At 46.9% G+C, this 144179-nt stretch overlaps 5 protein-coding genes across 9 annotated transcripts; 3 read left to right on the top strand and 2 right to left on the bottom strand.

The window, feature by feature from the left end:
* The first annotated feature begins 10466 nt into the window (after window positions 1–10466).
* Window positions 10467–16360, top strand: C2H6orf136 (chromosome 2 C6orf136 homolog). The gene is made up of 6 exons (XM_069746454.1): window positions 10467–10663; window positions 11228–11710; window positions 15139–15227; window positions 15318–15518; window positions 15803–15872; window positions 15954–16360. The coding sequence occupies exons 1-6, from the start codon at window positions 10553–10555 to the stop codon at window positions 16083–16085; spliced, it is 1086 nt and encodes a 361-aa protein (XP_069602555.1). The 5' UTR covers window positions 10467–10552; the 3' UTR covers window positions 16086–16360.
* A 10109-nt stretch (window positions 16361–26469) lies between these two features.
* On the bottom strand, window positions 26470–50098 carry ABCF1 (ATP binding cassette subfamily F member 1). Its single transcript, XM_069746455.1, has 27 exons — window positions 49911–50098; window positions 48644–48690; window positions 37386–37472; window positions 37152–37299; window positions 36930–36964; window positions 36314–36427; window positions 34799–34855; window positions 34655–34708; window positions 34407–34490; window positions 34152–34211; window positions 32438–32533; window positions 32177–32299; window positions 31815–31915; window positions 31645–31730; window positions 31416–31555; window positions 31188–31336; window positions 30646–30729; window positions 30417–30541; window positions 30213–30325; window positions 29900–30071; window positions 29751–29825; window positions 27691–27761; window positions 27569–27601; window positions 27301–27469; window positions 27146–27210; window positions 26989–27061; window positions 26470–26808 (listed from the first exon to the last, which is right to left on the bottom strand). Exons 1-27 carry the CDS (start codon window positions 49957–49959, stop codon window positions 26636–26638), a joined length of 2583 nt encoding a protein of 860 aa, XP_069602556.1. The 5' UTR covers window positions 49960–50098; the 3' UTR covers window positions 26470–26635.
* Window positions 37756–40141, top strand: LOC138667855 (mucin-2-like). Its single transcript, XM_069755938.1, has 3 exons — window positions 37756–37780; window positions 37953–39457; window positions 39554–40141. The coding sequence occupies exons 1-3, from the start codon at window positions 37756–37758 to the stop codon at window positions 40139–40141; spliced, it is 2118 nt and encodes a 705-aa protein (XP_069612039.1).
* Window positions 50099–50415: 317 nt separating the features above from the next.
* On the top strand, window positions 50416–73393 carry GNL1 (G protein nucleolar 1 (putative)). Its single transcript, XM_069746456.1, has 12 exons — window positions 50416–50892; window positions 51958–52126; window positions 52678–52814; window positions 61312–61463; window positions 61668–61739; window positions 61938–62145; window positions 67922–68017; window positions 68217–68414; window positions 69117–69295; window positions 69513–69663; window positions 71053–71193; window positions 71815–73393. Exons 1-12 carry the CDS (start codon window positions 50820–50822, stop codon window positions 72069–72071), a joined length of 1833 nt encoding a protein of 610 aa, XP_069602557.1. The 5' UTR covers window positions 50416–50819; the 3' UTR covers window positions 72072–73393.
* A 2344-nt stretch (window positions 73394–75737) lies between these two features.
* DDR1 (discoidin domain receptor tyrosine kinase 1) lies at window positions 75738–105255 on the bottom strand. 5 transcript variants are annotated; one of them, XM_069746457.1, is made up of 18 exons: window positions 105140–105255; window positions 101445–101572; window positions 100097–100199; window positions 95319–95547; window positions 95086–95233; window positions 94829–94931; window positions 87837–88023; window positions 86899–87145; window positions 86269–86418; window positions 85780–85937; window positions 83532–83742; window positions 82932–83033; window positions 81827–82059; window positions 80730–80857; window positions 80357–80563; window positions 79377–79611; window positions 79092–79241; window positions 75738–77673 (listed from the first exon to the last, which is right to left on the bottom strand). In XM_069746457.1, exons 2-18 carry the CDS (start codon window positions 101524–101526, stop codon window positions 77515–77517), a joined length of 2832 nt encoding a protein of 943 aa, XP_069602558.1. In that variant the 5' UTR covers window positions 101527–101572; window positions 105140–105255; the 3' UTR covers window positions 75738–77514. The 5 variants fall into 5 exon arrangements, with proteins under 5 accessions (XP_069602558.1, XP_069602561.1, XP_069602560.1 ...); XM_069746460.1 differs by having other exon boundaries at window positions 86269–86400; window positions 105140–105240; XM_069746459.1 differs by having other exon boundaries at window positions 81827–82056; window positions 105140–105240.
* Window positions 105256–144179: the final 38924 nt, after the last annotated feature.

Below are 144179 nucleotides of genomic sequence, written 5' to 3' on the forward strand. Positions count from 1 at the left end.
CTCTCACGTTACTGTTCCCCCATTATTAGTACAGTGAGCGGCTCTCGCGTTACTGTTCCTCCATTATTAGTGCAGGGGGCGGCTCTCACGTTACTGTTCCTCCATTATTAGTGCAGGGAGCGGCTCTCACGTTACTGTTCCCTCATTATTAGTGCAGGGGGCGGCTCTCACGTTACTGTTCCCCCATTATTAGTGCAGGGGCGGCTCTCACGTTACTGTTCCTCCATTATTAGTGCAGGGGGCGGCTCTCACGTTACTGTTCCTCCATTATTAGTGCCGGGGGCGGCTCTCACGTTACTGTTCGCCCATTATTAGTGCAGGGGGCGGCTCTCACGTTACTGTTCCCTCATTATTAGTGCAGGGGGCGGCTCTCACGTTACTGTTCCCCCATTATTAGTACAGTGAGCGGCTCTCGCGTTACTGTTCCTCCATTATTAGTGCAGGGGGCGGCTCTCACGTTACTGTTCCTCCATTATTAGTGCAGGGAGCGGCTCTCACGTTACTGTTCCCTCATTATTAGTGCAGGGGGCGGCTCTCACGTTACTGTTCCCCCATTATTAGTGCAGGGGCGGCTCTCACGTTACTGTTCCTCCATTATTAGTGCAGGGGGCGGCTCTCACGTTACTGTTCCTCCATTATTAGTGCCGGGGGCGGCTCTCACGTTACTGTTCGCCCATTATTAGTGCCGGGGGCGGCTCTCACGTTACTGTTCCCCCATTATTAGTGCAGGGGGCGGCTCTCACGTTACTGTTCGCCCATTATTAGTGCAGGGGCGGCTCTCGCGTTACTGTTCCTCCATTATTAGTGCAGGGGGCGGCTCTCGCGTTACTGTTCCTCCATTATTAGTACAGGGGGCGGCTCTCGCGTTACTGTTCCTCCATTATTAGTGCAGGGGGCGGCTCTCGCGTTACTGTTCCTCCATTATTAGTGCAGGGGCGGCTCTCACGTTACTGTTCCTCCATTATTAGTGCAGGGAGCGGCTCTCACGTTACTGTTCCCTCATTATTAGTGCAGGGGCGGCTCTCACGTTACTGTTCCCCCATTATTAGTGCAGGGGCGGCTCTCACGTTACTGTTCCTCCATTATTAGTGCAGGGGGCGGCTCTCACGTTACTGTTCCTCCATTATTAGTGCAGGGAGCGGCTCTCACGTTACTGTTCCCCCACTATTAGTGCAGGGAGCGGCTCTCACGTTACTGTTCCCTCATTATTAGTGCAGGGGGCGGCTCTCACGTTACTGTTCCCCCATTATTAGTGCAGGGGGTGGCTGCTCTCTCACGTTACTGTTCCCCCATTATTCGTGCAGGGGGCGGCTCTCTCACGTTACTGTTCCCCCATTATTAGTGCAGGGGGCGGCTCTCACGTTACTGTTCGCCCATTATTAGTGCCGGGGGCGGCTCTCACGTTACTGTTCCCCCATTATGAGTGCAGGGAGCGGCTCTCACGTTACTGTTCGCCCATTATTAGTGCAGGGGCGGCTCTCGCGTTACTGTTCCCCCATTATTAGTGCAGGGGCGGCTATCACGTTACTGTTCCCCCATTATTAGTTCAGGGAGCGGCTCTCACGTTACTGTTCCCCCATTATTAGTGCAGGGGGCGGCTCTCACGTTACTGTTCCCCCATTATTAGTGCAGGGGGCGGCTCTCACGTTACTGTTCTCCCATTATTAGTGCAGGGGGCGGCTCTCGCGTTACTGTTCCTCCATTATTAGTGCAGGGGGCGGCTCTCACGTTACTGTTCCCTCATTATTAGTGCAGGGGGCGGCTCTCACGTTACTGTTCCCCCATTATTAGTGCAGGGGCGGCTCTCACGTTACTGTTCGCCCATTATTAGTGCAGTGAGCGGCTCTCACGTTACTGTTCCCCCATTATTAGTTCAGGGGGCGGCTCTCACGTTACTGTTCCCCCATTATTAGTTCAGGGGGCGGCTCTCACGTTACTGTTCCCCCATTATTAGTGCAGGGGGCGGCTCTCACGTTACTGTTCCCCCATTATTAGTTCAGGGGGCGGCTCTCACGTTACTGTTCCCCCATTTAGTGCAGGGGCGGCTCTCACGTTACTGTTCCTCCATTATTAGTGCAGGGGGCGGCTCTCACGTTACTGTTCTCCCATTATTAGTGCAGGTGGCGGCTCTCACGTTACTGTTCCCCCATTATTAGTGCAGGGGGCGGCTCTCACGTTACTGTTCCTCCATTATTAGTGCAGGGAGCGGCTCTCACGTTACTGTTCCCCTATTATTAGTGCAGGGGCGGCTCTCGCGTTACTGTTCGCCCATTATTAGTGCCGGGGGCGGCTCTCATGTTACTGTTCCCCCATTATTAGTGCAGGGGGCGGCTCTCACGTTACTGTTCCTCCATTATTAGTACAGTGAGCGGCTCTCGCGTTACTGTTCCCCCATTATTAGTGCAGGGGGCGGCTCTCACGTTACTGTTCCCCCATTATTAGTGCAGGGGGCGGCTCTCGTGTTACTGTTCCCCCATTATTAGTGCAGGGGGCGGCTCTCACGTTACTGTTCCCCCATTATTAGTGCAGGGGTGGCTCTCACATTACCGTTCCCCCATTATTAGTGCAGGGGGCGGCTCTCCCGTTACCGTTCCTCCATTATTAGTGCAGGGGGCGGCTCTCACGTTACTGTTCCCCCATTATTAGTGCAGGGGGCGGCTCTCACGTTACTGTTCCCCCATTATTAGTGCAGGGGGCGGCTCTCACGTTACTGTTCCCCCATTATTAGTGCAGGGGTGGCTCTCACATTACCGTTCCCCCATTATTAGTGCAGGGGGCGGCTCTCCCGTTACCGTTCCTCCATTATTAGTGCAGGGGGCGGCTCTCACGTTACTGTTCCCCCATTATTAGTGCAGGGGGCGGCTCTCACGTTACTGTTCCCCCATTATTAGTGCAGGGGGCTGCTCTCCCGTTACTGTTCCCCCACTATTAGTGCAGGGGGCGGCTCTCACGTTACTGTTCCCCCATTATTAGTGCAGGGGCGGCTCTCACGTTACTGTTCGCCCATTATTAGTGCAGGGGCGGCACTCACGTTACTGTTCCCCCCATTATTAGTACAGTGAGCGGCTCTCGCGTTACTGTTCCCCCATTATTAGTGCAGGGGGCGGCTCTCACGTTACTGTTCCTCCATTATTAGTGCAGGGGGCGGCTCTCGCGTTACTGTTCCCCCATTATTAGTGCAGGGGGCGGCTCTCACGTTACTGTTCCCCCATTATTAGTGCAGGGGGCGGCTCTCGTATTACTGTTCCCCCATTATTAGTGCAGGGGGCGGCTCTCACGTTACTGTTCCCCCATTATTAGTGCAGGGGGCGGCTCTCCCGTTACTGTTCCCCCATTATTAGTGCAGGGGCGGCTCTCACGTTACTGTTCGCCCATTATTAGTGCAGGGGCGGCTCTCACGTTACTGTTCCCCCATTATTAGTACAGGGGCCGGCTCTCACGCTACTGTTCCCCCATTATTAGTGCAGTGAGCGGCTCTCACGTTACTGTTCCTCCATTATTAGTGCAGGGGGCGGCTCTCACGTTACTGTTCCCCCATTATTAGTGCAGGGGGCGGCTCTCACGTTACTGTTCCTCCATTATTAGTGCAGGGGCGGCTCTCACGTTACTGTTCCCCCATTATTAGTGCAGGGAGCGGCTCTCACGTTACTGTTCCCCCATTATTAGTGCAGGGGGCGGCTCTCACGTTACTGTTCCCCCATTATTAGTGTAGTGAGCGGCTCTCACGTTACTGTTCGCCCATTATTAGTGCAGGGGGCGGCTCTCACGTTACTGTTCGCCCATTATTAGTGCAGGGGGCGGCTCTCGCGTTACTGTTCGCCCATTATTAGTGCAGGGGCGGCTCTCACGTTACTGTTCGCCCATTATTAGTGCAGGGGGCGGCTCTCACGTTACTGTTCCCCCATTATTAGTGCAGGGGGCGGCTCTCACGTTACTGTTCCCCATTATTAGTGTAGGGGCGGCTCTCACGTTACTGTTCCCCCATTATTAGTGCAGGGGGCGGCTCTCACGTTACTGTTCCTCATTATTAGTGTAGGGGCGGCTCTCACGCTACTGTTCCCCCATTATTAGTGCAGAGGGCGGCTCTCACGTTACTGTTCCCCCATTATTAGTACAGTGAGCGGCTCTCGCGTTACTGTTCCTCCATTATTAGTGCAGGGGGCGGCTCTCGCGTTACTGTTCCCCCATTATTAGTGCAGGGGGCGGCTCTCACGTTACTGTTCCCCCATTATTAGTGCAGGGGGCGGCTCTCGTATTACTGTTCCCCCATTATTAGTGCAGGGGGCGGCTCTCATGTTACTGTTCGCCCATTATTAGTGCAGGGGGCGGCTCTCGCGTTACTGTTCGCCCATTATTAGTGCAGGGGCGGCTCTCACGTTACTGTTCCCCATTATTAGTGTAGGGGCGGCTCTCACGTTACTGTTCCCCCATTATTAGTGCAGGGGGCGGCTCTCACGTTACTGTTCCCCCATTATTAGTGCAGGTGGCGGCTCTCACGTTACTGTTCCCCCATTATTAGTACAGTGAGCGGCTCTCGCGTTACTGTTCCTCCATTATTAGTGCAGGGGGCGGCTCTCGCGTTACTGTTCCCCCATTATTAGTGCAGGGGGCGGCTCTCGCGTTACTGTTCCCCCATTATTAGTGCAGGGGGCGGCTCTCGTATTACTGTTCCCCCATTATTAGTGCAGGGGGCGGCTCTCACGTTACTGTTCCTCCATTATTAGTGCAGGGGGCGGCTCTCACGTTACTGTTCCTCCATTATTAATGCAGGGGGCGGCTCTCCCGTTACTGTTCCCCCATTATTAGTGTAGTGAGCGGCTCTCACGTTACTGTTCCCCCATTATTAGTGCAGGGGGCGGCTCTCACGTTACTGTTCCCCCATTATTAGTGCAGTGAGCGGCTCTCACGTTACTGTTCCCCCATTATTAGTGCAGGGGGCGGCTCTCCCGTTACTGTTCCCCCATTATTAGTGTAGTGAGCGGCTCTCACGTTACTGTTCCCCCATTATTAGTGCAGGGGCGGCTCTCACGTTACTGTTCCCCCATTATTAGTGTAGTGAGCGGCTCTCACGTTACTGTTCGCCCATTATTAGTGCAGGGAGCGGCTCTCGCGTTACTGTTTGCCCATTATTAGTGCAGGGGGCGGCTCTCGCGTTACTGTTCGCCCATTATTAGTGCAGGGGCGGCTCTCACTTTACTGTTCTCCCATTATTAGTGAAGTCAGCACAGATGGGCGCCCGCTACTTTCTGCAGGTTTCTACTTTTCTGCTGTTATGGAAACCGGAAACCAGAATTCCATTCGGTGACGGATCCGTCGTTGTGGACACGAATGGATCCTGGTGAGGATGGTGCTGTGGCCGCCAGCAGCTTTCATAGAGGTTGTCAGCCAGTTTTCCTAAAACAGTTTGTTGGATAAGGCTGAAGTTGGTTTCTTATTCTGCAATTTTTTCTTTTCTGTTTATTTTTTTTAGATTTAACCTCCAAAAATAAGCATCACAATAATAACATACAGTGCCCGAGGTGCCCTGATGCGAATACACTTAACAGGCACAAAAATGGGCATCAAAGTGGGCACCGAAGGGCGTCAATGAAAGGGTGAAATGCCTTTGCGCCACTGGTATCACACTGCAGACATATAGAGCAGGGAGCCCCACATCAAACCCAGGTCTCACCAGCCTGGCCCAAATGGGTTCTGGGCAGGCTCGGACTGGCCCACCGGGAAATCGGTGGATCCTCCGGTGGGCCCCTGACTCCGACAGTCTCTCTCTTGTCAGTATCCCTGCATGCATGATTTAAGCCCCGCCACTCACCGCTCAACAGAAGAGGGGAGAAAAGCTGAGCTCCTGCATTGCCTGGTGGTGTAACATAGAACAGTGTGCGGGCAGGATCTCTACCTTCTCTCTCTCCCTCCCCCAGTCTCTGGCTAGGATGGAGGCTCAGGAGCACAGCCATTTCCCTGAGCTACACTAGCTAAGATGCTGCTGGAGCCGATCACAGCAGTAAGCCCCGGCCACCAGCACCGACTGGGTCAGGCTGCTGGAGCACGGGGCCAGGAGAGCTGTGCAGCCACTGCTGAAGAAAGTTCTTAATGACCTGACTAGAAGATGGCCTCTCTCCCCCATACTGCTGCAGCCTGTCAGACAAGCTCAGCTCTGCTGTCGGCACGGACAGGAGGGGGAGGGGCGCTCCAGAGGAACACAGTGCTGACCTGAAGTGAGTACTGGAGCTTCCTGTTTATGTCTCTGTCCTGACTCTCTCCTGTCCTCCACCCCAACAAAAGCTGTTTTTCCTTTTTGCCCCATACAGCTGCACTCTCCCTGCCCCCTCTACCCTTTCGGGTATGTGCACACGTATTCTGAGTCCACTGTGGATTGTTCTGCAGCGGATTTGATAAATCCGCAGTGGAAAACCGCTGCGGATTTATCGTGGTTTTTTCTGCGTTTTCCACTGTGGATTTACAACTGCGGTTTTCCATAGGGGCAGTTGTAAATCCGCTGTGGAAAACGCAGAAAGAAGTCACATGCTGCGGAATGTAAACCGCTGCGTTTCCGTGCGCTTTTTTCCGCAGCATGGGCACAGCGTTTTTTGTTTTCCCATAGGTTTACATTGAAGTGTAAACGCATCGGAAACTGCTGCTTATCTGCAGCTGCGGAAACGCTGCGGATCCGCAGCAAAAATCCGCATCGTGTGCACATACACTTCTGCATTCTAGTTGCTGAAATCACAATGTCTCCCCCCCACTGCTGTTCTGTGATGGTGAAAGGAGATCTCCATCTTCTTCACAGCGCTTGCTGCCCCGAGATCCATCTATGTGCACACGTTGCGGATTTTGATGCGTTTCTGCAGCGTTGTTGGACGCGCGGAATTGCCTCAAATCCGCAGTGCGTTGTGCGCACAATGTTAATAGGAAATACAAAAACGCTATGCACATGCTGCGGAAAAAAAAAGTGCGGAATCACTGTGGTTTTTTCCCCACAGCAATTGAGTAAGGCAAATCCGCACATCAAAAAATGCTTGACAATCCGCAAGTAATCCACAAGAAATCTGCATCAATTCCATGTGAAATCCGCAAGCCTTTTGGTCTGCGTTTTGTGCCAAGAGATGCAGATTCTGTGTGGAAAATGCCGCAGGCCAATCCGCAACATGTGCACATACCCTAAATGTATATACAAATGCACACCTATACACTATATAAATAAGTACAATGTGCATGTCTGCAATGCATTTATGGAAGTGAATGTGTATACAATACATTTGACATTTTTAGTGATGGAGTCAGACATAAAAAAGCATATATGCTTTAGTTAAACGCACCACAGAAAAATGCTCATGTACCTTTAAAAAAAAACCTTGCACTTTTATATGCAGAATGAATAATATATCTATAATGTTGTTTATAGCAAAAATATAATAGTACAAAAAATTACCACCTCCACATGCCCAAATTTGTTAATAAAAGTAGATAATTAAAAGGGTTATCCCATTTTAAAAATTACTTCATAATCTCCGGGGTATAAAAAAAAAAGGTCAAAAACAACTGAGTTTTAGGGTACGTTCACACAGGACTTTTTTGCTGCGTTTTTAGTGCTAATTTTCAGCTGCTTTTTACAGTACCAGCAAAGCCTGTGAGATTTCAGAAATCTCATGCACACACATTGGTTTTTTTGTGTGATCAGTATTTTGTGCTTTGCTGCGTTTTTTGGACAAGGAGAATGTCACTTATTTCAGCGTTTTTGCTGCGTTTTTTCACCCATTGACTTGAATGGGTGTTGAAAAAAACGCAGCAAAACCGCAGGTATCATTATTTGCTGCGTTTTTGCTGCTGAAAATCCAAGGACATTAGCCTAGAAAAAGAGAAAAAAACACACCAAAAAACGCACCAAATATGCACCAAAAACGCACCTAAATTAGCATAAAAAAAGCAGCAAAAAAGTCCTGTGTGAACTTACCCTTAGGCTGTGTGCCCACATTGTGTTTTTTAATGCGTTTTTGCCGCAGCATGTTCATTATTTCTGCAGAATCTCGACTATTCTGCCGCCATTGGATTGCATTGAAATGCTCACTTTACGCATGTGGCTATGCCCACCATGCATAAAGTGAGCGCTTCATGTGCGGTTGGTACCCAGGTTGGAGGAGAGGAGACTCTCCTCCAGGCCCTGGGTACCATATTCCTGTAAACAAATAAGAATTAAAATAAAAAATAGGGATATAGTTACCTTCTCATGACGCCCGGCGTCCTCCCGCCTCTCAGCGGTGCACATGGCGGCTTCTGTTCCCAGGGATGCATTGCACGAATCACCTGAGATGATGTCGCGATCACGCAGCAGGCGCGAGCGCATCGTCGGACTACGGAGGGTGAGAATAGCAGGTTTTTTTGTTTTTTTTTTTACATTATTTTTAACATTACATCTTTTTACTATTGATGCCGCATAGGCAGCATCAATAGTAAAAAGTTGGTCACACAGGGTTAATAGCAGCGTTAACGGAGTGCGTTACCCGCGGCATAACGCGGTCCGTTACCGCCGGCATTAACCCTGTGTGAGCGCTGACTGGGGGGGAGTATTGAGCGGGCGCTGACTGCAGGGGAGTAGGGAGGGACTAATCGGACTGTGCCTGTCGCTGATTGGTCGCGGCAGCCATGACTGTCAGCTGCCGAGACCAATCAGCGACATGGGATTTCCGTGACAGAAAGAAAAAAGGACAGACAGAAAGACAGACAGAAAGACAGAAGTGACCCTTAGGCAATGATATAGTAGATTAAAAATGAAAAAGATTGATCTCTGGGAAACGAAAAAAAAAATACTAAATCTTGACGGCCTAAAAGGGAACAGGTGTAGCTAGGATCACATTGGTATGCAGGTTTTTTTCTTTGTATTGTTATAGTAACAGAAAAATTAAACTAAGGCCATGACCACACGCTCAGTATTTGGTCAGTATTTTACATCAGTATTTGTAGTCAAAACCAGGAGTGGAACAATCAAAGGAGAAGTATAATAGAAACATGTGCACCACTTCTGCATTTATCACCCACTCCTGGTTTGGGCTTATAAATACTGTGCGCCGCCTCCTATGTTCAAAATACATGCCTGTTGCCTGCACTCTGCCAGCATTTCTCGCCTGATGTAAGTCCACGGGCAGCGCGCATGGTGCATGCCCGAGAAAAGGTGGCAGAGCGCAGGCGCCGAGCATGTATTTTGAACACAGGAGGCGACGCACAGACGCAAGAGGGAGATGATTGACGTCTTGGAGGCCATTGACACCGGGGAGAAGACATACCTCCGGGACTCAATACAGGTATGTCGCGAAATTTATAAAAGTGATTATTTCAGTGTTCCTAGGGATACTAAGCATAAAAGCCACCTTCACAGAATGCAGCCTTAGTGCTGCTGAAGGTGGTTCTTTTACTTAAAAACGGCCTGGGGGGTGACAGGTTCCCTTTAAATACAGTGATCAGGTCTTTGTTGTTTCCGTTAGAGTGCTACCTTTTTAGCGAAAAAAAAATGTGCAGCATGTTGTATTTGTTCTTCTAATGAATATTATGAAACTTACTACTGAGCCTCCTGACAAATACTACAAAACAAAGGTGTACCTAGCCTGAGCATTGAAATTTAGAGTGGGCCCCTGGAGTCAGTTCCATTGGTGGGCCCTAGTCACCCCAGTTCGACACTGGTTCTGGGCATCAGAAGTGGCATAAAAGTGGGCAGTCGATTTTGGCTATTTGAATAAGCAACTGGTGTTTTTAAGGGGTTAAATGACTTTGGGCCACTGATCTCACACTAAGAATACACAGATAGTGATGCCACTTCTGATGCCCAGAACCCATTTGGGCCAGGCTGGAGGGTCCTGGGTTTGATGTGGGGCGCCCTGTTCTATATGTCTGCAGTGTGATACCAGTGGCCCAAAGGCATTTCACCCTTTCATTGACGCCCTTCGGCGCCCACCTTGATGCCCATTTTTGTGCATGTTAAGTGTTTTCACATCAGGCACCTTGCTGCATTGTATGTTATTATTGTGATGCTCAGTTTTGGAGGTTAAACCTATAAAAAACAGAAAAGCAAAAATTGCCGAATAAGAAACCAACACACAAACCGACACACAGTGTCCTTCCTTCTCTCTGCTTGTCATTGAAGGACATGTGCTTTGCCCTCAGTAAAGATGGCTGCCTCACAACACGCCCCATATAGTCTATCGACCAATCAAGTCACAGGATAGACGGTCACGTGACAGTAGTACCTGAGAAGCTGGCTTATGGCGTTAGCTTTAATTTGAAGCGCTGGAACGCAGACCGCGGAAGTGCCCTCGAGAGCCTCGTGTCTATTGGTCAGGAGCTCTGAAGGGCGGATACCTGGCAGCTACACACTTCCTAATTGGACACTATACACACACCTCTGCGCCCCGATTGGTTGGTTGGGATTTTCCTGCAGTTTCATTGGCTAGCGCTGATTTACGTCTTCTTCCTCTATTGGATGTCGGTCACTCCTCGGGTGCGATCTGTCCTCGGCGGTTGCCGGTTTTAGTTGAGTGACGTCACACCCGTTTACCGGTGGAGCGCCATGGCGCTGTGTGTGAGGCGGCTCCGCGGAGCTCCGGGGATCGGGAGTCGGTGGAAGAGCGGGATACGCAGCGCTGGTGGAGCCACGGGCAGAGTGCGGGAGAGTATGCGGGTGAGTGCAGGGGATGAGCCGTTATTGCTGCACGTCCAGTCTGCTAATGTCCAATGTGCGCAGTATAACCTCCATCATGTTATATTAACCCCTCCTCCCTGACTGTGAACCACGTGGATAAGGCATAAGCCTCGTTGCCTATAGCAACCAATCATTGTTCAAATGTTCGTTTAAAAACCGCAAACTAACAACTGATTGGTTGCCAAGAGCATAATAACGGACTAGCAACCAATCGCAGCACAGCTTTCATTTATAGTGATACCTGGCGACCGTCCAATCGCTTCACGGCTTTCATTTATTATAGTGCTCTTGAATAATGAGAGCTGCTCTGTGATTGGATGCTTTGGTCAACAATGGCAGTTTTTGTTTTTCCTCCCGTAATGAAGGCCGTGCTGCGTCTGGTTGTGAAGCAGCAGCTGTGCTGTCACGGGACGACGGAGGAAATGTGGAATTACTGTGATAATAGGGGCCTCCCACTGCTCGGTGACGGTGTGATACCCCGTATCTCTGGTGTTTGCTCACTTCTGCCCTCACCCGTCTTACATTCCTCTTGTTTTCTCTCAGGCTCGAGATGCCATCTTGTACCGGGACCTGCGGCCCTGTCCTCGCCTCACCACTCCTCTTAGACGACCGTCTCCGACCCCGACGGCCGCACTCTCCGCACTTGTCCGGCCCAGGGGCCCCCAGATGTGTTTACCGCCAGCGCCTGAGCAGGGCCCGGCCCCGTGGGACTTTTTACTGCAGAAGTTGCCTCCACAGCCGATACTAGGTTGTCTCCCCTGTGCCAAGCCCAGCAGCGGGCCCCACCGCCCGGAGGACGGGTGCCGGCACCTCAGCACTTCACAGCTGGACTGTTTTAGAAGCTTGTTTGAGCCTGGAGTTTGTCGGACCCCTTACCAGGCTCTAGTGTTACCCCTTCCTCCAGGACACGAAGGGTTATTAGCGTTTACACCCAGCAACAGGGTCCGCGCCAACCAGACCCCCGGCACCGACAGATCGGACATGGAGCAGCACCTGGCAGCGATGTATGAGAAACTGAGGGACGAGGTGAGTGCGCAGAGAGGGGATTAACCCCTTCCAAACGTGTGCCGATGGGCTGCGACGGCAGCCAGAGTCCTACTGAAAGCCGCCATGAAGCCCGGCCATAGACCAAGCTGCAGAAAGGGTCATCGTGTTTCCTATGTATTGGACTACTGTAAAGCAAGTGATAAAAAATATAAGAAAACAAAAATACATATATAAAAAAATCAGTCATTGTACAGGAGAGGGGGAGGAGGTGAGCTGTGACATCACCTATTGTGAATGGTGGATCCTGTGTAATCTACTGTATATAGAGGTGTTATCAGTCATTGTACAGAAGGAGGAGGTGAGCTGTGACATCACCTATTGTGAATGGTGGATCCTGTGTTATCTACTGTACATAGAGGTGTTATCAGTCATTGTACAGGAGGAGGAGGTGAGCTGTGACATCATCTATTGTGAATGGTGGATCCTGTGTTATCTACTGTACATAGAGGTGTTATCAGTCATTGTACTGGAGGAGGTGAGCTGTGACATCACCTATTGTGAATGGTGGATTCTGTGTTATCTACTGTATATAGAGGTGTTATCAGTCATTGTACAGGAGGAGGAGGTGAGCTGTGACATCACCTATTGTGAATGTTGGATCCTGTGTTATCTACTGTATATAGAGGTGTTATCAGTCATTGTACAGGAGGAGGAGGTGAGCTGTGATATCATCTATTATAATTGATTCTAAAGTTATTGCACTAGGCCTGATCTTCCGACATTGATACATCGGGGAGGTCATTTGCTAATATCATGATCATGGGAGATTATTGTCTGTGTTGAGAATGAGACTGCTGAAAAATCTTCTGTAAAGAACAGGAAATGTGGGTCTGAATTTGCAAAATTTCAATTATTTTCTTAAGGGTATGTGCACACGTCCGGATTTTTCGCGTTTTTTTTGCGGATTTTCCCGATAAAAACGCTATAAATCCGCATAAAAAACGCTCAAATTATGCATCCTATCATTTAGAATGCATTCCGCATTTTTTGTGCAGATGTATGCGTTTTTTTCCGCTAAAAAAACGCAATCCGCAAAAAGAATGGCCATGCTCATTCTTTTTGCGGATTTTCTGCGGATTTCATGCATTCAGGGAAAAAAAAAAAAACGCGAGAAAAACGCGCGGAAAAAAACGCGATTTTCTGGCAGATTTCTCCGGATTTTGTCAGGAAAAAAACCTGACGTGTGCACATAGCCTAAATATACAGATTGTGATCTGAAAAAGTTTTGGTGTGTTTTTTTTTTTTTTTTTTTGTCTTTTTTTTTCTATACTTTGAGACTGGTTTGATTCTTCTCTCACTTTGGACCATTCAGCACACAAGTTTGTTTTTTCCCTTCCCCCATGACGGCACACCTGAGAGAGGGGATCCGCCCAGCCAGGACAGGAAACCCTACTGAAAATAAAAGGGCGGTACCTTTCCCTCGCTTCAGTTGGTTTTCAGAGCATGAGAGGCCCCCCTGGTTAGTACACATGGCAATCCAACACCACATCATATTAACTAAAAAAGCACCCAAAACAATAGTGCACACCGAAAAGGTGATAAAGGGGGGGAATATACAGGTGCCGTCATGGGTTCCGGAAAAACCTGTTACCAGTAAGTAACCCTGGTGTTTTCCCTTCCCCCATGATGGCACACCTGAGAGACTTTTGTAGAATGAAACCTTAGGGAGGGACCACCGCTTGGAGTACCCTTCTACCAAAGGTTAGGTCAGCAGAGGAGGAAAGGTCTAGCCGGTAGTGCTTGAAAAAAGTTGAGGGTGAGGACCAGGTAGCAGCCTTGCAAATTTGATCAATTGATACCTCAGCCTTTTCCGCCCAGGAGGTAGCCATGGCTCTGGTAGAGTGAGCCTTGATGCCTTCAGGAACCGGAGTGCCACCCGCAGAGTAGGATAAACTAATGGCCTCCCTAATCCATCTAGCAATAGTACTTTTAGCTACCCCACACCCTCTTTTGCTACCCTGAAAGGCTATGAATAGGGTTTGGTCTTTCCTCCACTGACTAGTCATAGATATGTATTGTAACATAGATCTTCTCACATCTAGCATGTGGAGCTTTTGTTCCCCTGGATTTTTGGGATTACTACAGAAAGATGGTAAGGTAATCTCTTGAGTCCTATGGAACTTTTGAACCACCTTGGGGAGATAAGCCGGGTCTGGTCTTAGAACGATCCTGTCATCAAAAACCTGAGTATAAGGAGGGGATATTGACAGGGCTTGCAAATCACTTACCCTACGTGCCGATGTTAGGGCTACTAGAAGAACTGTTTTAAGGGTAAGTAACTTAGGTGATAACTCCTGTAAAGGCTCGAAAGGGTGTTTAGTTAGAGCTTCTAAGACCAAATTTAGATCCCAAGGAGGGATTTTTGGGATAACGACCGGCCGAGATCTACTGCAAGATTTTATGAATCGTGAAACCCATCTATTTGAGGCAAGATTACAGTTATACAGGGCCCCCAAGGCTGAAACCTGAACTTTAAGGGTGCTGGTTGCTAACCCAAGATGTAATCCTGCTTGCAGAAATTCTAGGATAGGACCCACTGGAGCCACCTCCCCCAATGGTTCACCCAGGAAGTCAAGAAATTTTTTCCATGTCCTACCATAGATTCTAGAAGTTATGGGTTTTCTGCTTTTCAACAGGGTGGAGATTAAACCTGGTGAGAATCCATGGCGACTTAGTAACGCCCTCTCAAATTCCAGGCTGCCAGATGGAAGCCCTTCACCTGAGAGTGGGTTACTGGGCCCTGGGTTAGTAGGTCCGGAATTTCTGGCAAAATCCATGGATCTGTTACCGACATCTGTCTTAGAAGGGAGAACCATGGTCTCCTTGGCCAAAATAGAGCTATGAGGATAATCCTCGCCTGATCCTCTCTGATCTTCCGGATCACAGCTGGGATCATCACTATCGGGGGGAATGCGTAGGCCAGAGAAAACTTCCAAGGTATTAGTAGGGCATCTACTGCGAAGGGATGTTCTCTTGGATTCAAGGAGCAGAATTTTCTGACTTTTTTGTTGTGAGAATTGGCAAACAAGTCTATCAGGTGTGCCGTCATGGGGGAAGGGAAAACACCAGGGTTACTTACTGGTAACAGGTTTTTCCGGAACCCATGACGGCACCTGTATATTCCCCCCCCCTTTATCACCTTTTCGGTGTGCACTATTGTTTTGGGTGCTTTTTTAGTTAATATGATGTGGTGTTGGATTGCCATGTGTACTAACCAGGGGGGCCTCTCATGCTCTGAAAACCAACTGAAGCGAGGGAAAGGTACCGCCCTTTTATTTTCAGTAGGATTTCCTGTCCTGGCTGGGCGGATCCCCTCTCTCAGGTGTGCCGTCATGGGTTCCGGAAAAACCTGTTACCAGTAAGTAACCCTGGTGTTTCTGTTTTTTTTTTTTTTTTTTTTACTATAGTTGCCGAATTTCCTATGGAAGCCGGTGAATTATTCCTTATACAGGAAGGACATGGAGTTCGTCAGTAGCGCGCTGCACCTGCGCTTACGGTAAGAGCGGAGCAAACATTTTTTTTCCAAACTTCCATCATGTCCGCAATGGCCGCCAGTGATGACCTCCCCTGCCTTGTCCTCCCACAGCGGCCTGGTGAAGTACCAGCTCTTCCTGACCATCAGCCGCCTGCTGCTGCTCTGTTATTTCACCAATGCGCGGATCTCGGTGCTGAAGATGACGTCTCATCCAGAGAACAACACCATCCAGGCCCGCTGGTCGCTCACCGGCCTCCCGCTGCACACGCTCTTCTTGTACTTCTTCCGCAGGGACAAGAGTGAACTGTACAGGTGATAATATCTCCGCTCCCCGACTGGTGCGGAGTAGTGGTAACCAGAAATGTCAGATGGGTGGGAGCAGGTCATGAGAAGCTTGACGAGGAGGTGGTCGCGGTGTTTTCAGATGGCCAGTCCGGGCCGAGCACTGGCCGCTCAGTCTGAATAATCCACACAAACCCCCCAAAAATATGATTCTTGCAACATAGTTTGTTGCACAAATGCATGCGCCGTGGTTCAGGGGATCGTTACCGATCAATTTTGTCTACATGGTCAGACTGTATCTTTCTCGTTTTCAGGACCTACGATGCGTTTTCCACCTTCCAGCTAGCTCCGGATGGGTTAATATGTCTACATAAGGTGGAGCAGGTGAGTGCAGTCACAGACCCAGTGGTGATGTGTGGCCCTCAGACGGTGCGATGATGGCCTCTGTACCTATGGCTCTTGCAGGTGATGCCCTCTTCCCCCATAACGGTGACCAAGAAGACTGTTTTGGCCGCCGCTCTTCTCGCTCTGGGGCTGGGAGAAGAACGACCCGCTCTAAATCTCCTCTCCAGCCCTAAAATGCCCCATGAACTGTAACCCCTGACCCCTCCATGGAGTGTACTCCCCTCATTGCCCTGCTGCAAGCCCTACATAATACGGCCGAAGAGACGGAGAAGCCTAACACCGAGCACGGGTAGGACGAGCTGTGCCCATAGTCCGATCTGCTATCAACAAGTCGTAGTCTTACCTGATGCAGAGCTCCACAAGAGACTCTGAAATACTCTGCACTGCTGTGTCTGCATGCGCAACCTTGAACTTGCCTGTGGATTTGTAACATATACTTGTACATAATTAAATTATAACTAAAAGTGTCCGTGTGTCCAGAAATGTTTCACGACGGAGGGAAATCTAAGCCGGGATCACTATAAAACTACTGCGTCTGATAATCTGGAATCTGAGTGGGGATAAAAAGGTTCAAAAAAACATGGCGGAAAGATGGCGCAAAGTCTATCAGTAACAGCATAGAATGTAACCTTAGGCCAACGATAAGCTCAATGGTATCTGCAATGATTGGAGTGATACTTCTGTTTACTTTACCTAATGGATCGCAAGTTGTTACTGCTTCAGCCTCATTCCATTGTATCTTTGCCCAAATTCTTATTTCTCCCACTTCATTGGGGGGGACAGGAACCCATGGGTGTATGCTGCTGTCACTAGGAGGCTGAATCTACAGTAGGCAAAGAAAGTTCTGCCCATCACACCCACCGACAGGCATAAAGTTAATCTGTTTTAGCTTAGTATCAGTAGGAGGCAGACATTGGTCTGGACCTCGGCCCGTTTCTACCCTTTGACTATGTGCACACGTTGCGGATCCGCAGTGTTTTTTCCCGCGCTGATTTGCACCAAATCCGCAAAGGGTAGCTCAAGCAATGTTAATCAGTGGTAATCCAGAATTGGTGTGCACATGCTGCGGAACATTCCGCACTGATTCGCAGTGTTTTATTTTCCACAGCATGTCAATTTTTTTTTTTTTGCGGATCTCACCCATTGACTTACATGGAGTCAGTCAAATCCAGAGGTAAACCGCAGGTGTAAAAAGGTTTGCGGATTTGTGTGCCAAAAACGCTGCAGAAAGGAACGAGGAAGAGTGTGTGGGTGGAGAATATGTGCTGATCTGTCTGCGGGTGTCTGTGTGTGCAGCCAGGTATCATCTTATGGGACTACTCCCATCTGGCTATGTCTGCTGTCAGATATAACAGTGACAGCATGAGCCAATAATGGGACATCATCCGGCGCCTGTGTTCAATTGTAAAAAAAAATTCATACTTGGACACCTAATCCCCGAATTCATCGATCTCCTGAAACAAAAATAAAATAAACCAACAGAAATACTCCCTGTGCGACGTAGTCCATTACCGATTGTCCCACGACGATCTCACGTGTAGAACAGTCTCATCGGGAGATGTGACCTCGCTACCCGGCCTCTATAACATGCGCCATTTCTGGGGTGGCTGAGAGCTGATGTTTTTAGCCTGGGGGGGGGGGGGGGGTGACAATATACATGGCCCCTTCCCAGGCTATTAATATCAGCCCACAGCTGTCTGCCTAGCCTTTGCTTGTTCGATTTTATAATGGGACCCCATGTCAATTTTTTTTCTGGGGTTCCCCCTGATATTAATAGCCTGGGAACCTTTATGGCTATTGGCTCCTTCCCAGAATATTAACATCAGCCGTCAGTCAGTCTCCGCAAGATAAATATCACCAGTCCAGTGTATAGGGCGTGGTGATTCTGCACGGTTCAATGAACACCTGCTTGTGTGTGCCTTTATTTGAGGCTGCCATCACACTAGCAGTATTTGGTCAGTATTTTATATCAGTATTTGTAAGCCAAAACCAGGAGTGGAACAAATAGTGGAAAAGTATAATAGAAACATATGCACCACTTCTGTATTTATCACCCACTCCTGGTTTTGGCTACAAATACTGATGTAAAATACTGACCAAATACTGCTAGTGTGATGGCAGCCTAATTGTGTGGGGGGGTGTTTGCCGTTAATATTAATGAGGGCATCTGGATGAAGACATTGAACAGGGAAATCACAAATATATTATATATATATATATATATATATATATATATAATCTTTATTTAGCTATCAAATCAGCGGAAAACTTCAACTGTGTTTTCTGCCGAGAGAGACAGAATCCGTGCAGAATTATACACAAAGAAATCTGCAACGTGCGCACATAGCCTTTAGGTTTTGTTGTGTTTTATCAATCATTTCCCATTTAATTTCAGATACAGCTAGTGAGGGCGACAGAGTGCAGATATAACTCTGATCGCTCATCTAGAGCCCAAGAATATAGTGTGGATTTTTTTCACTATTGTATCCTCTCTGGTCTACGAGGCAGGAACCTAACACAGGAACAGTGTTTGGGGCTCCTAGGCGGATGGTTTAACACTGTTCCCCATTCTGCTCGCCCCCCCAAGCCAGATGGTGCAGGGAGAGAAAATAGATCAGTTACCTTCCAGCTCCCCAAAATACAGTTTCTGAGACTTATTTCTCCCAGTCTATGCCTAACCCCAGGGAGACTTTCTCCCATCCTCCGACTATTGTCCTTCACTTTGCATGTTTGTCCTGTAACAGGAAGTTTCCCTGTGCCAAGGTTGCAGTCACCCATCATGCATCATGATATTCCCCCACGAGCACCCCACATCCCCCAATGAGAGCGCACCACCTCCCCCAAGTTGCCGACCAAACCAAAGTGTACCAGACCTTGGTCTCTGTCATAGACATGCTACTGCCATGCATGTCTGCTTCTCTGGGTGTTCTGGACACTCTGGTTTCCCAAACCCACCATGGTAGATCATGCAGAGGTTCCAAAAGGCATGTCCACACTAGCACATCGTCCAGTTCTCTATCACCTTCAATGTCCTCCAGGAGAGCATCCCTCTCTCACTCACCCTCCACGATACAGCGGTTCAGGAGTCAGACTCCTATTCCAAGTCAGATTTTGATCTGGACTCCAAACAAATCTTAAAACTATGGGCCATAGTGGATAGTCTGATGCTGGCTGTTAATCAGGCCCTTAACAAAGGACATGGAGCCTTTACCCTGTGAGCAGACCGTATCCTTCATGAAGAAAAAGCACCTTCCTTTTGCCAACCACAATGAACTCACCAGAATCTTTACCAGGGAATGGGAGCACCCAGAAAAAACGTTTTTAGAGAAGAAAATGCATGGAGGTCTTGTATTCATTTGCGACTGACCTGGTGCACAAATGGGCAGTCTCCCGACTCTCGCCTTGCTGAATGATCTCTCCAACAGGCAAACCAAGGCACTCAGTAACTCTGCCTTTGAGGCTGCAGGTTCAGCCATTTGCCACAACTTGTGTATCCAAGTCTGTTCTAGCCTGGGCAAAACTCCTTCGCCAACATGTTTTGTTGGGCGCTCCCACTACCGAATTCGCCGATTTAGCGAACCAGATTGCACATGCAGGTAAGGCCCTCCTGACTGCTTCTCTCAACTCAGCTGCCTGCTCAGCCCTTGCGGCTGGCAACATCGTCACTATCCGCAGGGTCTTGTGGCTGAAGGCATTGAACGCGGACTCAGCCTCCAAGAAGTCCCTCATCAGTCTCCCTTTTCAGGGCTATTGGTTTTGTGAAAAGAACTAGACAAAATAATTTCAGACACCACGGGGGCAAAGAGTACTATCCTTCTGCAACATAGCACCAAACGCCTGCCTTTCACGATATACATAATCCAGTTTCGTTCCTTTCAGAAACTTTAAGTCCAGAACAACAACTGCTAGGACAAATCTCTAGTCCGCCTGGAAGAAAATAGACCCTCCTACAGGCCCGCCCCTTCCTGGCGTCCACAAACCCACCAGCGCTAGATCTAACAGATTTTCTACACCTCTACCTGGGAAGCCTATCAGGGTGGGCAGCCATCTTCTTCAGTTCCAGGACCAGTGGTTCTCAGTCGATGATGCTTGGGTCCAGGATGTAGTCTCCTAAGGCTACAAAAAAAAAAAAACCTTCCACTTTATCGATTCGCTGTACAAGACAGGCATCGTCATTCCTGTTTTACTCCAGAGAAACGCTTTGAGTTTTATTTAAACCAATTTGTGGCCCCAAAGAAGTTTGCCCCATCCTGGACCACAAATTATTGAACAGACGTTCATCTGTGTCACTTCAGGATGGAGTTTCTTCGGTCGTAGCAGATCTGTACATACCTATTTTCCCTCCTCACCAGAGGATCCTCCCTTTCGCAGTCCAGGAAACGCACTTTGTTTACAGCATCCAGGGTTTTTATGAAGATAATGGTGACAGTCATGGCCATTCTTCGAAGCAGAGGCATTTTAGTCATCCCGTATTTGGACAAAATTCTGATCAAGGCTCCATCCCCCTCAGCATGTCACAATAGTCTGCAGATCACCCTGGACACCTTCTCTGGTTTCAGCTGGCTCACAAACTGGTCAGAGTAGACTAACTCTGGCCCAAGGCATAGTTTTTCTGGGAATGCTGTTTGGTACCGAACAGGCCAGTTTTTCAGCCCGAAGAAAAGTACTCAGCCCTACTACATGGAATTCAGAGTCCCTCCCCCTACTCTCTCTTGTTCTGCAGGAGAATACTGGGCAAGATTGTAGCCTCAGTGGAAGTCATCCCATTCGCACAGCTCCACACCTTACAGCTCTTTTTCCTATCAAGTTCACTCGCTCCCTGGACCGCCTTGTGACACTTCCTTCCCGGATCAAGAAATCCTTGGAATGGTGAAGATGCTCTCCCATGTTCTGTCGGGAAAGATTGTTTCTGCCAATGCATTGGAAGGTTGTAGCAACGGATGTGAGTCTGCTCGTTTGGGGACCAGTTTTTCAAGACCTAATAGTCCAGGGCCGATGGAAAGCTCAGGAATCGTCCTGTCCCGTCAACATTCTGGAACTCAGAACAATCTCCCTTGCTCTTCTTCACTGGCACAACCTTCTCTCTGGCCATCTGATAAGCGTCCAATACGACAATGCCAGTACATCAACCGCCAAGGAGGAACTCAGTCGAGTAGTGATGTAAAAAATGGCTCAGATCCTGTCATGGCCCTAGTGGAACGTACCGCAATCGTAGCGGTACCCATCCCGTGAGTGGACAACTGGGCTGCCGACATTCTCAAGCAGAGAGCTTCGCTGTGGGCGACTGGTCCCTGAACCAGTCAGTCTTGGACAAGATCTGCCTCAGATGAGGAACTCCTGACGTTGATCTGATGGTATCCAGATTGAACCACAAATTTCCCAGTTTGTGTTCAGATCTCAGTCCCCTAGCAATCGACTCCGAGGCGCTGGCGATCTCCTGGTCCCAATTCTACCTCCCATAGCAGTTTTCTCCGCTGCCACTGATCCCCAGGGTTGTCAATAAGATCAAGGTGAAAGGCATGCAGTCATACTCTTTGATCCAGACTGATTACATCTGCATACCAAACTTTCATGGGCCAATCTCCTTGCGGACTCTTCGTGGAAACTTCCAGATCCTCTCAGGGCCTTATCTTCCACCAAAAATCTCTCAATTTAATGGCATGGTGGTTGAAGCTGCAGTACTGAAGTTGTTGGTTTCTCAGTTCAGGGCGAGGAAGCCACTTTCCTCTCGCATTTACTATTGTACATGGGAGGCCTACTTCCGCTGGTGCAAAGCAAACCCCCTATGGTTTTTGCTCTTCAGCAGTGTTCCCAAACTCCGGTCCTCAAGAGCCACCAACAGGTCATGTTTTCAGGATTTCCTTAGTATTGCACAGGTGATTGAATGCTTGCCTGTCCAGGTGATGCAATTATCACCTGTGCAATACTAAGGAAATCCTGAAAACATGACCTGTTGGTGGCTCTTGAGCAGGGGTCCCCAACTCCAGTCCTCAAGGCCCACCAACATGTCATGTTTTCAGGATTTCCTTAGTCTTGCCCAGGTAATAATTGCATCACCTGTGCAATGCAAAGGAAATCCTGAAAACATGACCTGTTGGTGGGCCTTGAGGACTGGAGTTGGGGACCTCTGCTCTTGAGGACCGGAGTTGGGGAACACTGCTCTACAGCATTTTTGCAGTCAGGCTTTGAAATGGGACTCTCTCTGTTCCCTTAAGGGTCAGGTCTTGGTGCTTTCCATTCTGTTTAAGAATCTGGCGTCTCGGCATCAGATCAGGAGATCGCACACTCTGTTTCACCTTACCAAACCCGGGATAGGGCCTTGGGACCTCAACTTGGTACTGGATGTCCTTCAGGAGTCCCCATGCAAAATCTCCATCCTGGAAGGTTCCCTTACTGGTAGCCATCACCTCAATCGGATGAGCGTCCATACTAGAGCTCCTACTTGCCATTCACCTTACATGGTGTTCATCCTTTCTTCCAAAGATGGTTTTCTCGTTTCACCTCAGTGAAGACATCGTACTTCCCTTCATTTTGCCAGTCTCCCTTTCATCCTCGGGAGCGGTCAGCTAAACAAACTGGACCTGGAAAGCGCTCAAAGTTCACTGCTTCTCCAGGACGGCACCCTTCAGATGAGTGGACTCAGTCCATAATCCCCAGTGAAGGCCTCCTGGGCTGTCCTTCACCAGGCATCTGCTTTGCAAAGCTGCTACATGGACTTTCATCCATACTTTTGCAAAGTTCTACAGGGTTCACACTTATGCATCATTTGATGCGAACCTCGGTACAAAAAGTCCTTCAGAACAGTGGTCCAAGTTCAGACTTGAGGGTACTTGTTCTTTTGCATACCCTTGGGACTACTTTTGGAAGTCCCATCGTTTCCTGTGTCCCCCACCATAAAATCTGTTTATCCCCAATGAAGGATCTCAGTATCAGTCCTTGTGTAAAATTATGTTGGATCTGTTATGTTGGTTTCTGCCTTTATGTTGATTCTCCTCCTGCTTTCCTCACTAAATGATTAGCTCCTCCCCAGCATTATATATCCAACAGGCACGTAAATAATTTTTGCCTAGAGGCAGGAGCATACACTCATGGTTTCCTAATTTCCCACAATGAAGGCTCTGCGAGAGATTTTAGTGTGAGTACCCAAAATCTTCATGTTAACATGTGGCTTTAAGTCTACATTGTTTTTTTTTTTTGGTATGGTCGCTGTTGGGGGCGTGATTTTTATCTTCTGGACTTTTGCAGCCAATACAACACGTACTATTTTTTTTTTTTTTTAATATACTGTATATACTTGTGTATAAGCTGAGTTTTTCAGTACTTTTTTTGCTGGTGACTGGAGGCAGAAGCCAGCTGCTGCAGCTAAAGCCTGTGCCTGCTGCTAAAAAGAAATGAATATTCATGGCACTTGCAGTGAACATTCTTTTATCTTATAGCGCGCGCACAGGCTTAAACTACAGCAACCGACTTCTGCCTCCTGTTACACGTTGGGCGCATCAGCTTCCAGCGGCCAGGCTAGCGTGGGTGCCCGCTCATTAAGGTAATGTATATTCACCTCTCTCCACTCCTATTTGAGTGGAGAGGTTTGACTATTCATTACCTTAATGCTCGCTCGGCAGCAGATGCTGCTGGCATAGGAACAAGATGCTGCGAGGGCGCGCAGGGAAGGTAAGTAAGATTCCTTTTATGCTTTTCTCATGAGGGCCATGCAGACAAGGATGGGAATAAGGAACCATGCATACCAGGATGGGGATGAGGAGCAATGCGTGCAAGGACGGGGATGCGAAGCCATGCATACCCGGCTTAAAGTAGAGTCAATACATTTTCCCAGTTTTTTTAGGCAAAATGAGGTGCCTCGGCTTATACAGGAGTATAAACGGTAGTTGCAAAATCATTGTACAAATGCATTCAAGTGCCCACCCCTCCGTTTATATAACTCTGGGTTTATATTCTTGATTTTTACACCATTTTTAGCAAAACTTGCAATCTTTTTGCTCTTAAAGCGAACTGGTCAGCAGGACTGTGCTCAGTAAATTACATGCAGTTAGGTCAGCGCCATACACTGATTATTATTATTATTATTTATTTATATATATAGCACCATTGATTCCATGGTGCTGTACATGAGAAGGGGTTACATACAAGTTACAAATATCACATACAGTAAACAAACTAACAATGACGGACTGATACAGAGGGGCGAGGACCCTGCCCTTGCGGGCTTACATTCTACAGGATTATGGGGAAGGAGACAGTAGGTTGAGGGTTGCAGGAGCTCCGGTGTTGGTGAGGCGGTAGCTCCGGTGTTGGTGATTAAAATGATACTTTGTTTAATCTTTGCAATTTTCAGTTAATGAGATTCTCGTGCTTCAAGGTGGGGCTGCGAGGGCTGGGGTATGTGGTGCTCGGGCCTCTGTCATCCACTGGTGGGTGGAGCTTGCGCAGATTGGCAAGCCATGCGCTCAATTGACGCGACTGCGCACGAGCCATTTTGTTGAAGGAAACGCAAAAAATTGGCTCCAGCAAAATTGCGGCGTGATAGATGCTACTGCGCAGGCGCCAATTTGCTGTTACATTTTTTTTTGTAAACACCACAATATTAACTGGGCAAGCACAGTATTTAAAATAGGTTGAGTGAGCGGTCACTAAAGACCACAGAGACGAGAATAAGGCAAAAAGCACCAAAAAACAAAACAAAAAAAAAAAACACCAACAGGCCGCCAAAAGCACGAGAATCTCATTAACTGAAAACAAAGATTAAACCTCAAGATGAATCCCATCAACCCAGGTATCATTGTATTCAGTACAACGGCACCGACCTGACACTGTCTGCAGGTTACTGGGCACAATCCTGCTGGCAGGGATATCAGGGACTTGGAAGTCTTTTTCCCCTTCGAGAACATGCTCACGAGCATCATAAAAGTGCGGCCCTTGCCATGACACGAATAAAAAAAAAAAAAGCTGCTTGGCTGGACCCTCGGCCATCAGGTGATCACCATATTGGTTCAAGATTGAAGACTTGCATTTTTTTAAACCTACTAATCTAGATACTTTTACAGCAGAATCAGACAAGGTCATTGATGCCAAAATCTGTACCTCCATCATGGCGTACCCTGTATACGGGGGCCTGCTTGGAGAACACGGGACATTTAAAAGAAGTATTGCGTTTTGACCAGTGAAAAGCCAAAGATAACCAGAACAAGTGTACGTTTTGTCTCTCTGGTAAGTGGCTTGCTGGTGGACACACGCGTACAACAGCTCCGATCGGTCTTTAGCCTGAGATATCACCAAGACCTGAACATTGCCATTTACCACCGAGAACGTTAGGGCAGCGAGACCCGGGTAGCCAGACTTAATCCTCACGTTATCCTCTATGCTGATGACACCCAATTATACACCTCTTGTCCTGACCTCACATCCACCTTAATACAAAGTACCAGGGATTGTCTGGAACATTCGTGTCCTTCCCCATGCCAGATATTGCAATTGCCTTGGGTGGCACAAGAGGCACGCTCACTGTCGTGGGGTCATATTTGATATGGAACAATTGGTTATCTTTCCATTTAAATACCGTCATTAAATAACTTTGCAGATTCGCATATAGAGAATGTGATTGGACAGTTATTGTAATGTCACCATCTCCCTTATCCCCATAACATTGTGTTAATCATTAAGAATTTACGGTCAATAAGATGTAATGCCCAACACAATTTGTAAATAAAAATTTATGTTTAAAAAAAAAAAAAAAGACATAACTCTCCTATATCCGATTCACTCGCTCATGTCACCTGCATCTTAAAAACATCTCCAGGATCCGACCGTTTCACCTTTTGAAAGATGTAGAAATAAAAAAAAAATTCACCTCACCCTTTTTCATTCTCGCATGGACTACTGCAACTCTCTAATGATCGGTCTCCCTCTAACCAAACTTTCTGCTCTCCAATGCCGTATTTCTGACCAGCCGCTACACTGATGCCTCCACCCTGTGACAGTCATTACACTGGTTGCCCATCTGCTACAGAATACAATACAAACTTCTCTCTCACTCACAAATCTCTCCACAGTTCTGCCCCACCCTACGTCTCCTCCCTATCGCCCTAGACATGGCCTCCATTCTGCAACTGATCTAACACTAACATCCTCAATAAACCAAACCTCGCACCTCTATCTTCAAGACTTCTCTTAATGCTGCTCAAGTCTTCTGGAATGCACTACCCCAGACGATTCAACTTTATAAACACATCTGCCTTACTAATCTAAATCTTAACTGTTCCCTCTTTGTAAGTTTTCCCCAGAATCTGGTCCCTCCTATTCTTCAGTCTCTATATCCTCCATGCGCCCAATTTGACAACATTTCCTGCCCAATAATTTTGTTAAATCCCAATCTCATTAGCCAGGTGGCTTAGCTTGGCATTATGGAAGTTTTCAGACCCGAGAATTTTTTTTTTTTCCACCTCACCAGATTCACATCACTACTGGTGATCCAGACTGGAGATCACGATCAGCAGTGATCTGGCTATAGAGCGATGCAGCGAGATCCCAGAACCACATCCAATAGTGAAAGCCGGCACAGAAATTCCCAATATATAAATATTTATTATTTATTAGTCTTCTCTGCAAGAACAAGGCAGCGAAATGAGATTTAAAAATGAGAAAGATGCCCCTCCTCCATCCTTCCTCCCCAAATCTCACAATGGGCTCCGTATCTGGACAGATGGCTATGGCACGTTGGTGGCGACCCGTCACTCCTTGTCTTTGGGCTTGTGGACTATGACCTCGCCCAGGCTCTCCAGGACTTCCCTCTTGTAGTCGTCAAAGTCGCCTTCGATCTGGTTCACGGTCTGTTCCTCTACCACCCACAGCTGACAGTTCGTCTCTGTGATGAGGCGGGCATCGTGGCTGACCGTGATCACCGCTGTATAAAGAAAAGAGTGGAACACATCGTGTGTAAAAGGGGCCAAATACACAAATGAGGACGACGTCTGGATTCGGGGGTCTGTGACCAAAAACCTGTCCCATCAGTGTCAGTCCTGGATGACACCAGTATCCAAATGCCCCTTGTACAGCCCTCCCGACAAATAACATGGACGCTTACCTCCTTTATATTCATTCACGGCGTCGGCCAAAGCGTCAATGGATTCAATATCCAAGTTATTGGTGGGTTCATCCTGTAGGGGGCAGTAGTGGAGAGCCAGGATCAGTATGACTGGTTCTTCCTATTCATCCCCAATCTAGTTATCACATGTACTCACCAAAATGAGGACATCAGGTTCCCGACAACACAACTCTGCGAAGACGACTCGAGCCTTCTGCCCCCCTGCAATGGAGACCAAATACCCCGCCATTAGAATCACTCAGCCATATCTAATGGGGCCGGGAAGGGCCAGGGCCGCGAGGGGCCAGTCACCTGACAGCTTGCAGATCTGAATGGTGTGTGCGTGGCTCTCCAGACCAAACCTCCCCAAACATTTCCTGGCATCCTGATACGCGAGGTTGAAATTTCGCTGCAGATACTCGGTCGCCGTCTCCTCCATGGTTAGCTGGTCGGCATATTGCTGATTGAAGAAGCCAATTTTCTATGGGACCGGAAAAAAAAAAAACGGAGTAGAGTCAGACACGAAGGGGGTGCGTCGTAAGGAGCGGAGTCATCATCCTCTGCAGACCCCAGTACTCACCAGTCGGTGATTTTTCCTCATTTCTCCTTTTGTCTGTGAAAATGAACAAGGAACGTTTATTATCCGGTTCTACATATAATGGATTTTAACAAGAATGTTATCCTCCGCTGCCGTATACTCACCGGGGTCAGTCTCCCTGTCAACAGCAGGAGCAGCGTACTTTTTCCCACCCCATTCGGACCCACGATACACACTGACGACAAGAAAAAGCATCAAATATGAAAAACCCATTAATCAAGTCTAAAGTGGGGCAGTATTATAGTAGTTATATTCTTGTACATAGGAGCAGTATTATAGCAGTTATAGTCTTGTACATAGGGGGCAGTATTATAGTAGTTATATTCTTGTACATAGGGGCAGTATTATAGTAGTTATATTCTTGCACATAGGAGCAATATTATAGTAGTTATATTCTTGTACATAGGGGCAGTATTATAGTAGTTATATTCTTGTACATAGGAGCAGTATTATAGTAGTTATATTCTTGTACATAGCGGCAGTATTATAGTAGTTATATTCTTGTACCTAGTAGCAGTATTATAGTACTTACATTGTTGTACATAGGGGAAGTATTACAGTAGTTATATTCTTGTACATAGCAGTATTATAGTAATATTGTTGTACATAGGGGGCGGTATTATAGTAGTTATATTCTTGTGCATAGGAGGCAGTATTATAGTAGTTATATTCTTGTACATAGGGGCAGTATTTTAGTAGTTATATTCTTGTACATAGGGGCAGTATTATAGTAGTTATATTCTTGTACATAGGGGCAGTATTATAGTAGTTATATTCTTGTACATAGGATCAGTATTATAGTAGTTATATTCTTGTGCATAGGAGGCAGTATTATAGTAGTTATATTCTTGTACATAGGGGCAGTATTATAGTAGTTCTATTCTTGTACATAGGGTACGGTATTATAGTAGTTATATTCTTGTACATAGCGGGCAGTATTATAGTAGTTATATTCTTGTACATAGGTGCAGTATTATAGTAGTTATATTCTTGTGCATAGGAGGCAGTATTATAGTAGTTATATTCTTGTACATAGGGGCAGTATTTTAGTAGTTATATTCTTGTACATAGGGGCAGTATTATAGTAGTTATATTCTTGTACATAGGGGCAGTATTATAGTAGTTATATTCTTGTACATAGGATCAGTATTATAGTAGTTATATTCTTGTACATAGGGGCAGTATTATAGTAGTTCTATTCTTGTACATAGGGTACGGTATTATAGTAGTTATATTCTTGTACATAGCGGGCAGTATTATAGTAGTTATATTCTTGTACATAGGGGCAGTATTTTAGTAGTTATATTCTTGTACATAGGGGCAGTATTATAGTAGTTATATTCTTGTACATAGGGGCAGTATTATAGTAGTTATATTCTTGTACATAGGATCAGTATTATAGTAGTTATATTCTTGTGCATAGGAGGCAGTATTATAGTAGTTATATTCTTGTACATAGGGGCAGTATTATAGTAGTTCTATTCTTGTACATAGGGTACGGTATTATAGTAGTTATATTCTTGTACATAGCGGGCAGTATTATAGTAGTTATATTCTTGTACATAGGTGCAGTATTATAGTAGTTATATTCTTGTACATAGGGGCAGTATTTTAGTAGTTATATTCTTGTACATAGGGGCAGTATTTTAGTAGTTATATTCTTGTACATAGGGGCAGTATTATAGTAGTTATATTCTTGTATATAGGGGCAGTATTATAGTAGTTCTATTCTTGTACATAGGGGCAGTATTATAGTAGTTATATTCTTGTACATAGGAGCAGTATTATAGTAGTTATATTCTTGTATATAGGGGCAGTATTATAGTAGTTCTATTCTTGTACATAGGAACAGTATTTTAGTAGTTATATTCTTGTACATAGGAGCAGTATTATAGTAGTTATATTCTTGTATATAGGAGCAGTATTATAGTAATTATATTCTTGTACATAGGGTACGGTATTATAGTAGTTATATTCTTGTACATAGCGGGCAGTATTATAGTAGTTATATTCTTGTACATAGGTGCAGTATTATAGTAGTTATATGCTTGTACATAGGGGGCAGTATTATAGTAGTTATATGCTTGTACATAGGGGGCAGTATAACAGAAGGGCCCAGTGGAGTAGTAGCTATTCCCGTGGCGGGGCCTACACGCTGCCTCACCTCTGGAGTCCATGTCTATGCCAAAATCCAAGTTCTTAAACAGCAGCTTCTGCCCGGTGTAGCCAAACTCAACCCCTGCAGGAACACAAGGAACGGATCAGACCTTGCAGCCCTGGTGTGGGGCACGGCCTGGTGTCCGGTCTTCTTACCATGGAGGCCCAGAATTGGAGGGCTGAGCGGTGGGGGGTTTGGGAAGGTGAATTTCACGGTATACTCCTTTGGCCTCTTCAGTAACTCGGACGGTTCGTTGCTTTCTTCGTCTGCATTTTTCTTTCGACATTTTTGCTGCTTTCGCGTTAAAGCTTCTTTCGTCTGCTTCTCCTGGAGGGCAAACACTAGAATATGAGCAGGTTGGCCAGTGGCAGCCGTCTCATGCTGGGTCAGTGTACGCCACGCCTGTGGGGGGGCGCTGGGTATTACATGCACAGGCTATCCTCCTGCATGGAAGGGGCAGCCTCTTACCGCTTGTTTGGAGGATTTTCCCCCGGCTTTTAGGTCCTTCAGCTTCTTTTCTTGCTTTTCATACTGTTTCTGCATCTCCTTCTGTTTCTGCTGATACATCTTCTTAAAGGTCACTGAAAGGAAGGAAAAGCAAATCACATATGATCAGAGCCAGAGCAGGGTCTGGAGGGGTCACAAAATGCCCCCCGGAGCCTAGACACTCACTGTAATTGCCCCGGTAGTAATACAGCTTCTGCCCGTCCAGGTGCATGATGTCTGTACATACGTCGTCCAAAAATCCCTGGTCGTGGGACACTATGAGGAGCGTTTTCTTCCAGCTCTGGAGGTAACTGGGAGAGGAGAAACATCAAGATGGAGGCTCCAAGGACAGCAGGTGTCCGACCATAAGTTGCTGCCCCGACCATATTTAATGGAGATGCTGCAGATTACTCACTTATTCAGCCAGATGACGGCGTTGAGATCCAAGTGGTTTGTGGGTTCATCCAACATGAGGAGCGTTGGTTCCATGAAGAGAGCTCTGAAATAAAGAATGTGTCTAATTACATGAGGAGGGGAAAGAGGGGGATGCGGCTGCATGATATCAGTGTTTCAGAGAAACGCATTTACAGGGAGCGAGAAAAAACAGCATAGTGGAGACAGCGCTACTACATGAGCAAATGGGACCAAGCACTTGATCATGGTACACGACTGCTAGGTACTAGACCATCCTACTGAAGATGAGGGAAGAGGGGGGATGCAGGTGCAGGTTCTCAATGTTTAAAGGGAAACAGAAAAAGGACTAGCAGGGTGCATAGAGACCTACATGACCCAATTGGGCCACCCACTTCATCATGGAGTGTTTGGTACTGAACGTGAGGGAGGAGGGGGATGCAGCTGCAGTCTTTCACAAAGCATCAGGGAGAGGAAAGCAGCATTTAAGTCAATAAAATCTGGTTAGATATTGTGTGTAACGAGAGGCAGGGTGTTCTTAGTTACCTGGCTAGTGACACTCTCATTCTCCAGCCTCCACTGAACCTCTTGGTCTCCCGATCCTGCATCTCTGGGGTAAAACTCAAACCAGCCAAGATACGACGGGCTTTGGCTTCTGCTGAGGCGGCTCCGGACGCCCGCAGCTCTTCATATACCTAGGGGGTGACATATAACGGTCATTTTCTGCCCTGCTGAACGGTAACGCTGTCGTCCCCAGATACCCTCGGCGGTGACCTTCTCCAGCCGCTCGGCAGCGCTGTCGTCTCCCTTCTCCAGCCTGGCCTGCAGCTTCTTCTCCTGCTCCAACAACTTCAGACGTTTCGTGTCGGCCTTCAGAACGGCCTGGACAGCCGGGGTTTCATCCGCCACAACCTCTGCGGGCAGAAGGGGGTGACGGACATGAGGTATAAGCCGTGGCAGGCGCAGCGGGCACGCACATATCTGGGCACCCGGCTGTTCTTACCTTGCTCACAAAGCAGCACATCGATGTTGGGGGGAATGTTCAGGGCCCGGTTGGCGATGTGTTTTAGGAGAGTGGTCTTCCCTTTCCTGACAGAGAAGAAACAAAGCCCACCTAAGCATAGAGGAAGCAGAAAAAACAAAGACAAGTGGGCGGCACCCGCCAGCACTCACCCGTTGGGACCCACTAAACCATAGCGACGGCCCGCCACCACGTACAGGTCGGCGTTAACAAACAGCTCTTTGCCGTGGGCAGAAATGCTGAATTTTTCCAGCTAAACAGAAGGAAATAAAGACTGGTATTAGCATTAGATTAGGTTCTGCCCTCACTTCAGTACCTCTGCTTGCGGTCAGTAAATGCTTATACACATGGGATACAGAGGAGCCCCCACTGTCACGAGCCCCCCAGCTGTGCGAGCTGCACGACCCCAGGAAAGGTTCCCTACCACTGAATGTAAACAGAGTTCACTGACAGCAAGCAGAGGTCCAGCTTACAAACAGCCGGACGGGTGGTCCGATATGTGACCCCTGCGTACCTTGATATCGGAGGCGTTCTCCAGCATGGCCTGACGAGAGGAGAGCTCCGCCTGTGACACCGAGAAGTCATCTTCAGCCGCGGTGGCCTTCTTCATGGCGGCCACCTGCTTCTCATAATCCATCTATATAAAGGGGAAGACAAAAACCCATAAGACGGGAATCACGAGTCCAGATACGGATCACGACTCCTGGACCGGACGCAGCACAACAATCTGGAAGATCCAGGACCAGAGGCGTCAGTGCAGAACTGTCCGACTGACCTGCTTCTTCATCTTCTTCTTCTCCTTCTTACTCAGGTTGGCATAAGGATCCTCCGCTGCGGCAGGCTTTCCATCCGCTTCATCCTCATCACCAGACTGTCAAATCAAACGTCACATCAGATTTTACAAATGCATCAAATCAGACCATCATAACCAATGGTGGATGCAAGGAGCTCCCCCTAGTGGTGGCTGCAGACAGGATCTTATCATGTATCTCTGTATACAGGGAGCTCCCCCTAGTGGTGGCTGCAGACAGGATCTTATCATGTATCTCTGTATACAGGGAGCTCCCCCTAGTGGTGGCTGCAGACAGGATCTTATCATGTATTTCTGTATACAGGGAGCTCCCTCTAGTGGTGACTGCAGACAGGATCTTATCATGTATCTCTGTAAACAGGGAGCTCCCCCTAGTGGTGGCTGCAGACAGGATCTTATCATGTATCTCTGTATACAGGGAGCTCCCCCTAGTGGTGGCTGCAGACAGGATCTTATCATGTATCTCTGTATACAGGGAGCTCCCCCTAGTGGTGGCTGCAGACAGGATCTTATCATGTATCTCTGTATACAGGGAGCTCCCCCTAGTGGTGACTGCAGACAGGATCTTATCATGTATCTCTGTATACAGGGAGCTCCCCCTAGTGGTGGCTGCAGACAGGATCTTATCATGTATCTCTGTATACAGGGAGCTCCCCCTAGTGGTGGCTGCAGACAGGATCTTATCATGTATCTCTGTATACGGGGAGCTCCCCCTAGTGGTGACTGCAGACAGGATCTTATCATGTATTTCTGTATACAGGGAGCTCCCCCTAGTGGTGGCTGCAGACGGGATCTTATCATGTATCTCTGTATACAGGGAGCTCCCCCTAGTGGTGACTGCAGACGGGATCTTATCATGTATCTCTGTATACAGGGAGCTCCCCCTAGTGGTGGCTGCAGACAGGATCTTATCATGTATCTCTGTATACAGGGAGCTCCCTCTAGTGGTGACTGCAGACAGGATCTTATCATGTATTTCTGTATACAGGGAGCTCCCCCTAGTGGTGGCTGCAGACAGGATCTTATCATGTATATCTGTATACAGGGAGCTCCCCCTAGTGGTGGCTGCAGACAGGATATTATCATGCATATCTGTATACAGGAAGCTCCCCCTAGTGGTGGCTGCAGACAGGATCTTATCATGTATCTCTGTATACGGGGAGCTCTCCCTAGTGGTGGCTGCAGACAGGATCTTATCATGTATCTCTGTATACAGGGAGCTCCCCCTAGTGGTGGCTGCAGACAGGATCTCATCATGTATCTCTGTATACAGGGAGCTCTCCCTAGTGGTGACTGCAGACAGGATCTTATGTATCTCTGTATACAGGGAGCTCCCTCTAGTGGTGGCTGCAGACAGGATCTTATCATGTATCTCTGTATACAGGGAGCTCCCTCTAGTGGTGACTGCAGACAGGATCTTATGTATCTCTGTATACAGGGAGCTCCCTCTAGTGGTGGCTGCAGACAGGATCTTATCATGTATCTCTGTATACAGGGAGCTTCCCCTAGTGGTGACTGCAGACAATCTTATGTATCTCTGTATACAGGGAGCTCCCCCTAGTGGTGGCTGCAGACTGCCAGTGTAATAGTGTCATAGCAAGTACAATATCTGGACTCCTGACATCACGACTCCGCAGCATGTTGGTTCCCGAGCACCATGTCGTAGCCCCACACTCACTTGCTCTTCCTCCCCCGCACTTCCCATATCATCATCATCATCCAGCGCAACAAAGCGATTCTGAGATAAAGAAAAACAGGTTGAAGTACAGACTAAGGCCACAGCAGCCGGGGGCTTTACATGGGGCTCCAGTCTTATTATAGTCCAAAAACATTAGCCGGGTGCCGGAGATGGGAACAAACTGACAGCAGAGAACATAAGATTACAGTCATTTATAGGGACGGGTAAACAGGACGACCCCCAATGTGACCTCACCTGCGGTGGTTTCGGCTTCTTATCCCCCTTTTTGGGTTTCTTGTCGTCCTCGTCACTGAGGTCAGGAGCTTTGGGCGGAGGTTTCTGGTGGGAAAATAAACATCTCTATTATCAGATCTCCATTGTAGGTCGGCAGCTACTTCATTCACCAATAAGGGGAAGGGCCCGCCCCATAAGGGGAAGGGCCCGCCCATGAGGAGCCGCCAAGGTCACCGGGAGGAGCCACCAAGGTCACCGGGACGACTCACTTTGCCTTTTGTTTTTTCCTTTGGTATTTCCTCATCGCTTTCTTCGCTGGGTGGCTGAAAGAAAAAAAAAAAAAAAAAAAGCAAGGGCTATAAGACTGAGAAAGAAACCAAGACCCAACGTCTATCAGATGATGCGAGTCCCACCTTCTGCTTGACAGTTTCATTTTTCTTTCCCTTCTTATTCGGTTTCTTCTCTTCTTCCTGTCATATTAGTTTGCAACAATGGGGAAAAAAAACAAAAAAACATTTATATGTGTAAGGCCACCATTTACAGACAACTGCCACCCCAACGCTCGCTTACCCGTCACCTGGTCCTCCCGCACCCCACACCCACGCACACCCGGTCCTCCCACACCCCACACACACGCACGCACGCCCAGTCCTCCCACACCCCACACACACGCACGCCCGGTCCTCCCACACCCCACGCACACGCACGCCCGGTCCTCCCACACCCCACGCACACGCACGCCCGGTCCTCCCACACCCCACACACACGCACGCACGCCCAGTCCTCCCACACCCCACACCCACGCACGCCCGGTCCTCCCACACCCCACACACACGCACGCACGCCCAGTCCTCCCACACACACGCACGCACGCCCAGTCCTCCCACACCCCACACACACGCACGCCCGGTCCTCCCACACCCCACGCACACGCACGCCCGATCCTCCCACACCCCACACACACACCCAGTCTTCCCACATCCCTCACCCATGCACGCCCGATCCTCCCACACCCATGCACGCCCGGTCCTCCCACACCCCACACACACACACACACACACACACACACACACACACACGCACGCCCGGTCCTCCCACACCCATGCACATGCACGCCCAGTCCTCCCACATCCCTCACCCATGCACGCCCGGTCCTCCCACACCCCACACACACACACACACGCACGCCCGGTCCTCCCACACCCATGCACATGCACGCCCGGTCCTCTCACACCCCACACCCATGCACGCCCGGTCCTCCCACACACATTCATACCCGCTCCTCCCACAACCCACACACACACGCACGGTCCTCCCACACCCATGCACATGCACGCCCGGTCCTCCCACAACCCACACACATTCTTGCCCGGTCCCCCCACACACATGCACGCCTGGTCCTCCCACAACCCACACACATTCTTGCCCGGTCCCCCCACACACATGCACGCCTGGTCCTCCCACAACCCACACACATTCTTGCCCGGTCCCCCCACACACATGCACGCCCGGTCCTCCCACACACCACACACATGCACGCCCGGTGTGGTTGAGCGTTCATATATCACCGAGAGGAGGGGAATAAGCTGCTGTAAGATGTTACCATTGGAGATGAAGCAAGAGATTGGGCATGTTGAAATCCAACTGCCCAATCCTTTTCTCCCCGACATCTTAGATTGGTGGAAGAGTCAGGATACCCCCTCCCACTTTAGATGGTCGGTCAGTCCCACTATAGTGTATGGCCACTTACTTTTTTTTTTTTTTTTACACGGCTCTAAAGTCCTCTGTATGAAGGGAGCATGTGCGACCACTCCTGGTCTAGGAGAGCGGTGTTTGACATGCTCACTACAACTCCACTCACAGAGGAGACTTTGGCCCCCCAATGTCAGGGTCGCTGGGTTCCCATCCATCTTGCAGTCGCTCATTACCTTTACTTTCTTTCCTTTGTTTTTCTTCGCAGTCGTCTTCTCTTCCTCTTCATCGTCCTCCTCATCTTCACTATTATCACTACCGAGGGCAGCAAATATATTTCTCCCCGCAGGCTGCAATATAACCAACGACACCAGTGCGTAAGAATGGAGGCATTTCTCATAGCAACCAGTACACACCGTGGGGAAGGGGGGGATGGCGGTGATAGAAGTCTACAGTAAGGAAAGGAGACCAAAATATAAGGACGGAGCGTGCGATCCAGGATCGATGCTCAGAATGGTTCTCCCCATAAAATAATTCTGGGGCTTCCATTCTTATGGTTCCTCTCTTACTTCCCCTGGAAATTTGTGATTCACATTGATCATTGGATGTTACCATTGGAGGTAGAGTCTGAACTGAGCGGACCGATCACGCGGTGTAAGGAAGCGCCCCGATAACATGAAACTGGGCACCTTGGGGCCCAGTTATTAACATTTCCAGGAGGAATAACAGAGGAGATATAGATAGATATATATATAGAGAGAGATTGCTCTAGAATTGTTATTTAGGTCGGCATTTACTAAAGCAGACATGTCAGAGGAGCAGAGAAAGCCCCTTTGAATTGCACACACTCACTTGCGCTTTACCACGTCGGGGGGCCGGTGCAGGGTCTGCCAAGGGGAAAAAACAAAAGACTTTAGACAGGAATTACTTGGACAACTCTGGTCAAGTAAAAAAATGTTTCCACTGGGCGGAAGGATAAATGGTAACGCTGCCCACTAGTCATACCCAGCAGAATTATAAATGCAGCTCTGGAGTACAATAGTGGAGCAGATCAGTCACCCGGCCTTTCCGTACCTGACTCTTCCTCTTCATCGCTGGGCTGCACCGACAGTTTTTTCAGCTTCTCTGTGATCTCCCGATCTTCATCGTCATCATCATCGTCGTCGTCGTCTCCTCCCTTTTGTTTCCTCCGGTCCTTCTTCTTCTTGTCTTTCTTCTTTTGCTGTGGGGGAGATCAGTGGACACAGCGGTGGTTAGAAGAGACGGGCAGAGCGCCCCCTGGAGGACACAGAGCGCTCGCTGCCCCACCTGCTGTTGCTGCTGCTCCTTCTCTCGCTCTCTGGCAGTTTCCTCCTCCTGCGCCTGTTTATTATCTGCTGACAACTCTTCGAAAAACTGGTGGAAGAAAAGCAGAAACCGATTATTATTATTGATGAGCGAATATACTCGTTGCTCGTGTTCGGGTGGTCTCCGAGTATTTATGACTGCTCGGAGATTTAGCTTTCCTTGCAGCAGCTGAATGATTTGCAGCTATTAGCCAGCGTAAGTACATGTGGGGGTTGCCTGGTTGCTAGGGAATCCCCACATGTGATCAAGCTGGCTAAGAGATGTAAATCATTCAGCTGAGGTGAGGAAAGCTAAATCTCCGAGCACTAAAAAATACTCAGACCACCCGAGCATGCTCTGGAAAGCCCGAGCAACGAGTACACTCGTTCATCACTAATTATTATCCCCATTCCCTACACAACGGACGTGGAGAAGGTGAAGGATGCAAACAAATACAAACATTCGGAGAACCTACCGCCTCTAGGACCCCCTACTGCCTCCAGGGCCACGCATTTCATCCACACTGCAGCTAATCCCACATATCCCCAGGAGTCCCAGCAGCGTCCTCCCCGCACATCCCCAGGAGTCCCAGCAGTGTCCTCTCCGCACATCCCCAGAGTCCCAGCAGCGTCCTCTCCGCACATCCCCAGGAGTCCCAGCAGCATCCTCTCCGCACATCCCCAGGAGTCCCAGCAGCATCCTCTCCGCACATCCCCAGGAGTCCCAGCAGCATCCTCTCCGCACATCCCCAGAGTCCCAGCAGCGTCCTCTCCGCACATCCCCAGGAGTCCCAGCAGCGTCCTCTCCGCACATCCCCAGGAGTCCCAGCAGCGTCCTCTCCGCACATCCCCAGGAGTCCCAGCAACGTCCTCCCCCGCGCATCCCCAGGAGTCCCAGCAGCCTCCTCCCCGCGAATCCCCAGGAGTCCCAGCAGCCTCCTCCCCGCACATTCCCAGACGCGTCCCCTCCGCACATCCCCAGTAGTCCCAGCAGCGTCCTCTCCGCACATCCCCAGGAGTCCCAGCAGCGTCCTCCCCCGCGCATCCCCAGGAGTCCCAGCAGCCTCCTCCCCGCGCATCCCCAGGAGTCCCAGCAGCCTCCTCCCCGCGCATCCCCAGGAGTCCCAGCAGCCTCCTCCCCGCACATTCCCAGAAGCGTCCCCTCCGCACATCCCCAGGAGTCCCAGCAACGTCCTCCCCCGCGCATCCCCAGGAGTCCCAGCAGCCTCCTCCCCGCGAATCCCCAGGAGTCCCAGCAGCCTCCTCCCCGCACATTCCCAGAAGCGTCCCCTCCGCACATCCCCAGGAGTCCCAGCAGCGTCCTCTCCGCACATCCCCAGGAGTCCCAGCAGCGTCCTCCCCCGCGCATCCCCAGGAGTCCCAGCAGCCTCCTCCCCGCGCATCCCCAGGAGTCCCAGCAGCCTCCTCCCCGCACATTCCCAGAAGCGTCCCCTCCGCACATCCCCAGTAGTCCCAGCAGCGTCCTCTCCGCACATCACCAGGAGTCCCAGCAGCGTCCTCTCCGCACATCCCCAGGAGTCCCAGCAGCGTCCTCTCCGCACATCCCCAGAAGCGTCCTCTCCGCACATCCCCAGGAGTCCCAGCAGCGTCCTCTCCGCACATCCCCAGAAGCGTCCTCTCCGCACATCCCCAGGAGTCCCAGCAGCGTCCTCCCCGCACATCCCCAGGAGTCCCAGCAGCGTCCTCCCCGCACATCCCCAGGAGTCCCAGCAGCGTCCTCCCCGCACATCCCCAGGAGTCCCAGCAGCGTCCTCCCCGCACATCCCCAGGAGTCCCAGCAGCGTCCTCCCCGCACATCCCCAGGAGTCCCAGCAGCGTCCTCCCCGCACATCCCCAGGAGTCCCAGCAGCGTCCTCTCCGCACATCCCCAGAAGCGTCCTCTCCGCACATCCCCAGGAGTCCCAGCAGCGTCCTCTCCGCACATCCCCAGAAGCGTCCTCTCCGCACATCCCCAGCAGCGTCCTCTCCGCACATCCCCAGAAGCGTCCTCTCCGCACATCCCCAGAAGCGTCCTCTCCGCACATCCCCAGAAGCGTCCTCTCCGCACATCCCCAGAAGCGTCCTCTCCGCACATCCCCAGAAGCGTCCTCTCCGCACATCCCCAGAAGCGTCCTCTCCGCACATCCCCAGAAGCGTCCTCTCCGCACATCCCCAGAAGCGTCCTCTCCGCACATCCCCAGAGTCCCAGCAGCGTCCTCTCCGCACATCCCCAGGAGTCCCAGCAGCGTCCTCTCCGCACATCCCCAGGAGTCCCAGCAGCCTCCTCCCCGCACATCCCCAGGAGTCCCAGCAGCCTCCTCCCCGCACATCCCCAGGAGTCCCAGCAGCCTCCTCCCCGCACATCCCCAGGAGTCCCAGCAGCCTCCTCCCCGCACATCCCCAGGAGTCCCAGCAGCCTCCTCCCCGCACATCCCCAGGAGTCCCAGCAGCGTCCTCTCCGCACATCCCCAGGAGTCCCAGCAGCGTCCCCTCCGCACATCCCCAGGAGTTCCAGCAGCATCCTCTCCGCACATCCCCAGGAGTTCCAGCAGCCTCCCCCTTCTAATCTCAGAAGTTGCCTCAACATCCCCAGCAGTGACAGAAACTCACCCAACTACTATTGCCACTCACAGCATTATCCTCCCAAAGCTCCCCAATATTCAAAGCAGCCCCCTCCGAATCACAGCAATATCATCTCTGCACTTCCCCAGTAATCACAGCAGCCCCCACTACTACTGACAGCAGTGGTCTTCCCATCCTTTACTAATCGGTACTGCAGCTTCCCCTACTAATCACAGCATACTCTTCCCCAGACGTCACTGCAGCCTCCCATTACCTCTCCCTTCTAATTACAGCAGTTTCCCGCCTTGCACCCCCAGTAGTCATTGCAGCTTGACCCCACTACTCACTGCAGAATCCTCCTATGCCAAGGTCTGTGTGGCTCTATAAAGTGTGGCTCTTAGTGTACAGCAGAAATATGCCAGAAGTGACCATAAGTTCAGAGCCACAACTGTTTGCTGACCGACTCCATCACCTTAAGGGAACCTGTCACCCCCAAAATCGATGGTGAGGTAAGCCCACCAACATCAGGGGCTTATCTACAGCATTCTATAATGCCGTAGATAAGCCCCCGATGTTACCTAAAAGAGGAGAAAAAGACGTTAGATTATACTCACCCAGGGGCGGTCCGGGTCCGATGTGTGTCTCAGGTCCGGTCCGGGGCCTCCCATCTTCATTCCATGACGTCCTCTTCTTGTCTTCACGCTGCAGCTCCGGCGTAGGCATACTTTGCCTGTTGTGGGCAGAGCAAAGTACTGCAGTGCGCAGACGCCGGGCCTCTTTGACCTGTCCCGGCGCCTGCGCACTGCAGTACTTTGCTCTGCCCTCAACAAGGCAGACAAAGTACGCCTGCGCCGCAGCGTGAAGACCAGAAGAGGACGTCATGGAATGAAGATGGGAGGCCCCGGACCGGACCTGAGACACACATCGGACCCGGACCGCAGCGGGACCGCCCCTGGGTGAGTATAATCTAACCTCTTTTTCTCCTCTTTCAGGTAACATCGGCAGCTTATCTACAGCATTACAGAATGCTGTAGATAAGCCCCTGATGACGGTGAACTTACCTCACCATCGATTTTGGGGGTGACAGGTTCCCTTTAGTTTCCCACTATGCCTACTTATGTCCTAACAGATATTACTCCACTAATCCTTAGTCTCCTTCACTACAACCAAACATTTATCACCTTCCCACCTGACCGGCTCCGCACACTTACATCTCTCCTACAGAACCACAAAATAAGCCCGGCACTGTCCTTCTCCTCACAGGTGGTGACATATCTCCCAATCCTGGACCTCCACGGCTGATACCCCCCACAATCCTCCGCCGGTCCCTATGCAAAAAGCTCCACGTCATTAATGGCCTCTTTACCTCTCACAATCTATCCTTCCTGGGCCTCACCGAAACACTGCTGACACCCCCATCCCCCCCGACACGGCCTCCCCTGCTGTGCTACGGTGGTCTTCACCTCACCCACGCTCCTTACCCTGGTAACGGACATGGTGGAAGAGCTGGTCTTTCTAACACCTGCACCTTCAGCCCAATCCCACCTCTACCCTCCATCATCCTCTCTCTTTTTGAAGTCCACTCTGTCTCCAACCTCCAAGTGGCCGTCATATCCCGACCTCCAAGCCCGGAACTGCCTTTATTGACTAATTCTGCCTTTATTGACTAATTCTACACGTGACTTCTCCACTTTCTCTCCGCTGGCATTCCCACTATCATCATGGGTGACTTCAACATCCCCACTGACACCTGCCAGCCAGCAACCTCAAAACTCCTATCTCTTAGTTCATCTTTTGGACTTACTCAGTGGTGCTACTCAGCCACCCACACAGACATACGATCTTATCTTCACCCATCGCTGCCCCAATCTAACCTCACAACCTGCCCTCTACCCATCTCTGACCACCATCTACTTACATTCTCTTCCCTGTCCTCCTCATCTACTGCCCAAGTCTAACATCTACCTCACCCCCACAGAACGTTCACACACAGGTGCTTCTCACAAAATTAGATTAAAAAGTTAATTTCAGTTCTTCAATACAAAAAGTGAAACCCATACATTATATAGAGTCATTACACGCAGAGTGATCCATTTCACGTGCTTATTTCTGTTAATGTTGAGGATTATGGCTTACAGCCAAATGAAAACCCAAAAGTCATTATCTCAGTCAATTAGAATAATTAAAGGTACCTTCACACATAACGATATTGTTAACGATATCGTTGATATTTGTGACGTAGCAACGATATCGTTAACGATATCGTTATGTGTGACAGCGACCAACGATCAGGCCCCTGCTCGGAGATCGTTGGTCGCTGAATAAAGTCCAGAACTTTATTTCGTCGCTGGACTCCTGCTGACATCGCTGGATCGGCGTGTGTGACACCGATCCAGCGATGTCTTCACTGGTAACCAGGGTAAACATCGGGTAACTAAGCGCAGGGCCGCGCTTAGTAACCCGATGTTTACCCTGGTTACCATGCTAAAAGTTAAAAAAAAACAAACACTAGATACTTACCTACCGCTGTCTGTCCTCCAGCGCTGCGCTCTGCACTCCTCCTGTACTGGCTGTGAGCCGGAAAGCAGAGCGGTGACGTCACCGCTCTGCTTTCCGGCTCACAGACAGTACAGGAGGAGTGCAGAGAAGCAGAGCGCAGCGCTGGAGGACAGACAGCGGTAGGTAAGTATCTAGTGTTTGTTTTTTTTTAACTTTTAGCATGGTAACCAGGGTAAACATCGGGTTACTAAGCGCGGCCCTGCGCTTAGTTACCCGATGTTTACCCTGGTTACCGGCATCGTTGGTCGCTGGAGAGCGGTCTGTGTGACAGCTCTCCAGCGACCAAACAGCGACGCTGCAGCGATCCGGATCGTTGTCGGTATCGCTGCAGCGTCGTTAAGTGTGAAGGGGCCTTAACAAAAACACCTGTAAAGGCTTCCTCAGCGTTTATAAAGGTCCCTTAAGTCTGTTTCAGTAGCTCCACAATCATGGGGAAGACTGCTGACTTGACAGATGTCCAGAAGGCGTCACTGACACACTCCACAAGGAAAGTAAATTTTGCATTTCATTTGGAAATCAAGGTCCCAGAGTCTGGAGGAAGAGTGGAGGCCACAATCCAAGCTGCTGGAGGTCTAGTGTGAAGTCTCCACAATCAGTGATGGTTTGGGAGCCATGTCATCTGCTGGTGTAGGTCCACTGTGTTTTATCAAGACCAAAGTCAGCGCAGCCGTCTACCAGGACATTTTAGAGCACTTCATGCTTCCCTCTGCTGACAAGCTTATTGGAGATGGAAATGTCATTCTCCAGCAGGACTTGGCACCTGTCCACACTGCTAAAAGAGGGATTTTTGGTTCTTACCATAAAATCTCTTTCTTGGAGCCTTCATTGGGGGACACAGGTAAGGCTACTTTCACACTAGCGTTAACTGCAATCCGTCACAATGCGTCGTTTTGCAGAAAAAACGCATCCTGCAAAAGTGTTTGCAGGATGCGTTTTTTCTCCATTGACTAACATTACGCGACGCATTGCGACGGATTGCCACACGTCGCAACCGTCGCGCCGTGTTTCGGCCGACCGTCGGCCGCAAAAAACGTTCCATGTAACATTTTTTGCAGCCGACGGACCATCTTTTCCGACTGCGCATGCGCGGCCGGAACTCCTCCCCCACCTCCCCGCACCTCACAATGGGGCAGCGGATGCGCTGAAAAGCAGCATCCGCTGCACCCGTTGTGCGGCGGAGGCAACGCTAGCGTCGGTAACCTCGGCCCGATGCACTGCGACGGGCCGAGCCCGACGCTAGTGTGAAAGAAGCCTTACCATGAGTGTATGCTGCTGTCACTAGGAGGTTTGACAATATGCAAATAAAGAAAAATAACTCCTCCCCGGCAGTATACACCCTCCGACAGGCACCTCAGATGGTGCAAAAGCAGTAGTAGGAACAAGTATAAAAAACGTAACCTATGTACCAACCCACAACAACGGCACAACATAAATGGAGGGTGCTGTGTCCACCAATGAAGGCTCCAAGAAAGATTTTACGGTAAGAACCAAAAATCCCTCTTTCTTTCTCGCTTCATTGGGGTACACAGGTAACCATGGGACAACCAAAAGTAGTCCCCAGGGCAGGATAATAAGAATAGAGAACTAGGTCGGCCGGTGCGAAATCGCAGCCTGCAGTATCTTCCTACCCAGGCCTGCATCCGCAGAAGCCTAAGTGTGCACCTTGTAGAATTTCACAAAGGTGTGGATGGACGACCAAGTTGCGGCCTTGCAAACCTGCGAGGCCATAGCTTGGTGACGAACCGCCCAAGAAGATCCCACAGCCATGGTAGAGTGAGCTCTCACCCCCGGGGGAGGCTGTTTGTCTTGAACACGGTATGTCTCCAGGACCACCGAACGGATCCACCGAGCAATTGTGGACTTAGAGGCGGGGAGCCCCTTCTGACGACCTTCCGAGATGACAAACAGAGGGTCGGACTGATGAAAAGGAGCAGTTCTGGCAAGGTAGACTCGGATAACCCTGACCACATCCAAATTGTGGAGAGATTTCTCCAAAGGATGAACGAACTGGGGAAGGGCACACAGAAGGAAGGACGATGTCTTCATTGATGTGAAAAGCCGAAACCACCTTTGGCAGAAAAGAAGGGACAGGCTGAAGGACAACTTTGTCCTGATGAAGGACCAGAAAGGGAGAACGACAGGACAACGCCGCCAACTCAGAAATTCTCCTGATCGAGGTGATGGTGACCAAAAAAGCTACTTTCCAGGAAAGAAGCGAAAAAGAGATGTCCCGAAAAGGCGTACACTGGAGGGCACCGAGCACAAGGTTGAGGTCCCAAGGAGCGACTGGAGGATGGTAAGGAGGTGCAACACGAGCAACCCCCTGATAGAAGGTTCTCACCTGGGGGAGAGAAGCAATGTCTCTTTGAAAGAGAATGGACAAGGCAGAAATCTGACCCTTTAACGTGCTCTTATCTTTGTTTGTATGGCACGTTGAGAAAAACCTGCGTCCTTCAGGATCGCGGCCTCAACGGCCATACCATTAAATTCAGAGACTGAGAACTCGGGTGGAAGAGGGAACCCTGAGATAGAAGATCCGGACGGTCTGGGAGCCTCCAAGGTTCGTTCGATAACATGATCACTAGCTCCGCGTACCAGGCCCTGCGGGGCCAATCTAGAGTTACTAAGAGAACGGGAACCCCCTCTGACTTTATCTTCTTTACGACCCTTGAAAGTGAGGGAAGAGGCGGGAACAGGTAAGGCATCTGAAACTGGGCCCAGGAGATCACGATAGCGTCGCAGCCGACGGCCCTCGGATCTGGATAAGCACTGGGGAACGCCACCTCCTTATGACCTGCTTGTTGCGAGTCCCTCCCTGATGGTTTATGTAAGCCACAGCTGTGGCGTTGTCCGACTGAATGCGGACTGGTTTTTCTGAGAGGAGGGGCTACCCGCGGAGGGGGGCTAGAAAAATACCTGTGATTTCCAAGAGCTTGATCGGGAGGTGTGCCTCCTGAGCAGTCCAGCGCCCGTGGGCTGTGAGGTGGAGAAAGACCGCACCCCACCCCTGGAGACTGGCATCGGTGGTGATGACCTGCCAGTGGAGGGGAGAAATGATCTCCCGCGCAGAATGGAAGTGGATAGCGTCCGCCAAGTGAGAGACTGTCTCACCTCAAGAGGGAGGCGAACTGGGCGGTCTAAGGAGAGTGGATTCCTGTCCCAAACTGACAGAAGGGCCAGCTGGAGAGGGTGAGAGTGGAACTGAGCATAAGGGACCGCTTCCATGGAAGGGACCATCTTGCCCAGAACCCTCATGCTGAGCCGTAGAGGTAGTGGGGTAGGACGCCTACATGAAGATGAGGAACATATCAGGATCCCTTGATGGCAGAAAGGGTCCTGGGAGATGTGGTCCTGCTTCCCGCGCTATATCAACCGGCGCAGAAGACGGAGTCAACCCCTTAAAAGGGGGGAGGTCACCTCAGGTGACCACAGTCTTCCTCTTGGCTGACCATAACCCCATAGAGAATCTATAGGGTATTGTCATACCAACCAGGCAACCCCCACATGTGCTCAGCCCGGCTAGCAGCCATAAATCATGCAGCTGAGTCAACAAAAACTAAATCTCCGAGCAGTCACAAATACTCGGGAGACCACCCAAGCATGCTCGGGAAAACCTGAGCAACGAGTATACTCGCTCATCACTAGCTGTAAGCCATAATCATCAACATTAACAGAAATAAACACGTGAAATAGATCACTCTGTGTGTAATGACTCTATATAATATATGAGTTTCACTTTTTGTATTGAAGAACTGAAATAAATTAACTTGTTGATGATATTCTAATTTTGTGAGAAGTGCCTGTACCTAGACACTCACACTCTCCAACTCTAGTCTACCGCTGTCCTCCATATCCTCACTCCATGACATACAGCGCCTCTGCTTCCTACAATGCTACACTCACATCAGCTATTGACTCCTCGTCCCTCTCGTGCACAGCAGAGTGCGACAAATCAATAGACAACCCTGATACACCAACGTCATTAAAGAGCTTTAGCGAGCGTCCAGGGTTGCAGAGCGGAACTGGAAGAAAATGCATTCACAAGAAGAATTTACTACATTCAAAAAAAGCCCTCACATCTGCTAAACAGCCCTACTTCACAACCCTTGTATCCCACAACCGCAAACAGCTATTCAACACTTAACTAACTCCTCTGCCAACCATTTCCCCCTCCGACCTCCCTCATTTCGGACTAAGACTTTACTGCTTAATCTTGTTGAAGTGTACAGCAAAGACTTGCCTGATTTGGTCAACCATCACAAGCCCTATGTATACCAGACCACTGCCCTCCCCACCATCAGCGAAGGAGGGCTTACTCATCTCCTCTCCAAATCACACCTCGCCACCTGTTCACTTGACCCCATCCCATCTCCTATCAACCTCACCACCACATTCATCCCATCCCTAACCCATCTCTTCAACTTACGGTATTTACTTATGGTACCTTCCCTTCTGCTTTCAAACATGCCACAATTACCCCCATCCTGAAGAAGCCATCCCTTGACCCAACCGCTACATCCAGCTGTCGTCCCACTGCTCCCAGTCGCCTCCAAACGCCACGAAAAACACATTCACACTATCCTTTCCTCTCACTTCTCATCTAACCTACTCTTTGACAACCATCAATCCAGCTTCCGCCCCCAGTATTCCACTGAAACTGCCGTAACCAACATTCTCTGTACTCCTCCTTCTAGACCTGTCCTCTGCCTTCGACACAGTTGACCACTGCCTCCTACTACAGATCCTTTCTTCCTTTGGCATCAAATACCTCGCCCTATCCTGGATCTCCTCATACCTTTCCAACCGCACATTCAGCGTCTCCCACTCCCACACTACCTCCTCATCCCACCCTCTCTGTTGGGAGTCCCTCAAGGCTGTGTCTTGGGACCTCCACTTTTCTCTATACCTTTGGCCTGGGAAAACTCAAGCTCCCATGGCTTCCAGTACCACCTATACATTGATGACACTCAGATCTACATCTCTCGGGCTCAGACGTCACCTCTCTTCTGTCCAGAATCCTGGAGTGTCCATCAGCCATATCCTCCTTCTCCTCTCGCTTCCTAAAGCTCAATGGAGACAAAACTGAACTCATCATCTTTCTTCCATCTCATCTACCTTCCCTTTCTGATCACCCTTTCCCCTGTACCGAATATCCACTGCCTCGGAGTAACCCTCAACTCTGCCTTGTCCTTCAAACCGCACATCCAAGCTCTCGCCATCTCCAACTAAAAAATATTTCCAGAATCCGTCCTTTCCTCAACCCTCAATCTACTAAAATGCTTGTGCATGCCCTCATCATCTCCCACCTCAGCTACTGCAACATCCTCCTCTGTGGCCTCCCTGCTAACACGCTCGCACCACTCCAGTCCGTCCTTAACTCTGCTGCCCTATGAATCCACCTCTCTCCTCCTCCGATTCTCCCCTCTGCAAATCCCTTCATTGGCTCCCAATTCCAACGTATCGACTTCAAACTGCTAACACCGACCTACAAAGCCGTACAAAAACCGGTTTCTCCCATATATCTCTGAACTAATCTCCCGTTACCTTCCACCGTGTAATCTTTGGTCCTCCCAATATCGCCTTCTCTCCTCCACACTCATATGTTCCTCATCCGATTGCTTGCAAGACTTCTCCTGAGTGTTCCCCATCCTGTAGAATTCTGTGCCCCAACACGTCCGATCAATCCCGACATTCGGAACTTTCAGACAGAACTTGAAGACCCATCTCTTCAGGACAGCTACTGCCTGCAAGGACCCCACTGCCTCCTCACCAGCGCCGGAGCTGCTGCAGCCCCCCGAACCTACTGTCTCCATCCCCACCATCCTGTAGAATGTAAGCCCGCAAGGGCAGGGTCCTCTTCCCTCTGTGGCAGCAGGAGCGACCCCCCACCTCTGCTCTCAGTGGTGACATCTCCCGGGGTCTCCCCACAACCTCTCCTGCCGCCATCCCAGCCCACTGACCGCCTGTGTGCAGCTTCCACTGACAGCGCAATGGTCACAGAACGGCCGCTGACTGCTACGTCTGCAGGGAGAGAGGGGGCTCACAGCGTCCGGCCCATGATTGGAGGAGCCCAGTTATTTCAACCAAAATTCTATAAGAAAAATCAATAAAAGAACTTACCGATTTCTTTCCCTTCTTGTCTTTCTTTCCTTTCTTCACCACCTTATCTGAAAGCGAAAAAAAAAAGTCACAGCGTTATCTGCATGCATTCTGCTGACATAGCTGCCCCACCCCCAAATGTCTGCCATAAAGACCCCCGATAGCCCTGCAGAGCACAACCATTGCCACCATCGTGGGGACCCTTCCCCATAATAGTATGCAGATTGTGAACATTGCAGCACCTCCTTTATGGTGGAATCGCCCGACACACCAGCCCTGGGCGGAGGCTGCTCCCATTCCCAGCATGCACCTCAACGCGGTGTACAGCCCCTGAGGAGCGACTCCCTGCACCCCTCATTGATCAGCTGACTGGGTCATGGCTTACCAGCTACAGCGTCGCCCGTGGGTTACGGGGCCAACACACGGCCCCCCACTGACCGTCTGCTGTCAGCCCCGGTGGCAGCACGCTGTGCGCAGTGTATGGCGCAGACCCGCGGTCCTCAGCCGCGGTCCTACACGGGGCCGCTCACTGATTGCCGGAGATATCGGAGGAGCGGCGGGAGTCCGAGATCTCCCCTCTATGGACATTAATCATTTACCCCAATATTACGTCATCAGTCTCATTAACCCTTTATAAAAGCGATTCCCATGTTATAAAGTGACGATTTACAACCATTCCTCACTTTATGGGGACAGCCCTGATTCCGTCTTAACCCTTTTGAGGTGTCTCCAGCCCCTTTATTATCAGGATCCACGTTGGTCCCAGAGGTCAGACCCCCCCCCCATCAGTTATATAAAGGGGACCTGACAGCGGGTGAAGAGTAGACCATTCCTGCTCCTATTTTAGCTCTGCTGCCCCCCGGAATATTCTCCAGTAAATCAGTCACGTGGCCATCTGTACTTACTGCTATAGAGTATGCTTTACTGAGGAGGCGTGGCTTATAAATCCTCAGGGGCGTGGCTCAGATCCTCTGGGGCGTGCCTTTAGGCTAATCTGCATAAGCCACACCCCCATAAAAAGCAGTAAATAAAAAGCCCGCACATCTCAGGAACCGTATGGCGGATTTAGAAAATACAAAAACCGTTAGCGTAAGGGGAACAGCGGGGATAAAACGAGTAAAAGCTGGAAACGCTTTCTCTGGTGACTGGATCCCTTTAAGCAGCGGACACCTCCGTCTCCGTCTCCGGGTCTCGTCACTTGTACTGGACCAGAATCCTAAGTGTCAGTGATTTCCTATGGGGGCGACTACCTGCAGTCACTGCCCTCCCCAATATGGCGGGGACTCACCCGTCTCCTTCCCCTTCTCCTCGTCCTCCACATCCTGCTTCCTGGGCATCCTTGTACCGTCAGGAAGAAGCTCCTTCTACAGATGATGTCACCGCCGTCCCGTGATGTCAGTAAAAAACCCGCTTACTCACGTGGCGAAGCCCAATCTACCGGCCCGTCCACAAGCCCGGCCCCCTGAGAATCCACTAAACCAATCAGAACAAGCGTTACATTACCTATTCCTTATTCTAATGATAGAAAACATGCCATTGGCTAAGATTTGTGTGAAGCAAAGGTCGTCGTTTCCTGATTGGTTGGATGCTTACTTAAAACGAGGCGTGACTCATCTTTAGTTGCCACCCAAAATTACGAGGCTTGAGCCGCAATGCGTTCCTGCCCTGTCATTGGCTGACTGAAGTAATTTGCCGGAAATCGTAAATCGGCTTGTTCTCATTGGTCAATTCTAACATCACCTCGAGGCGTGACACACATGCTGCCTGATAATTGGCTGATAGGTGGCAGGTTCGAGGCGTGGAACGCACAACGGGCATTTCCTGTTGCTAGGGGTATGAGAAGCACATTGTTCTGCTTAATTCTTGCCTGGGATTGCAGGGTTCTTACCTGTGACTGTAGAAGGAGCCTTAGAGGACGCTGGCTCCTTAGGGGGAGAGACAGAACTCTCCTGTTAGTGGACCTGTGAGGTAGGAGGGCTGACCCTGGAAAACCAGCAGTGGGGGCAGAGGCAGAGATCAAATAAGGGGCTTAGAAAGTGAATCATTTCTCCAGGCCTGAAGTAGAAGTGGTTTTGACCTCGATATGATGTCACAGCAGACGGTGTCCATATTATAATCAGTTCACAGCGGGGGTCAGAGTCCAGAACCTCTTTATCCGGGAGTCAGACCCCAAATCTTGGGTCTATGAAACTGAAAAATGCCTCGTAAGAAGCCGTTTAGCAATAAGCAGAAAAAAAAGCAGCTCCAAGACCGGCGAGAGCGGAAACGCGGTATGTATCACGAGAAAAGCTTTATACATTGGAAGGATTGTCCGCCGTTCCCAGGATCTCTGCTGGCTGTCAGGGAATGCGAGCATCAATATTTACTAACGTTGTATCCAGCCCAGACACCGACATGTAGCACAGACGTGTCCGCTGTGGGTCGCTACCATGCATTGGGAACGGTCACGTGCATCGGGGTATAACATGCGCTCTGTTCCGTTATTGTGGAGCATCGGGGTATAACATGCGCTCTGCTCCTTTATCGTGCAGCATCGGGGTATAACATGCGCTCTGTTCCGTTATTGTGGAGCATCGGGGTATAACATGCGCTCTGCTCCTTTATCGTGTAGCATCGGGGTATAACATGCGCTCTGTTCCCTTATTGTGGAGCATCGGGGTATAACATGCGCTCTGTTCCTTTATCGTGGAGCATCGGGGTATAACATGCGCTCTGTTCCTTTATCGTGCAGCATCGGGGTATAACATGCGCTCTGCTCCTTTATCGTGTAGCATCGGGGTATAACATGCACTCTGTTCCTTTATTGTAGAGCATCGGGGTATAACATGCGCTCTGCTCCTTTATCGTGTAGCATCGGGGTATAACATGCGCTCTGTTCCCTTATTGTGTAGCATCGGGGTATAACATGCGCACTGTTCCCTTATTGTGTAGCATCGGGGTATAACATGCGCACTGATCCCTTATTGTGGAGCATCGGGGTATAACATGCGCTCTGTTCCTTTATCGTGGAGCATCGGGGTATAACATGCGCTCTGTTCCCTTATCGTGTAGCATCGGGGTATAACATGCGCTCTGTTCCTTTATCGTGGAGCATCGGGGTATAACATGCGCTCTGTTCCTTTATTGTAGAGCATCGGGGTATAACATGCGCTCTGTTCCTTTATCGTGTAGCATCGGGGTATAACATGCGCTCTGTTCCTTTATCGTGGAGCATCGGGGTATAACATGCGCTCTGTTCCCTTATTGTGTAGCATCGGGGTATAACATGCGCTCTGTTCCTTTATTGTGGAGCATCGGGGTATAACATGCGCTCTGTTCCTGTATTTTGCTGCCAGGGCCACTTGACGCCGGCAGGTCCGAGTCAAACAGCCGAAGCCAGAGCAGAGAACGTGGCGAGGAGAACACGGACACGTCAGACAGCGAGAGCGTCCGCCCCCAAGTGAGGAGAATCAACCAGCAGCCGCAAGTCTTCAAGCCGGGAGAAAAAGGATATGACCCAAACAGGTCCGCCATGAAAATATGCCCAAAAAATGGATTTTAGGGGGCTACAATATTGATTGCGTTTTATTAGGACAGACCACCAATATAAGATTGCTGTAGGTCCGAGTCCTGGCCCCCAAAGACGCAGGTTCACTTTCGAGGGGATTTCATGTCCTCCAGCTGCGTTTGGTTTCAGATAAAAAGTTTTACTCTTCCCTGGGTTCAGCGCTGAGTCTACACTGCTGCTTCCGGGGTCTGTTATTGTCTGCAGCACTGACATCACGTTGACAGCGCTGCAGACAATCAGTGATTTGGGCAGCTCTTGCTGAGTAGACGGCTTGAGCCACTGTACTTACTGATTGGCTGCGGCATTGTTGACATTATTGCTGCAGACAATAACACAGTAGGAGCAGCGGCAGAGACTCAAGGATGGACCTGAGTAGGGTGAGTAAAGCTCAGTTTTTGATGATTTTTTTTTTTTTTTTTTTTTAAACATACTGCAGCCGGGTGAGGGGCCAGTAAACCCCTTTAATCTGCCGCCTCTACATGATGACCCCATTGCATCACTTTTCCAGGTATAGGCTGCAGTTCGATAGAGAAAGCAAAGAAGAAATTGAGCGCAGGAAGAAACTCGCCGTGGAGAAGATATTGGAGCCAGTGGCCGAAACAGAACTTGAGGTGGATATAGAGAAGATTTACAGGCCGGGCTCAGGTACCACTTCCCCCCGCGCCCCTATCGCGAGGGCTTCTCGTATGGTCCCTTTTATAGATTGTATTGCATGCTTAGAATATCTCCCATTATAATTATTAAGTTTCTGAGTTTGTGATTGCAAAGCAGCTGCAGGGGAGTGTAGCTCTCAATGGCCGTCCTGACCCTCTTTACTTTTGGACCTGGAGATCATGTGATACCCACAGAATGGCTGATCTGTTACATCTTATCAGACCCAGATCTGATGTCACCGCAGAAGGCTCTTATGAAATTTCAAAAATGGAGAAAAAAAAAAAAAAGTTAGAGCTGGTAAACCGCCAGGTGCGCACAGTCATGTCGTAAAAGAAAACCCAGCAGCACGGGGCTGAAAGGGTTACACGTGGCGCTTTGTATAAACGTGCGACTCGTGTCAGCAGTTAGAGGAGCGCGGACACAATGCCTGCGGTGTGTGAGTGCATGGTGCTGAGCGAGGACATTCCAGGGCACGCTCACCAGTCAGCGATTATTCCAATGGTCGCTCGCAGCGCCCGGGATTTCATCTACGTGTAGAATTCTAGAAATACTGCAGTTCTCACATCGGCCACTAGAGCAGACTGCCACTTTGGCTTTTCTGTGTAGACTGAGATAGTCAGCAGGGGACAAGAACTGCCGGAGGAACGAATGAGACGGGTTATTGCAAAGTGCTTGAGAGAAGAAAAAAAAAAAAAGCAAGTGTGGTTAGCACGGTGGCTCAGTGGTTAGCACGGTGGCTCAGTGGTTAGCACGGTGGCTCAGTGGTTAGCACGGTGGCTCAGTGGTTAGCACGGTGGCTCAGTGGTTAGCACGGTGGCTCAGTGGTTAGCACGGTGGCTCAGTGGTTAGCACGGTGGCTCAGTGGTTAGCACGGTTGCTTTGCAGCACTGGGGTTCTGGGTTCAAATACCACCAAGGACAACATCTGCAGGGTGTCTGTATGTTCGCCCCATGTTTGGCGGGATTCCTCCAGGTTCCTCCCACACTCTGAAGACCTCCTGATGGCGAATCTAGACTGTGAGCCCCAATGGGGACAGTGATGAAAATGTCTGTAAAGTGCTGTGGAATATGATGGCGCTATATAAGCAAAGCATAATAATAATAAACTTTATTACAAATCCCCTCCATTCCCATTCATAGAGGGATTCTTAGTCCTCTTGTGTTTGTTGCTTAGGTTACCGGTCACCAGTCTCAGAGGTGGCTGGTTTCCTAGAGAATACGCTTGCTGCACTGAAGCTGGCCTGATTCCTCAATGGGGGGGATGCTGGGTTTTTTTTGTTTTGTTTTTTTTAATCAATTGTGTAAAGGGCTTAACAACAATTTACCCGACAGTACTAAATGCTAAAAAATACCAAAACGACCTAAACTTACCTAATTAATCCCCATTTGTCAGGCTTGATGTAGTTTTTATTTATTTTTTAACTACTTTTTGATAGGTCTTTCCCTATGTAAGTAATACCGCAAATCATTTTTTTTTTTTTTTTTTTCAATAGACAGATTTAACTTGGGAATTACAAAGACTCGTGGGTCATTCCATGTCAAGTGAGCCAATGGTTTTTACCACTATATTTTTAATTCTTTTGAGATTTTGTTATTTGGTAATAGTGTGTCAGAGAATGCAAAATGTGACGAAAAAAAAAATTCTAGATTTTTTTTTTATTGATTTTCAAAGTTCGGAAAAAGTGCCAATTTCTGTGTTGCCTGCCTTTACATTTCTCCCCATAAGTCTGGCTAGAAAAAAAAAATAGAGAAACAAAATAAACACCATTCTACTCAGAACTGTATAGGCTTTCACCAGATATGTCACAAGAGTATCTTTGATAATATTTTACCTATGCGAATGCAAGCGCAAAACTTTAAAACGCATTTCCGGAAAAAAACAAAAACGTTTAATTTAAAAATTTCAAAAACTGCCCATGTGCCTGCTATGCTCCTAGCTACATCTGTACGAAAATTCAAGCTGGGATCGTGATGGGATCATATTTTAAAAAATAAAACTATTACAGTGTCAATTTGAAAATCTCGCATTCAGATCTGTTCAGCCTGTGGTCTAACAGTGTGGGGTCTGTATTTACCAAATAATCCATGATTTTTAGATATTACTGTATTATTTTATTAGGTTACAGCTTAGAAGCAGGAGAGGGCAGAGGAGAAAGCTTTGTTAGGGGCAGACAGTGACAGCAGAGCAGATGACCTGCCAGCAGCTCCAGCCTCCAGAGGCCACGTTCACACCAAATCTTAGCACCCAGGCAACTCCTCAAATGGAGGGAGAAAAATATTCTTAACATCCTGTTCATGTATTGTACAAACCAGGACTACGAAGAGGAGGAGGAGGAGAGTTTGTGAGAAACTCGGTTACAGGAAGCAGAAAGGGGACTAAGCAATACCGGACTGTCATCACGTGTAGTGAAACAGAAATAAGGCGACGCAACGCACAAAGCAAATATGAACGCATGCACAAACGCTGCGTTTTGCGACGCATGCGTCGCTTTTTGCATGGTTTTGGGCGCAGGAAAAACTGCATCGTGCTGCATTCCCTGCGCCCTGACGCATGCGCTGCAGTGACGCATGCGTCGCAAAACGCAAATGCAACGCATGTCCATGCGCCCCCATGTTAAATATAGGGGCGCATGGCGCGTGCGTCGCCGCGGCTGCGCCCGACGCAGCCGGGAGCGGCGCAAATGTGAACGTAGCCTAAAAACAGGTGTTTTTTTTTTTTTTTCATTCAGCAAAGAGAGTGACGTCCATGATGTGGTAGAAGGTGGCACAAGATCAGCTATGGATGACAATTGATGTTGCGTCGCTGCAGTGCCGGTGCTGTGTCTAGTGCAGCGTAGCAATGTGCCGGAGGGAAAGAGACCAGTAAGCTCCGTGCATCCAGAGCATGGGGGCAAAAACGGCGGTGTGAAGAGGCAGGGCTCCGGGGAGCGTCCTCCCTTGTTGGCAGCCAGCCTTCACGCGCACCAGAAAGAACGGCAGGCGGCGTGCCTTGGCCGAGGCGCCGCTAGGCTGTAGTGGTGTGTGCGAGGGGCGTGGTCTGGGTGACGTCACCTAGAGCTAAGGGGAAAGAGCAGGGGACGGAAGCTGAACAGCGCCAGTTGCCAACGCATTTCGAAGGTCACCGGTAGGGTTGAGCGACTTTTACTTTTTTAGGGTCGAGTCGGGATCGCCCGAAACACAAAACCCAATGCAAAGTCAATGGGAAATCTCCCTCTCCCCTAAGACCTATGTCATCACTCTCCTTCATTGGCTGAAAAAATGCGCGCAAAGATCGCCAACCGCATGGCCGACCCCACACTAGGGTCAGGTTTCATAAATTTGTCCAATCCGTTTCGCTCAAGCCTAGTCACCGGACCTTCTTCGTCAGGGCTGACGAAGGATTGTTATTGATATACCTCTTTTTCTTCTGGTGTATGATTGCTGATACCGGTGGCTGTTAGTTAGCGTTTAACCAATACATCCATCCAGATTGGTTATCAATACTGAGTACTGATTATCATTACTACTGGGGGGTGCTAGAAAGCGCCTAACCTATATATTTATCTAGATCAGTCATTCACCCATTTATTGTCATACATTCTGAATACTAAAGCCACAAGGTTTACCCAAGCATGGCATTATCTCAAGCAACTTTTTGATTTATTTTGCAATAGGATAGCGCGGTGATCTATGTTTTTTAAGATGACATTTCACCCACTAGAAGGGACACATTGATGATAAAAGGCAGGTGTAAAAACCTACTATTAATTGTTTGATTAGTTCATATTTTTTAAAACGAGGATTTAACTACTGGACTATTCTTCTTAAACACTTCATAAATGACATGTTTAGTGATATAATAGAAAAAAACATTGTTACACGTATAAATAGGTGGTAAAAATATTGGTTCTTTTAATCTTGTTTTTAACATATAATTAGGATGAGACTGTATTTGGAAAATCGCACGTGAGGCTATGATCACCTTTTTTCTATTGGCTTGTTCAATGCATTCAGGTTGAAAATGCAGAGCAAGTTGTGTTAGGATGATTAAGATGTATTTTTCTCCTACGCCTCATTGGGGGACACAGGACCATGGGTGTTATGCTGCTGCCACTAGGAGGACACTAAGCAAACAAAAGATTAACTCCTCCTCTGCAGTATACACCTCTTCACTGGCTACAATTTCAACCAGTTCTTGCTTAGTGTCTCTAGGAGGCACTTGGGTCTGTTTTCAGACCCCCAACTTTTTTGTTTTAATTTTAATTTTATGTAAATTTTAATTTTTTATCCAACGGAGTGAAGGGGGCGACGGATCCCTTTTATAGGGCCCGCTCTCCCCCGAACCAGCAACAGGCGACCACGGCGAGTATACCTCCCCGTCCCTCTCCTGCGACGCTGGAGAACGCCAATTTTTACTGGGGCAACGGTTTCCTTCTTGGTCCCGATCTCCCTTCCTCCCTGCTGGACGGCGAGCACACAGAGCCCACTCTGATGTACCTCTCCGAGGGCCCCACTGACAAGGCCCACACTATGACGTTGCACAAGGCTATTCCAGCGGTCTGCAAGATCTTCAGATGGTAGCTGCCATGGAAGCGGTTCCATCCCCTACAGCATGCGCTACTGTCGGCGTGGGACGGCAACCCATCCTCCCTCGAACGCCGCTTCATCCTGTCCCCACGGGTCAGGAAGACCCTCAGGTGGTGGACGCTGAAGTCCTCCCTAACCCAGGGAAGGTCTTTTCTCCCAGTGCGGTGGCTGGTGGTGACCACCGATGCCAGCCTCATAGGCTGGGGGGCGGTTTTCAACCATCACACAGCTCAGGGGCGGTGGACCACTCGAGAGTCTCGCCTTTCCATCAATCTCCTGGAGATATGAGCTATCAGATTAGCATTGTTCCAGTTTCACAACCTTCTGGCGGGTCACCCAGTCAGAATCCAGTCCGACAACGCCACGGCCGTGGCGTACATCAACCGTCAAGGGGGAACCCGCAGCAAGACGGCTATGCTCGAGGTGTCCCACATCCTGCGTTGGGTGGAGTCCAACCATTCGCCCATCTCGGCAATCCACATTCCAGGTGTGGAGAATTGGGCGGCGGACTTCCTCAGCCGCCAGGGCCTCGCTTCCGCCGAGTGGTCCCTTCACCCATAGGTTTTCCAGCAGATTTGTCATCGCTGGGGGACCCCGGATGTGGATCTCATGGCATCCAGGATGAACAACAAGGTTCCACAGTTCTTTGCACGGTCCCTCGACCCACGGGCCCTCGGAGTAGACGCCCTGGTCTTGCCTTGGCGCCAATTCCACCTCCCGTACATTTTTTTTTTTTCCCCCTCTTCCCCTGCTGCCGAGGGTCATCAAGAAGATCAGGGCAGAGGGGGTACCAGTGATCCTCGTCGCGCAGGACTGGCCGCGCCAGGCATGGTACGCGGAACTGGTTCAGCTGGTCGCCGACGCCCCCTGGCGTCTTCCAGATCGCGTGGATCTTCTCTCTCACAGGGCCCGATTTACCACCAGAACTCAGGGGCCCTGTCTTTGACGGCCTGGCCGTTGAATCCTGAATTCTAAGCCAAGCGGGTTTCACTCCCAAGGTGTCTTCCACCATGATCAGGGCTAGGAAACCTGTTTCCATGCGCAGTTACCACCGTACCTGGCGAATTTTCTTCTCATGGTGCGGCGCACAGGGGCGATCTCCTCTGGTATTTTCTCCCCCTGCTATATTGGATTTTCTCCAATCGGGACTAGAGTCGGGACTTGCACTTAGCTCTCTAAAGGGTCAGGTTTCGGCATTGTCAGTCCTTTTCCAACGAAAGATTGCCAATAGACTGCCAGTGAAGACTTTTTTCCAGGGAGTTTCCCGTGTGGCGCCTCCCTACAGAATGCCCTTGGATCCGTGGGATCTTAATTTAGTTCTCGGAGCTCTTCAGGAGACTTCCTTCGAACCGCTACAGGACATTTCCTTGACCTTCCTTTGTTGGAAGGTAGTTTTCCTAGTGGCCATTACGTCCATCAGAAGGGTTTCGGAGTTGGCTGCTCTCTCCTGCCGCCCTCCCTTTCTAATTTTTCATCCGGACAGTATTGAGGACCTCTCCCGCCTTTCTGCCCAAGGTCCTTTCTTCTTTCCACCTCAATGAGGAGATTGTTCTGCCTTCGTTCTGTCCGGCACCAGTCCACCGCAATGAAAAGGCTCTGCACACTCTTGATGTGGTAAGAGCTCTTCGTCGGTACGTCTTGCGGACGGCTCCCTTCCACACGTCGGATGTCCTGTTTTGTACTTCCAGAGGGGCCCAGGAAGGGTTCTCCCGCTTCCAAAGCTACTCTAGCAAAATGGATTCGGTCAGCCATTCAAGAATCCTATCGTGTCAAAGGTGTTCCTATCCCAGCAGGGATCAAGGCCCATTCTACTCGGTCGGTGGGTGCCTCGTGGGCCATTCGGCACCAGGCGTCAGCACAGCAGGTCTGCAAGGCTGTGACGTGGTCCAGTTTGCACACTTTTACCAAACATTACCACATTCATTATCTCTCTTCTGCAGACGCCGCCCTTGGCAGGCGCATTCTGCAAGCGGCAGTTCCTTAGCCGTAAGCCAGTGGTACATGGGGTATTAGCATATTGCTCCCCACCCAGGGACTGCTTTGGGATGTCCCATGGTCCTGTGTCCCCCAGTGAGGCGTAAGAGAAAAGGAGATTTTTGTGTACTCGCCGTAAAATCTTTCTCCGAGCCACTCATTGGGGGACACAGCACCCACCCTGTTAGCCTGTTTGGCTTGTTGTTACTTCTTTGGTTTTGACATAGTTTGTCATTGTTCATGTTCCTACTGCTTTACTACCGAACTGGTTGAAATTGTAGCCAGTGAAGGGGTGTATACTGCAGAGGAGGAGTTCATCTTTTGTTTATAGTGGCAGCAGCATAACACCCATGGTGCTGTGTCCCCCAATGAGTGGCTCGGAGAAAAAGATTTTACGGTGGGTACACAAAAAATCTCCTTATTCTGGCACTTCAGTATTTGTTTTTGTGTTTCTTTATTGTTGCATATAAATGTTGAATTCAATAAGTTGTAATCTGAAAAGAAGAAAGAAAGAAACTCACACAAACATAAAATCAGATGATTCAAGGCTTAAATAAATAAAAAAAATACAAATTTGATAGGTCCCAAGTTAAATCCCTGCACAAATATAAACAAGAACACAAGTAACACATGCGTGTTTTCACAATTTTAAAACATACGTTTTTTTTCACAATTGCACATCAAAATTTTGAATTTGATTTCTCCAAAACAAAATATAAAGAAACATAGTCTTGTGACATATCAAATGAAAGCCGTTACCGTTCTGAGAAAAATGATGCCTCTCCCACATCTTTATCTTAATTCTAGCCCGAGATATGATAACAAATGTAAAGCCATACCAGGCCAAAATCCGCACTTTTTCAAAACTTTAAAAATCTATAAAAAATTAACTGATGAAGAAAAAATCTCTAAACTTTTAATTTGTAATTAACTAAAGTTGTACTCATTAAAACAAAAAATAAAAAAAAATCTAAAGACGTCAGGTAAAAAAAAAATCATATTTGGATCACTTGATATGGAATGACCCTCAGTGGTGTCTTTTGTAAGATGACTGTTTGCTTTTTATTACCATTTTTGGGACGCAGGATGATCTGAAAACTAATTCTAGAACATATAATATTTTTCTTTTTTCATATTTAATTTTGAATTATTTATTTTTATTATTTTTCTGTAAATTGTATTTTTTTTTTCTCCTTTAATTGTTTTCCGTTATACTATTAGTCCCTGCTTTAAGGCCTAGTTGCACGGGCTGATTTCTGAGTGTATGCATTGTATACAAGTCCATCAGTTGCTCCTTTAGGGTATGTGCACACGTCCGGAAAGCATGCAGAAATTTCCTGAGAAAATCCTGAGGTTTTCCGTAGGAATTCTGCGCGCGTTTTTGTTGTGTATTTTTTGCATTTGTTTTTTGTGCAGATCTTTTGCGTTTTTTTTTTTTTTTTTCCAGAGGTTCCCAATGCAATAATATACCGTAGTGGAAAATCCGCATAAAGTCTGCAAAATTAATGAACATGCTGCGTATTTTTCCGCACGCGTTTTTTTTTTTTTTTTTTTTTTGCGGAAAAAAAAACGCAACATGTGCACAAAAATTGTGGAAACCATTATAAATGATGGGATGCTTAATGTATGCGTTTTTTTTAAAGCCTTTTTGCCGCAGGAAAGCCACCGAAAAATCCGCGAATAATCCGGAACGTGTGCACATACCCTTATGGTCCCGCTTACATGGGGCCAACACAACTGTATGGGGACAGAACAATGGATCCTTGGATCCTGCAGACAGTTGATCCCCCATACAGTTTTCATATTGTCGGCAGCACGTCAGCTGTCTACACAGGACAATGAGCTGCCGACGATGTCCCTTGATACCTCCATATCTAATTAGCAGAGGAACGAGGGTTGTTATGGGACATGGGGATCATAAATCTGCTGCCATTTGTGCTTCCTCTCAGTGCTCGACTTCCCTAAAAGACCGGCCTGGAGCTACGAGATGAGCAAGGAGGCCGTCGTGTCCCAGGAGGAGCGGGCCTTCCGGGAATATCTGCAGAAGATCTATGAAAAGCACACGCCCCAAGAGCTCAGCTACTTCGATCACAACCTGGAGGTGAGAAAGAAACCATCGAATTACTCTTAAAGGGGTGTTCCCATTACAACAAGCCGTCACCATCACTGTAGCTTGTCAATAGCCCCCCAAATATTTTTTTTTTTTTTTTTTTTTTTTTTAAATGCAAAAAAATAAGTTAAATTTGTTGCATAAAAGTATGCGGAAAGTTTTGTAAAAAAAAATGTTGGTTTTGTCCAATTTTAGACTTGGCGCCAACTCTGGAGAGTCCTGGAAATGTCCGACATAGTCCTGTTGATAACAGACATCCGACACCCGGTCAGTATCAGGGACCCTGTGCATCCGGGCATGGGAATTATATACAGGTTTAAAGGGGCCCGTCACAACTACTGCCTTTTATTTTTGATGTTTTTGATCCGCCATCGTTCTCCCCATCACAAGGCGTGACACGTTGTATGCGGAGGCTCCTTTACGCTGCACTATACTAATGGCCGTCCTATGTGTTCTCGCCCGCAGGTGTTACACTTCTCCCCGGCCCTGTACGACTATGTGACTCAGGAACTGGGCCGATCACTGATCCTCGTGCTCAATAAGATTGACCTGGCCCCGCCGGCTCTGGTTGTGGCTTGGAAACATTATTTTCAGGAAAAGTTTCCGCAAGTCCATTTGGTCTGCTTCACCTCCTACCCAAGACATCCTGACGAGGAGCAAGACCCGTCTGCAGGTGAGACCAGGGGCGTCTTCAGACATCAATGCCAGAAAAACGGACCCATGATTCTGATCTGAGTTTGGTCCGAACATCATCGCTTTTTCTCATACGTGAATAATTCTCCCTTTTTCCTTTCTGATGATCTGTAAAAATCCGACCCATAGATTTTCATAGCCAATTCTCGGATCAGAATCGGGCGAGTCTCTGATGTTTTCCAAAGACCACTCAGTCCGAGGGACTAATCGGCCATGTGTTCAGCCCCACAGAACATCATAGGTACAAGTGCTCTATCCGTGAGAAAAAATAATGTGTGAATGAGCTCTAAGACTCTCACCTCCTCGGTAATCAGTGCCCATCATGATCAGGACACTGCAGCTGCTGATCTTTTACTACATATCCACAGAATATGTGGGGGTCCGACCTCTGGGACAGCAGAGTGCAGCACTGCGTTTTCTCTGGATTGATGGGAGTCCCAGCAGTCAGACCCCGACAAATCAGCAGCGTGTCATCCATCCTGGGAATAGGTGATGACTTTTATTTTAAGGGCTCGTGAACACTTTTTTTTTTTTTTTTCTCGGACCAAGGAAAATCTCAGCATGGAAGAGTTTGATCACATATTCGGATCGCACGTCAGTGAGTCTGTGGAAAACATCGGACTGCACTCGGATGACATCTGATTGCAGTCTGATTTCCTCATAATGACAGAATGAAAATATTTTTTTTTCTCCATCTTCTCATCCGAGAGAATCGGTTCTCGCTCTGATCAGACTGTGATTTAGTTACAGGCTCCGCAGATAGTATGTGTATAGGTAAGATGTGTCTAATTCAAGTAGTAATACTCCGACATATGGCTGCTGGACAGATATACCAGACCATTCGGGAAATGCAAAAAACAATGTAGAGAAACCAAACTATTTGGTCATAAATGATTTTTAATACAGAACTCTTAGAGAATAAAAAAACAAACCTTTATTGAACACACAAATAGTAATGAGGCGGCGATGTACGAGACGGTGCGCACATCATGTGAAAAACGTATAAAAATATATACAATCTCAAATAATCGTCTGACCAACAAATATAAGAAATATGTATATATCCCAACTTAGGGGTCACTGCTCCAAGTGCTCCTATCACCACTGGAATCACTGTTGCCTTCACCTTCCACATCTTCTCCAGTTCTCCTTTGAGGCCCTGGTATTTCTCCAGCTTCTCATATTCCTTCTTTCTGATGTTCCGAAACATGGCTGACACCCTCTGACACAGCCTCCCTTGCTGCGCTATGTTACGGCGGCCTCCACTTCACCCACACTCCTCGCCCTGGCAGCAGGCATGGTGGAGGAGTGGGTCTTCTCCTTTCTTCTAACTGCACCTTTACCCCAATCCCACCTCTACACTCCCTTATCCTCCCCTCTTTTGAAGTCCAATCCCCCTACAACCTCCAAATGGCCGTCATATACCAACCTCCGGGCCCGGCCACTGCCTTTATTGACCAATTCTCCACCTGGCTTCTTCGCTTTCTGTCTGCTGACATTCCCACCATCATCATGGGTGATTTCAACATCCCCACTGATACCCTTCAGTCAACAGCCTCCAAACTTCTGTCCCTTACTTCATCCTTTGGACTTACTCAGTGGTCCTCCGCAACCACCCACACAGACGGACATACGTTAGACCTGGTCTTCATCCGTCTCTGCTCTCTATCTAACTTCACCACCTTCCCTCTATCCGACCACCATCTACTCACTTTCTCTTCCCTGTCCTCCTCACCGGTCACCCATGTCCAGCAACATGCGCACTCCTGCAGAAACCTTGCACACCTAGACACCCACACACTCTCTGACTCTATCCTACCACTGGCATCCATATCCTCACTACACGACATAGACAGTGCCACTGCTTTCTACAATGCCACTCTTGCATCAGCTATTGACATGGTCGCCCCTGTCATGCATAGCAGAGTGTGATGAACCAATAGACAACCCTGGCACAATAACATCACTAAAAAGCTTCGGCAAGTAACCAGAATTGCAGAACGGCGTTGGAAGAAAACACACTCGCAAGACGATTTCACTGCACTCAAACAAGCAACAGTCGCATTCAAATCAGCTCTCACCTCTGCTAAACAGGCCTACTTCACAACCCTCGTATCTTCCCTATCCTACAACCCCAAACAGTTGTTTATCACTTTTAACTACCTCCTCTGCCCACCACTGCCCCCTCCGAGTTCCCTAATCATTGCCGAGGACTTTGCCACGCACTTCAAAAATAAGATTGACCAAACAAGGCAAGTCTTTGTTGTCCAACCACCATAACCCCTTTGTACTCCAGACCAATGCCCAAACCCCATAACCTCCCTATCCAAAATCAATGAAGGGGAGCTTGCTCATCTTTTCTCTCCAAATCACACCTCACCACTTGTGCCCTTGACCCCATCCCATCCCAACTTCACCACCACACTAATCCCATCCCTAACCCATCTCTTCAATCTATCACTAACTTCAGGTACCTTCCCCTCTGCTTTCAAACATGCCACAATCACACCTATCCTCAAAAAGCCATCACTTGACCCGAGCACTATGTCCAGCTACCGCCCCATATCTTTGCTCGCAAACTCCTTGAGCCCCACGTCCACGCTGAACTTTCCTCTCACCTTCCATCTGACTTGCTCTTCGACAATCTACAATCTGGCTTTCGTCCCCGCCATTCCACTGAGACTGCCCTGAACAAACTTACGAACGACTTGGGCTACTTTCACACTTGCGTCGGTACGGGTCCGTCGCTATGTGTCGGACCGACGCACGTTGTGAAATTTGTGCACGACGTGGGCAGCGGATGCAGTTTTTCGACGCGTCCGCTGCCAATTCTGAAGTCCGGGGAGGAGGGGGCGGAGTTTCTGCCGCGCATGCGCGGTAGAAAATGGCGGATGCGACGGACAAAATAACGTTCACTTGAACGTTTTTTTTTTTGGTTTTTTTTGTGACGACGGTCCGCCAGAACATGACGGATCCGTTGCACAACGGACGCGACTTGTGGCAATCCGTTGCTAATACAAGTCTATGGGCAAAAAACTCATACTACTCCTCCTCCTATACCTGTCCTCTGCCTTCAACACAGTTGACCACTGCCTCCTACTACCGATCCTCTCCTCCTTTGGGGTCAAAGATCTCTCCCTATCTTGGATCTCCTCATACCTCACCAACCGCACATTTAGCGTTTCTTACTCCCATATTACCTCTTCATCTCGCCACCTCTCTGTTGGAGTCCCCCATGGCTCTGTCCTAGGACCCTTACTCTTCTCAATCTATACACTTGGCCTGGGACAACTCATAAGGTCCTATGGCTTCCAGTACCATCTATATGCCGATGACACTCAGATCTACCTCTCTGGCCCAGACGTCACCTCTCTGCTCTCCAGAATCCCGGAGTGTCTATCAGCCATATCCTCCTTCTTCTCCTCTCGCTTCCTCAAGCTCAATGTGGACAAATCTGAACAAATTATCTTTCCTCCATCTCGCATATCTTCTCTACCTGATCTATCTATCAAAATAAAAAAATCACACTTTTCCCTGTCCCCAAAATCCACTGCCTCTGAGTAACCCTTGACTCTGCCCTGTCCTTCAAAACAGCACATCCAAGCTCTTTCCACCTCCTGTCGCCTCCAGGTCAAAAATATTTCCAGAATCCGTCCTTTCCTCAACCCACACTCTACCAAAATGCTCGTGCGTGCCCTCATCATCTCCTGCCTCGACTACGGCCACATCCTCCTCTGTGGCCTACCTTCTAACACTCTCGCACTCCTCCAGTCCATCCTTAACTCTGCTGCCCAACTAATTAATCTCTCTCCTCGCTACACTCCTGCTTTTACCTTTTTGCAAATCTCTTCACTGGCTCCCAATTTCCCAGCGTATCCAGTTTAAACTACTAACACTGTTCTACAAAGCCATCCATAACCTTTCTCCTCCGTATATTTCCACACTAATCTCTCAATATCTTCCCTCACGTAATCTCCGGTCCTCCCAGGACCTCCTCCTCTCCTCCACGCTTATTCGCTCCTCACCCAATCGCCTCCAAGACTTCTCCCGAATATCCCCCATCCTCTGGAATTCTGTGCCCCAACACATCCGGTTATCCACTACTTTTGGATCCTTCAAAATAAACCTGAAAACCCACCTCTTCAAGGAAGCTTACAGCCTGTAAAGACCACACGGCCACCTCAACACCATTGGGGCTACTGCAACCCCCGACCTATTGTCTCCTTCCCCATAATCCTGTAGAATGTAAGCCCGCAAGGGCAGGGTCCTCGCCCCTCTGTACCAGTCCGTCATTGTTAGTTTGTTTACTGTAAGTGATATCTGTAATTTGTATGTAACCCCTTCTCATGTACAGCACCATGGAATAAATGGTGATATATAAATAATAATATAATAATAATCTGTCTGGATCTTGAAGTCCCACCGGATTTTATCCCTTTCATTCTCCCCCACTTTTTCTGGGGTCTCCCACCTGGATTTTGGGGGTCTTGGCCCATATGATGTTCCTGTATACAATCCCCTCTACTCGGTTGTGGCGTTCGGTATACGCTGTTCCTGTGTTTTGCATCCTGCCACTATGTGTTGGACGGTTTCTGAGGATTCTTTTCGTAGTCTGCACCTTGGCTCTTGTCTTTTGTGGTAGATTCCTGCGTCTATGGATCTAGTACTTACTGCTTGCTCTTGTGCTGCTATGATTAGGGCCTGTCTCGGAGTCCAGCTTTCTCCAGCCATTGGTAGGATTTCTCCATGTCAGCCACCTCCATTATCTCACGATGGTACATCACATGCAGCAGCTTGTCTTGCTATGGTGCTTCATGTTCCTGTTCTTCCTTCCAGATCTTCTGTTGTTGCTGCCTTAGGCTTTCTCTCAGCATCTCATCTTTTGGTGCCATTTTTTCTGATGTATTCCTGGATACTCCTTGTTTCATCCATGATGGTGGCTTGGATGCTTGTCAAGTCTCGATCACCCTCCTTTCTGTTGGTATACCATCTTTGGGTGTTAGACTTAGGGTGGAGACCTCCATGAATTGTGAGGAGTTTTCGTGTCTTCACATCTGCAGCTTCCATCTCTTCTTTGGGAAGGATTCAAGAATAATTAAATGCCATACGGCTAAAATGCATAAAATTCAGGCAGACATCAAGTCCTGCTAAATGCTAGGAAATTTCATAAAAATGCATCATAAGGATATGTTGTGTAATCTATAACATGTGATCATACATTGATGTCTGTGAAGAAAGTGCTTAGTATAGTGTAAACGTATATGATATAAAGTTAGCAATCTAAAACGGGAAACGCGCGTCGGTGCCTTTGTTACATCTAAAAGTTGTATCCCCCTACTCCCTTTACCTTTCTATTGTATTCTAACTCTACTTGTGAATCAGATGTGTCTACCTCATCATATAACCTTAGATTCAAAGTGATGTGCCAAGAAAGTGCTTAGTATAGTGTGAAAGTGTATGGTAGAATATAAAGTTAGCATACAATATAAAGGGAATAGAGGTTACAACCTGAAGATGTAGCACAGGCCCCGACGCGCGTTTCACGTTTTAGCTTCTTCCTGGGGGGTGTTAACTCTATATTCTATTTATTCTTAATATAATGTGTGTGCACCGTCTCCTACATCGCCGCCTCATTATACACTTGTGTGACCCCAGCCTAATGCTGAGAATAACCCTTCAACACATTTTTTTTTCACATCCTGAAAAGTCCATTAATGCCTGCACTGGTCTCCATGTCTCCTCTTCACTCTTATTAGTGTTTAAGAAGCGCAGGAAGAAGCGTCGGGCCTGGAACGCAGCCATGGGCCCAAATCAGCTCCTGCGGGCCTGCGAGATCATCACTGCTGGAAACGGTAATGACATCCTGACCTCACCGACGGATATCATATAGACCCTCATTAATAAGTGCCCGGCCCCCCGCCGGCATCCACCTGCATGGACCAGAATTCTTTCCATTGCTGCATCCTGTTAGGAGCGGCCCATGATATCGGGACGGGTCCGGCCCACCCGACTGCTCCTCCATATGTTCACGTTTCTCCATGTTCCCCTCAGTGGACCTGACGTCCTGGAGAGAGAAGATTGAGAGAGACTCTGCTGCACTGCTCAGCGCTGCAGGGAGGGAAGAAGATGAAGAGGAGAAGGAGGCCGATGAGACGGATGTTGTGGTCGCCCAGCAGGTCACTGATGCAGAACTAGGGGCACCCAGCAGGGAGCGCTATAAAGACGGGGTGCTGAGCATTGGATGTGTAGGTGAGAATGGCTTTTTGATTTCATTAGCATTCTGCCAGCACCATTTGTGCTTGAACTTCATTTTCCTCACAGTATGCATTTCTTCAAGTGGCTTGCTTGCCCTAAACTGAAATCCCACCTGTCCATTATGCCTACATGCAGCTTAACAAACAGGGAAGTGGGACCAGATAGACAAAATCTCTCCCCCACATCCTGTAGAGGGACACTGACCCGCCCCCCCATCCATATCCTGTAGAGGGACACTGACCTGCCCCCCCATCCACATCCTGTAGAGGGACACTGACCTGCCCGACCCCCCCCCCCCATCCATGTCACTTAGAGGGACACTGGCCCACCCCCCACGCCCCGTAGAGGGACACTGGCCCACCCCCCACGCCCCGTAGAGGGACACTGGCCCGCGCCCCGTAGAGGGACACTGGCCCTTACCGGACTCCCTGTAATCTGCCTCGGTGTCTCTGCTGCTGCTACAGATAGATTACACTTGGAAACAGGCAGTAGATACCTAGTTGTTTTTTATTTTATTTCTGTTTCTCTTTGTGCCGGGATTTATCTTGTGATATATAGTTATACTGGTTTGTCGTTCTGTTTCCAGGCAGTCTGTAATAAGAGATGGACAGCCTAATCATGGTAGGAGGCTGCGAGAGTGACGGCAGGAGCAGATGGTGTCTGACCTCCGTTTTTTTTCACCTGCTTCTTTTGCAGGGTTCCCCAATGTGGGAAAATCTTCACTGATCAACGGACTGGTCGGAAAGAAGATCGTCAGCGTTTCCCGGACCCCGGGTCACACCAAATACTTCCAGACGTATTTCCTGACCCCCACAGTGCGTCTCTGCGACTGCCCCGGCCTCATCTTCCCTTCACTCATAGACAAGCAGCAGCAGGTGAATATCTGTATCTGAGGCATCCTGATCCTATTAACCCCTTCCTGCGCAAGTGGGGGGCGGATTATGGGGCAGCCATCAGGTGTGGCGTATGTAGTGGCCCGCCATAAGCCGACGTCTACCATCATATTCACCAAAAATAAATGACAGATCTGTACCCGCTCAGAGGAACATGCGGCATGTTTTGTAAAGGGCTGTGCCGGTCTCTCCTTCCCAGCTGCTGGCAGGAATCTACCCGATCGCTCAGATTCAGGAACCTTACACCTCGGTGGGATACCTGTCCTGCCGAATACCGGTCCCCAGGTTACTGAAACTGCACCATCCAGATGGACAAGACCAGGGCTGGACTGCATGGGGCATATGTGAAGGTAACGGACTATATATGCTGTGTATACCCCATGTAATATAGATATACTGTATATACCCCATATAATATATACTGTATATACCCCATGTAATATAGATATACTGTATATACCCCATATAATATATACTGTATATACCCCATGTAATATAGATATACTGTATATACCCCATATAATATATACTGTATATATCCCATATAATATAGATATACTGTATATACCCCATATAATATATATTGTGTATACCCCATGTAATATAGATACTGTATATACCCCATATAATATATACTGTGTATACCCCATGTAATATAGATACTGTATATACCCCATATAATATATACTGTATATACCCCATATAATATAGATATACTGTATATATTATTATTATTATTATACATTTTTATAGCGCCATTTATTCCATGGCGCTTTACATGTGAATACGGGGCAAATATAGACAAATACATTAAACATGAGCAGATAACAAGGCACACGAGTACATAAGGAGGGAGGACCCTGCCCGCGAGGGCTCACAGTCTGCAGGGGGTGGGTGAGGATACACTAGGAGAGGGATACCCATATAATATATACTGTGTATACCCCATGTAATATAGATACTGTATATACCCCATATAATATATACTGTATATACCCCATATAATATAGATATACTGTATATACCCCATATAATATATACTGTATATACCCCATATAATATAGATACACTGTATATGCCCCATATAATACACTGTATATACCCCATGTAATATAGATACACTGTATATACCCCATATAATATACATATACCCTATATGATACACTGTATATACCCCATGTAATATAGATACACTGTATATACCCCATATAATATACATATACCCTATATGATACACTGTATATACCCCATGTAATATAGATACACTGTATATACCCCATATAATATACATATACCCTATATAATACACTGTATATACCCCATACTGAATATACTCCGTATAATATACACTGTATATACCCCGTATAATATAGATACACTGTATATGCCCCATATAATATAGATACTGTATATACTTCATATAATACACTGTATATACCCCATATAATATAGATACACTGTATATACCCCATATAATATATACTGTATCTACCACATATAATATATACTTTGTATACCCCATGTAATATAGATATACTGTATATGCCCCATATAATATAGATACTGTATATGCCCCATATAATATAGATATACTGTATATACCCCATGTAATATAGATACTGTATATACCCCATATCATATATACTGTATGTACCCCATATCTTATAGATATACTGTATGTACCCCATGTGTTCACACACCGTATTGACGGCTTTATTTTCCTCTCCTCCCGTATTCAGCCTGGGCAGATAAGCGCGGCTACAAGACGGCGAAAGCCTCCCGCAGTGACACGTACAGGGGCGCCAACAGCCTGCTGCGTCTTGCTGTAGATGGGAGGCTTTGCTTGTGCATGAGGCCCCCTGGATACTGTCATCAGAAAGGTAAGAGGCTGACCATAGTATAGTCACCCGCTGCTCGAGGAAGTGTAAGAGGGATAGACAATCAACTGAATAGTGAGTGCAGCTCTGGGGTATAATACAGGATGTAACTCAGGATCAGTAATGTAATGTATGTACACAGTGACTGCACCAGCAGAATAGTGAGTGCAGCTCTGGGGTATAATACAGGATGTAACTCAGGATCAGTAATGTATGTACACAGTGACTGCACCAGCAGAATAGTGAGTGCAGCTCTGGGGTATAATACAGGATGTAACTCAGGATCAGTAATGTAATGTATGTACACAGTGACTGCACCAGCAGAATAGTGAGTGCAGCTCTGGAGTATAATACAGGAGGTAACTCGGGATCAGTAATGTAATGTATGTACACAGTGACTGCACCAGCAGAATAGTGAGTGCAGCTCTGGGGTATAATACAGGAGGTAACTCGGGATCAGTAATGTAATGTATGTATACAGTGACTGCACCAGCAGAATAGTGAGTGCAGCTCTGGGGTATAATACTCTGTAAAAATATCTGCACGAAGATACTCTTTATAACTATCTTTCATTCTTTGGGTAACACTACTTATCACACTTACATAAAACTTTTCCTCTTGTAGAGACTTTTGAGATGCACCCAGAAACACTGGAAATGATTTCCCAGGTTCAGTCACGAGGACAATCTGAGAGTCGCTCCTTATCAGACGGAGAAGAGGAGGAGGAGATCTCCAGTTCAGGAGAAGAAGAGGAAGAACGTGACCGAGATGCAGATGAAGAGGAAGATGAAGATGAGGATCCATCTGACACAAAGAAGGGGACCAAAAGTAAAGTTGCTGATGTGAACCCTTACGCCCTCCTCGGTGAAGACGAGTGTTGAGGAGTCTGGGCTTGTTCTCTAGTAAAGGTGGTTATGTAGAAAACCCTCTCCATGATTCGCTTACTGCACAGTAACCAGGCAGAGCGGCCCAAGCACAAGAATCTGCCCCATCCCTGCTCCATAGCGGAGTCCCGCAGGCTGCCACTCTTCAGCTGTTACTCGACTACAACCCTCATCATCCTGAGGAGGCGCAGGTTGTAACTACAGCTGCAGAGCTGACCTCACTTTACGGATGAATGAAGATTTATTAATTTTTTTTTTTGTTTGCAGGAGAGGCAGATAATGCACATACGAGAATATGTTACACACGTGGCAGCCTCCTTGTTAAGCCCCATATATATTAGAAAATAAGTATTGGCCAATCATCCTCTTCCGTATATGAGGGTCTCCTGGCTTTTCCTTGACAGATGATGTAGGGGGAGTGAAGCCCCCTAAGCTGAGGCATAAGGTTTCCCGTGCCTCGGTCCGGTCCGTACCATCCCGCTGACCCATCGGCTGCTTACCCCCCGGGCACATTCCATCCTCATCATTACTGGACCTCAGTATAAAATGGTGAAGGATTGGGGGGTCTTCTTTGCCTCAGACGAGCCGCTTCTATATTACATTATTATTGTGCGTGCTTTATTCCATGCATTTCGTATTGAGGGGGGACCTAGGTGCTACGCATAACCGAATCTGTATTATCCTACTGTTCCAATGGAAAAGTGACGCCGGATGCTCCAGTTGCGCAGCATCTTTTGCCTTGAGCTTCCTGGACTAATAAGGTTGGGTTGAATAAAGAGGTACGTCAATCATGTCAACCAAATGTTGGAGATTTAACCCTCTACAGCATCTAGAATAATAAAGATTAAAGCAACTTGTCGTTTTGTGTTTGCAGCTCCTATGCCATCGTATGCGTTAACGTAGAGACCGACTTCAGTCTGTGCATTCTGATCCCATCTGGGCTCTGCTTCTTGGTACAGATGGAAAGTAAAAGGATACTTTTATTGTCATCCGTAACCAAGGAGACGCATACATCTGCATTGGAGCTGTAGACACCGTTAGCAATTTTTTTTTTTAAAGTTGTTTTAATTTTTCATTTTAGAAGCAACAAAACCTTCCCTTTAAGTGCGATATCACATTTGTGGGGAGAGAAGTCTGCCGGAGCCCCCTGCATCGTGGCTGACTCCCCTCCACAATGACGCCCTTACCTCATATTCGGTTTGCCCATCCTCTCGACCCAAGCTACAAGGCACATTTACTCGATTTCTCATAGTTTTCATGGCTTCAAATTTCTATTTTGCTGTATACGAATAAATCCGATTCTATTTACTGATCCCCCATGTCTTTGATTTTGGACTATTACTCCTATCGTCCACTATGGGACCAGGGCAGCTGGAAAGGCAAAGTCAGGAGTCAGGGCAGCTTGTTCCTTTGTGACAGATGTCCGGCGAATATCTGACATTCCGTAGTAACCATGGAAACGCCCATTGTCCTCTGGAATCCAGCTGTTGTTAGGGAGCGTCATCTCTTCCCAATGAGACGCAGCTGCTGCACATTTATCTTCAGACTGAAGGACAACTCTCATCGGACGCCCGGCCTGTTAATGAAGGAGTTATTCTCCCACGTGGCCGCTCACGGGCCCAACGATGAGGGCGGATGCAAGATGTGTCACGGTAAAATGAGCCCCACCAAAGGTTCTGCCACTTTCTCCTACACTTTGTGGGTTTTTCCTTACTCATCTCTGCTAGCTGTCAGTGAATGGGGATATATCCATAATATATATTTATATTCCAGCCTAATACTCAACGGCATAGACATCTTTCTTCCTTCTAGACAATTCTCTTTTTGTATAACGCTCTCTTCTGCCGCTTCGGTCACAGAGGAATTATCAAGATACGACGCCGTTTTCTATACATTTTTTTTTTTTTTTTTTTAGGTTTGTACAGATTTTTAGCCTCTCGAGGAACGATTGTCTCACTTTAAGATCCTGCTTGCTGTCAATGAAGTTCTTCATACTAACAGTTGCAGAATGTTTCATTGTGTTATGATTGAAGGAGTCATTGTTGAAGGCTCACCCCCCTTGTCCTTGGCTGTATGGATGTCAGAGGGTGGTCCCTGCGGAAGACCCCATTCTGAGGAGTCTGTTACAGAGTAGGCTAACTTCGGCTAAGCTACAGATGTCGATTGGTTCGGCGGCCGGTCTGTGCACGGGGGGGCTCTCGACAGGTGATCATTGGAAGTAATAAGATCAGATTTCGGGCTGCCGGTCGTTTTTGTTCTGTAAGAGATAAATCGCCCCCCAGAGATACCTGGAAGAGGCGCTGTGGAAAAATCGGGAGCGCTCCTGTGTATGGGGATAGGCAGGATGGATAGCCGCCGGCCGAACAAGCGCCCACCGATGAGCTAATCTCTACGGGGGCTTTAGAGAGAAGGTTTGCTCCTATTATAGACCCGGACCGTCTTGTCTATTATCTGAATGCTGAGTTGCCAGCATGTAATACTAAATTGGCCCATCGACTGGTCAGCCAGGCGGGATTCACATCTCATGTAGTGATGCAATATCGCTAGGGGTCGCATCATCTTACATGGCGGGGGTCCAACCTCTGATCCTAAGAATGATGGGGCCCCAGTCCTGACCTGACTCATCCCACCAGACCTGTCAGGGATACAGTGAAGAAGCCATAGCTCTGAGTGCCAGGATCGATGGTGTCTCCGAGATGGGACCTCCACCAATCACAAAGTGGGGACCTGTTCTAGCTAATCAATGATGTCCGAGAGATCGGACCTCCACCAATCACAAAGTGGGGACCTATTCTAGCAAATTGATGGTGTCCCCATGATGAGACCTCCACCAATCACAAAGTGGGGACCTGTTTTAGCTAATCGATGGTGTCCCAGAGATGGGACCTCCACCAGTCACAAAGTGGGGACCTATTCTAGCTAATTTATGGTGTCCCAGAGATGAGACCTCCACCAATCACAAAGTGGGGACCTATTCTAGCTAATCGATGGTGTCCCCGAGATCGGAGCTCCACCATTCACAAAGTGGAGAACGTCTCTAGAGATGGGACCTCCACCAGTCACAAAGTGGGGACCTATTCTAGCAAATTGATGGTGTCCCCATGATGAGACCTCCACCAATCACAAAGTGGGGACCTGTTTTAGCTAATCGATGGTGTCCCAGAGATGGGACCTCCACCAGTCACAAAGTGGGGACCTGTTTTAGCTAATCGATGGTGTCCCAGAGATGGGACCTCCACCAGTCACAAAGTGGGGACCTATTCTAGCTAATCAATGATGTCCAAGAGATCAGACCTCCACCAATCACAAAGTGGGGACCTATTCTAGCAAATTGATGGTGTCCCCATGATGAGACCTCCACCAATCACAAAGTGGGGACCTGTTTTAGCTAATCGATGGTGTCCCAGAGATGGGACCTCCACCAGTCACAAAGTGGGGACCTGTTTTAGCTAATCGATGGTGTCCCAGAGATGGGACCTCCACCAGTCACAAAGTGGGGACTTGTTCTAGCTAATCGATGGTGTCCCAGAGATGGGACCTCCACCAATCACAAAGTGGGGACCTATTCTAGTAATTCCCATTACTTTTTGACACTGGAATATCCCTTTTAAAGGTCAATGAAAATAACAAACTACGGCAAGAAAAACCACAGGGACCAATGTGTCTAAAAGAATCTAGAAAAAAAAAGTCAATCTTTATTTCTGCAAATTAGTGATATTCAGCCAATCTCTATATATTAACATCATATAAAAAAGTAACACAATCTCATGTAAAGCTTTAAATTAGCAGAACTATATATACAGATCGGGCCGTAGCGTGCGAATGTCCGAGCCTCCTCACTGCTGACCATCCAAGAGTCCATACAGCTTTCATCTATGGAAGATCAAGACGTCTCGAGGTCCCCAGGCTGCTACAACCATCTATGGGGCTGCCAGCGAGTGGCCAAGGGGTCATTCACAAGACCCGCAAAGGAAATTCTTCAGCAACGTCATTTTGGCCAAAGTTTTGGTAACGTCCTATCGGAGGCCTCCCACCGTCCGTGCAAATCGAAATATCAACTCTCACAATGTATTTCCAGGGCTCATTAATACACCCCACGTGATATAATCAGATTTATTTTCTGATTTATTTTTTTTTCCTATGTAGAAAATAGTTTCGGGTTACAAGCATCCTTGACATTTTCATCTCGAGACCCTCACACAATGTATGTATTCTTCTGCTCCAGAAGCTGGAATCATTCCATGCACTGGAAGAAAGGAGAATTGTCTAAAGAAGTCCAGACCGAGCAGACGGTGGCGAGACGGCCGCCGGAGTTGTAGGGGTGAGATGTCCCTTCATGGAGAAGCCTTTGAAATCGGAAGGCGGCCGTGAGATGCAGTCTGGAGTATTGGAGTGCGTCAGAACTTTTCTAGATTAGTTAAAGGAGTGTTTGAGAAATGTGCCCACCCAGCGCACGTCTCCGCAGCAGATGTTTGTGCAGAATGTCAAGTGAGGGGGCATCGCTGGTGGATAAGGATTCCAGAGCGTGGGATGATGATGGAGGTGAAGCCTGGCGAGGGGCTCCGGATAGATGCCGCTCATTTTTTGCATTCTTGAAATATCAGGTTTCTCGCTTGGACAGACTTTAGGATGCGAAGCCTGAAGACTTGGGCAAACCAGCAGCAGTAAGACTTATGGTACAGAGATGGGGGGCTGAAAACGAGCGATTTTTCTGGAAAGGCGAATGTTCCCTCCAGGCTTCGTCACACTTGAAGGTTCTCATACAGTAAACTAGAACAACAGGGATGAGTACAGCGATAAGACCCCAACCCATCGGGGAGGATCTCAACTTCAATGCTGGAGGATCTGAGCTCTACCATCGACGCCATTTTTCTGGAGCATCACATACAGTATATTCATAGGGCGCTAACGAGAAAAATGCCAGATTTCAGTAGGCACGACCAATATCCCAACCAACCGAGCGCCCAATAATGGCCGTAGAACATTGCTTTGTGCTCCTCCAGATTTTGAGAGCTGAACTTTATTATCGAGACCCTTCCAATTATGGCTTTTGTGAAGTGGACAATTCCTTTAAGAGCTCAGGACATTTGTGAATAATGTTCTTTGTGGACTTTTTTCACTTCATGGACTTGTTAAAGGGGCAGAATCTGTTTTGATCAGTTTTTAACGGCCACCATATTGAGTCAGGGCTAGGGTCATGATAAATCCAGTGTACTGAGGGCAGCGCGAGGTTCCATTTCACATTGTAGAGGTCACGTCTTCCCTATGGCTGGGGCATCCAGTGTGTATGACGGGATGAGACACTTTGCAGTGGGACACACGACGTCTCCTCCATCCTACAGGCCGTGTATAAGGCTTTCTGATGACAGGAGCCCAGAAATGATGCCGAGGAGTAAGATGATGAAGCAGGTAACGGAAAGTGCAGTGAATAGTGCCCCGGTTACTCCTTCACTTCCACAGTAGGACAGCAGAGGGCGTGAGAGGTGAGCAGAGCGTGGATGTCCTGGAACAATGGCCGCTCCCTGCAGTCTCTGGCCCAGCACTGCAGCATTAACTCATAGAGGGACTGGGGACAGGGCGGAGGCCGGGAGAGAGAGATCTGCAGGAGCAAAAGACACAGAATGGATCATTAACTACAGCCTGAACCAAGACCATGCAGACAGAATCAACTACAGCCCCCCATCATGCTTATTCTAACAAGCAGAGCCATGTTTCCCAACCTGTGGCAATCCAGCTGCTACTAAACTACAAATCCCAGCATGTCCGAATAGTGCCCATCTTGTGTATAGAATATTTGGTATTGCAATTTATATACGTATACAGTTACTGCACCAGCAGAATAGTGAGTGCAGCTCTGAAGTATAATGCAGGATGTAACTCAGGATCAGTAAGGCTACGTTCAGACTAGCGTTGTGCGCCGCTGCGTCGGCGACGCAACGCACAACGCACGCAAAAACGCGGCAAAACGCACGCAAAAACGCTGCGTTTTGCGACACGTGCGTCATTTTTTGCCGAAAATCGGACGCAAGAAAAATGCAACTTGTTGCGTTTTCTTGGTCCGACGCTTGCGGCAAAAAAGACGCATTTGTCGCAAAACGCAACAAACAAAAACGCATGCGTCCTCCATGTTAAACATAGGGGCGCATGACGCGTGCGTCGCCGCTGCGTCGCCCGACGCGAACCCGACGCACACTAGCACAACGCTAGTCTGAACGTAGCCTAATGTATGTACACAGTGACTGTACCAGCAGAATAGTGAGTGCAGCTCTGGAGTATAATACAGGATGTAACTCAGGATCAGTAATGTAATGTATGTACACAGTGACTGCACCAGCAGAATAGTGAGTGCAGCTCTGTAGTATAATACAGGATGTAACTCCGCATCAGTAATGTAATGTATGCACACAGTGACTGCACCAGCAGAATAGTGAGCGCAGCTCTGGGGTATAATACAGGATGTAACTCAGGATCAGTAATGTATGTACACAGTGACTGCACCAGCAGAATAGTGAGCGCAGCTCTGGGGTATAATACAGGATGTAACTCAGGATCAGTAATGTATGTACACAGTGACTGCACCAGCAGAATAGTGAGCGCAGCTCTGGGGTATAATACAGGATGTAACTCAGGATCAGTAATGTATGTACACAGTGACTGCACCAGCAGAATAGTGAGTGCAGCTCTGGGGTATAATACAGGATGTAACTCAGGATCAGTAATGTATGTACACAGTGACTGCACCAGCAAAATAGTGAGTGCAGCTCTGGGGTATAATACAGGATGTAACTCAGGATCAGTACATAAGTAATGTATGTACACAGTGACTGAACCAGCAGAATTAAGAATACAGCTCTACAGTATAATCCAGTTTTATTAATGCAAATTAGCATTAATCTGCCCCATCTTCTCATGATCTACATTGCACAGGTATGAGCTTTGTATATGGCAGTATAAATAAATAAAATGTATGTCTCTGGTCACCTGTAGGATATCACCATTACTTGTCCTCATACTCACCTGTTTCTTACTGTCCCTGAAAACTTCCCCAGCATTCTCAATCACGTCTTCATCATTCAGTTCCCCGTATGGCTGTTCTTTGCACATCATGAAAATCTCCCATAGCGTCACTGCAAAGGCCCAGACATCACTGGCGGTGGTGAATTTACCCTACGGATGTGGACAGCAGAGAGGGAAGAGTCAGTGTTTCTGTTTATGTCTAATGTGGCCGCCATTACAGCTTCCATAACGATTGTCACCCAGTTTTCTCAAACTCCTAAGTAGCAAATCGGGCTATTCACTCACCATGAGTATACACTCCCAAGCCATCCACCGGATCGGCAGCACTGCCCGGCCCTGTATGCGGTAGTAATCTCCGGCGTACAAGTTTCGGCTCATACCGAAGTCGGCGATCTTAATGGTGAGGTTTTCGCCCACCAGGCAGTTTCGAGAGGCGAGGTCCCGGTGTACAAAATTAAGTGACGAGAGATATTTCATACCGGAGCAAATCTGCAAGGCCACGTGGAGGAGGCTGGGGAAGCTGAGAAGAAGATAGACTAGATCACACAATCTGTTATCACCAGGTTCTATGAATGTGTCGCGCACATCTGCGCTCTTCAACATTTAGCTATTTGTAAACTACAACTTGGAGCATGTCCATCATGGCCCCTAGTACCCGTGGGAACAATTTGATTTAACTCTGTGGACAAATTAATTTTAATTGTCTGGTACCGCTATGGGGTTTGCAGCTAGGGCAAGACTAAGGTTGGTGGAGGCTGCTGGGCAAAAAAAAATGGTGGGCCTCCCATCCCACCTCTGGGATCCACAAACATTGCCACTGAAGTTCATGGCTGTTGCTGAGACACAGTGGAGAGTGACACACCTGATCATTCTTAAATAGAAAGTGTCAGCAAATGGCCCACCAAGGGCACCTCCATTTCCCAAGTGGGTTGCATCCCATGCACCCTACAAGGTAAATGGCAAGAAAAGTACCCAATTCCCACTGTGCAACCAATTCTCCTGATCACCTTGTCATTTTAAGAAGCATTAGAACAACGAGCCTGGTCTGGCAATGTAGATAATAAAGCCCTCCTCGATTCCCGGGGTGGTGGTGGTGAAGACACTAGGTCATGTGCCGTCCACCCTCTCCAAATCTGGCTCTGGTAGTATGTCAATCTTGGTGAGATCTGTGGCAGGTCATATTCTTTAGATTAACAGAAGATCCAATGCATGAAGCTGCCAAATGTCTGGAGTTTCCCCAATAGCCATGTATAGGATTTGCTCACCTAATACACGGAGGGTTATGTCCATCCTCCATGCGCTCATCCTCCTTGGCCAACTCATGGGCACTGAGAAATTGGTTAAGGTCTCCATTCTCCATGTACTCGGTAATCATACAAAGCGGATCCTCGTCCAGACAGGCCCCCAACAGGCGGATGATGTGTGGGTCGCTCAGACGGGACAAAATCTTCAGTTCCTTCAGGAAGTCGCTCCTGAGAGTCAACAGAAAACAAGCAGTGATCAGGGATGAAGGCAAGAACCTGACAAACCGATGGGGGTTGACGCCTAGACATCAAGGGGTACTGGGATGTAGCATTTTCTATGGACAGTTAGGGGGTACATTCAGTTTTATAATCAGTACTCAAATGGTTAATTTACCTGGCATTTTTATTTGCGTCCGACCGTAGTAATTTGACCGCCACGAGAAGACTTCGGCCTTTGCGCATGTTGAATGGGAACTGAAGAACTGGCAGCTCGTGGGGATTCACAACCTCGCATAGATGAACCTGGAAAAGAGCGATGAAGTCACAAGACGCACAAATATGGGGGGAGGGCTCCGAGAAGCCGTAAGATATAATATGGGGGTTTCTCCTTTTACAAAAATCTGGTTAGTAAGACAATTTTAGGCCTTTTTTTGGCCTAGGGTGAAGATCAGACTGATTGCAAGCGATGTTCTGCCTGACAACCCTATAGATAGCAGCCATGTCATGGTATTCGCCTTCTTAGTTTGCTTTAGTAATCGGATTTTCCTAAAACTAAACCTAAGTGGGGAATCGAGAGGAAGAAGAAAGCGGCTCATAAGTGGCCACCAGGAAATAATGGGCCTACAAGGATGGGTGTCAAAAAACCCGAGGAAGACATCAAAACAAGGTACAAAAACAGGCCCCGAGCCGCTGTTTGGTGCCAAAAAAAGCAATAAAAAAAGTATCCAGGCACAAAAAAGAGGACAGGGAAGAAACAAAAGAAATGAAGAGGTCTAAAGGGCGGTCAACAAAACAGTAGACAGACTGTAACGGCCCCCTTCATCATTGGCCTTTTTTCATTTTTCGTCTTGCAATCATTGACATTTTCTTCAAAATAAGGAAAATTTTGAGCAACATTTAAAAAATGCTGTTATTTTTGTCTTTTTTTCCTTATTTATGCATTTTTAGATCAAAAAGTCGGCAAAAATTGGTGCAAAATTATTCAGGTGTACAAAAAAATAAATCATTCTAAGTCGCAATTGATGAAGCGTCCACAAACTTGTGGAAAACTAAATCCACGCTAACAAAGGCAAACATGGAAAAAATAAATAAATAAAAACAACAAAACAGGTGAAGGCATATGAAATCGACTTAAAAAAAAAAAAAAAAGGAACAAAAAACAATAATAGACAAAAGAGGAACAGGCAAAGAACACCAAAAAATAGACTAAAAAAAGAAGAGGTGCATGTGCAATAATGGAGCCGTAGTGTTCCTGTAGTGCTGGACACTTACCTCTCCAAACTGCCCTTCCCCCAACTTCTCCCGGAATAGAAGATGCCCCCGGGGGAACTTGCTAAGGGGCAGTTCCTTGGAGGTGAGCGTGTCGGCAGTCAGGGCGGGCACTGCGTAGGTGTTACCCCCCGTCACCCCCTGCAGGGTGACAATATCGGCTTCAGCATAGTGGGGGACGCTCGGGGGGCACAACATGGGGAGCTTAGGGGACTCCAGTTCTCTGTAACCGCCTTCTGGGGAGAGAAGAAGAGTAAAGTAGGGGGGATATTAAAGGAGGCGGAGAGGGGGGAAATAAAAGGGACAGTGCAGGGAGAACGATGGAAAGAGAAGAATGTTCGTCTACGATGTGGTCCAAGTTCACGGACCCCCGACCAGTCTGCTATAGGGCCGTCAGAGGAGGAGGACTAGTCCTGGTTGGTTCCACGCCCTTTGGTATTGGAGGGTGACAACCCATGAAGGACTCTATGGGGGTGGAGAATTGGCCCAGCACTATAATAGGGGGTCCTTTTATATCTCAGATTTGGGGTCATGTTTTCTGCACAACTATTATTTTCGTATGATGTTCCCCTTTAAAGGGGTATTCCCCTCTCCAAGATCCCATCCCAATATATAGTAGGAGTAATAATAATAATATTAGCAAATGCCAACAATCAGAAATGTAGCATAGTTCTTCTGATTAGCCATTTCACTTACCTCATGTGCAGGGCGTTGCAGTAGCTTAGGTATCCATGGATACAAACTCTAAGAGCAGTCTAACTAACTAACTGTCACTATAGGACTGGTCGTAACCATGGATACCTAAGCTACTGCAATGCCATGCACATGAGGTAAGTGAGCTAATCAGAAGAACTGTACTGCATTTCTAATTGTTGGGATTTGTTACTATTATTATTACACCTACTGTATATCAGGATCGGATCTTGGAGATGGGATTACCCCTTTAAGTCCATAGATGAGTTCCCCATGACAACTCTGACGGTCCCAGCACTGCAGATAGTAGGAGACACCTCGTTAGGCATGGACTCTCCGGTCCTTAAGAGACAGATAGAGACAGCGAGATGGGAGAGTTGGAGCTGACCGAAGCTCCGGAGTGACAGCCCCTTACCCTGGCTGTTGATTGGCTTAGCCTGCACGCCACCAGGCTCTGTGATTGGCCGGCTGTAGGTGGAGAGCAGGAGCTCATAGGCCGGGTTGTTTAACAGCAGAGCTGGAGAGACACATGCAGAGTATATAGTGTATACTGCCATCACCATGCAGACAAGTACACGGAATTAGATAAACACGCATGCACAGGGATATACCGCCCCGCAACGCTCTGTTAATACGCCAGTCATCTAAGCCCCGCCCCATGCCCTGGCCACGCCCCTTAATATTTAAAGGGATACACCATAAATGCCTGATAATCGCAGATGCAATAGGTGAGGGGTATATACACCTGTATCTTCAGGATCTTATCCCGCCTGTAGAGGTAGACCCCAAATCTGGTGATAGGTGGGAGCCACAGCTATCAGGCATACATGGCTTATCCTATGCCACAGAGAATACCCCCTTAAGGCAGTATTAATGATTCCATTTCCCTCACATATATCCAGTACCATGCACTTAGTATATACCGCTGCTCACATGCACATATTATATACCTAGGATATTAACCCTCTACACACCGCACACATGACGTGCACCATCCCATCATACGAGCGCTCACCTGCTCCATCAGAATTCGGGCACAGGGTAGACATCTTGGCGAGGGGGTTGTGACTGGGCTCTTGGTACTCGCCCTCCGATGTTAGGATGCGCTCGTAGCGGCTGCCATGTCTAGATGCCAGCGACAGGTTCTGAGTGTTGTTGATGACCACGGTGTCGGAGGGGAGAGACAGGCGGGCGGTGAGATCAATGTCCGAGGGACGGTGCTGCGCCTGCAAAGAGGGACGAACAAAAGCAAGTGAAATCAGGTGATAATATGTCCCGTTCTCTCATGTTATAGAGCAAATGTTTGTGCTTCAGAGCTGCTGTTCCTACAGTATCTGGCTCTAAATGTAGATAAATCCTGTTCTTTTATTTTCTGCTGCAGCAGTATGTACTTCAGAGCTGCTCTTCCAACAGTATCTGGCTCTAAATGTAGATAAATCCGGTGGTTTTATTTTCTACTGCAGCAGTATGTGCTTCAGAGCTGCTCTTCCTACAGTATCTGGCTCTAAATTTAGGTAAATCCTGTTCTTTTATTTTCTAGTGCAAGCAGTATGTACTTCAGAGCTGCTCTTCCTACAGTATCTGGCTCTAAATGTAGATAAATCCTGTTGTTTTATTTTCTACTGCAGCAGTATGTACTTCAGAGCTGCTCTTCCAACCGTACATGGCTGAAATTGTACGTAAAGCCTTTTCTTCCTGTTTCCAGAGCAGACGTTTGTGCTTCGCAGCTGCTCTTCCTGCTATAAATGCTTCTAAATGTAGATAAATCCATTTTTTTTTTCAGTTTATAAAGCAGAAGTTTGGGCTTCAGAGCTGCTCTTCTTACCGTAAACTGCTCTAAATGTAGATAAATCCTGTTCTTTCAATTTTAAGTGCAGCAGTTTGTGCCTCAGAGCTGCTTTCCTCCTGTAAATGGCTCTAAATGTAGATAAATCTTGTTCTTTCATTTTCTAAGGCAGCAGTATGTGATTCAGAGCTGCTTTTCTTATAGTAAACCACTCTAAATGTAGATGAATCCTGTTCTTTCCATTTCTAATACAACAGTTTGTGCTTCAGAGCTGCTTTTACTATTTTACATAGCTTAAATATTAAAAAAAACTGTTATTTTAGTTTAACTAAATGGCTCTAAATGAAGAGCTAAAAGCATGTTCTTTCAGTTTCTTGAGCATAAGATTGTGCTTCAGAGCTGCTCTTCTTAATGTAAATAGTTCTAAATTTAGATGAATCCTGTTCTTTCAGTTTCTAGAGCAGAAGTTTGTGCTTCACAGCTGCTCTTCCTGCTATACATGCATCTAAATGTAGATAAATCCAGTTGTTTTTTTCAGTTTATAAAGCAGAAGATTGGGCTTCAGAGCTGCTCTTCCTCCTGCAAATGGCTTTAAACGTAGATACATTTTGTTCTTTAGTTTTCTAGAGCAGCAGTTGTTCTTCAGAGCTGCTCTTCTTACCGTAAACTGCTCTACATGTAGATAAATCCTGTTCTTTCAATTTAAATGGTTCTAAATGTTAATAAATCCCGCTCTTTCAGTTTCGAGAGCAGCAGTTTGTGCTTCAGAGCTGATCTTCTTCATGTAAATGGTTCTAAATTTAGATAAATCCTGTTCTTTCAGTTTCGAGAGCAGCAGTTTGTGCTTCAGAGCTGATCTTCTTCATGTAAATGGTTCTAAATTAAGATGAATCCTGTTCTTTCAGTTTCGAGAGCAGCAGTTTGTGCTTCAGAGCTGATCTTCTTCATGTAAATGGTTCTAAATTTAGATAAATCCTGTTCTTTCAGTTTCGAGAGCAGTTTGTGCTTCAGAGCTGATCTTCTTCATGTAAATGGTTCTAAATTTAGATAAATACTGTTCTTTCAGTTTCGAAAGCAGCAGTTTGTGCTTCAGAGCTGATCTTCTTCATGTAAATGGTTCTAAATTAAGATGAATCCTGTTCTTTCAGTTTCGAGAGCAGCAGTTTGTGCTTCAGAGCTGATCTTCTTCATGTAAATGGTTCTAAATTGAGATGAATCCTGTTCTTTCAGTTTCGAGAGCAGCAGTTTGTGCTTCAGAGCTGTTCTTCTTCATGTAAATGGTTCTAATTTTAGATAAATCCCGCTCTTTCAGTTTTGAGAGCAGCAGTTTGTGCTTCAGAGCTGCTCTTCCTTCTGTAAATGGCTCTAAATTTAGATGTAGTCCTTTTACAGCTGCACAATTTCCTACAGGGGGAACATGCGACCTTTGTGTCCAGCTGCAGCGGTGGGTTGCGAGATACATAATGGTTTCACCCACCTTCCCCAGTAATCTCTTCCAGCGCTGCCTCCACAGGATCAGGATAATGACGACCAACAGGAGCAGGATTATGACCATCAGACAGCCAATCAGAATGGCGGTATTGCTGCTCTCGTCCTTGACTATTGGCTGGTTTATCCGGTTAACACTGACGGCTTCTACGGCAGAAAATAATGTAAAAGGCGAATTCAAATAAAAATTAAAGATTGCTAAGAAAAAAAAATGTTTTAATCTTTTTTTTAAAGAAATAGCGCCACTCCTGTCTGCATCTGGAATTACAGTATTGAAGTGAATGGGACTAAGCTGCAGTACCAGACACAGCCTATAGATGAGAGTGACGCTGTTTCTGGGGTGTTAATAAATATTTATATATAATTTATTTTTTTAATCTCCGCACCCAACTTGAAATGTAAAGGGACGGGCAGACAGAAAATGGAGAAGTCACAAACCGTGACAAATAAATGATAGAGTTAGCTGTGATGTTCTCACCATGAACAGTTTCACTGGCGCTGCCTATGGTAGTCGATGCAGTTTTTTGGCTGGTGCCTTGTGGTGCCTCCGTGGTGGGAGGTTGCAGCGTGGCGTCCCGAGGCTCGGGCAGTGGACTCGGTTCCTCCGGTTCTGATGAGTCATAGACATCTTTGGGTCAGAAGAACACAAGTTACATGAAACAAAATAAAAAGTCGTATAAATATAACTGACGGTTTAAAGGGGTTGTCCAGAACTTTGATGCTGATGTCCTGTCCTTAGGGGGTCCGACACCCGGGACCACCACTGTTCACAAGTACAGGGGCTGAAACACCACAGCGCCATACACTGTGCAGTGGTCATTCTTGGGTACTGCAGCTCCGCTCCCATTCACTTCAATGGGAGGAAAAGTCATTAATTTCAAATTTCTGAACAAGCCATTAAAGTTAAAGGGGCGGAAACAACAGAAAAAGGAGACGAGACCAAGTCAGAAGTGCGCTAGCCTTTATTATTGTATTAAAAGTGTTTTTATCTGCGCCTTCTCCCGTCTTGTATCTTCCCTGCTGTCATCCTTCCCCATTTTGTTATTCCATGGCCAAAAGAAAAAGGTAGAACACAACCAAACAACAAGTGTGTAAAGGAAATACTGACCAGAGAGAAATGAGATCTCGCTGAACAGCAGCCACGGACTGGAGAAGTAATAGTGACAGCGCAGGATCCTGGCCGGCCTGCCGGACAGCGACATGGTGACCGTTCGGGCACTCGGGTCACGGACATCCATTGCTAGAGACAGAGTGACCGGGCTGACGTCCCATGGGGTGTGCAGGGACCGCTTGAAGTAACAGTCCACACGGCGAAACACTTGGACACCTCTGGAGTGCATGTTATTAGCGTGTACCTGGAGGGAAAGATGGGGGAAGTGAAGTTATTGGAGGGCAGTCCTCGCAGGAATGGTCATAAAATGGGACCTCCAGGCTACTCATGACTGGTCAGCAGGCTAGAAAACTGGCTACAGCCGACAGCTGTTTCACCCAACCCCTACAAACATGGCCGACCATGTATGTGCAAGGGCTGTCTGGAGGAATCAATAGACATCTCTGGCGGTGGTTTACCTTTTTGAGAATGAAGGATGGGGCATGTTGAAATCCAACATGCCCGACCTGCCTTTTCCCTGTCATCTGGAAAATCAGGAGACCCCCAATTAACATAAGTGGGCTGACCGAATGTGGCTGGTTCAGCCAGCATACATTATTAGGGGGCTATCCGGTGCAGATGGCATTACGACCCTTCACGCACCGGGGCGCAGGACCTTTACAATGTCTTCCGTCACAGCTGTGCTTGTTTCTATACGCATGAAAGGCGCCCAATGATCGGGGAGATACGCCGGGGACACGGGTGAGCAGAGATCAAAGGAAAGATCTAGAATTCTCCATGCCTATAAAAACAAACATACCCATGCGGGGAAATAGCGATCAGGGGAAAGTATCCCTTTCCTCACCCTTTAGTTTCCCTGCAGAGTTTATGGAAGGAGGGAGGAGGGGGATGAAGCTGCAGCATCTCTCCCTCAATGTTATACGTGTAGTACTCACCCTCATATAGGTAAATGACCGCAGGGCATCAAACTCAAACTCCATCTCCAGGTATCCAGACGGGAAACTCGCCTCATTCCACCCAACATAATCGTACCCGGGCCAGACCCCCTGCTCCTTGTGCTGGAGGAAATCATCAGCCCCAATAACTCCGTCCGTCAGCTGACCCAGTCCTCCGTAATGTAGCCTGCAGCGGGAGACAAAATGGCATTTACCCGGTTGTACGGGAGTAGAAAAACGTGGCCGTCTCCTTCCCAATCTGAGCCCCACACTTGTCTGTGGGTTGTGTCTGGTATTGCAGCTTGGGAGAATGTGGTTTAGCTGCAATACCGGAAACAACCTGCGGACAGAGGTGGCGCTGTTTGTGGAAGGGAAATGCATTATTTTTATAGTGACTTATAGGGCAGCTGATTCCAATAGGTGGCACTAGAGAGCCAGCTTCCATTCTCTTGGAAGAGAGCTTATTTGCATATTGTTTGAGGGGTCTTCCTCCACAAGTTTGGTGGTCTCCACAAAAACTCCCCAAAAGAACCTTAATCCCCATGTCCTGTGCTTGACATAACACAGTGTGTCATTTGTGCATTAAGTATCCCTTTAATTTGCGTCTTTGATAGAGATAACATTGTACAAGTTACGGGATATATTTAAAGGGAACCCATCACACTATAGATGCACTGTGATCTGCAGACAGCGTACTATAGAGCAGGAGGAGCGGAGTAGATTTATATACAGTTTTTTTTTTTTTTTTTTTTAAATCTCCGATTATAACTTTTAATTCACTCCTTTAAATCTCTGCCTTCAGTGTCATGATCTGGTAATTCCGTACCACAATGGACATAGGAGTCAGAGCACATACAGTGACCTGACAATAACCCAAAAACATAGAACGAGCTCTGAGACGTGGAAACTCTGCTGACCGCAATTCCTAATCCTCTCCAACACAACTAGAGGCAGCCGTGGATTGCGCCTAACGCTCCCTATGCAACTCGGCACAGCCTGAGAAACTAGCTAGCCTGAAGATAGAAAATAAGCCTACCTTGCCTCAGAGAAATACCCCAAAGGGAAAGGCAGCCCCCACATATAATGACTGTGAGTTAAGATGAAAAGACAAACGTAGAGATGAAATAGATTTAGCAAAGTGAGGCCCGACTTTCTGAACAGAGCGAGGATAGGAAAGGTAACTTTGCGGTCAACACAAAACCCTACAAACAACCACGCAAAGGGGGCAAAAAGACCCTCCGTACCGAACTAACGGCACGGAGGTACACCCTCTGCGTCCCAGAGCTTCCAGCAAGCACGAGAAAACAAATAAGCAAGCTGGACAGAAAAAAACAGCAAACAAAAAGCAAAAGCAGAACTTAGCTATGCAGAGCAGCAGGCCACAGGAACGATCCAGGAGGAAACAGGTCCAATACTAGAACATTGACTGGAAGCCAGGATCAAAGCACTAGGTGGAGTTAAATAGAGCAGCACCTAACGACTTCACCTACAGCACCTGAGAAAGGAAACTCAGAAGCCGCAGTACCACTTTCCTCCACCAACGGAAGCTCACAGAGAGAATCAGCCGAAGTACCACTTGTGACCACAAGAGGGAGCTCTGCCACAGAATTCACAACAGTACCCCCCCCTTGAGGAGGGGTCACCGAACCCTCACCAGAGCCCCCAGGACAACCAGGATGAGCCATATGAAAGGCCCGAACAAGATCGGGAGCATGGACATCAGAGGCAAAGACCCAGGAATTATCTTCCTGAGCATAACCCTTCCACTTAACCAGATACTGGAGTTTCCGTCTTGAAACACGAGAATCCAAAATCTTCTCCACAATATACTCCAACTCCCCCTCCACCAAAACCGGGGCAGGAGGATCAACAGATGGAACCATAGGTGCCACGTATCTCCGCAACAATGACCTATGGAATACGTTATGTATGGAAAAAGAATCTGGAAGGGTCAGACGAAAAGACACAGGATTAAGAACCTCAGAAATCCTATATGGACCAATGAAACGAGGTTTAAACTTAGGAGAGGAAACCTTCATAGGAATATGACGAGAAGACAACCAAACCAAATCCCCAACACGAAGTCGGGGACCCACACAGCGTCTGCGATTAGCGAAACGTTGAGCCTTCTCCTGGGACAAGGTCAAATTGTCCACTACATGAGTCCAAATCTGCTGTAACCTGTCCACCACAGTATCCACACCAGGACAGTCCGAAGACTCAACCTGCCCTGAAGAGAAACGAGGATGGAACCCAGAGTTGCAGAAAAACGGCGAAACCAAGGTAGCCGAGCTGGCCCGATTATTAAGGGCGAACGCAGCCAAAGGCAAAAAGGACACCCAGTCATCCTGATCAGCAGAAACAAAGCATCTCAGATATGTTTCCAAGGTCTGATTGGTTCGTTCGGTCTGGCCATTAATCTGAGGATGGAAAGCCGAGGAAAAAGACAAGTCAATACCCATCCTACCACAAAAGGCTCGCCAAAACCTCGAAACAAACTGGGAACCTCTGTCAGACACGATATTCTCTGGAATGCCATGTAAACGAACCACATGCTGGAAGAACAATGGCACCAAATCAGAGGAGGAAGGTAATTTAGACAAGGGTACCAAATGGACCATCTTAGAGAAGCGATCACAGACCACCCAAATGACTGACATCTTTTGAGAGATGGGAAGATCTGAAATAAAATCCATAGAGATATGTGTTCAAGGCCTCTTCGGGACCGGCAAGGGCAAAAGCAACCCACTGGCACGAGAACAGCAGGGCTTAGCCCGAGCACAAATCCCACAGGACTGCACAAAAGAACGCACATCCCGCGACAGAGATGGCCACCAAAAGGATCTAGCCACTAACTCTCTGGTACCAAAGATTCCAGGATGACCAGCCAACACCGAACAATGAACCTCAGAGATAACTTTATTCGTCCACCTATCAGGGACAAACAGTTTCTCCGCTGGGCAACGATCAGGTTTATTAGCCTGAAATTTTTGCAGCACCCGCCGCAAATCAGGGGAGATGGCGGATACAATTACTCCCTCTTTGAGGATACCCGCCGGCTCAGATAAACCCGGAGAGTCGGGCACAAAACTCCTAGACAGAGCATCCGCCTTCACATTTTTAGAGCCCGGAAGGTACGAAACCACAAAGTCAAAACGGGCAAAAAACAGTGACCAACGAGCCTGTCTGGGATTCAACCGCTTGGCAGACTCGAGATAAGTCAAGTTCTTATGATCAGTCAAGACCACCACGCGATGCTTAGCTCCTTCAAGCCAATGACGCCACTCCTCGAATGCCCACTTCATGGCCAGCAACTCTCGATTGCCCACATCATAATTTCGCTCAGCAGGCGAAAACTTCCTGGAAAAGAAGGCGCATGGTTTCATCACCGAGCAATCAGAACTTCTCTGCGACAAAACAGCCCCTGCTCCAATCTCAGAAGCATCAACCTCGACCTGGAACGGAAGAGAAACATCTGGTTGACACAACACAGGGGCAGAAGAAAAACGACGCTTCAACTCTTGAAAAGCTTCCACAGCAGCAGAAGACCAATTGACCACATCAGCACCCTTCTTGGTCAAATCGGTCAATGGTTTAGCAATACTAGAAAAATTGCAGATGAAGCGACGATAAAAATTAGCAAAGCCCAGAAACTTTTGCAGACTTTTCAGAGCTGTCGGCTGAGTCCAATCATGGATGGCTTGGACCTTAACAGGGTCCATCTCGATAGTAGAAGGGGAAAAGATGAACCCCAAAAATGAAACCTTCTGAACACCAAAGAGACACTTTGATCCCTTCACAAACAAAGAATTAGCACGCAGGACCTGGAACACCGTTCTGACCTGCTTCACATGAGACTCCCAATCATCCGAAAAGATCAAAATGTCATCCATGTACACAATCAGGAATTTATCCAGGTACTCTCGGAAGATGTCATGCATAAAGGACTGAAACACTGATGGAGCATTGGCAAGTCCGAATGGCATTACTAGATACTCAAAATGGCCCTCGGGCGTATTAAATGCAGTTTTCCATTCATCGCCTCGCTTAATACGCACAAGATTATACGCACCACGAAGATCTATCTTGGTGAACCAACTAGCCCCCTTAATGCGAGCAAACAAATCAGATAACAACGGCAAGGGGTACTGAAATTTAACCGTGATCTTATTTAGAAGGCGGTAATCGATACAAGGTCTCAGTGAACCATCCTTCTTGGCTACAAAAAAGAACCCTGCTCCTAATGGCGACGATGATGGGCGAATATGCCCCTTCTCCAAGGACTCCTTCACATAACTCCGCATAGCGGCGTGCTCAGGCACAGATAAATTAAACAGTCGACCTTTTGGGAATTTACTACCAGGAATCAAATCGATAGCACAATCACAATCCCTATGCGGAGGTAGGGCATCGGACTTGGGCTCATCAAATACATCCCGGTAATCAGACAAGAACTCTGGAACCTCAGAAGGGGTGGATGACGAAATAGTCAGAAAAGGGACATCACCGTGTACCCCCTGACAACCCAAGCTGGACACAGACATGGATTTCCAATCTAATACTGGATTATGGACTTGTAGCCATGGCAACCCCAACACGACCACATCATGCAGATTATGCAACACCAGAAAGCGAATAACCTCCTGATGTGCAGGAGCCATGCACATGGTCAGCTGGGTCCAGTACTGAGGCTTATTCTTGGCCAAAGGCGTAGCATCAATTCCTCTCAATCGAATAGGACACTGCAAGGGCTCCAAGAAAAACCCACAACGCCTAGCATACTCCAAGTCCATCAAATTCAGGGCAGCGCCTGAATCAACAAATGCCATGACAGAATACGATGACAAGGAGCAGATCAAGGTAACGGACAGAAGAAATTTTGACTGTACGGTACCAATGGTGGCAGACCTAGCGAACCGCTTAGTGCGCTTAGGACAATCAGAGATAGCATGAGTGGAATCACCACAGTAGAAACACAGCCCATTCAGACGTCTGTGTTCTTGTCGTTCAACTCTGGTCAAAGTCCTATCGCACTACATAGGCTCAGGTTTAAGCTCAGGTAATACCGCCAAATGGTGCACAGATTTACGCTCACGCAAGCGTCGACCGATCTGAATGGCCAAAGACATAGACTCATTCAGACCAGCAGGCATAGGAAATCACACCATGACATCCTTAAGGGCTTCAGAGAGACCTTTTCTGAAAATAGCTGCGAGCGCACCTTCATTCCATTGAGTGAGTACAGACCACTTTCTAAATTTCTGACAATATACCTCTATCTCATCCTGACCCTGACACAGAGCCAGCAAATTTTTCTCTGCCTGATCCACTGAATTAGGCTCATCGTACAGCAATCCGAGCGCCAGGAAAACGCATCAACATTACTCAATGCAGGATCTCCTGGCGCAAGGGAAAATGCCCAGTCTTGAGGGTCGCCACGCAAAAAAGAAATAATAATTCTCACTTGTTGAACTGGGTCACCAGAGGAGCAAGGTTTCAAGGCCAGAAACAGTTTGCAATTATTTTTGAAATTCACAAACTTGGCTCTATCACCATAAAACAAATCAGGAATAGGAATTCTTGGTTCTAACATTGGCTTCTGAACCACCAAATCTTGAATCTTTTGTACATTTATAACGAGATTATCCATTGAAGAGCACAGACCCTGAATGTCCATGTCCACACCTGTGTCCTGAACCACCCAAATGTCTAGGGGAAAAAAAAGGCAAAACACAGTGCAGAGAAAAAAAAATGGTCTCAGAACTTCTTTTTTCCCTCTATTGAGAATCATTAGTACTTATGGCTTCCAGTACTGTCATGATCTGGTAATTCAGTACCACAATGGACATAGGAGTCAGAGCACATACAGTGACCTGACAATAACCCAAAAACATACAACGAGCTCTGAGACATGGAAACTCTGCTGACCGCAATCACTAATCCTCTCCAACACAACTAGAGGCAGCCGTGGATTGCGCCTAAAGCTCCCTATGCAACTCGGCACAGCCTGAGAAACTAGCTAGCCTGAAGATAGAAAATAAGCCTACCTTGCCTCAGAGAAATACCCCAAGGGGAAAGGCAGCCCCCACATATAATGACTGTGAGTTAAGATGAAAAGACAAACGTAGAGATGAAATAGATTTAGCAAAGTGAGGCCCGACTTTCTGAACAGAGCGAGGATAGGAAAGGTAACTTTGCGGTCAACACAAAACCCTACAAACAACCACGCAAAGGGGGCAAAAAGACCCTCCGTACCGAACTAACGGCACGGAGGTACACCCTCTGCGTCCCAGAGCTTCCAGCAAGCACGAGAAAACAAATAAGCAAGCTGGACAGAAAAAAACAGCAAACAAAAAGCAAAAGCGGAACTTAGCTATGCAGAGCAGCAGGCCACAGGAACGATCCAGGAGGAAACAGGTCCAATACTAGAACATTGACTGGAAGCCAGGATCAAAGCACTAGGTGGAGTTAAATAGAGCAGCACCTAACGACTTCACCACATCACCTGAGGAAGGAAACTCAGAAGCCGCAGTACCACTTTCCTCCACCAACGGAAGCTCACAGAGAGAATCAGCCGAAGTACCACTTGTGACCACAGGAGGGAGCTCTGCCACAGAATTCACAACACTTCAGGGGTCCGGTGGGCGGTCCTAATCACTGATTGACAGCTATCTCTGTATGCACGCTGATTAAGGGAAGGCTGTCAATCACAGAACAGAACTGTACACCGGACTCCTAAACAGTGGAAGAACAGGGATGAAGGAAAGATGGCAATCTCACATAAGGACCGCCCACTGGACTCCTAAAAACAGAGCAGGACACTTAATGAATAAAATACAATTTATAAAAAAATTTTCCTCCAAAAAATGATAAATCAATCTGCTCATCTCCTCCTGCTCTATCACCTGCTGTCCATAGTTAGGATCCCTTTAAAAAATACACGATAAAATAGCGGTAGATACTACGATGTCTATACAGGTGTCCAAATTTACCCTCCAACCGTAAATCCATCGTATGTAGAGTCGTTTAAGTTGACCATCCCCGAAACCAGGGTCATGATGTCTCCTGGTGGAGAGGTGTAAGAGCGGAGACCATCTGTGGTGGGATGAAAAACAAATTGAAGTCAACAAAAGACGTGTAGAAGCCAGATAAGGACAATCCTAGAATAGGAAGATGGTCCAGGTCCAAGCACTGGTGAGACCCTCGGGGTGGAGGCCATAGCTACACGAGGAGTGAGTGGTGGACTCACCTTGCCAATCACATCCATAGAGTTCCACTCTCAAACACACGCTCATGACTCGGTCGGCCATTGGATAGAAACGAACGTAACGGGCAATTATTGGGGGTCCGAGGTCCTTCAGGACGAGGTCATGCGTGTTCTCGTTTCCGACTATCACCTAGATGAGACAGAACAGAACTCCATCATCAGACGCTTGGGATTGAAGGACATCCCTCATGGTGCCACCTCCACCACCTTCTCACCTCGTTTCCCCACCGGTCTCTCCACTGGGCCCACTTGTACCCATCTCTGCTGTAGCGCAGCTGGTAATGTCGGACAAACTCTTTGCCCAAACCTCCGCTGTCTCGACCCTGAGTGCCGACCAGGGTCAGGAAATGCAGGTTCCTTAGGTCTATCTGTAGATATTCTTCATTACTGGGGTAGACGGGCCCAGCTGGGCACCAGGCGCCATCACCTTCATTGCTTTCTAGCCTACGGCATGAAAAAAGGAGAGCGTTACACAGTCACGTGGGTTAGAAATACACATATGGCCAATAACTTTACACATGAAGAAGTGACTGCTCTTACCGTAAAGAATCCTTTCTTACATTGATAATGACGGCCTTGCATGGGAACTCAACAATTTTGCCAGTGAAAAGTTCATAGGATATTGACTTTGTACTAAACGCATAGAGTATATATAATAGAGGCTGCTATGGGGCCCCTGGAGAGAGGTGCCCATTCAGGACGTTGAATTAGAAGTTACTGCTTTTACTGTAAAGAACCCTTTCCTATATTGATGATGACGGTAACATAGTTCCAGTATAATGAATGTATACATAATTTCGGTATACATGAATCATCCAGATTCTCTCTTTTTGGCCACAGGGTTCTTCACACACGTCGAAATAGATCAGGTTAAGGGGAAACTTCAAGTGGATGACGCTCACGCTAAGTAATGTATGTGATCGGAGGTGCAGCCCCGCGCCAGACTCCGCCAGGCAAAAAAAAACAGGAAAATGACTGACATGACCGAGGTGAATGAGTAATGGTGGAGGGTACAGAGGTTAATCCATAGTGAAGTCACACTCCTCCCGCATCCTGTGTGGTCAGAGGTGCAGCTCGCATGTCGTGGCCCCGGCACGTTATAGATGGGCCCCGTACTTCACCGTCCAAAGCACCGTAGATTATATGCTACTCGGCTGTGAATGATACCTGTATACATAGTCTCCTGTCAGAACTGGACCATTACAGTGGCATGTAAAAGTTTGGGCACCCCTATTAGAAATCATTTCCTCTACAACTTGCTTAACTGTTCACAATAACAGTAATTTTGACCAGGGGTGCCTAAACTTTTACACACTGCTGTATATGGAGATACATAGATAACGAACATCACATAGGTGCCACTTATCTCTTGGTTGCAGGGTGTTTCAATATTTGGAGAACCTCATAATACACCCCTCAGCTGCTGCAGAACCTCATAATACACCCCTCAGCTGCTGCAGAACCTCATAATACACACCTTACCTGCTGCAGAGCCTCATAATACACACCTCAGCTGCTGCAGAACTTCATAATACACACCTCACCTGCTGCAAAACCTCATAATACACACCTCAGCTGCTGCAGAACCTTATAATACACACCTCAGCTGCTGCAGAACCTCATAACACACCCCTCAGCCACTGCAGAACCTCATAATACACACCTCAGCTGCTTTAGAACCTCATAATACACACCTCAGCTGCTGCAGAACCTCATAATACACACCTCAGCTGCTGCAGAACCTCATAATACACACCTCACCTGCTGCAGAACCTTATAATACACACCTCAGCTGCTGCAGAACCTCATAATACACACCTCAGCTGCTGCAGAACCTCATAATACACACCTCAGCTGCTCCAGATCCTCCTAATACACACCTCAGCTGCTGCAGAGCCTCATAATACACACAGATGTTGCAGAACCTCTCAATTCATCCCTCAGCTGCTGCGGAACCTCATAATACACTCTCAGCTGCTGCAGAACATCATAATACACTCTCAGCTATATAAAGTATATAGACTATAAGGAACGGTAGGTCTGTACTCCACCTGAGGCCGCTGCTTCTACTGCAGGACGACTTCTACTAGTCTATACTTCTCAGTGGGGGAGGGGCACGATCCTATCTACTACTGCACAATTAGACGTATTTATTCACCATCCTCTTCTAATCCTTTTATCGGTGGCCGGGGGAGATATGTGCCCCCAGATGTTGGGCCCTGGGGCTGGGTGCTCTCTGTAGCCCCCATACCTAATCCATCAGTCAGATCGCACAACTTGTGCCTGGAGACAGATGTCGGAGGCGGTTCTTCATCTCCATCTCGTAGAAATACATTTCTTCCCCAAGATTTCCTTGTATGAGAAAATGACAGCCTGATCACGATGCATGAAGCCATTCTTGGGCAAGTCACGACAAGATGGCTTCCTCATACAATCATTTTCTTTGTCAGCAGATTGAGTAAGACTTTCCCCTTCTACAGACGTTCCCACGAGAGCAGCAACATCACTCATGGCAATATACAACCACCAGAGAAGTTTCCTTATATTTTATCAGATGTGTGGGGACACCATTTTGTGACACTCACTATTTCATACGCAGTAGAGGTTCTCCTCCTCCTTCCTCACAGACTTCAGTCCTGTTTGGTATCGGCCATCTTTTATGAGGTGGAAATGGTATAAAGATGGTGGGAACGGTCACCAGACTCATCTATCCTTTAGAGTGGAAGATGGCCCAATAATTGAAGGCTCTGATTAATCTTAAGAGGCTTCTCGTATGGAGGGGAGACCTCACGAACGTCTGTAAAACTTATGGAATCCTTCTTCTGAACCACCGTCTTAGAAAGGAGTGGGGTAGCAAAATATGGGTGTGGAGGAGGAATGGCGACAGCCAAAAAGTCTCAACGCCAAGGTCTGCATACCATTCAGATACCCATGTATGTATAAAAAAGAATATGTAGAAAAGTATATATATGATTGCGACCTATAAAGAGAACAAGGAGATCCCATCCTCAGCTCTTAGTTGTTCCAGTCTGGATGATATTCAGACATATTGAAGTGGTGACAGCAAATCTATGTGCAGTATAGTACACTGCCTCTCCATTCTACACAGACTTGTAGCCTAACGATCCTATAAAATTGTGGTTATCACAAGCCTAAGGTCCAGGTCATGAGTGGGGCCCCATCAGCTGAGACGCCATTCCTTTATCTGTTTACATACACAGCTTAATAACTGCATTTTTTTTCTCTCGTAATCCAGGATATCAGCAATAATCTCCGACCTTTCACCATGAACAGCAGCCGTGTGTCCGTGTGAACGTCCTGCTGGGTAGGATCCTATAGCGACAACCCAGTTCATACCTAAATATCTACACATGACATATATACAAGAGTATTGGGACCAAAGGCAAAATCTACACTGAAAAGAGAAAATGATGTTTCCCCTCCACACTACACCTCAGGGCCTTCTCTGACCTCCCATTCTACATCCATAGATTTCCACGGGATTGTGAAGATGTCTGTGTGAATTTTTGTCCCTTCATCCAGAAGAACATTTTTGGGGTCAGACCCTGATGTTAAGGGGAGGTCAGGCTCCTAATCTCCAGTCTAGTTCATCCCAAAGGTGTTGCATGTGGTTGAGGTCTGCTTCTTCCACCAACCATAGAATCCTAGAATATTAGATGTGGAAGGGACCTCCGTGGTCATCGCGTCCAACCCCCTGCTCAATGCAGGATTTACTAAACTATCTCAGACAGATGTCTGTCCAGCCTCTGTTTGAAGACTTCCATTGAAGGAGAACTCACCAGCTCTCATCTGTATGGACCTTAATTATGGGGAACTAAAAAGGGCTTTCCCTAAACTGTTTCTACAGTTTTCCCCAATGTCCTGGGCTGAATCATTAACAGTTCTCTTCACTGGAACTAAAGGGCTAAGGCCGACCCATGAAAAACACCCCCATATAACGTCTCCACCAAACATTACATCGGGCACAATGCAATGATGTGAGTAACATTCTGCTGGCATTCACCAAACCCAGACTCGTCTATCAGACATCAGATAGAGAAGTGTGGTCTGTCACTGCACAGGACACATTTCCTCCAGAAACTAGTTGTGGTGTCGTTACACCACTCCATCCGACGCTCGACATTGTGCTTGGTGATGTAAGGCTGCATGCAGCTAGTTGGTCATAGAGTTGCTGCGGTTCTACTTTTCAATAATAACACTCACAGATGATGGTGGAATATTTAGGAGGGGAAAAAATGTAATGGACTGACTTATTACACTGCGTCTTTACTTCAATGCTGCAAAACCACCATGTAATTTTGCTTGAATCGCAGTGTAGTGCCCCCTGAAAGTCCTACATAATTACCTGTCATTAGCAGGGATGCCTCCCTGCATGAGGTGACATTTCCCGACAGCCATATTGGTTGTCTCCCAGCTTCTCATCAGCAGAGACATTTTTGGCCTCCGCTCCATGTGGTTTTGGTCGGCGAAGAGGCCTCGTTTGGGACATCTAAAAGCCTTACTGCATGCTGTTAAGCGTTATCTCTACAGAATTTACATCCTCTTCAAAGAGCGTTTCATATAACATTTGGCGACCATGTGGGGAGCGGGTGACGGCACCGTATTACCTCCCGCTACTCTCCTTTTTGATGTCATGTGGATGTCATGTGTGGATTTGATGGGATGTGTGTGGAAACAGGTGAGTGTTGGTTTCCTCGTCGTGATATTATTACAAGGACTAAAAAAGTCCTGTATTTGCAATGGACAACTCAAGAAATCATGGTGGGCAAGTGGTCTACACCATAAATTGTGTCAAGTTGTTGTGGAACTACTAATCTCATCATGCCATGGCAGCTTCAGGCTGGGAGTTGTAGGTCTACAACAGCTACAGAGCCACATGATGCAGTTCCCAGCTGTATAAACTGGTTGCAATAAAGCATTTTTCCATAATCCAACTATCGAAACTGAGCATCATCTGGGCGCTCTTACTCACCGGCTGTGTTTGGCTTCAGTAGAGTCTGACCATGCACTGGATGCAGTAATGTCCTCATCAGGGATGGTCCTATCCTGCATTCCCAAGGCATAACGGCAAGTAGCTGCAAATAGTAAAAACATGTCTTAAATTCTGGTGACAAGAATGAGGTGCGCAAAACTGCGCGGAGAAGTCACGGAAGTTCAGAAGTTAATGGTTTCACCACTGGGCATTGTGTATCTTTAACATCACTATGTGTAGTCTAGTGGTTGAGGACCACCATCCCTAGGCTCCCGTGGTTCATTGTCCCAGTTCCTGAACTTTACTATGTCTTCTTTACTGTTTCAGGACCGCCATCCCTAGGCTCCAGTGGTTCATTGCCCCAGTTTCTGAACGTTAATATGTCTCCTTTACTGTTTGAGGACCCCTGCCCGTAAGCTCTAGTGGTTCATTGCCCCAGCTTCTGCACATTACTACGTCTACTCTAGTGTTTGAGGACCACCATCCCTAGGCTCCAGTGATTCATTGCCCCAGTTTCTGAACCTTACTATGTCTACTTTACTGTTTGAGCACCGCTGTCCGTAAGCTCCAGTGCTTCATTGCCCCAGCTCCTGAACATTACAATGTCTACTTTAGCGTTTGAGGTCCATCATCCCTAGGCTCCAGTGGTACTCTAGTGTTTCAGGCTCCCCGTCCTTATGCTCCAGTCATCCACTGCCCCATGTCCTTCACCAATTTTTTGAGTGAGACTGTGTAGTCTAGTTGTTGAGGACCCCCATGCTTAGCCTCTAGTGGTTCATTACCCCAGTTTCTGAACCTTACTATGTCTACTCTAGTGTTTGAATATCCCCGACCATAGGCTCCAGTGGTTCATTGCCCCAGTTCCTGAACAGTACTATGTCTACTCTAGTTTTGAGGCTAATCTAGTTGTTGAGGACCCCCATTCCTATGGTCCAGTGGTTCATTGCCTCAGTTCCGGAAGAATAATGGTTAAGGGTTAATATGTGTGGTCTAGTGGTTGTGGATCCCTATCCCTATGGTCCAGTGGTTCATTGCCCCATTTCCTGAAGAATAATGGTTGAGGGTTACTATGTGTGGTCTAGTGGTTGTGGATCCCCATCCCTGGGGTCCAGTGGTTCATTGCCCCAGTTTCTGATGGCCAGTGGTTGAGTGTTACTATCTGAAGTGTGCTCCTTTCCTACTCATCCATTGATTCAGTGCTCCAGGACCTGGTGCCCAGTGCTTGAGTGTGACTATGTGTAGGCTAATGGTTGAGGACCCCAGTGTCTACTATGCCTTAGTCCTTGCTGGAAAGTTTTTCACTCCATTACTAATTTAACCAGAACTAGAAGACCCAGTCTCCACTTACATGGATCGAAATGAGCATCTGGTTCGGCCAGGGAGGAGCCAATGAGAAGACTGAGGAAGACAATACGCGATGCCATCTTCATATCTTCTGTCACTGACGACTCATGAAATTGTGATCCATAATTCTCACTGCAAAGATGTAGAGTTCAGTGTTACAGTCAGAGACTAGAAACGCACAGTGGGATAGTACATACAGTCCAGCTTAACGACTTTCTCCGGCAAGCTAATTAACAATTTATGGAACAATGCCAAGCATGCACAGCCACCGCTGCATTTTGATGAGGAATTTCAGACTATGGTTCCCTGGCTCAGTGGGTATTCTAGTGGTCAGTCCTCCACCGATCAGCAACTTGTAACCTATCCTGAGGATAGGTGAAAACTTGTAATGTTGGGAATTAACATTTAAGCTAGTCATACATGTCAGAGAGAAACTGAAGCTAACCTGCCAGATTCCCCATACACATGCATGCCCAGCCCCACTGAGCAGAATAAGTTCACAGGGTAGTACGCAGGTTCCAGACTCCTCTGGATGCAACGTATCTCACCAAGAACAAAGGGATCAAGCATGTTGAAATCTAACTGCCTGATCCTTATCTCCCCTGACAATTACAATTGAGAAAGTTAGAAGGCCCCTCTACACATTAGATGATCCTGCATTAGATATACATCTGATAAGTATGGACAGCTTATGTTGTGAGTGTGTACTTTCTAGTACTCATGGAGGTCATTACATGCTACCACATTGTGCTATGTTCAGAGATGGCTTAGTAGCAATAATTAACAAAGCGTAAGAATACCCAGTCTGGCGCTAAAACTAATGGCTCAGTGAGAAAACGCATGGTCAGACACAAAACAACTGGAAAGCTTGGTACTTCAGAGACAGGATACTCGGTCTCAAACTCATAAAAGTTGCAATAGGAAGATTTACGTTTCGGCACTTACAAAGGTGACAAAGTGAGAACATATACAGTCCGACACTGATAGAGATGGCTCAGTAAGACAATATAGCAATAATAGAAGCTATACAGAAAGAAGATTCACAGTGATACTCACACAGGTGACACATTATTTGGTGACCCAGTTGATACTCATGGTGATGGCTCAGTAATTAAATGCACCACATGATACCCATTTGAAAGGTTCAGTGGGCTGGTGCAGTGGTCACGACGTACAAAGGATATTGTAGGGTTTGGACGAACAAAGGTTATTCCAGGAATGTATGTCAGGAATTGTATCATTAAGAAAACCCAACACAAAGAACAGACAGACTGGTTCAGGTAGACGCAGCCTTCCAAACCAGTTCTGGAGGTCGCACCCTGGGTTATGGACTCTGCAGAGAAGCTAAACCTCGTGTAAAGACACTGAACTTATAGCAGTCCGCACACACTGATCTAATATAGACACATCTGGATTTTACAGATTGATACCATGCAGACGTGAATTCTGCTGGATATTAGTGGAAACAGTCAGCAAGCTTGTCAATAGACACATATATAAGCACTACATCACATTAATAAACAGTGCCTGGGGTAAAGACCGTGACTGTCTCCAATTCATCAACGGCAGAAAGACGGCTTGAAACATTATGTAACGTTGCACAATTCTTACACAGCGAAGGATTGTGCAAAAATTTGGTCAATTTTGTCATTTTCACTCAAGTTTCGGTCAACTTCACAAAAATGGGCGATGCTAGGCAGGAGTTGGAGGAGGGTGAGATATATCGTGGCTACACCCGCCCGTCAAATTCATCAATAGTGGCGGCATTTCTTACACCAGAAAAGTAACTCCAGTCCCTGACCGGAGTAACACTTCTGCCACTGATAAGATGCACCGAATGTATTAAATTGGGTGCACCGCTTAATGAATTAGGTGCATCTTATTCCCGCACACTCCTCATTAAGGCTGGAGTAAGAAACGCCAATCTTAATCAGCCGGGGCGTATGTTTCCTAAAAATTAATAGAACAAAGAAAACAGAATAATACTGGACGATTACAGCTCTGAGTTGTGAATGCAGCTCCGGACTATCGTACAGGATGTTACATGGCATCAGGATGAGATGAGGAATACATCGCCTTACATTACACCCCCTTCATGTGGGCACCAGGTGTCGGGCGACCATAAAACTTGGTAAAGGAGAGGACACACTGACCCGTCTCATATTGTGATATCACGGCGTCACCTAGCAATGACTCGCATGCCCACGTTTACACTCGGCTAAATTAACTTGTTTTTTTAATATAAATCTGATTAATAAAGCAGTAAGACGTACAAGAAAGCGCGGCTGAGACTGGTTGCTAGGGGCAATTTTTTCCTGTCAACTACCCATCCCTAGCAACCAACTGCTATTTCCTACCTCAGCCGGTTTTATTAATCAGATTTTTCTTAGAATGTGTATATTCTGATGAATCCAGCTATGGAAAAAGCATTTACGGGAGTGATCGGCCATTTATAGCTCCCAGCTGTTGTAACACAACATCTTCCAGCATGTCCCGGCAGCCTGTGGCCGCACAGCTGTTGTTACACACCTCCTAGAGTGACGTCAGGATTTTCAGGGTCATTATACCCTGGGTGCCCCCCAGGGTCCTCCCGCCCCCCCCCCCCCCCCCCAGGGTCATTATTTCCTCTCACGGGAACAAATCTGCACGCTCCTCGGGTCTGTTCACACCTCGGTCAGTCATACATGTCAGATAACGCTCTGCTGTGCCGTAGACCGTGCTGGTCCACGGCACATGGCCGCGTACGTCTGGCGGCACTACGTAAACGTACATGCATTAATGTACAACACATTGATTATATATATATATGTGCGCGCCAATGATCCCCTGACCATTACGGATCTGAGACCTAGCCACAATATTGAAGATGTTTTTTTCTCTTATTTTTTTTTCCGACAATAATATACATTTACATATACATGGGCGGCACGGTGGCGCAGTGGTTAGCACAGCAGCCTTGCAGCGCTGGAGTCCTGGGTTCAAACCCCACCAAGGACAACATCTGCAAAGAGTTTGTATGTTCTCTCCGTGTTTGCGTGGGTTTCCTCCGGGCACTCCGGTTTCCTCCCACATTCCAAAGACATACTGATAGGGAATTTAGATTGTGAGCCCCATCGGGGACAGCAATGATAATGTGTGTAAAGCGCTGCGGAATATCTTAGCGCTATATAAAAATAAAGATTATTATTATTATTACATTTTCAATACCAATCTCAAAAATACACTTTTTTTTTATTTTTGCGCTAAAATGGCGAAACATACGGAAAAAAAAATTCACATTGCGGAGGCTCCAAACGTCATTAGTGTATGGCCACTGTGAGGTTACGGGCCGATTCCCCTATAGGAGACACCGTACGGCGTGAAAAGCAGCGAGCGACCACCGTGAACCCTCACCGTCACCATTTCTCCCTCATATAATGTACAAGTGAGGACATGTTGGAGAAAGCATCGAAACCTCACAGCGTCCCCTATGAATCCTCTCTGCTTGCCGGCTGCTTCCTCCTCTCCCCCTTGTACATGAGCACCTGTGCTGCAGGCAGAGCCCCCCGCCATGTCACTTTCCCTCTCCCTTCTCCACTTTATTCCACTTTCTCCATTGTCTTCTTCTTTAGCCCCCTTTCTGTCCACCTGACCCTCCCTGAGGCCATTGTGCTCTGCCCCCTGCACCTTTCTCTGCACCTTCCTACTTTCCCCACTTACTTGTGTCCAGGTTCTCTCGCCCTGTGACATGTTCTCGGGTTTTCTCCCTTGGGACACTCAGGAACTAAACTCTGTGTGTCTCTTCCCTCCTCCTCCTCAGATCCCTCCTCTCCACCTAGAGCAGCATTCACTTGTCTCTGCTCCCCTCCCTCCATTCTCCTTAACTCATTCTCTCACTGCTCTAATCTCAATTTCTCACACTCTTTCCTCTGCTTCTTACTGCCCCACATTTCCTTATGTTCAAGTGCTATTTCCTCAGGTCACTTCCCAGCCTGAACTTTTCTGTGTCAAAAATGTACAAGTGCAGCCCCATTCTTTATAAATCCTGAGTCCTGACCTCCAAAAGTCGGGATAAGTAAAGTAACGCAGTGGGTACGGAAAGTCAGACCCCTTTAAATTTTTCACTCTTTGTTTCATTGCAGCCATTTGATACATTCAAACAAGTTCATTTTTTTCTCATTAATGTACAATCTGCACCCCAACTTGTCTGAAAAAAAACAGAAATGTCAACATTTTTGCAAATTTATTAAAAAAGAAAAACTGAAGTATCATCTGGTCTTAAGTATTCAGACCCTTTGCTCAGTATTGAGTAGAAGCACCCTTTTGAGCTAGTACAGCCATGAGTCTTCTTGGGAATGATGCAACAAATTTTTCACACCTGGATTTGGGGATCTTCTGCCATTCTTCCTTGCAGATCCTCTCCAGTTCCGTCAGGTTGGATGGTGAACGTTGGTGGACGCCATTTTCAGGTCTCTCCAGAGATGCTCAAATGGGTTTAGGTCAGGGCTCTGGCTGGGCCAGTCAAGAATGGTCACAGAGTTGTTCTGAAGCCACTCCTTTGTTATTTTATTTGTGTGCTTAGGGTCATTGTCTTGTTGGAAGGTGAACCTTCCGCCAAGTCTGAGGTACAAAGAACTCTGGAAGAGGTTTTTATCCAGGATATCTCTGTACTTGGCCGCATTCATGTTTCCTTCAATGACAACCAGTCATTCTGTTCCTGCAGCTGAAAAACACCCACATAGCATGATGCTGCCACCACCATGTTTCACTGTTGGGATTGCATTGGGCAGGTGATGAGCAGTGCTTGGTTTTCTCCACACACACCACTTAGAATTATTACCAAAAAGGTCTATCTTCATCTCATCAGACCAGAGAATCTTATTTCTCATAGTCTGGGAGTCCTTCATGTGTTTTTTAGCAAACTCTATGCGGGCTTTCCTATGTCTTGCTTGAGGAGAGGCTTCCGACGGGCAACTCTGCCATAAAGGCCCGACTGGTGGAGGGCTGCAGTGATAGTTGACTTTGTGGAACTTTCTCCCATCTCCCTACTGCTTCTCTGGAGCCCAGCCACAGTGATCTTGAGGTTCTTCTTTACCTTTCTCACCAAGGCTCTTCTCCCACGATTGTTTAGTTTGGCTGGACGGCCAGGTCTAGGAAGACTTCTGGTGGTCCCAAACTTCTTCCATTTAAGGATTATGGAGGCCACTGTGATCTTAGGAATCTTAAGTACTGCAGAAATTCTGTTGTAACCTTGGCCAGATCTGTGCCTTGCCACAATTCTGTCTCTGAACTCCTTGGCCAGTTCCTTTGACCTCATGATTCTCAATTGGTCTGAAATGCACTGCGAGCTGTGAGGGCTTATATAGACAGGTGTGCGCCTTTCCAAATCAAGTCCTATCAGTTTAATTAAGCACAGCTGGACTCCAATGAAGTAGTAGAACCATCTAAAGGAGGATCACAAGGAAATGGACAGCATGTGACTTAAATATGAGTGTCTGAGCAATGGGTCTGAATACTTATGATCATGTGATATTTCCATTTTTCTTTTTTAATGAATTTGCAAAAATTTCTACATTTCTGGGTTTTTTTTTCAGTCAAGATGGGGTGCAGTGTGTACATTAATGAGAAAAAATGGACTTTTTTGAATTTACCAAAAGGCTGCAATGAAACAAAGAGTGAAAAATTTAAATGGGTCTGAATACTTTACATCCCTCTGTATGTGTAACCATCGTGTATATAGTGTATTGTTTAATGTGCCCTTATGGTGTTTAAATATATAATTTAACCTTGGGCTGCTCTTTTATCTTCATCCATGAATCCACGCGTCCCTTTATTGGTTTAACTTTCCATGCTGCCGAGCCTGGTTTCTGGCCTGATATAATGTCGTTAGTGAATCGTGCTTATATCTAACAAGGAACTGGTGGAAGTCCTACCAAGCTGACCAGGCGCTGTTTCACTGGTGCTAATGAAAGGGGCCTCTCTCAACCTGTCAGGGTTGAGAGAAAGTGGGGTGCCACGTCAGAGATTGCGTGGGCCACTTCCTCTCATTTCTCTGTGCCTACCTGTGCCCGTGTGGACATGGGGGGGTCTGTGTAAAACTGTACCAAGCTAATAAGCAAAAAACCAAGGCGCACCACACAGATGTACACATAATATACCAACAATATGAAGTATAATACGGGGTGCAAATGAGTGATAAACAACTATATGATACAAACAAAGAGACAACTATCACTCCAATAATGCACACCACATATCAAAATAAGAAGCAAAATATTGTATATTTTGCTTCTTATTTTCATATGTGGTGTGCATTATTGGAGTGATACTTGTCTCTTTGTTTGTATCAAACTGTACCAAGCTGACCTTACGTGTCCCCAGGGGGTACGGAACATCACGTTGATGAAAGTAGGGAGACCGTACCACGTGATCCTTCTGATGTAATAGTGACGTCAGGCCGGGTGGCGAGGTGCGGGTTCATCACATGACAATGAGGGATATATACTGTATATGGATCGCCCCCAGACACAGGGCCACGGGTTCTCGGTACCGGGCCTCTCTGGTTCGGTTCTGAGGCTGTCACGGTGACTAGACCCGATCCGCGACCCTGCTAAGGGGCGTCCAATGAAGGTGGTAGTACAGTCTGTCAGGGGTTCGTGACACCACCTGTGGTGTTCGGTCAGGGTGACCGACGCTGCTGTGGGGTCCGCTGGGGGTGATGGAATGGCAGCTGGATGGTATAACTTCCCACCGGTGAAGTATGTCCCCAGGGCTTCCCAGGAAGGTGTAGGTGGCGATGGTTTGAGGTGCAGTCAACAATGAGGACGCAAGGTTGCAGTCTCTTTACCTCTTTACTGAAGGCTTCAGGATCCTCAATCCAGAGTACGTTTAACAGGGCTCTCAGAGACCGGCCGGTCCGATGGGCACATCCAGAGTTTCCTTCACAGATGGAAATTGTTGCCTACCAATAGCGCCTGTGTGTTGTAGTCCTATCCTGCTGAGCATTCGGAATAGTCCTCACAACTGCTGTTCTCGTTCGTTCGTTCTCTACAGCTCTCTCTCTCGTTCTTTGGTTCCAGATGTTACTAGTTTCTAACGTCCCCCAGGTATGTTATGGCTAGGACGCCACCCGTATGACGGGAAGGCTTGGAGGTCTTCCGGGGCCCTAGAGACGCCCCTCTCCCAATGTTGCCCCCCTATGTCTTCGTAGGTGTAGTAAGGTAGACAGCCAATCTATGACTAACTGTCCAGCGGAGTTTGAAGTAAGGCCTGAAGTCATTTACTCCTACGGTGTTCCGGCCACCGACTAGGCGCCTCAGTAAGATGTTGCCTCTCTCTCTCTCTCGGCACGACTCTTACTGGCTCTCCTTTGTGCTTGATCTCGTTTACACGGTTCCACAATATCCTTCCATTCGTGTCTCTTTCTTAGGATACCGCCGCAGGGTGTGCAGGCGCGGTTCCGTTACGTTCGGTTCTGTTCGCTAGGCACCTTCCAGGTTCCCACGCCTGACAGGGGCCCCCCTGTGTCTTCTCCCCGCAACACCCCCTGCCACGGGATGTTGCCTGAATCCAACCCAGTCAGCTTCTGACTAACTTCCTCCCCAGCCCCTAGTTTTACCAGTGTGAGGAGTGGCCCAATAAATAAAGCCTTTTTCTCCCCCTAGTGGCCGGAGTGTGAAGTGTAATGTGTTCTGGTGATACCTGGTCAGGAGAACTCCTTAGTGCCATCAGACGTACCGCCACTCTCCTTAGCGGCAGAGTGTCATACTGCAACGACCAGGTCTCTGGGGCGCTGCATATATACGAGGATAAGAGATATATACACCAGGATGGGGCCAAGGTTAAGGGGCATATATACCAAGATAGGGAACACATATGCCAGGATGGGGGATACATATACCATTGGACTCTAGTTACGCCACTGTAAGTAATGTAATAACAGGGCTTGCCTTAGATTCACCTTGCCATACTCTGCCTTGCGGCTATAACACTTTCTTTACATAGAGCCATATTGAAAAATGATCTACATACGCCTTCTGTTCCATAACTTATAACAGGTCCCTTTGGGAATGAAAACACTATGAACATTTAACAATAGCAATAGTGTTACTGTAAAAGTGTTCTCTGTCTCATATAATGAGTAAGCAGACATAACAATACAGAGCAAGCGACAAGAACCAGAAAGGAGCCAGAAGTCCCCGATAAGCAATGTAAACCAAGGAGCAGAGAAATCAAGGCCACATGGACAAGAGTCTAAGCTTCAGCAATGAGATATGAAGACAGGGCAGGAATCTTAACATAGGCTAACAGTGCTGCATTCACAAAAAATTAAAAAATTCAGACTTCAGAGCTGAAATCTTTCAGCAAACCATGCTGGTTCCACATCTGTACATAGTTTACTCTGTAGGGGAGGGGGCATTGTCAATTTTCTTTATTTTAGATTACGAAATTTACCTAAATTAGAGATCTTGCAATTTTCACAGTCGCCACTGGATCATTTTTGGATTGATACTTCCTGTCCTTTCGGGAAGCGTTTTCAGCAGAGTCCTTATCATCAGAGGCAGGATTACAATGACAGGTAAAACCTCTATACAGGGCCGGCGTCAGCACCCGGCGCACCTGGGCAAATGCCGGGGCCCTGGGGAGAGAGGGGGGCCCACTCGGGCTGTCATAGATACAGCTGGGAGAGCAGAGCAGGAGATAACGTGCTCTGTCTGCCCACAAAGTCACTGCTGGCTGCGTTCTCTTAACCTCTATGTGCCAGCTCTGACACAAGCATCTTCTCACTCAGTCAGTGCAGCCAGGCAGGCACATAGGGGTTAAGAGAAGGCAGCCAGTGTGACACTGTTTGTGGGCGGAGAGAGCACGTTCTCTGCTCTCATCTCCGCCCCTGGCTGGCTGCAGTGCTGAGCTGAACTTATCAGGCAGATTCTGGAGGAGCTCCTACCAGTGACTGAGTGAGTGCTATGGTATCCAGCAGTGGTTGCAGTTGGTCTTATGGCTCAGTCTGCTGCTGTCTCCGCTGCCTAAAAATGTGGGTGATGTCTGGAGGAGCAGCTGGTGGGGTGCAGCCTGCAACCTGCAACCGCCCAGCTCTCCCAGAATACATGCATGCTGCACCAAACCTGCACCAGTGGGGTAGGAAGAAGCTTAACCCCTTCCCATCTGTATGAAGGTTATTGCTGAACCTTAAAGATAACAATCCGACCCGCATAAATGGGGTTAACCAGATGCCAGGAGGAAGGGGAGCTGCTGCCTTGGATAAAACTGAGCTGTGGGCTGTACATTGGGGCCCCGTGGCCCCAGGCTGGTGACTGGAGGGACTCTGCCCAGTGCTGGCATGTGGGTGATTTCTGCTCCGGAGTCTCAGCTTCTCTCCTCCAGGTCACACTGTGCAGTCACAGCAACATTGGTTGTGTCTGTCCAGGTCCCAGCAGCTGCCACTGCTACCACCAAGGACATGGCATCACTTAACCCTTCCCCTGCAGCCACTGGCAACAAATCCACATTATTCCTTGATTAAATCAGGTTCCAACCCAATAAAGGAGCAGACATTTCCTGCTGCCATTAGGTCCGGGAGGGGGTGACATTGGCTGCCCTGCTACTCTGTAGTGGGGGGTGACAAGTGTAACATGGGGTAACGATGAAGGAGAAATGCACAGGATAATAGTGAGCGCGACAGAGGGCAGTGTATGGTATGGAGCAGTCAGGGGGTGGGCTGCAGGATCCCCCCATACTGTACATGACTGCCCGGGACAGGGAGGCGTTTAATGAGCTTCTAATGACGGGGCACTAATTGGGTCATTAGGGTTTGTGGAAAGGATTCAGCATCAGGTCCCTCATTAATGCCCGAGCCGCCTGTTACTTTGTAGCACAGATCTGTCGGGGCCGCAAAACCAAACAACGTTGTTTATGTAGAAAAGTCTTTCATAGAAAAACTCAAAACAGAAGAGATTTTCTGATACAACAACACCCTGCTCACGACACTGCACAGCACTTCTCCTGTATATATACACTGCACAGCACCTCTCCCCCTGTATATATACACTGCACAGCACTTCTCCTGTATATGTACACTGCACAGCACCTTTCCTCCTGTCCTATATATACACTGCCCAGCACCTTTCCTCCTGTATGCATACACTGCACAGCACCTCTCCTGTGTATATATACACTGCACAGCACCTTTCCTCCTGTATATATGCACACTGCACAATACCACTCCTCCTGTCCTGTATATATACACTGCACAGTACCACTCCTCCTGTCCTGTATATATACACTGCACAGTACCCCTCTTCCTGTCCTGTATATATACACTGCAGAATTTACAATAGCTGTCACTCATGTAAGAAGTGAAATCTGGCATTGTACTATACATTTATCTGCCGTATCTGTGCATCATAAATCGGGGTATGTGTTAAAGGGGGGGGCCCACTGAGACTCTTTCGCCCGGGGCCCTCGAAAACCTGGAGCCGGCCCTGCCTCTATACATAGATAGGTGATGTCACGGTTGACCCTTCACAATGACCTTTGCACACACTCATTAGATGCTTCAGTACAAAAGATGGGGTCGGGGTCTGACCATTGTGGCTAATGTATATGTGTTATTTCCTGAAACATAAAGAAGTACGAGTTTAGGAAAAGTCCCAGTGGCAAAATATGAAAATTGCAGGATTGCTTTTTTTGTATTTTTAATACAAATTGAATTATGTAAAAAAAAATTGCCAATTGCCAAAATATCTTAAAAAAGAGAAGTAACATAAAGATCAGAAGGCAATTTTTGACAGTCAAATACTTTTCCTTCCTGATATATATATATATATATATATATATATATATATATATATATATATATATATCATGAAGTAAAAGTATTTGACTGTCAAAAAAAAAAAAAAATTTATACATATGTATATGTATATGTATATATATATATATATATATGGAGCGCCCCCAGATGCAGGGCCGCGGGGTTCTCGGTAACGGTCCTCTCTGTCTCAGTTCTGGGGTTGTCACGGTGGCTGGACCCGGTCCGTGACCCTGCTAAGGGGCGTCCAAGGGTGATGAAAGTTTGTCAAGGGTTCGTGACGCCACCTGTGGTATTCGGTCAGGGTGACCGACGCTGCTTAGGGGTCCGCTGGGGTGATGGTATGGCAGCTGGATGGTATACCTTCCCACAGGTGAAGTATATCCCCAGGGCTTCCCAGTAGTGTAGGTGGCGATGGTGTGAGGCGCAGTTAATAACGAGGACACAGCTTTGCAGTCTCTTTACCTTTACTGAAGACTTTGGGATCCGCAATCCAGAGCACTGCTAACTGGGCTGGCTGAGACCGGCCGGTCCGAAGGCACATCCAGAGTTCCCTTTGCAGGTGGAAATCAGTGCCTACCACTAGCGCCTGTGTGTTGTAGTTCTTCCCTGCTGAGCATTCGGGATAGTCCTCACAACTTTCGTATTCGTTCGTTCTCTCTTTTTCCGTCCCCCAGTTTATCTGGCTAGGACGCACCCGTTTGATGGGAAGGCCTGGAGTTATTCTGGGACCCTAGAGACGCCCCTCTCCTACAATTGCCCCCTATGTCTGCTTAGGTGATGTAAGGTAGACAGCCAACCTATAATCAACTGTCCTGCGGTATTTGAAGTAATGCTTGAAGTCTGTTACTTCCTCGGCGTTCCGGCCACCGGCTACGCGCCTCAGTAGGATGTTGCCGATCTCGGGGCACGTCTCCTACTGGTTCTATCTCCTTTGTGCTGTGATCTCGTTTCTCACTTCTCCACAATATCCTTCGCTTCGTGTCCTTCCTTAGGATGCCGCCGCAAGGTAGTGCAGGCGCGGCTCCGTAACGATCTGTCCTTTCTGCTAGGTACCTGCCAGGAACCCACCCCTGACAGGTCCTCCCTGGAGCTCTCCCAGGCTGCATTCTCCCTAACTTCCTGTCCAACCCCCAGTTTTACCAGAGTGTGAGGAGTGGCCTAATACATAGAGCCTTTTGCTCCCCCTGGTGGCCGGAGTGTGAAGTGTAGTGTGTGACTGTGATACCTGGTCAGGTGAACTCCTTTAGTGCAATCAGACATAACATCACTCCCCTTAGTGGCAGAGCGACATTACTGCAATGACCAGGACTCTGGGGCGCTGCATATATATCTACTATATAATTGTCTAAGGGTCACTTCCGTCTGTCCTTCTTTCTTTCTTTCTGTCACGGATATTCATTCGCTGATTAGTCTCGGCAGCTGCCTGTCATGGCTGCTGCGACCAATCAGCGACGGCCACAGTCCGATTAGTCCCTCCCTACTCCCCGCAGTCAGTGCCCGCTCCATACTCCCCGCAGTCACCACTCACACAGAGATAATGCCTTCAGTAACGGACCGCGTTATGCCGCAGGTAACACACTCCGTTACCGCCGCTATTGACCCTGTGTTACCAAGTTTTTACTATTGACGCTGCCTATGCGTCAATAGTAAAATAATCTAATGTTAAAAATAATAAAAAATTACAGTTATATGAAAATGTTTGGGCACCCTTATTAATCTTAAGCTTAATGTTTTATAAAAATTGATAATTTGTTGTTTTTATAAAACATTAAGCTTAAGATTAATAGGGGTGCCCAAACTTTTTCATATAACTGTATTATATACTTACCTTTCCCGCTCCTCGCGACGCTCCGGTGACCTCTCCATGCAAGCGGCAGGTTCCGGTGCCAACGATGGTATGGGAGAAGGACCTGCCATGACGTCACGGTCATGTGACCACGACATCATCACAGGCCCTGCGCGCCTGTGCGAAAAGGACCTGCCATGACGTCACGGTCATGTGACCGTGACGTCATCACAGACCCTGCGCACCTGCGCGAGAAGGACCTGCCATGACATCACGGTCATGTGACCGTTACGTCATGGCAGGTCCTTCTCGCGCAGGCGCAAAGAAGCTGCGGTACCATGGGAGAGGCAGGGACAACGTCAGGAGCGCCAGAAGCAGGTGAGTATTTCATATTCACCTGTCCGCGTTCCATCCGCTGGGCGCCACTCCGTCTTCTCGTCCTCTTGCAGTGACTGTGCAGGTCAGAGGGCACGATGACATATAAGTGTGCGCGCCGCCCTCTGCCTGAACAGTCAGCGGAGAGACGGGACGCTGGGGAGCAGCGACGAGAGGTGAGTATGTCATTTTTTTGATGGTTTGGGGTGAGATGGACCGCAGAGTGAAGGCAAAAGGGCCAGCAAGTGCTAAGCATCTCTGGGAACTCCTTCAAGATTGTTGCAAGACCACCTCTTGAAGCTCATCAAGAGAATGCCAAGAGTGTGCAAAGCAGTCATCGAAGCAAAAGGTGGCTACTTTGAAGAACCTACAAAATAAGACATATTTTCAGTTGTTTCACACTTTTTTGTTAAGTATATAATTCCACATGTGTTAATTTATAGTTTTGATGCCTTCAGTGTGAATGTACAATTTTCATAGTCATGAAAATACGGAAAAATCTTTAAATGAGGAGGTGTGTCCAAACTTTTGGTCTGTACTGTATATATATATATATATATATATACATATATATAAAAGTATATTTTGAATTAGCGAGGGGAACCATAAACGAAGGTCATTATGTGTCCCCCGGGATGTGCATAGAAGCATACTAAACTTGCTGGGGAGCATTGCAATTACAGGCACAGCTGTGATTACAATGCAAAATAAAAGAAACGATGGATTTGGTCAAACTATTTGACCAGGTCAGATTTAAGGAAACCTGACATGTGCTTTTATTTTGGGGGATATCTGTAGGATGGTAGTGGGATGGATCTCTCCTTCCACTCCGGGTCTTGGGAGTGGCCCATGTCCACGATTTCCATTAAAACAGTCAGTTAAGTTTTGGGTGTGTCAGTATTAGGTTTGCAATCATCAGAGCAGGAGCTCTGTGTAGGACAGGTCTGTGCAAGATTGAACACAGGCCAGAGCCAGACAAAGCAAAGTCACTGATTCACCCAAGAGTGATATGGTGGTGCAGTCGCCCACGGCAACAGACTGATACGGACGTTCCGGCTGCGAACCGGAGGGTAAAGTTCTGGATTTATTTTCTGAGTTTTAAAACAAAGACGTTAATGTTGAACTTTCTTGGGTCAGTGCCTAATTACCGCACGGACGAGAAAGCGTTGACTTACTATATACGGTATATATATATCTACTATATAATTGTTTAAGGGTCACTTCCGTCTTTCTGTCTGTCCTTCTGTCTTTCTGTCTGTCGCGGATATTCATTGGTCGCGGCCTCTGTCTGTCATGGAAATCCAAGTCGCTGATTGGTCGTGGCAAAACGCCCACGACCATTGCCACGACCAATCAGCGACAGGCACAGTCCGGCGGCAAAATGGCCGCTCCTTCCTCCCCGCAGTCAGTGCCCGCTCCATACTCCCCTCCAGTCAGCCCTCAAACAGGGTTAATGCCAGCGTTAATGGACCGCGGTTTAACGCACTCCATTAAGGCAGCTATTAACCCTGTGTGACCAACTTTTTACTACTGATGATGCGTATGCAGCATCAATAGTAAAAATATCTAATGTTACAAATAATAATAATATTAAAAAAAAAGTTATTCTCACCCACCGACGTCGCGCCCTCTCCTCAGCAGTGCAAGCGGCAAGTTCCGGTGGCAAGGATGTTATGCGAGAAGAACCTGCCATGACGTCACGGTCATGTGACCGCGATGTCATCACAGGTCCTGCACTCATACCAACCCTGGGACCGGAAGCTGCCGCGTGCACCGCACACAGGCGACAGGACTACAAGGGGCCCTCGGAAGGTGAGTATATGTTTATTTTTTATTTTAAGTCTTTTTTTAACCTGTTACATATGTGGCTGGGCAGTATACTACGTGGCTGGGCAATATACTACGTGACTGGGCAATATACTACGTGACTGGGCTATATACTATGTGACTGGGCAATATACTATGTGACTGGACAATATACTATGTGACTGGGCAATATACTATGTGACTGGGCAATATACTATGTGACTGGGCAATATACTATGTGACTGGGCAATATAGTACGTGGCTGGGCAATATACTACGTGGCTGGGCAATATACTCCGTAGCAGGGCAATATACTACATGACTGGGCAATATACTACGTGGCTGGGCAATATACTACGTGGTTGGGCAATATACTACGTGGCTGGGCAATATACTACATGGACATGCATATTCTAGAATACCCGATGCATTAGAATCGGGCCACCATCTAGTATATATATATATATATATATATATATATACAGCCATGTTGAAAAGTGTTGGCACCCTTGACATTGTTCCAGAGAATGGAGTATTCCTCTCAGAAACTTATTGCAATTACACATGTTTTGTTATACACATGTTTATTTCCTTTGTGTATATTAGAGCAACCCCAAAAAAGAAAGGAAAAAAAAGCAAATTAGACATAATTTCATACAAAACCCCCAAAATGGGCCAGACAAAATTGTTGGCACACTCAACTTCATATTTGGTTGCACACCCTTTGGAATAAATAGCTTCAATCAGTCGCTTCCTATAGCTATCCACAAGCTTCTTGCACCTCAACTGGAATTTTGGACCACTCTTCTTTTGCAAACGGCTCCAGGTCTCTCATATGTGAAGGCGCCTTGTACCATAAGCAGAAAAACAATCCCAAAACATCTTTGAACCTCCACCATATTTGACTGTAGGTACTGTGTTATTTTCTTTGAAGGCCTCATTCAGTTTTCAGTAAACAATAGAATCATGTGATTTACCAAAAAGCTGTATCTTGGTCTCATCAGTCCACAAGATGCTTTCCCAGAAGGATTTTGGCTTACTCACGTACATTTTGGCAAACTGCATTCTAGCTTTTTTATGTCTCTGTGTCAGCAGAATGTAACCTTGAGATTGTTGATATTTTTCAATAATTTTGGTTCTCAAGTCCTCAGTCAGTTTTCTCCTTTTCTTTCTGTTTTCCATGCTTAGTGTGGCACACACAGACATTCAGAGATTGAGTCCACTTCTTCCCCTTTTATCTGGTTTCAGGTGTGATTTTCATATTGCCCACAGATGTTACTTGTCATATGTGAGTTTGAACGAGCATCACATGTTTGAAACATGTGAGGAAAGAGTGGTTGTAGATGACAAGGAGAAAGCTAATATATATTAAACACCTTCTTATCCATGGTATTCACTGTGGAAAATAAAATGCTAGGTGAAATGCTGACGGACAAAGAAAACCCTATATTAAGGATCACCAATCTAACCCAAGAAGGGGAGCGAAACCGGCTAAATAAGATTAAAATAGATAAATGTCCGGGTCCGGATGGCATACACCCACGAGTAGTAAGAGAACTAAGTAATGTACTAGATGAGTCATTATTTCTTATTTTTAGGGACTCTATAGCGACGGGGTCTGTTCCGCAGGACTGGCGCATAGCAAATGTGGTACCAATAGTCAAAAAGGCTCTAAAAGTGAACCTGGAAATTATAGGCCAGTAAGTCTAACCTCTATTCTTGGTAAAATATTTGAAGGGTTTCTGAGGGATGTTATTCTGGATTATCTCAATGAGAATAACTGTTTAACTCTATATCAGCATGAGTTTATGAGGAATCGCTCTAACCAGCTTTTATGAAGAGGTAAGCTATATACTGCACCAAGGTGAGTTATTGGACGTGGTATATCTTGATTTTTCCAAAGCATTTGACACCGTGCCACACAAGAGGTTGGTACACACAATGAGAGTGCTTTGTCTGGGGGAAAATGTGTGTAAATGAGTAAGTAACTGGCTTAGGCTACTTTCACACTAGCGTCGTACAACGCATGTCGCAATGCGTCGTTTTGCAAAAAAAATGCATCTTGCAAAGTTGTCTGCAGGATGTGTTTTTTCTCCATAGGCTTGTATTAGCGACGCATTGCCACACGTCGCAGCCGTCGTACGACGCACCAAAAACTCCGCCCCCTCCTCCCCGCAACTCACAATGGGGCAGCGGATGCGTTGTAATAATGCATCCGCTGCCCCCGTTGTGCAGCGTTGAGACAGGATGCGTCAGTACGTCGGCCCGACGCACTGTAACGGGCCGACGCTAGTGTGAAAGTAGCCTTAGTGATAGAAAGCAGAGGGTGGTTATAAATGGTATAGTCTCTAACTGAGTCACTGTGACCAGTGGGGTACCGCAGGGGTCAGTATTGGGACCTGTTCTCTTCAACATATTCATTAATGATCTGGTAGAAGGTTTACACGGTAAAATAACGATATTTGCAATGATACAAAACTATGTAACGCAGTCAATACAAGAGAAGATAGTATTCTGCTACAGATGGATCTGGATAAGCTGGAAATTGAGGCCGAGAGGTGGCAGATGCGGTTTAACAATGATGCATTAAAAGAGGACTGGATACACATTATTATTATTATTTATTTATATAGCACCATTAATTCCATGGTGCTGTACATGAGAAGGAGTTACATACAGAGTTATAGATATCGTTTACAGTAAACAAATTTACAGTGACAGACTGGTACAGAGGGGAGAGGACCCTGTCCTTACATTCTATGGGATAGTGGGGAAGAGGCAGAAGGTAGGGGCGAGGCAGCGGCTTTGGCGATGGCGAGGCGGCGGCTCTGGCGATGGTGAGGCGGCAGAATGGTTATTGCAGGCTGTAGGCTTTCCTGAATAGATGGGTTTCCAGGTTCCGTCTGAAGGAGCCGAGGGTGGTGGATAGTCGGACGTGTTGAGGCATGGAATTCCAGAGGATGGGGCATATTCGGGAGAAATCTTGGAGGCGGTTGTGTGAGGAATGAATAAGTGTGGAGGAGAGTAGGAGATCTTGGGAGGATCGGAGATTATGTGAGGGAAGATATTGGGAGATTAGTTCAGAGATATAGGGAGAGGACAGGTTGTGGATGGCTTTGTAGATCAGTGTTAGTAGTTTGAACTGGATTCGATGGGGAATTGGGAGCCAGGGATTTGCAGAGGGGAGAAACAGGGGAGTTGCGAGGAGAGAGGTGGATTAGCCGGGCAGCAGATTTGAGGACAGACTGGAGTGGTGGAAGAGAGTTAGCGGGGAGGCCACAGAGGAGGGTGTTGCAGTAGTCAAGGCGGGAGATGATGAGGGCATGCACAAGAGTTTTGGTAGATTGTGGGCTGAGGAAGGAATGGATTCTGGCAATATTTTTGAGTTGGAGGCGACAGGAGGTGGCAAGAGTTTGGATGTGCGGTTTGAAGGACAGGGCAGAGTCGAGAGTTACCCCGAGGCAGCAGATTTCAGGTGCGGGAGAGAGCGTGATGCCGTTTACCATAATAGATAGGTCAGGTAAGGGGGATACGTGAGATGGGGGAAAGATGATGAGTTCGGTTTTGTCTACATTGAGTTTTAGGAAACGAGAGGTGAAGAAGGAGGATATGGCTGACAGACACTTTGGGATTCTGGACAGCAGAGAGGTGACATCTGGGCCAGAGAGGTAGATCTGAGTGTCGTCCGCATACAGGTGGTACTGGAAGCCGTGGGACTTTATGAGTTGTCCTAGGCTAAGAGTATAGATGGAAAAAAGTAGGGGCCCTAGGACAGAGCCTTGAGGGACTCCAACAGAGACAGGGCGGGATGAGGAGGTGGTGTGGGAGTGTTAAACGCTAAATGTGCGGTCAGAAAGGTATGAAGCAATCCAGGACAGGGCAAGGTCTTTGATGCCAAGGGAAGAAAGAATCTGTAGCAGTAGGCAGTGATCGACTGTGTCGAAAGCAGAAGACAGGTCAAGAAGGAGGAGGATGGAGAACTGTCTGTTAGCTTTGGCTGTGAGTAAGTCATTAGTAATTTTTGTCAGGGAAGTTTCGGTGGAGTGGTGGGGACGGAAGCCAGATTGGAGGATGTCAAGGAGAGAGTTAGATGAGAGGTGGGAGGAAATTTGAGCATGGACATGCTGCTCAAGGAGTTTTGAAGCAAACGGGAGCAGTGATATGTGGCGGTAGCTGGGCATAACTGTTGGGTCAAGGTTAGTTTTTTGAGGATGGGTGTGATGGTGGCATGTTTGAAGGCCGAGGGGAAGGTTCCAGAAGATAGCGATAGGTTGAAGAGATAGGTTAGGGCTGGAATGAGCATGTTAGTGAGGTTGGGGAGCAGGTGGGAGGGGATTTTTCAAGTGCACAGGTGGTGAGGTGCGATTTGGAAAAGAGGCGAGTAAGCTCTCCTTCAGTGATGTTGGAGAGGGAGGTTATTAGGGAAGGGCAGAGGTCTGGTATATCGAGTGGTTGGGGTGATGGAAGAGTAAAGGTTTGCCTTGTTTGGTCGATCTTGTTTTTGAAGTAGGTGGCAAAGTCCTCGGAGGAGATTAGGGGAATTGGAGGTGGCAGTGGTGGGCGGAGGAGGGAGGTAAATGTGCTGAATAGTTGTTTTGGGTTGTAGGATAGTGAAGATACAAGGTTAGTGAAAATAGTGAAATAGGTCTGTTTAGCGGAGGTGAGGGCTAATTTGAAGTCAAATGTAGCTTGTTTGAAAGCAGTGAAGTCGTCTGGCAGGCGTGTTTTATTCCAACGCCGCTCCGCAACCCTGGATGCTTGTCGAAGTTTTTTTGTGAGATTGTTATGCCAAGGTTGCCTATTGGTTCGTCACACTGTGCCATGCATGAGAGAGGCGACTGAGTCTATGGCTGATGTGAGAGTGGAGTTATAGAAAGCGGTGGCACTATCCGTGTCGTGGAGTGAAGATACACATGATGAGAACATTATACTGCCTCTGTACAAATCCCTGATTAGACCGCACATGGAGTACTGTGTACAGTTTTGGACACCAGTGCTCAGGAAGGATATAATGGAACTAGAGCGAGTACAAAGGAGGGCAACAAAATTAATAAAGGGGATAGGGAAACTACAATACCCAGAGAGATTAGCAAAATTAGGATTATTCAGTTTAGAAAAAACTACTGAGGGGGGATCTAATGACCATGTATAAGTATATAAGGGGACAATACAAATATCTCTCCGAGGATCTGTTTATATCAAGGAAGGTGACAGTCACAAGGAGGCATTCTCTGTGTCTGGAGGAGAGAAGGTTTTTCCACCAACATAGAAGAGGATTCGTTACTGTTAGGGCAGTGAGAATCTGGAATTCCTTGCCTGAGAAGGTGGTGATGACGAACTCAGTCGAGGGGTTCAAGAGAGGCCTGGATGTCTTCCTGGAGCGTAACAATATTGTATCTTACAGTAATTTGGTTCTTTAGAAGGACGTAGATCTGGGGATTTATTCTGACGGAATATAGGCTGAATTGGATGGACAAATGTCTTTTTTTCGGCCTTGCTAACTATGTTACTATGTAAACAAAGTTGTTTACCCACAATTTTGGAAAGGTGCCAATACTTTTATCCAGTCCTTTTTGAGCGTTTTGTGTGAAATGATGTCCAATTTGCCTTTTTGTCTCATGTATATAAGAAAGCGTGTGTAATTGCAATACTTTTCTGGGAGAAATACTTTATCTTCTGGAACAATTTCAGGGGTTCCAACATTTTCAGCCATGACTGTATATACATATATATATATACCGTATATATATATATATATATATACACGCACTGTACTGTAACATTCCGCAAAGAAACTTATAAATCATTTATAAAAATATTTTAAGAATACCTTTCAGAAAAGATGAAAAATTAAAGGTCCATAAAGATACCGTTACAGGATTAGGTTTATTTAAAAAACCCAAGCTACTAATCTTGACGATTCCCCCAGAAGCTAAGATGTAGCCGCTGGAGCATGTATAATGGCTGATTATACGGCTATTCAAAACTAAGTGAACCCAAGAGGAGGCACAATGATAAGTGGGCAGCAGCCAGTCCGGGACTGCGAGGAAAAGGAACATACCAGCGATAATCTGCCACCATGGAAACTGTCCATGTAAGATCCGAAGGCATCAAATCTAAGGAGTGAATGCTGTATCTATACTGGAACGTCACCTATGGAGCATTCCTGGGATTACATGTGATATTTAGCATCAGGTTAAGTTATCTCACTGAGGAATGCAGAACCAGCGATAAAGCTCCCGGGCTTCCAATATTCCGCATACACGGGAGAAGATGCTCGGTGGAAGAAGAACATACACACGTGGTCAAAATTGTTGGTACCCCTCGTTCAATGACAGAAAAACCCACAATGGTCACAGAAATAACTTGAATCTGACAAAAGTAATAATAAATAAAAGATCTATGAGAATGAACAAATGAAACTCGAACATTGCTTTTCAACCATGCTGCCACAGAATTAAAAAAAATAAATAAAACATCATGATATAGGCCTGGACAGAAATGATGGGACCCTTAACTTAATATTTTGTTGCACAACCTTTTGAGGCAATTGCTGCAATCAAACGATTCCTGTAACTGTCAGTGAGACTTCTGCACCTCGCGACAGGCCCACTCCTCAAGAGCAAACTGCTCCAGTTGTCTCGTGTTTGAAGGTTGCCTTTTCCAGACGGCATGTTCCAGCTCTTTCCAAAGATGCTCTATAGGATTTAGGTCAGGGCTCATAGAAGGCCACTTCAGGATAGTCCAATGTTTTCCTCTTAGCCATTCTTGGGTGTTTTTAGCTGTGTGTTTTGAGTCATTATACTGTTGCAAGACCCATGATCTGCGACTGAGACCACGTTTTCTGACACTGGGCAGCATATTTCTCTCTAGAATGCCTGGATAGTCTTGAGATTTCATTGTACCCTGCACAGATTCTAGACACCATGTGCCAAACGCAGCAAAGCAGCCCCATAACATAACAGAGCCTCCTCCATGTTTGACAGTAGGGACAGTGTTCTTTTCTTGATATGCTTCATTTTTCCGTCTGTGAACATAGAGCTGATGTGCCTTGCCAAAAAGTTAAATTTTTGTTCACCTTGAATCTGTTTAGAAGTTTTTCTGGGCTCTTTTGTTACCACTCGTATTATCCGTCTCTTTGATTTGTCATCAATTTTCCTCCTGCTGCCACATCTGGGGAGGTTGTCTACAGTCCCATGGATCTTACATTTCTGAATAATATGTGCAGCTGTAGTCCCAGGAACATCAAGCTGCTTGGAGATGGTCTTAAAACTTTTACCTTTACCATGTTTGTCTATAATTTTCTTTTTAATCTCCTGAGACAAGTCTTTCCTTCGCTTCCTCTGGTCCATGTTAAGTATCATACACACCATGTCACCACACAGCACAGTGAGTATCTGTAGCCCTATATACCGGCCACTCACTGATTCCAAGATTGTAGACACCAGTGATGCTAGTTAGTGGACACACCACAATTTAACATGTCCCTTTTTGTCACATTATTTTCAGGGGCACCATCATTTCTGTCCAGGCCGATTTCATCAGTTTTATTTTTTTTTTAATTCTGTGGGAGCATGGTTGAAAAACAATGTCTGACTTTCATTTGTTCATTTTCATAGATCTTTTATTTATGATTTCTTTTGTCAGATTGAAGTTATTTCTGTGACCATTGTGGGTTTTTCTGCCATTAAACGAGGTGTGTATATAAAGGCGTCCTGTGCTCCAAGGTTGAGAAGTGTTGGTTCCTTGAGAAATACCACACGCAACAGTGAGAAGACGAAAAGCGGGAGGAGGGAGGGGGTAGATGAAAAGAGGCAGAGATGAGGAGAAAAGAAAAGGCAAAAGGGGGGGCAGGAGATAAAATAGATGGAGCGACCAGAAAGACCACAAGGCGCAGCGGTGGTGGAATAAATTTCAGGCGCTTTCGGTAATAAAAGATAAAAGGCCGGAGGCTGTTCTGGATTACGTTCCTGTTTAGCAGCTTTCACTCTTTAACCCTTACCTATGCTGAAACGTCGCATTGTTAACCCCTCCACGGCCAAGTGGTCATCATTGACTCCCAATCCTTCCATATAAATGGACAATCCTATATATTTTTGTTATTGCGCGCCATGTTCCAGATTTCAGGACTCGTGGACAGCCGCCGTTTCTTAAGTAACGTGACGGAAACCTGTGATTAACCCATTCTCTGCCGCATAGTAAGGTACACACACACATATACAAAGTCATGTATCGGGCAGACACATATAAGAAGCACGACCGTACATTACATAACGTACATATGTAAAGCATTACACCCATCTCTGCACGCATGCAGGGTGCCTCTCACGCACACGTGTGCACACATGACACAAATTCCTGGGCGGTGCAATCACTCCTGGAATAAATGAAACAAGATCTTTGGCTCCCAGCGATTTGAGAGATTTCGAGAGGGCGAGGGGGTGACAGGGACCTCGTGTCCCTATATGTTTGCGCCTATATGAAAATGCGACATTTTATTCCAAAAGTTCGGGATATAAAGGTTCAAAAACTGAGCGCGGTTTTATTGAAAATTGTTTTTTTTTCAATATGGTTGTTACAGGTGAAAAATGTAAAGTAGAAGGCTTTCACGAGAAAAAGATCGTTCACATGTCAAATTTTCTTGTACGAGTGCTATCGGTGGTTTTCACGGACAGCACTCGTACCTATGATTTTCTATGGGGCTGATTTTTTTTTCCCAAGTGGTCCTTGGAAAATATCAGAGGCAAGTCCAATTTTGATCCAACAATTAGATCAAAATTGGAAAATAAAAAATTGGACCGCCCTTAGATGACATCCATGTGCGGTCCGATTTTCAAAGACTGTTGGGAAGGTGAAGCTGAAGAATTTTTGTTTTCTCTCCACGTCCTAGAAAAACTGATGACACTCGGACCAAGCTCTGATCGAAGTCTGATCTGAATAATTGGTCCGGTTTTCTCGTACGTGGAAACTATTGACCTATGAAAGAGGCCTGTGGCTGTAAACCGGGTCACAAAACAGCAGCAATTCGAGGTAAAAACCCTCTGAGGCTTTGATGTGTATTTTATATACTTTTTTGTCAAAAAAGTGTGGTAAGGTTACATTCACATGAAGCTTTCAGGAGACGGAAAAATGTACGGTACCTATTTTTGCAAGAGGAAAATGATGATTTTGATATATATATTTATTTTTTTTTTATTTTTTTTTATTTTATTTTTTCATGCATTTTTTATTTTCTGAAATGTTTTTCTAAGTTGTTTTGCTGAGTGTTTTTTTTTTTTTTAATCCTGTTCTGTCATGGTGTTTCTGCAGCTTTTTGACTAGACATTGTCAAATATGAAGCGGATTCCACAAAGAAAAGCAAAAAGCTTTAAAAAAAAAAAAAAACTCCCAAAAACCTAAACTTGAAAATATGGCTCAGAAAAAGAAAGATACCTAAAAAAAAAGTTAATACAAAAAGACAAAAAGCACCAGAATTTGCCCCCAAATTGCACCACATTTACTGCTTTTGGCTACTTTCACACTAGCGTCGTGTGATGCCCGTCGCAATGCGTCGTTTTGGAGAAAAAAACGCATCCTGCAAAGTTGCTCGCAGGATGCGTTTTTTCTCCATAGACTTGCATTAGCGACGCATTGCGACGTATGGCCACACGTCGCATCCGTCGTGCGACGGATGCGTCGTGTTTTGGCGGACCGTCGGCACAAAAAAACGTTCCCTGTAACGTTTTTTTGTGAGACGTGTCCGCCATTTCCGACCACGCATGCGCTGCCAGAACTCCGCCCCCTCCTCCCCGCTCATCACAATGGGGCAGCGGATGCGTTGAAAAACTGCGTCCGCTGCCCCCGTTGTTCATTTATTTCACAACGTGCGTCGGTACGTCGGCCCGACATATTGCGACGGGCCCGTACCGACGCAAGTGTGAAAGTAGCCTAAGCCACCCCTTTCCTTTTGTTTCTCTTTACTATTTCACATAGGGTATAGTAAAAACAAGTATTGTAAAATGCAAAATCTGCTAAAGGTGTGCAAATTATCATAAGTATGATGAATGTATGACAAGAGAAAAAGTGGTGTAAAGAAAGGGAAGATCCGCATTGATAGAGGTAAAAAGCGGAGCAGCTGCCCGTAGCAACCAATCAGCTTCTGCCTTTCATTTTTCAGAAGCCTTTTGTTTACTGAAAGTTGAAGCTTGATTGGTTGCCATGGGCAACTGCTCCATTTTACTCTTTGAAAAGCTTGTTTGGGTAAAAAAAGCTCTTAAAAAAATCCACTTTAGACTCCATGTGAACTTACCTTTACACGGAGGTTTTGAAAAAATATGTTACCACCTATGTTATTGATAGGAAGTAAATCATCTCATAATCATAAAGACTCTATAGATGGTGCTCATAGAGTAGACCCCATCAGGCCAAGATCTCACAGGTTATTTTTATGGTGTTTTTCCTGCTTTAGTATTCTACAGAAAGGCCGATTGTGAATGATCGTGAAAGGGAACCATGCTGTGTTTTTACAGATATTATAACCAGAACTTATGGGCGGCTTTTTTTTCACCGTCTGCAACATTTTATAGGAGTGACAGTTAGAACCCTTCGCCTTAGGGCCTTCACATACGGCCATAAATGGTTTCATGTGGAACTGTATCTCAAAGTTTCTACACGGAGGATCGTTGCACTTCCCAATTTATGGGCATCCATGGGCTTATGGGAAAAAAAATAAATTCTGCATGTGAAATTAAAATTAATTCTTCTTTACCTATGCCTTTTATGCCACCACATCCATCCCACTGCTCTTACTTGCTCCCTACACATCTCCTAAATGCAAGAAAACTTTTCTGAGCTTTCTCAGAGGTCTTAGTTGTGCTCCTGGGAGTTTTACCAATGTCTTAAGAGTGCACTTTTTTTCGGGAGCCTCCTGGATGTTACAGGACAGTGAGCAAGTATGAGGAACATCATGGCATCTCAAAGAGACAATATTCAGTGGCTCACAAAGTGCCTGAGCCAGAATTTAAGCTTTAAAGATGACTTGTCACGTGCCATAAATATGTACCGTAATTTGTTTTACCCGGTGTAATTGTCACTGTTCTCCTGAATCCGACGTTGTCTTTCTTTAGTTCCTGCTCCTCTCTGTTCCTGAGATATGGCCTCCTCTTCGTTGTATGCATAGCTGGTCTTGTTAGACAATTGGGCATGGTCATCGGCTCTTCTCTGTGGACGTCTTCTTGATGTCCACACCTATTTGGCCATGAAGACTAGATGTACGCACAGGGAAGAGGAGGCCATATCTCAGGAACAGAGAGGCGCAGGAACAAAAGAAAAACATCACCGGATTCAGGAGAACAGTGGCGTTTACACCAAGTAAAAATTATAAATTTATGGCAAAAAATTGGTCCACTTTAAGTTTCATTGCAAAGTCTTTACCATGCCAAGAGATATATACATATCACTACTGTTGTCCACTGATGTGGCACAGGGGGCATTCAGGAACCAGAGACCGAGTGCAAGGTTACACCCCTTGTATAGGTATGCCCGTCTTGGTGCATTTAACTAAGCAATTTGGGGAAATGTGGAAAATGTAGAAGTCTAGCTGGTCAGGGCCTGGTACCTGGGTTCGAATGTCAGGAGGAGCAGATGCCCATGTATACTAGGGAATGATATGTGGGTGATGGCGGGGAGGGGGCGAAGATCAGCTGCTTGGTTTGTCAAGGGGTGTGATGGAGGGACAGCTGCCCGGAATAAAGGAATCAGCAAGGACAATGAGGCGATTGTGAGACACAGAGAGAGACATTGAGGGAAAAGAAGGATGTGAGCAGCCACAACAGCACACTGGGGGAGCATGGAAAGAGCAAGTGACAAGATGGGTGATGAGCCAGAAAAGAAAGGAATAGATTGGGATATTATGTGAGCGGTGGCCTGAGATAGCACCATGTTTGTGTCTCTGGGATTATTCAGGAGTAATACAAGATTAAAGGCGCGAGATTACTATGTATTAATCCTCTCATTTGTACGTACTGCATTCCTCCGCATTCAGTGCCACGTCCCTCCTTATTGTCCCAACCCACAAGTCACGCGCTAGTCCCGAACCCAAACTTCCATTTTCACAGTCCCCAGACATACCACAAAGGTGCACTAACAGCCTGCATCAGGTCATTTGGTAGCACAAGACCCAGAACAATAGCATGCCAACACTATTGGCCCCCCAGGCATGGAGAACTAATGTTAGTAGGCCTATAGGAATGGCAACGTGGCACTGGTGGGTCCAGAACAGTGGTAGACATACTGTAGAACTGTGGACCAGTCACTCCTAGGTACACGTTTACCCAATAATGCACTGATTATAGTGGACTCAGACAATGGCACACTGACACTACTGGTACCAAACAATGGCACACTGACACTACTGGTACCTGACAATGGCACACTGACACTACTGGTACCAAACAATGGCACACTGACACTACTGGTACCAGACAATGGCACACTGACACTACTGGTACCAGACAATGGCACACTGACACTACTGGTACCAGACAATGGTACACTGACACTACTGGTACCAGACAATGGCACACTGACACTACTGGTACCAAACAATGGCACACTGACACTACTGGTACCTGACAATGGCACACTGACACTACTGGTACCAAACAATGGCACACTGACACTACTGGTACCAGACAATGGCACACTGACACTACTGGTACCAGACAATGGCACACTGACACTACTGGTACCAGACAATGGCACACTGACACTACTGATACCAGACAATGGCACACTGACACTACTGGTACCAGACAATGTCACCCTGACACTACTGCTACCAGACAATGGCAAACTGACACTACTGGTACCAGACAATGGCACACTGACACTACTGGTACCAGACAATGGCACACTGACACTACTGGTACCAGACAATGGCACACTGACACTACTGGTACCAGACAATGGTACACTGACACTACTGGTACCAGACAATGGCACACTGACACTACTGGTACCAAACAATGGCACACTGACACTACTGGTACCTGACAATGGCACACTGACACTACTGGTACCAAACAATGGCACACTGACACTACTGGTACCAGACAATGGCACACTGACACTACTGGTACCAGACAATGGCACACTGACACTACTGGTACCAGACAATGGCACACTGACACTACTGATACCAGACAATGGCACACTGACACTACTGGTACCAGACAATGTCACCCTGACACTACTGCTACCAGACAATGGCAAACTGACACTACTGGTACCAGACAATGGCACACTGACACTACTGGTACCAGACAATGGCACACTGACACTACTGGTACCATGCAATGGCACACTGACACTACTGGTACCAGACAATGACACACCGACACTACTGGTACCAAACAATGACACACTGACACTACTGGTACCAGACAATGGCACACTGACACTACTGCTACCAGACAATGGCACACTGACACTACTGGTACCAGACAATGGCACACTGACATTACTGGTACCAGACAATGGCACACTGACACTACTGGTACCAGACAATGGCACACTGACACTACTGCTACCAGACAATGGCACACTGACACTACTGCTACCAGACAATGGCACACTGACACTACTGGTACCAAACAATGACACATGGACACTACTGCTACCAGACAATGGCACACTGACACTACTGGTACCAGATAATGGCACACTGACACTTCTGGTACCAGACAATGGCACACTGACACTACTGGTACCAGATAATGGCACACTGACACTTCTGGTACCAGACAATGGCACACTGACACTTCTGGTACCAGACAATGGCACACTGACACTACTGGTACCAGACAATGGCACACTGACACTACTGGTACCAGACAATGGTATACTGACACTACTGGTACCAGACAATGGTATACTGACACTACTGGTACCAGACAATGGCACACTGACACTACTGGTACCAGATAATGGCACACTGATGCTTCTGGTACCAGACAATGGCACACTGACACTACTGGTACCAGATAATGGCACACTGACACTACTGGTACCAGACAATGGCACACTGACACTACTGGTACCAAACAATGGCACACTGACACTACTGGTACCAGACAATGGTACACTGACACTACTGGTACCAGACAATGGCACACTGACACTACTGGTACCAGACAATTGCACCCTGACACTACTGGTACCAGACAATGGCACACTGACACTACTGGTACCAGACAATGGCACATTGACACTACTGGTACCAGGCAATGGCACACTGACACTACTGTATCTAGAAAATAGCACAATGACACTTGTGGACCAATAACATGGCACACTGACACCAGAGGACCAAGAATAATGGCACACTAATGGATGATGAACAATGGTGGATACCGAACAATGCTGCACTGATAATAATAGACCCAGACAATGGCACGCTGACATTGTTGGACCCATATGAGTGGCGCACTCACTCTAGTAGACCCAGTACATTTACATATTGCCTCTTTCCATTAGATACAATAGCATATAGACACTTGTGGACCAGATAATAGCACCCAGACATTAGTATACCCCAAAATGGAAAGACAAAATATTGGATATTTGCAAGACCCTGTCTCAGATATAAGTCAGCTGAGGCCGATCCGTACAGCTGGTAAGGGCACTGGTGGCCATAATTGAATTGATTGACACACGACCTCATAGTCTCAACTCTGCTGGAATCTGAAGGAGAAAAAGTCAAAGCATTCACACCTCAGCAGTAGCTGGAAAGGGAACATTCCCTCCATTAATTTCATTAAGTACAATATGATATCTCTGCAAAGCAAGTAGTAAGGGAAATGAGACCTGCACCACAAGGACAAGTGTAGCTTTGACCTGTTGTCGTCTGGTTGTTGCTAGGAATACACTGCTCCACTGCCCCTGAAGAAGCTGCTCATCCAGCGAAACATATCAGGGGGCAGATTTACATCTGTTTTATTATAAAAGGCTTTAAATTGGGTTTTTGCCTTTGGCAAAATAGTGCAGTTGGGGTATGTGCACACTTGGCATTTTCTGCACCAAAAACCAGTGTTGGCCGGAAAAATGTTTTTTGGTGCAGTTTCATTCCCATTAATTTAAATGGATGAAAGATGTTGCAAAACTCTGAAAGAGTTGAGCTACTGCAGATTTCATAAAAAGCACTGATCTCTTTTTTAAAGAAAAAAAATAAGCAGGGTTTGCATCAGATTTCAGAAACCTCATGTGATGGCTTTTATCCTGTCAACACTGTTTTTTGGTGCAGAAAAATCAGCTGCAAATACTCAACATGTGCACATACACTGATAGAGTTATTAACCCCCCACATGCTGGGGTCATTTAATAAGTTAAATTCAGGCTATATCTCAGGGTCTTGACCAATCTCTATCCTATGCAGAAACAAGTAGTATCCATGATATGAAAGCAGGTGTCACATCGCATGTATATATATATTTTTTTTATATACTCATGTTTTACACCACTTTTAACAAGGGGATGTGGCTCCTCGGTAACAGGGCATGGCTCGTGATGTGACATTCATGCGCCAAAATGTTGGCACAAATATTTTCAGTCTCAACATTCATCTGAGAATTCGGAACTGTGATTTTTTTTTTTTTTTATTAATTATGACTAGATTTAGCATTCTAAATATTAAATATGGAGGGAGTGTAGCTTTCGTTCACATTTATAAAAAAGAAAAAAAATCGCAGCATGTAGCCTTTTTTTCCGTTAGAATTATGCCCTATATGACAAAATCCCAGAAAACGCCATTGTAGGGTTCAGTAGGATTTGTTTGGTGCCGAAACCTGAAAGTGACAGCACCTGTGCTAACTGAGCCTTAGATGGCGGGATCACAACTTCCTGTAGCATAAAGTTTAAGTAGGGTACAGATCCAATAGTCACGTACTAGGTGCAGACTGCAACGTGTGGACCGGTTGCGCGTCTCCTGACTGTAACGCGACGGCCTTATACAATCCTACGAGGCTGTTGAGTTCGAATCAGAAGATCAGCCTATCCAGACATTGTGGTCTCCACACGTCAAGCCAGTCTTAATTTAGCAAAAAAAATAAAAAATTAACATGTTACTAGGAATTATTCAAATAGTTTACGCTTGGTATGAATTACTAACTACGGTAATACGAACGGGCCCAGGTTTGCAGTTCTTTACCGTGTATCGGAGCTTTCAGAGTAGAGTTTTGGTCTCAGTATGTAGCTTTCTCATATGGAAGACGTGTTTAATATCTCACATTCATTAACGCTTTATGGATTTTACGCATACTCAACACTTTGAGCTGAATTTACCTCGTATATTGCCCTAACCTTTACATTTAGAAAGTTAAGAAATTCATAATTTGTAAGGCAAAGCCATAAAGCTAAAGCAAAACTAAAAAAAACAAACAAACGAAACATATTATTGTGCTGCCCCTTATTACCATGCTGTTGCCTATATGGTAAATACATTAACGACAGCACGCCGACGGACCCTTGTATGGCAAATGTGCCAATAATACGTTACTAGGAAAATATATACCGCATATCACGCAATTACAATATCCAAATTACAATACATTTACTTACAACCAATATGTCTTGAATCCCTTTATGGCCCCTGGTCCTTAAATATGAGATTCTTTGAGGTTCGTTGACCAGTAAAGAAAATGAGGTAGGTGAAGTATTGAGGGGTCTTGGTGGGTAGTAGATGTGACAATCCTGAAGAGATCCACCAGCGAATGGTCCCACGTGGAGGCTAGTTATAGAATAGGGATCAATGCCCAGGTCCCGGGTTTACCCTACAAATTTCCATAGATCTATATGATCTGACTCTGACTGTAATATTGGGTCACTTTCTGACGTCTCCAGAACAACTGTTAATTTTTGGTTCAGTAAATGAAGTTTTGTGTCCTCTGCCCCGTCCTGGATTTCATCGTCCCAAACAATTCTGCCTTCTGGATATTTTCTGTTGCCGTCAGTGTTCCTCACAGGCCTCTCCTCGTTCTCCCACTTCCCAAATGAATTCCCCCTCCTCAGTCTCTGTGTCTCTGTGCTCCCCCTTCTCCTTCCCACCACCTGTCGCTATAACTCAGCCCGACATAGATTTCCAGTGATAGTGACCACAGACAGACTGACAGACACTGACATCATGAGACAGGTACCGTGAGTATTCCACAGATTCCTCCACAGAGGTATGTTACCAAGATCAATCTCCTTCACAAAGGGTGCGAAGTCATTTGGCCCTTCTTCATGGGATCAGGCTCTTATAAAATTTGTAATTATTATTATTTATTATTATATCGCCATTTATTCCATGGCGCTTTACATGTGAAAAGGGATATACAAAATAAAAAAACAAGTACAGTAAGGGGCTCACAATCTACGAGGGATGGGTGAGGATACAGTTGAGGGTAGAGCTGGTCGTGTAGCAGTTTGGTGGTTACTGCAGGTTGTAGGCTTATCGGAAGAAGTAGGTCTTCAGGTTCTTTTTGAAGGTTTCCACAGTAGGCAAGAGTCTGATATGTTGGGGTAGAGAGTTCAAGAGTAGGGGGAATGCGCTGGAGAAATCTTGTATGCGATTGTCGGAAGAGGAGATATGAGGGGAGTATAGAAGAAGATCTTGTGAGGATCGGAGGTTGCATGCTGGAAGTCAGCAGGAAGTGGAAAGGGCTTGGATATGTGGTTTGAAGGAGAGGTAAGAGTCAAGGATTACCCCGAGGCAGCGAGTTTGTGGGACTGGGGAGAGTGAGCAGCCATTTACTTTAATGGATAGGTCTGTTGGGGGGGTCGAGGGAGATGGGGGAAAGATGATGAATTCTGTTTTGTCCATGTTAAGTTTTAGAAATCTTGCATAGCAGAAGGATGAAATAGCGGACAGACATTGTGGGATTCTGGTTAGTAAGGAGGTGATATCTGGTCCAGAGATGTAGATCTGTGTGTCATCAGCATAGAGGGGATACTCAAAGCCGTGAGATTCTATGAGCTGTCCCAGGCTGAAGGTGTAAATGGAGAAGAGCAGGGGCCCTAGGACTGAACCTTGCGGGACTCCGACAGATAGGGGGTGAGGTGAGGAGGTGGTGTGTGAGTGGGAGATGCTGAATGTCCGGTCTGTTAGGTATGACGAGATCCAAGACAGGGCCAAGTCTGTGATGCCAAGAGATGAGCGGGTCTGTAGTAATAGGGAGTGGTCCACTGTGTCAAAGGCAGGAGACAAGGTCCAGGAGGAGGAGGACAGAGTAGTGTCGCTTGGCTTTGGCAGTTAGTAGGTCATTGGTGACTTTAGTTAGGACAGTTTCAGTGGAGTGATGTGGTCGTAAGCCAGATTGTAAGTGGTCGAAGAGGGAGCAGGAAGATAGATGGGAGGACAGTTCGAAATGGACATGTTGTTCCCGTAGTTTTAAGGCATAGGGGAGAAGTGATATGGGGCGGCAGCTAGATACAGAGGATGAGTCAAGAGAGGGCTTTTTGGGGATGGGTGTGATTGAAGCATGCTTGAAGCATGACGGGAAAATACCAGTTGTTAGTGATCGGTTGAAGAGATGGGTTAGGGTTGGGATGACTGTTTGGGATGAAGTGGGATGGGATCAGGTCAAGTGCACAGGTGGTGAGCACCTGTGCTGATCTTCGATTATTTTCTCATGCCGATTGGGCATAAGAAAACAATCGCAGCATGCTCCGAGTGGCTCCGATATTTTTGTATCACACACATGCATACAAATCTATGGGTTCTTGTTAAACATTGGACTGCACAGGCAATGAAGAATGGAGGCAATTACACAGGCAATGGAGAAGAATAAAAAATTAAGTTCTCCATCTTCTCCGCACTTGTGCTGTGAGTCTCTCATGCAAGAGAATCGGATCACAGTAAGATGACTCTCGGATCAATCTCTGACAGATTTTGAGTGTCATTATCATAATTGTCCCGATTCTCTCACATGAGAGAATCTACATCAGAGTGATCATACCCCTTACTGAGATGGTGTGGAAATTGTTGGCCGGCATGACATTCTTGGTCAATGCCATAGTCTATCTAAAACCTTCCCTATCTTTCATGCTTCTCTTCCTGTTCTCCTCCATTCTGTCCAGTATTCTCTACTATAGCCAGACACACTCCTCATAGTTTATTTAGTGGCCGCAACCTTGCAGTCCATCTCTACCTCATGGAGGTCTTTGGTGACTACCAAAGTTCCCATTAGATCCAATGCCTCACACCAATTCTAGGCAGCACTAGAGAATCTAAACCGTGGAAGTGACTATTTTTTGCCTTGGCTTTGAGAAGTCGTTAGTTGTATATAATATCTGCCCATGAAGCCCACAAGGAATGAATACGCATAGAATGAATATGCAGCCAGTCTTATAATTAGTATACAGTGCTATTTCTGGATCAGAATCACTCGCTGGAGGAGACTGGCACTAGGGGGATTCATATGGAAGTATAGTTTCCCGATTTACTTCAGAATCTTTCATACCTGGACCCCTGCTAAGCTGGGAAACCTCACACTCCTCAGACAGGCCAAGGTCCCGAGCTGACCGGCAGGAATTTCACACTAGGTGGGAACAGTAGTCAGGTTCCTATTGGCTGCCTGGTTGACTCTGTCTCCTCTGGCTGCTGGTTGTCGGCCAACTGCATAGTACGAGGCTATTTCTCTGCACGATACATGATAGTGGCTCTAACGCTGTCTAGATATTCAATGTGACTTCGAAGTCTTTGGACTTGAAGTAATTGTTTATGCATTTCTTGATCACCACCATCCACACTGGCATGTGGTTAAGGCAGCCAATGGGTAATTATATTGGTAACATGTCCTCCATAGGGAGGTCATCAACATCACCAGTGGATAACTCCCAACTGTCCTAGTCCCAACTGTCCTAGATCCAGAGGAACATTCCTCAATTCGGGGGATTTTCGTCATTCAGAGACTCTGATCTTTAAAGGGGTATTCTCATGTTTGGAATTTATCCCCTATCCTTGCAATAAGGGATAACTTCCCAATCACGGTGGGCCTGACCACTGAGACCTCTACTGATACCGAAAACCAGGGCATCTGGAAAATCCCGTGTGATTGGAGCGGTGGTTGATCATGTGCACTGCCGCTCCATCCATTCTTAATAGGACAATTGGAGATATCTGAGCTATTCTACGGCACTCCAATAAATATGAACGGAGCGGCAGTGATCATGATCGACAACTCCATCCACTCCTCCATTAACATGGGGTTCTTCAGAGCCCCGGTTATTGGAAAGGTGGAGGACCCCGTTGTCAGACCCTCAGCCATTGAGTAGTTATTTCATATGCCAGTGTTCCCCATAGTCAGACCCTCAGCGATCGAGTAATTATTCCTTATGCCAGTGTTCCTCAACTCCAGTCGTCAAGAGCCACCAACAGGTCCCGTTTTCAGGATTTTCTTAGTATTGCCGAAGTGATAATTCCAGTACCTACACAGGCAATAATTCCATCACCTGAGCAATACTAATGAAATCCTGAAAACATGACCTGTTGGTGGCTCTTGACAATTCGAGTTGGGGGACACTGCCCTATGCAAAGGATAAAGTATAAGTTTGAAACTTGAGAATACCCCTTTATAGGCTAGAAAGCCTCTTCATTACCCTAAGATGTTAGATTTTGGAGTAGCGTGATCTATTGTAGACTGTATTAATATTGTATTATTCCTATAGAAGTCAATGATCCCTGTAAAAAGGAATCTTCTCACTTTGATCCTTATGTTAATCCATATATTGATACCTTCTTGAGAATGAGACCTATAGAGTAAATGTTATACACGCAGTTCTTAATCCGGCCCTTAGAGGCTGTGATGAGCCACATTTCAGCTCACAGAGCTCGATCTTCTGCTTGATGATGTGACACATAGTAAATGCAACAAAAGATCATAAAGACTCTGCTGTGTGTATAATTATCTGTTTTCCCGCTTTTCTCATACTATTTTAACCCATTAGTAACCGGGCTTTTCATCCCTTAAGGACCAGATGTAGTTTAGATGGGGGGAGGGGGGTTTCAATGAGATGGGTTGTGACGTTCTTTGGATATTCAGGGGATTGGTACGTCACAAAGTCTCAGCTATGATTGATGAGTATTTTCAGTGTTTAGATGTAAACAAGAACGTTCCAATTCACTGACTGCAAGCAGAGTCATTGAAGCACAAAATGGATAAGTAATACACCATGGCAGCCATCTTTCTATTAATTTGGAGTTGCATATACAGTGGGGCAAAAAAGTATTTAGTCAGTCAGCAATAGTGCAAGTTCCACCACTTAAAAAGATGAGAGGCGTCTGTAATTTACATCATAGGTAGACCTCAACTATGGGAGACAAACTGAGAAAAAAAAATCCAGAAAATCACATTATCTGTTTTTTTAACAATTTATTTGCATATTATGGTGGAAAATAAGTATTTGGTCAGAAACAAAATTTCATCTCAATACTTTGTAATATATCCTTTGTTGGCAATGACAGAGGTCAAACGTTTTCTGTAAGTCTTCACAAGGTTGCCACACACTGTTGTTGGTATGTTGGCCCATTCCTCCATGCAGATCTCCTCTAGAGCAGTGATGTTTTTGGCTTTTCGCTTGGCAACACGGACTTTCAACTCCCTCCAAAGGTTTTCTATAAGGTTGAGATCTGGAGACTGGCTAGGCCACTCCAGGACCTTGAAATGCTTCTTACGAAGCCACTCCTTCGTTGCCCTGGCGGTGTGCTTTGGATCATTGTCATGTTGAAAGACCCAGCCATGTTTCATCTTCAATACCCTTGCTGATGGAAGGAGGTTTGCACTCAAAATCTCACGATACATGGCCCCATTCATTCTTTCATGTACCCTGATCAGTCGTCCTGGCCCCTTTGCAGAGAAACAGCCCCAAAGCATGATGTTTCCACCACCATGCTTTACAGTAGGTATGGTGTTTGATGGATGCAACTCAGTATTATTTTTCCTCCAAACACGACAAGTTGTGTTTCTACCAAACAGTTCCAGTTTGGTTTCATCACACCATAGGACATTCTCCCAAAACTCCTCTGGATCATCCAAATGCTCTCTAGCAAACTTCAGACGGGCCCGGACATGTACTGGCTTAAGCAGTGGGACACGTCTGGCACTGCAGGATCTGAGTCCATGGTGGCGTAGTGTGTTACTTATGGTAGGCCTTGTTACATTGGTCCCAGCTCTCTGCAGTTCATTCACTAGGTCCCCCCGCGTGGTTCTGGGATTTTTGCTCACCGTTCTTCTGATCATTCTGACCCCACGGGGTGGGATTTTGCATGGAGCCCCAGATCGAGGGAGATTATCAGTGGTCTTGTATGTCTTCCATTTTCTAATTATTGCTCCCACTGTTGATTTCTTCACTCCAAGCTGGTTGGCTATTGCAGATTCAGTCTTCCCAGCCTGGTGCAGGGCTACAATTTTGTTTCTGGTGTCCTTTGACAGCTCTTTGGTCTTCACCATAGTGGAGTTTGGAGTCAGACTGTTTGAGGGTGTGCACAGGTGTCTTTTTATACTGATAACAAGTTTAAACAGGTGCCATTACTACAGGTAATGAGTGGAGGAAAGAGGAGACTCTTAAAGAAGAAGTTACAGGTCTGTGAGAGCCAGAAATCTTGATTGTTTGTTACTGACCAAATACTTATTTTCCACCATAATATGCAAATAAATTGTTAAAAAAACAGACAATGTGATTTTCTGGATTTTTTTTTCTCAGTTTGTCTCCCATAGTTGACGTCTACCTATGATGTAAATTACAGACGCCTCTCATCTTTTTAAGTGGTGGAACTTGCACTATTGCTGACTGACTAAATACTTTTTTGCCCCACTTTATATGTGTGTATGTATATTTGAAAATTCCCATAATCCGGGGTCTCAAACTCAGCTAATTAGACTGGCCGCAAATAGAAAAAAATAATAATTTGGGGGCCGCATTCTTTGCAGGACAATGTGACATTTTTAGTGATACCATTCTTAATTCTAAAGACCTTTTGATCATTTTTTTAACATTTTTGCCATGTTTATTATATTGTTTTAAATCACATTCATCATAAGGGTTATGGTACAGTTTTATATCTTGGGTCGTTATGGAATCGTCGTTACACCTAATACCTCACGTGGTTATCGTTATTTCCCATATAGTATTGATAAACCTTTTATTACTTCTTTCCCAATGTTCCCCTTTAGTCCCCCCCCACCTCTCCCCTTCCCAATTACCTCATATTGCTTATATGTCTTGTTAACAAAAATGTTAATAAAAATATTGAAAAGCAATTAGCACCATATAGTAATTCTGGCAAACATCTAGTAGTATTGTTCCCCACGCATCCTTGTCCCCAACTTGTAGTAATGCCTCATCCTGGTCCCCTTCTTATAGTAACGCCCCATCCTCATAACCTTCTTGTATTAATGTTCCCCATCCTGGTCCCCTTCTTGTAGCAATGCCTCATCCTGGTCCCCATCTTGTAATAATGCCTCATCCTGGTCCCCTTCTTATAGTAATGCCCGATCCTGGTCACCTTCTTGTATTAATGTCCCCCATCCTGGTCCCTTTCTTGTGGTAATGTCCCATCCTGGTGCCATTCTTATAGTAATGCCCCATCCTGGTCACTTTCTTGTATTAATGTCCCCATCCTGGTCCTCATGTTGTTGGAATGTCCCATCCTGGTGCCCATTCTTATAGTAATGCCCCATCCTGATCCTAATATTGTAGTATTACCCCATTCTGGTCCCATTCTTATAGCAATGCCCCATATTGGTCCTCATCTTGTAGCAATGTCCCAGCATGTTCGCTTTCTTATAGTAATGCCCCATCCTGGTCCCCTTCATCTAGTAATGTCCCATCTTGGTCTCCTTCTTATAGTAATGTTCCATCCTCGTCTCCTTTGTATAGTAACGTCCCTCATCCTGGTCCCCTTCTTATAGTAATGTTCCATACTGATCCCGATATTGAAGTAATTTCCCCATCCAGGTCCCTTTCTTTTAGTAATTCTCCATCTTGTAGTAATGTCCCCATCCTAGTCCCCTTCTTATAGTAATTCCCCAATCTGGTCCTCATCTTGTAGTAATGGCCCATTCTGGTCTCCTTCGTATAGAAACATCCCTCATCCTGGTCTCCTTCTTATAGTAATATCCCATTCTGGTCCCCGTCTTATGTTTATTCACCATCCTGGTCCTCATTTTTTAGTAATGTCCCATCGTGGTCTCCTTCATACAGTAACGTCCCTCATCTTCGTCCCCTTCTTATAGTAATGTCCCGTTCTGGTCCCCATATTGTAATAATTTCCCCGTCCTGATCCTCTTCTTACATTAACCTCTTCTTACATTAATGCCCCATCCTGTTTTCTTTCGTATAGTAATGTCCTCTATTGTGCCTTTCTTCACATACACATAGAAGAAGTAAAAATTCTTGTCACCCCGGATTGTGGCCTGGTCCGGGGGTCCACCGACATTAGCTCTTTATTTCAGTTGAATGTGCGTCCTTAGTCATGTATTGCCAGGCAGAGTCAAGCCATCTGTACAGCAATACCAGCCACCGGCCAATGAGATGCCAGCAACGCACTTCTGAGTGCCGCCGGTGCATGGCAATGATGTCATGAGCCGGCACGCCGAGGTCAGCTGCTGGCCTGTGATTGGCCGGCAGCTGGCATTGGTATTGCTGTGCAGAGAGCTTGCCTCTGCCGGGCAATACATATCTAAGGACGCACATTCAACTGAAATAAAAAGTTAATGTCGGAAGACCTGTGGACCGGGTCACTATCGTCAAGGGGTCTATAGGGCCCGTGTGTTTGAGACCCCTGCCATAACCCGACACATCAAACGCCCTGGGTATGCTGAATTATTGCTACTGTACTGTAGATAGGGATACACTGAACCTATTTGTCAAGGAGAACACCAGAGGGATAATGCAGATCCCACCGCTGTCAAACAGAAAACAGGATCAGGCAGAGACTGTTTCCACTACTAGGCTGTTATTGGGGAACTCACAGTAAGCGTATGATTTATACACCTCTGATTCCAACGCATGGAATATATATAACGTATAATATATATAAGTACCCCAATATGATCATTGCCAGCACCACAATAACAAAATAAACCACTAGCTGCAACCACCAATCGTTTATACAGGCCGTTTGGACACCCGTTACAGGCAGTGTATGGCTTCAGGGGTGCGGTTTACAGAGCAAGAGGAACAGAGCTATTAAATTTTATATATTTAATCCGGAAAGGTAGGCAGTGTTTATTTCTTTGCCCCTGTTGGTCCCGAGTGGTAGATATTGTCATCATGTTTCCTATCACAATTTTACCATTCTGTAAACATGCAAAATGGCATGGATAGCATCATCCATCGGACTAATATTAAGTTAGAGGGGTTAGAATGGCCTTATGGTGACTTGAGTGAATGTGTTATGTTCGTTCCTTTGCTACAACGCTGAAAATAACTCTCCCATAAATGACGGAAAACCCAATATTCATCAATGACCACTGGCTCCAAAGTGTCTCAGACAAGCCATTTGAATTGAGTAAGCTCTTACCTTGGAAGGGTACTTCTTTGTCTATGAATAAACAAACCCTAGTCTTAGTGACTGGTACTTAGAGCAGCAACTTCTAGAAATAAACTTTTGGCACAAAAATAGGACATAGATTTGCAATAACTGTATTTATTGAGCCAACCCTTATAAGATAGATTACATGCCAACGTCTCAGCCCTTCTAGCCTTTATCAAGGTTATCTGTCCAGGTGCTCGTCAATGGGTAGAGGATATCTGTTCTGCTATTTGTAAGTGTATGAGGGAATGGCGTGACATACAGTTAGGGCCAGAAATATTTGGACAGTGACACAATTTTCGCGAGTTGGGCTCTGCATGCCACCACATTGGATTTGAAATGAAACCTCTACAACAGAATTCAACGGCAGATTGTAACGTTTAATTTGAAGGGTTGAACAAAAATATCTGATAGAAAATGTAGGAATTGTACACATTTCTTTACAAACACTCCACATTTTAGGAGGTCAAAAGTAATTGGACAAATAAACATAACCCAAACAAAATATTTTTATTTTCAATATTTTGTTGCAAATCCTTTGGAGGCAATCACTGCCTTAAGTCTGGAACCCATGGACATCACCAAACGCTGGGTTTCCCCCTTCTTAATGCTTTGCCAGGCCTTTACAGCCGCAGCCTTCAGGTCTTGCTTGTTTGTGGGTCTTTCCGTCTTAAGTCTGGATTTGAGCAAGTGAAATGCATGCTCAATTGGGTTTAGATCTGGAGATTGACTTGGCCATTGCAGAATGTTCCACTTTTTGGCACTCATGAACTCCTGGGTAGCTTTGGCTGTATGCTTGGGGTCATTGTCCATCTGTACTATGAAGCGCCGTCCAATCAACTTTGCAGCATTTGGCTGAATCTGGGCTGAAAGTATATCCCGGTACACTTCAGAATTCATCCGGATACTCTTGTCTGCTCTTATGTCATCAATAAACACAAGTGACCCAGTGCCATTGAAAGCCATGCATGCCCATGCCATCACGTTGCCTCCACCATGTTTTACAGAGGATGTGGTGTGCCTTGGATCATGTGCCGTTCCCTTTCTTCTCCAAACTTTTTTCTTCCCATCATTCTGGTACAGGTTGATCTTTGTCTCATCTGTCCATAGAATACTTTTCCAGAACTGAGCTGACTTCTTGAGGTGTTTTTCTGCACATTTAACTCTGGCCTGTCTATTTTTGGTATTGATGAATGGTTTGCATCTAGATGTGAACCCTTTGTATTTACTGTCATGGAGTCTTCTCTTTACTGTTGACTTAGAGACAGATACACCTACTTCACTGAGAGTGTTCTGGACTTCAGTTGATGTTGTGAACGGGTTCTTCTTCACCAAATTAAGTATGCGGCGATCATCCACCACTGTTGTCATCCGTGGACGCCCAGGCCTTTTTGAGTTCCCAAGCTCACCAGTCAATTCCTTTTTTCTCAGAATGTACCCAACTGTTGATTTTGCTACTCCAAGCATGTCTGCTATCTCTCTGATGGATTTTTTCTTTTTTTTTCAGCCTCAGGATGTTCTGCTTCACCTCAATTGAGAGTTCCTTTGACCGCATGTTGTCTGCTCACAGCAACAGCTTCCAAATGCAAAACCACACACCTGGAATCCACCCCTGACCTTTTAACTACTTCATTGATTACAGGTTAACGAGGGAGACGCCTTCAGAGTTAATTGCAGCCCTTAGAGTCCATTGTCCAATTACTTTTGGTCCCTTGAAAAAGAGGACGCTATGCATTACAGAGCTATGATTCCTAAACCCTTTCTCCGATTTGGATGTGGAAACTATCATATTGCAGCTGGGAGTGTGCACTTTCAGCCCATATTATATATATAATTGTATTTCTGAACATGTTTTTGTAAACAGCTAAAATAACAAAACTTGTGTCACAGTCCAAATATTTCTGGCCCTAACTGTAGCATGTTTGTGCATGTTTTCATCCTGAGCACTAATTTTGGGATAATGCAGACCCTCTTATTTACTATTAGTACTAAGAGTAGATCTCTGTTGTAATTACCTGTTCACTCTAGGAGGTCCCTACTTCAATTGAAGTTGAAGTGTCATCTCTTTCTAACTTCCCCAGTTATAATTAATCCCATGCAGTACAGACCAAAAGTATGGACACATCTTCTCATTTAAAGATTTTTCTGTATTTTCATGACTATCAAAATTGTAAATTCACACTGAAGGCATCAAAACTATGAATTAACACATGTGGATTGATATACTTAATAAAAAAAAAGTGTGAAACAACTGAAAATATGTCTTATATTCTAGGTTCTTCAAAGTAGCCACCTTTTGCTTTGATGACTGCTTTGCACACTCTTGGCATTCTCTTGATGAGCTTCAAGAGGTAGTCACTGGGATTGGTCTTCCAACAACCATGAAGGAGTTCCCAGAGATGCTTAGCACTTGTTGGCCCTTTTGCCTTCA

The sequence above is a fragment of the Ranitomeya imitator genome, chromosome 2 (assembly GCF_032444005.1).
Source record: "Ranitomeya imitator isolate aRanImi1 chromosome 2, aRanImi1.pri, whole genome shotgun sequence".
Lineage (NCBI taxonomy): Eukaryota > Metazoa > Chordata > Amphibia > Anura > Dendrobatidae > Ranitomeya > Ranitomeya imitator.

Bases quoted from the DNA above. Each gene is read 5' to 3' on its own strand.
- C2H6orf136 (XM_069746454.1), top strand. From the start codon at position 10,553: ATGGCGCTGTGTGTGAGGCGGCTCCGCGGAGCTCCGGGGATCGGGAGT. The intron at 10,664-11,227 runs GTGAGTGCAGGG...GTTTTCTCTCAG, and splicing joins GAGTGCGGGAGAGTATGCGG to GCTCGAGATGCCATCTTGTA. The intron at 11,711-15,138 runs GTGAGTGCGCAG...TTTTTACTATAG, and splicing joins ATGAGAAACTGAGGGACGAG to TTGCCGAATTTCCTATGGAA.
- LOC138667855 (XM_069755938.1), top strand. From the start codon at position 37,756: ATGCTCTGGAAAGCCCGAGCAACGA. The intron at 37,781-37,952 runs GTACACTCGTTC...ACATATCCCCAG, and splicing joins CTGGAAAGCCCGAGCAACGA to GAGTCCCAGCAGCGTCCTCC. The intron at 39,458-39,553 runs GTCCTCTCCGCA...GCACATCCCCAG, and splicing joins CTCCGCACATCCCCAGAAGC to AAGCGTCCTCTCCGCACATC.
- ABCF1 (XM_069746455.1), bottom strand. From the start codon at position 49,959: ATGCCCAGGAAGCAGGATGTGGAGGACGAGGAGAAGGGGAAGGAGACG. The intron at 37,473-48,643 runs GTAAGTTCTTTT...TTCTTCCACCAG, and splicing joins ACAAGAAGGGAAAGAAATCG to TTTTTCGAAGAGTTGTCAGC. The intron at 30,542-30,645 runs GTGAGTAATCTG...CTCCTCTCCCAG, and splicing joins GCCGTCATCTGGCTGAATAA to TTACCTCCAGAGCTGGAAGA.
- GNL1 (XM_069746456.1), top strand. From the start codon at position 50,820: ATGCCTCGTAAGAAGCCGTTTAGCAATAAGCAGAAAAAAAAGCAGCTC. The intron at 50,893-51,957 runs GTATGTATCACG...TTTTGCTGCCAG, and splicing joins CCGGCGAGAGCGGAAACGCG to GGCCACTTGACGCCGGCAGG. The intron at 68,415-69,116 runs GTGAGAATGGCT...CTTCTTTTGCAG, and splicing joins GCTGAGCATTGGATGTGTAG to GGTTCCCCAATGTGGGAAAA.
- DDR1 (XM_069746457.1), bottom strand. From the start codon at position 101,526: ATGAAGATGGCATCGCGTATTGTCTTCCTCAGTCTTCTCATTGGCTCC. The intron at 95,234-95,318 runs GTGAGAAGGTGG...TGTCTCATCTAG, and splicing joins GAGACCGGTGGGGAAACGAG to GTGATAGTCGGAAACGAGAA. The intron at 83,034-83,531 runs GTGAGCGCTCGT...GTGTCTCTCCAG, and splicing joins CCCGAATTCTGATGGAGCAG to CTCTGCTGTTAAACAACCCG.